Genomic DNA, 144,179 nt, shown 5'->3' on the forward strand with positions numbered 1-144,179 from the left:
TTGGAGGTTTATATTTGGAATTGAAAGGCATTAAACTGCATGAGATTATCAAGGGAGTGAGTACAGGCAGATGAGCAGGCCCAGGGTGATGGCCTGGGGAATCCAACATGAAGAAGGAGGTAGATGAGGAGGAACCAGCAAATATAGAAGGAAAATCAGGACCTTACGGTAAGCTGGCAGGATGTCCCAGTCAGCTGAAACAAGCCATATGTCAACAGATAGTCACTGCAAATTGATAGTGCAGCTGGCTAAGTGGACGTCTCAGTTGGCCTGTTCAGCAGAGTGGGTTTAAGACAGAGCAGGAGCCTGCCAAGAAGGTCCAAAGGGAGCTGCGGAGACCGTGGTTAGCAAGAGGAAATGTCCACTTTCTCAACTCAGCTGGTAAGATGGTGGATATTTAAACAGTTTCCTCCTGAGCTTAATGTAACAAGCTACTATGCTATGGCCACAAAAGCAGTATGTGTCCTTGCTATGTATTTTTCACTGTTTGCACAATCGTGCCATTTACCAAGAAATGCAAACATAGATAATATTCAGCCATGCACCCAAGTCTCACTTAAATGAGTGAAATTTCTATCGCCATCTCCCGTCACATTATATTTGCTGTTTCAGCAATAATGTTAGTCATTATGCATTGGCTACATGCCTACATTCTGGTTCATGTCTATAATTTAAATACATATCATGCTAAATAGTGTCATTGTGCAAAAGCCAAGGGATTGCAGTGGTTGGTGTTTTGCATCTTCCCGAAACACAAAGAAGCCCATTCTGTTCTCCAGTTGGCAGGTGTAGCGCTGGAAAGGACCTTCAAAATTCCACCCGTGCATTTGCCTGGGAAAAATAACCGACTTTTGAAGCTATAAAAATATACTTGCTTTTCCATCTGAGTGGGCGGATGTAAATGGGTAGACATGTATCTTTTTTCAGCTGATACGTTTATGTGGTAAAACCTCAAAAACATTTCAAAATAAACAGCTCTAAATAGTTACGCTAATTTAAAATTTTGCCTGAAATGTTTGTCATACTTATTGTTGTGTGCTGAAACTTTACTAGTACACATAAAAATCGGGTTAGGTTATGAATAAAAATGTCCATTTCAGTACATTTGGAACTTGCCTCTTTTACAGAGTTGTTTGCTAGGAATACAAAGTCGGCAGGGGAAGGGGCGGAGGGGAGGAAGGAATACCTGAAACTCTTAAACGAATTTGTGATATTTTAAGGAGCATGAATGGGAAGCAATAATAACTCCACCTACGCCTCCCTGGCTACACTGTGTATTCAACAAATGCAAAATACTAAATAGCATTTGCACAAGTCTTTGTAATTGAACTTAAACTTCGTTGTGTCTACTACTGCAAAATGGCCTCAGTAAATAGCTTAGACTATTTACAGAACGCCTGTTTCCGTTCTCTTGAGCCTAAATTAAACAGTCCTAGAGTGTGGTACTTACACAAGGCATACAAAAATGATAATTAAAAACAAGGACCCACTTATTGGATACTGTGGACCAAAAAGTGGCACTAATTACTCACCTTTCTTGTTTCCTTCCCCTTGTTTAAAGCAACAGCGTCCGATTTCTTAAGTTTCATTCAAGACATTTGTAGAGAGTGCAAAAAGGACCATGGATGCTTTCTCTCGCAGACAGCCTTTGGTACAGCCTTGGCCATTGCTAAGTGTTACTTTAAGTGGCTATAAGTTGTTTGTGACTCTTCTAATTTCCCCACTGCTTAAATGTGACTTATCTCATGTGGTGCCAAGGAAACAGAATGCAACAGAAGTGAGGTTGTGAGCATTTAAACCATGGCTGTTAGAGGGTCTGCATCTAGGAACCCTTCAGTCCTGTGAGACAAGCCCAGGCTGACCTGTGGAGGATGGTACATCACACCGGCAAGGCCCCTGGCAGCCTGGCTTCCCTAACCTTCTGAATCCTAGCCACACGGATAAGTCTCAAACAGAAATGCCAAGCCAGAGTGGGTGATGGCTCTGGGAGCTGCATCCTTGCCACCCTGACTGAGTTTCAGATTCCTAACTTAACCCTCACCTGGCTCTAGCTGTTGTAGGGATTAGAGGAACAATGCCAGTGTATGTTGCTTCTCTCTCTCTCTCTTTCAAATAAATAATAAAAATAACATTTTTTTAAAAAAGGAAAAATGAGAACTGTATCAAACATGGAGGAAAAAATTATTACAGGAAACTCAGAAAAAATAAATAAGTATTGATAAAGATGCTTGAATTGTATTCATCACTAGAAATGAAAAAGATGAAACTGTAACAGCTTTGCATATCAACTAAGTAAATAACTACAACAATAAAGTGATACTCCCCAGTGTTGACAATGGAGTGTGGAAGCACCCTCATGGGAAGCTTGTGGGAATTTAAATTGAGACACTAGTTCAGGAGGACAAGTTGACAATGATAACAGCAGTCATAGTGGCAACAGCCAAGGGTTTTGAGCTCATTGTGGAACAGGCTGCGATCTCAGCCACCTGCAGCTCACGACTCAGAGAAGGAGGCACTTGTACTATCCACATTCACCAGACAGGAAGTCAGCAACCTGACACGTCACTCCAGGCCATTCTGCCAGCAGACGGCCCGGTGGGGACCCATTCCTCGGTATCTGACTGCACAGTCTTCACAGGCACCCCGCTCGGTGGGTGTGCTGCAACCCCCGGATCCTGCTTCTGGCAACTCACTGTAAGTAAACAACTGGTCCAGCTTAAAAACAAATGTACAAGATGCTTACCACATGGGACAAAACAATAACGTACGTGATCAGCCAGAATGGATTAAATAAGCTGAGGCATATCGTTCAATGGAATGTGATTTTGCTACTAAAACAACTGTAGGAAAATAATGAAGAAGAATAATGATGCTGATAGTGCAGAATGATAATGATAACACTGATGATAGACAATTGTTGAATGTAACACAATGTCTCCCTTTCCTCTTTCCTCCTTCTAGAGCCTTCCCTAGCAAAGGTGATCGCACCAGAAACAGCTCTCACTATTGTAAGGAGGTGACCTTCATTGTGAAAATTAAAGCATTTCTCTAGAAATGCTGGACAAGAAAAATCTACACATTAAGCCAAAAAAAATTTTTTTTTCTCCTAAGCTGAAGGAGCTACAGGTGAAAAGAGCCCCAATGAAGAGACTCTTCAAAGAATCTAAAGGATTTCTCCATAAAATAGAAACTAAATTTAAAAGCAGTGCTGGAACCAGAGGGTACAACATTCCCACAAAGAACCAGTCAAACGTCTCTCCCCAACCCTCTTCCATCTCGTGTTTTCCACTTCACTTGACTTTGACCCTGAACGCTCTCAAACCACATTAACAACCTGGCAAGCAAAATGGGAATGAAAAAGCAACACTGCACTGTACTTCCTGGGCCTTCCACCTGCAGAAGACCCTAGGTGGGTGGGGGAGAAGTTTTCAGTGGAATAAAAAATAAAATTTAACATGTCTCTATCATTGAAATGGTAGAGTCACAGAGAGAGAGAGGGAGAGAGAGATGGGGGAGGGAGGAGGAGACAATGTGGAGACTTAGACTTAGTTAGTCAATGGACCTTGGAAAGTTTTCTCCACCTTTGGATCAACAAGATCAACAGCATTTCAGACTATCAAAACCACTGGAGCAGAACCCTCGGAGTATGCTCCACATTGGGAACCCCGGGATGACATCAGGTGGCCGTTCCCCATCCTTGAGTACTGAGGCAGTTGGGAGGCTGGGTATAGCTTCTTACCTTATGTTCCCCTTCTCCCAGATACAGGAAGAAGAAAAAGAGAATTTGGAAACAATGGTTTCACTTACATTCCCCTAACCCTCAACACTTCCCACCCCAATCAAATATGTAAACATCATCAAAATTAATTTTTACAACAACAGCAATCACAAAAAAGTCTCTAAAATGTCCCTAAGATCTGCGAAATTGCATGTACCATATCAGCTGTGTGTTAAAGAATTAGGCAGTAGGAGCAGAGAGGGAAAATTGGATGTCACCAAAATGTTCCATAAGCAGTAGTGGTCTTGGTTATACTGATGATATAATTTAAGAGACACAAAAGGTTCATTCATACCAGATTTACTCTTAGAGATAAAGACATAAATTAACCGTGGACTAAGCATAAAATTAGAAAGCTTATTTAAAAAAAAGGCAAAATCTCACACAAAAAAGGAGAGTGATTCATAAAGGAAAATTTTAGCACCTTAGATCTTAAGAAAACTTCTACTCTGCTAAAGAAACCAGTAAGAGGATGAAAAGACAAGCTACAAGCTGGAAGACAATATTTAAAAAACACATATCCAAATACAGAAAATACATCTTAAGAAGAAATATGTACCTAGGATATATTAAAATACCTCAAAGGCTGGTAAAAAAAAGTCTAATAGAAAATGGGCAAAAGACATGAACAGGTATTTCTCTGAAGAAGCACAGATGACAGATAAACAACACGTAAAGCTGTTCAACTTCATTAGCTATCAGTGAAATGCAGGTTAAAACTAGAAAATCCCAGCCATAGGAGCTGTGGATAAAGGCCTAGGTCATATTGTACCTTGGCAAGTGTTACACTGTTAGAAGAACAGCTAATAGTGGGCAGGCATCCTGGGACTGGGTAATGCCAAATCTGTGTTAACCATACCAGTGTACCAGCACAGTCACCTAACCTATTATATTTTTTCTTTCTAAAGATATGTGTGGGTGTACCAGGTCCAAGAGGCCTGCGGGTACGATATCCAGTGGGGCCTGAGTTGGGCAGCTCAAGGTGCCCTCATCTGTGGGGGAAAAAAAAAAAGGAGCAGCAGATGGCAGGCCCAGATGCACACAGAGGATATGGCAGTGCATTAGAGCCTGCAGAGGACATCAGGTGCTATAGCAGAGGAAGGACAGTGGAACAAATTGATCAATTACCCCCAACCAAAGGATGACAGCAAATATCTGGTTGAATGGAGACACTAAGACTGACAGCATTTCCGAACTATCAAAACCACTTGAGTAAAACCTTTGGAACATGCTCCACACTGGAGGATCCTGGGTTGATATCAGCAGCCCACTCCCCCATCCCTGGCTACTGAGGCAGTTCGGAGGCTGGGTGTGGTTTCTCGCTTTATTCCCCTCCTCCCCCAGATACAGGAAGAAGATAAAAAAATGGAAACAATGGTTTCACCTACTTTTCCCTAACCTTCAACCATTCCTAGCCTAATCAACTCTTCTGGGCCAGCATCATATTGTGTCCAAAACTCGTGATGCTGATGCCCCATTGAGAGTGCTGGTTCTGGTTCGAGTCCCGGTATGCTGTTTCCAAGACTGCTCCTTGCTAATGTGCCTGACAAGCAGACAACAATGCCTCAAGTATTTGAATCCCTGTAGCCACATGGAAGTTCCACATGAAGTTCCTGGTTCAGGAGTCAGCTATATCCAGACCTAGTCCTTGGGGTGGGGCACGGGAAAGGTAACACTCTCTCTCTCTCTCTCTGTCTCTCTCTCTCTCTCTCTCTCTCTTACTCTCTCTCTCTCTGCCTTTTAAAAAACATCCTCTGGTGCAAAAACATTTTTGAAATTTATGCATACTATTTTCACTTCCAATGAACTTTTGATGACCTTCTCATATAAGAAGATTTTACCAAACTAGAAACGATCATGCTAGAGACCAAGGAAATCTATGTAGCCCATTCATGGGCAGAAAGCAATTCTTGCTTGATTTGTTTCTCTCTCCAGGAGGAAGAGATCTGCTTGAACTTTAATTTTTCAAAATGTATTTGAACAGAATAGAAACCACAGAAGGGAGCCCACACATGTATAGCCAATTCATCCTTGACAAGAAAACTGAAATAATCCAGGGGGAAAGTCTGGTCTCTTCAACAAATGCCACTGGAACAATTAAATAGCAGACTTCAAAGGTAAGAAGCGAGACCCCCACCTGTCGCCATATGTAAAAATCAGCTCCGAATGGGTCAAGGACCTAAATCTGGACCCAGAAACCAACAAACTATTAGAGGAAAACAGAGGAAGCACTCTCCAAGATATAGGAATGGGGAAAGACTGCCTAGAAATTCACCCAAAAACACAGGTAGTCAAAGCCAAAATAAACAAATGGGACTACATCAAACTAAGAAGCTTCCATACTGCAAAAGAAATGATCAACAAAGCAAAGAAGCAAAAAATGGGATGGAAGAAAATCTTTGCACACTACATAACCAATAGGTGGACGATTTACAAAGAGCTTCAGACACTCAACAATAGCAAAACAAGCAACCCTGGGAAGAAATGGGTGAAGGACATGAACAGACATTTCTCAAAGGAACAAATTCAAATGGCTAATAGACATACGAAAACATGCTCAGCTCCCTAGCTGTCAGGGACATGCAAGTCAAAACCACATTGGGGTTCCATCCAACTCCAGTGAGACTGGCCTACATCCAGAACTCTACTAACAACACCTGCTCGTGTGGAGGTGGGAAAAAAGGTAATCTCTTCCACTACTGCTGGCAGTGTAGGCTAGTACAACCACTATGGAGTGTGCTGAGAGAACTAAAAATTGACCGGCTGTATGACCCAGTATCCCACTCCTGGGAATATACCCAAAGTAAATGAAATCTGCACATGAGAAAGGGATCTCTAAATTCTATATTTAGAGCAGCACAATCTATAATAGCAAAGACATGGAAATATCCCAGATGCTCATCCAAAGAGGAGTGGATAAAGCAACTGTGGTGCATCTACTCCGTGGAATGCTACTCAACCGTTAAAAAGAATGAAATCTACCATTTGCAATTCAGTGATCCAAGTAGAGACCATTATGCTCAGTGAAACAAGTCAAATTCCAAAAGGATAAATATGATATGTCCTCTCTGGCATAAAGCGCCCTTCATGAAAATTACAAGATCAATTGCCCTTTCCATATTCTTGGTATATCTCACGGGTTTTGATGTTTTTGTTTTTATTTTCATTCAATCAAAACAGGTTTTGGTGTTTTTTTTTTTTACTAATTTCCATACTGACTCATAGATTACACAATAGCATCATTTGCTTCAAGAAGATCTTTGATTTTCTATTGCATTTCTTCAGCAACACATTAGTCATTCAGTAACATATTACTTAACTTCATGTTGTTGTAAATTTTCTATTTTTGTTCCAGTTGTTGATTTGTTCCTGTTGTTTTATGGCTTTTCATTTAAGAGGATCTAGAGTGACTGTATAACAGACACTATCATATCTAGATGTGAAGATAAAATGCAGTATGGATCTCCGCTTCCAAATCAAAGAAGGACTCCCAAAGAAACTTGACAATATGATGCTGGGCTCTTTGCTGTTGTCCATACCTACAATGTCAAGATACACTTCAACAGCAGAGTGATGGACATAAGACTGATTGTAAAGAACTACGTTATTGTAATTGGGGCAATCACTGGGGCCAGGGATTATGGGGATGGAGGAGTGGAAATCCCAAAGCCTATGGAATTGTATCATGGAATAATAAAACTAACTCTTTTTAAAAAATGTATTTGAGAGGCAAGAAAAAAAAATAGTGAAACATACGGTCATCCACTAGTTCACGCCCCCAAATGCCTGCAATGAGCCAGGAACTCAATCCAGGTCTCTGTTGTAGGTAACAGGAAAATGATCATGTGAGCCGTGATCACTGCACCCCTGGCTCTGCATTAACAGGAAGCCGTAGTCGTGAGCCGGAAGTTGCAATCAAACACAGGTGTTATGACAACCAGCTGGTATCTTGACAGCCAAGCCAGACAGCCGCCCCTACACATACTTTCTTCTCGCTTTCCAGGAGATAAAGAATACTATATAAAAACCAAGAAATAAAGTCCGTGTCTGAAAACAGTTAACTGTAGGTATTAGAAGAAAATGGCAGGGGGTTTGTCCCACGGCCACCATGCGGCCAGGGTCCTCAGGCCCAGCCGCTTCTAACCTGGTAAGCAACTAAGCAGTCCCCACGCTCACTCGGGGGACTGCTAAGGGCAGCCAGTGCGCCAGTTGGTGCCAGGCTTTGCCTGCTGGCCGCCCGGCCAGGGAGCCCTGGGAACTTGGTTCTCTGTATGCTGCTCAGACAGGTGCATGCCGAAACTGCAGTGTTTTGGGGACATCAAGCAACCCTAAAGATTTCCAATGACTGTAAATCTTCCTCAGATGAACCTGCAGCTAATATGGTCTCACCCCACATGTTTTGAATGATTGTAATTCCCAATATACTGCCAATTCCTTGTGATACACAGTAACTGGGTGGGAACACAGAGAAATCTCTCATCTCCTTTGAAAAAGCTAGGAATCCGCGTAGTGTAACCTACAGGAACTGGATAGGTATCTTAAAGTTGATAGATCCAGATCAGCATTAGACAATAGCAAAAACTACAATGACATACAGGAGGAATCAGGAATGACCCAAACAATCTATTAACAGGTGGTCATATGCACAGAATAGGGGAGAACCCCAGAGCGGAACAGCGCGACAGGAGGAGGCTTATATCCCACCCACAAGGACTCCTGAACTCCCACCTTGGTCTCTCAGAACAGACACAAGAACGTCAACACAACTGCCAAAGAGAACACGGGGATCTGGAATGCATCCGGATGCCAAGAATCCAGAGGTCAGACATCCCCCCTCTTTGGACAAACTACACGAGATGGAAGAAGCCCGAGTCCTTCCACATAGGAACTAACGACATCAGAACAACAGCCAGGAACCACGATTGGTCATCAGAACCAGAAGATCAATAAACTTCCTGCGGGACAATGGGAGAGGAACCTTCTCCAGTCCTTACCTAGTTCCAGCTCTGGGCCTCCACCCTCTATAATGACCAACAAGGTTCCTCCTAAACCCCCTCCACCCCTACACACACACACACACACATTTACACACTCTCATATACACACACTAATAGAAATAGACAAGCAGAGAACAATAAAGATAGGCCATCAAGGACTCACACATGTCCTGTTAGATGGAACACAAAGAACAAGTACCCATCAGCAAGGTATGAGAGATTTCTCTGCAACACTCCCCAAACTTGTTGTGCACCTCAATTGATGAGGTGTCATTGAAATAGTTGCAGGAGGTTGTCAAGAACTTACATGTAATTTTAACATATTGTTTACTCAATACTATGTCAATTAACTCCATAACGAAATAATACTGTTGCTGCCGGGGCTCTTAATTGATCGGGATCTTGCTCTTTGGGCCATGGCTACAGACCAGGGAAAGTCCCCCCAAGAAGCAGATGAACTTATCTGGATAATAAGATGCTGGACTCTGAGTCTGGTATATGTTTGCGGTGAAGGGGTATCAACTGATTTTGAACTGAGGTCTCACAACAGGGTGGAGGAATCCACCATGGGGGGAGGGGTGGGAGGGAATCCCAGTATCTATGGAACTGTACCCCATACGACAATGTAACCACCAAGTTAAAAATAAATTAAAAAAAAAAGAAGAAAATGTGAGAGCAACAGGCATTCTTTCAGGATGAAGGAAAATCACAGTCTCAACAACAAAAGACAAAGAAAATCTAAATAAATTGTGAAATCAAGATGAAACCTGAGGTAAGAAAGTATTCAAGGAAACCATAAAACCAGTAGCATATGTGGAACTTTAAGGTTTGAAATGGTAGCATAAAATGAATTATCGTTTCTTCCATGAAAAATCATTGTACGGCGCCCTGTAAGAAGGCTTCGTGGCTAAATCCTCACTTTGCAAGCACCAGGATCCCATTTGGATGTGGGTTCGTGTCTCAGCTGCTCCACTTCCCACCCAGCTCACTGCTCCTTGCCTGGGAAAGTAAACAAGGATGGCCCAAAGCCTTGGGACCCTGCACATGTGAGGGAGATCTGGAAGAAGCTCCTGGCCCCTAGCTTCAAATTGGATTGGCTCCAGACGTTGTGGCCACTTGGGGAGTGAACCAGCAGACTGAAAATCTTTCTCTCTGCCTCTCCTCTCTGTAAACCTGACTTTCCGATAAAAATAAAAACATCTTTATAAAAAAATTATAAAATAATAAGAGAAAAGAAGCATAAGCAAAATTGATTTTCCCTGACACTGAAGCACCTAAGAAAGGGCTGATAGCAGCAGCACCACCAATGGGCGCAGTGGGGAAACCACCAATGAACAAGCCCACCATCCCACAGCCACAGCCCTGGTCTCTGCCTCTCCTAAGTGTCACACTGCAACCCAACTCCGCTCCTCTTAAGCTTTGAGCCAAGCAAACTCTTGCTCCTGCTAGGTTCTGCCTGTAGGGGGTGCTAGAGGAAGACCAGCAGGAAAGAAGGAACCATCAATAATGGCCATTCTTTATTCCATCTGTGGTGTCAGAAATACTATATTCCTAGAAAACGTCGTAGTGCCTCTCAGAGATACCAGCAAGCTAGTGGATTGCCCAACCCACAAAGCTACTACAATCTACTGATCCCAAAGTCCTGGTTTAATTGCCCCAGCATCGCATCACAAGATTCCATGTAAGATGAAGTCATTGCAAGAACATCAACTACCGCCCCCATTCCACCCAGCCTCAGAAATTACTGGCAAAATGTTATATCCTCTGAATACTTTCTATAAATATGTGTATATGTGCACATGTGATACTAACTTATGAAAGTAAAGTGGAATATCTGGATTGATGGGTTTGCATCACAGTCTCATTAAAATGAGTCTGGAATAGAAATGACCAAGAGGATGTAAGCCCCCTGGGAAGTTTCAGAAATCCTGAAAAGCGAAGAGGGTTGTGCTTTGGCAGGATTTTGATCCTAGCCCGTCCGCATAGCAAGGACCTGGGAGACTTCATTCCAGCCAACATCTGGGTTCCACATTATTTCCACTTTTCAGAACAAAATCATCCTCCCGCTGATCCCAGGATGACTCCAACACCTCGGGTTCTTCCCGTTAGGAATTCTCTGGCAAATGTTTCTCTGCTTCTGGATTCTCAGATCTCACTCCCTTCCCTGCCTACAATCTGTCTGTGATCTCCTCCATGTATCAAAACCCAAGATGTTCCCCCAATGCTCCCCAGGCGTACCTCTTTCAACCATTCAGACCACTGAGCAAGGGCCACATCCAGTTCTCCCACATTTTGATTTTAAGTAGATACCAGTTACCCTATACCACGGGAGCCTGAACACCTGCAAGATCCCTCCTGTGCTTGAGAGGAGAGTAGTACTTTGTTGGAAAACACTCTTCATCACTAATTTTTTTTAGGAAGGTGTAGTAACTATCTTAGATTTTGCAGACCTTAAAGACCCTGGAGTAACTCTTCAGTTCTGTCAGTACAGCAGGTGAACAACAGAGCACAGCTGTGCACCAGGGACATTTTCATTTTTTTTTTTTAAGGATTGATTTATTTGAAGGTCAGAGTTACAGAGACAGGAAGAGAGAGAGGGAGAGAGAGAGAATTTCCATCCACTGCTTCACTCCACAGATGGCTTCAACAGTAGGGAACTACTTCCAGGTCTGCCAAGTGCCTAAGTTTGGCCCAAGCCCTTGGACCATCTGCTGCTTTTTTTTTTTTTCCCAGGCCATTAGCAGGAAGCTGGATTAAAATGGAGAATCCAGGACAACAACTGGAGCCCATACACGATGACGGCCATTCAGGCAATGGCTTTACCCACCACAGCCCAGGGAAATGTTCTCTGTGCAAAACACTGAGTGTGGTTTTTGTCCCCAGACTGTCACTTACCCGCTCATGTTCAAACTAGTACCAGCCAAAATGAACACCCATCTCCCCTAGGAGAGTAAGTACAGTGAGGGCCTATGGCCAGTCAGTTCTAGATAACATTGGCCCAACTTTCCTGCGGATGGATGCTCAAATCTCTCCCCCAAGGTCCTTCCAGGTTTCAAGATTTCTCAAGGCACAGTTTAGCACTAGATCCGCTTTTGTAGGGACTGTTTCAGTTGGACGGGTTTGTCCTGATAGCTGCTTACCAATCACCCAGGGATTTGTGCACTTGACAGTGCATTAGTTTGTAGGTTCACGGCACAAAGTGCCATAGTCTGGTTAAGACAACAGGTGTTTATTCCCTCATAACTCTAGATGCAAGAGTGTAAGATCTCCTTGATGGCAGGCATGGGACCTCCGGAGGGACTGTCCTCACTTGTACATGGCCTCTTCTCCAGATGTCTTCTATGATCACCACCCCACCTGTGCATCTCTGTGCCCTAATCTTCCCTTCTTAAGATGCCAGGCAGTTGGGATGGAAGCTCACCCACACAATCCCAATCTAAACTGAATTACCTCCTTAAAGACACCATCTGCACAAACAGGTGCATTCTAAGATATTTGGGTTTAAGATTTTAATGTCACTTTAGTTTGAATTTGAGGGAATCGCTGTTCAACCCACAATAGTGGTATTGTAAATGTGTTTAGAGACGGTAGCTTTAGGAAGAGGTTTTCAGCATCCTACTTGGCTTCAGTCACCATTAAGACTAAGGTCAACCACATGGGCAATCAGCCTTGCCTGCATGACAAAGACTCAGGAAGAATTCTGCACACAGAAGCTTGGGTGAGGGTCCCAGGCCCCTGCACACACTGTCACACATCAAGCTAGAAGATTAACACGTCTTGAGCACAGAGAGAAGGTGCCGGCAGTCCCTTGTTCATCCCCTCCTGAACTCGGCCTGATGAACTTACTCTGTGGTTGGTTTTTTTCTACCCTTTTACCTATAATTAATTGTAACCAAATCTATGCAGGTTTTTTTGCTAGTTCTGTGAGTCATTGCAGATTATTGAAACTGAGGGTGATTTGGGGAACCCCCTGAATTTGCAATAGGTGTCAGAAATGAGGTTGGCTATGTGTGGACTGAATGTTCTTGTGTACAATGCCAGTCACAATTCCTTAAGATCCAGATCACAAAGAATATGCTCTACGTTCTTCCAAAGACGGCTCATAAATCAAAAACACTGTTAAGAATGAAGAGCGAGAGCTTGGTGCGATGGCTCAATGGCTAAATCCTCACTTTACATGCGCCCGGATCCCATGTGGGCACTAGTTCGTGTCCCAGCTGCTCCACTTCCCTTCCAGCTCCCTGCCTGTGGCCTGCGAAGGCAGTCAAAGATGGCCCAAAGTCTTGGGATCCTGAACCAGCATGGGAGACCCGAAAGAAACTCCTGGCTCCTGGTTCAGATCACTCAGCTCTGGCTGTTGTAGCCATTTGGGGAGTGAACTAGCAGATGAAAGATCTTTGTCTCTCTTTCTCTCCATAAATCCAATCTGCCTTTCCAATAAAAAAAAATAGTAAATCTTTAAGAAAAAGCTTTAGTTTAAAAAAAATGAAGATGCAAGAGCCTGCTGGCATATCGAAAGTGGATGAGAGCCCCCCAATTCCCCTAACCGCATAGATACATCATTAATTGCCATGCAACTAGATTTCACGCTGTTCTATAGGGAGTGCCATCATTACAGAGCCCAGAAACAAATGATAGTTCTTTCAGAAAAATCCTCGAAATTCACAAACCTTGGCGAACCACAGATGTGAAATCAGCATCAGGAAGGACAGAGCTAACAATCTTTACAGGCCCTGCAGGCAGAGAATAATCTGGAGAATTTCAAGCCAGCAAATGCAACAACTTAGACGAATAGACCAACTCCTTGAAAGACATAAGCTACAAAAACTCAAGAAGAAAATATAATTGTAGCTAAAAACTATAGGCTTACGTGACTTGAGTGATGAAAATTACCCAACATTTAACAACAAAACAGCACCAATTCTAAACAAATTCTTCCATAATTTCAAAGAGAAGGAGTTACTTCTTGATTCACTAAGTGAGACCAAAATTACCTTTATGCCAAAACAAGGGAGAAAAAAAAAAAAACCACAGAAAAGCCAATATTTCTAATGGTCATAGACTCAAAATCCTTAACACAGTTTTAGCAAGTTGAATGTCCTTCTTTACCACTCTCTCTCCCAGGTAGGGTAGATCCCAGGAAAGAAGTTTTGACTGAGTACCCAAAAATCAATCAAAACTGTTACCTGCTGGCCCAAAGCCAGGAGGATTCACCATACTAGCTAACTTTAAAAAAAAAATACAGTAACATCTCAACAGATTCAGGAAAAGCATGAGAAAAAACAACATCCTATCTAGCTTTCAAAGGAAAAAATAAAGCTCTTAAAAGTTTCATTTATTTTAAAAGCAGAATGAGCACGAGAGAGAGATGGGCTCATCAAGACTTCCTTCACCTGCTAGCTCCCTCTCCCAAATCCCCCACGACGGCAGGGGCTGAGCTGGCCTAAAGCCAGGAGGCAACAGTTCAATCTGAGTCTCCTGCACCATTGGCGGGAACCCAACCACTCGATCTGTTAGCATCACCTCCTAGGAACTACACCAGCAGGAAGCTGGAACCAGACGTTAGAGCTGGATCTTAGGCTGATATTCTGTTATAAGGCATGGGCCCCTTAACCATTAAGCTAAATACCCACTGATAAAACAATTTCTACTCTCATCTGGCATGATCACTTATGCGTGGTTAATCCTAAGAACTCTACAAAACAATTTTTTTTAAAAAGTAAGTTTAGCAAGATTGTAACATATAAACTCAAACAGCAAGAATCAACTGTATTTCTGTTAGAAACTAGACACATATTAACACATGTGTGTAAGAGGGGCCAAAGAAATTGGGGATTTGGGAACCATGGCAGTGGCTCAAACAGGCTAAGCCTCCACTCTGTGGTGCTGGCATCCCATGTGGACACTGGTTTATGTTCCAGCTGTTCCACTTTCCACCACTGTGCTGCTATGGTCATCTGGAGAATGAGCCAGTAAATGGAGAATCAATCTCTCTCTGTCTCCATATCAAAAAAATATCTCGGCCCGGCGCGGTGGCGCAAGTGGTTAAGGTCCTCGCCTTGCATGCCCGGGATCCCATATGGGCGCCAGTTCTATCCTGGCAGCCCCACTTCCCTTCCAGCTCCCTGCCTGTGGCCTGGGAAAGCAGTCGAGGACGGCCCAAAGCTTTGGGACCCTGCACCCACGTGGGATACCTGGAAGAGGCTCCTGGCTTCGGATTGGCATAGCTTCGGCTGTTGTGCTCACTTGGGGAGTGAATTATCGGACAGAAGATCTTCCTCTCTGTCTCTCCTCTCTGTATATCCGCCTTTCCAATAAAAAAAATAATAAAAATAAATCTTTAAAAAAAATGTCTCTAAAAGACATACTAAAAAAAAAAAACCTCAGTCTTTCAAGCTATTTAGGGAAATACAAATAAAAATCACATTGAGGATCCACCTAACTCCAGCGAGAATGGCCTATGTACAAAAGTCAAGTAGTTACAACTGCTAGGGAGAGTGTGGGGGAACAGACACCCTCCTCCACAGTTGGCGGGAGTGTAGAGAGCAGTACAGCCGCTATGCAGTCAGTATGGAGAGCACTCAGAGATGTGCAAATTGATCTGTCGGGTGGCCCAGCCAGCTCACTGCCAGGGATATACACATGAAATGAAATCTGCATACAGAAAAGTGGCCTGGGCCCGGCGCAGTGGCGCAAGTGGTTAAAGTCCTCACCTTGCACGCCCGGGATCCCATGTGGGCACCGGTTCTAATCCCGGCAGCCCCACTTCCCTTCCAGCTCCCTGCCTGTGGTCCAGGAAAGCAGTCGAGGACGGCCCAGGGCTTTGGGACCCTGCGCCCGCATGGGAGACCCGGAAGAGTCTCCTGGCTTCGGATCGGCGTAGTATCGGCCCGTTGCGCTCACTTGGGGAGTGAATCATCGGACGGAAGATCTTCCTCTCTGTCTCTCCTCTCTGTATATCCACCTTTCCAATGAAAAAATAATAAAAATAAATCTTAAAAAAAAAAAAAAAAGAAAAGTGGCCTGCAACCCTACACGTGTAACAGCACAATCCACAATAGTGAAGACAGGGAAACAACCCAGATGCCAGTCCCAAAAGGACAAGTATCTTAAGTCTCTCTGATACAAGACAACCTTCGTGTTAAATACAAAACAGATAGGTAAACACAGATACGCATATATTCTCATAGATGAAGGCATAATGGAGACTAGCGTACCGAGAAGTGAAGATACACTGCAGGATGCATCTCTACTCCCGAATAAAAGGAGGACTCCCAATGCATCAGTTAACTGTATACCTGACAGTATGCTATTGGATTTTCTACCTTGGCCTATACCTCCAATGCCATGACGCACTTAAATAGCAGAATGGTAACCTTGTAACTTCCACTAAACGACTGTGCCACTGTGATAACATGGGGCAAGATGGTGTAAGAGAACAGGGAGGTGTTGAGAAGAGATCAAGCCAGACACCAAGTGTAAGATGTAAGGAGGAGTCTTTATTAGCCAAGCTTGGCCACAGCAGCTCCTTCTACACGCCAGGAGCCACCACCCCACATGGCTGAAGTCGGGGGATTTTAAGCTCCCACTGACACACAGCAGCCAGGGATTTCCAATCAACTGAGGTGGTGCATAGTGCAAATCATTCATTGATCTAATAATCAGCTAACAAGCCCATTTATACAAGCAGTTAACTCTGGCTGGCTGTGCTCAAAACCTAGTAGGATGCCAGGGCTCCGGCCCCATCCTGTCCTATAGAACATCACATCTGCTCACTCCCATGGAGTGCCATCACCTGGCTGCATCCTGCTGCAGAGCCACAAAGGAAGACACCAGAGGGGAAGGGGGGAAATCCGTCACCTACCAAACTGTATCATGCAAAAGAATAATAGCAGTTAAGAAACAAAAAAATCTGAACGATTCAAATGCAGTGACAGGGAAAGGCACGGGCTGACTCAGTCATTTAGGCAAATGAAATGTTCACAATTGGATAAACATACGGCTTAGGGTTAAGTATGGAATCTCTTTGAAATTCGAATTTGTTGCCATGTTACTGGTAAGAATGTAGTTTCTTAGTGTAAGCCTATCTTTGAGAGTTATCGTTCTTCATAGCACACCAGTCTTCTTAAAGGTACTGAGATGTTGATGCAATAAACATTTTAGCATCTATTTCTGTATCATTGGAACCTGGTTCCTGGGAAAGTTCCTGTTAAATTTCAGGCCATTTCAAGGTGGTTTTTGGTTCAGTGGCCCCCTAGCTCTGAAGGGATGCCTACTTACCACTTTCTTGAGGGACTCAAAGAACTTTCATATATTTCTGTCTTGGCTTTTTTTAATGTGTAGAATTTTTTACATGTTCAGAGAAAATATTTATAACATACAGTTAGGAAGAAAAGGCATCGTATTCACATCTCATAAAGCAACCTCCATCAACATTCAAGTATTTGTTCTAGAATTTTTTTTTGTTCTAAAATTTTAATATCCCTCTTGAGATAACAGTAACTAAAATACATATGAATGTTTGTTCTTCATAATATTTTAATATCCATGATCATGATTAAGTGTATGACTTGGTTCATTTCTACCTTGCACGTGAAGTACTACATCTGTCCAAGCACAAAGCATTTGTACATGACACTGTGTCGGTGAGAGAGCCTCTCCCTGCGGTCTGGTCTACGTGATGCAAGCATTTATCTTGATGTCTGCCTGCCATCATTCTCACACGGATGCTTGTCTTGACAGATAAAGGACAAAAATGAAAGCAGCATTAGTTGCAGATAGCGATGAATATTAAGTTTCTTAATAGTACTCCTAAGAACTCGGCTCCTCTGAAATCAGCTCATGGAGCGTTAGTTAGCAAGTCCTGTTTCGAGACATGACAAGAAGCCTCGGCTTCCTGATTGTCAACTTTGGGGTTGAAGAGGTTTTTCAATGGAAGTGTGTGCATTTGATGAATGCTAATTACATGGTTCCAAATCCTCTTTAGCCAATCGGTTTGCAGCTGTGATCCGTTATTTTGTAAATGGCTGAAACAGCTGTCAACATTCTGAGGGGAAGCTCTTCAATCAATGAATTGACAGAAATGCAATACTTGGATTTTTCTGAGCAGAAGGCACAAGAACATAATATACATCTATTCAGTGATGTAGCCAGCAATGAAAGGGAATGATACTGCAGTTCTGTTGCAAAGTGCTGAACGAAAATTTCAAGCTCCCGAGCATGGAAAGCCCATGTAAAAGTGCTCTGCTTGTTCAGGAGACTCACAAAGTTCAATGGGGTGTGTGAATGTCCTGGGGATAGCAACAGTGTCATCTTATTTCCCATCAATAAGAAATGCTTCTAGTGGTGTAGAGCTACATTATAAATCGTATTTTAATTAAAAAGTTTAGTACTTGCTGATGTTATTTGCTTATTGTCTCAATAAAATACTTTTTAACAGATGGCATCTGGACATATTCCCTGTTCTCTTTTCTCTATAAAATTGGGTGTAAATCTAATTGTGAAGATAGGCATCAACTGACAGCTCTAAAAAATAAAAAATGAAGCTTGTAATTCAGTGCCAGAATCAGCCTGTGCAGGAAGAACAGCCCTTGTGTTGGTACCGGCCTTGGTACTTCACTAGAGAGAGTCCTTAGGCTTAGGTTGCTTTCAACCTTGATCTACTGGTTGTTTCTTGCTGAAGGCTCTAGCCTTAAGTGGAAAAATGAGCATCTGTTCGAGCGGTGCTCCCTGGATTCTCCCAGGTCAGAAATTAAATCGAACCCACTGTGCCTTTCTGCAAGGGCTTCCCATAAGATTCTTGAACTAACTTGACCTACTTAAAAGTAACCCAATATTTTTCTTGCAAGAGGAAGAAGAAGAAAAAAAAAAAAAAACCTCATCTGTTCCGACTGTTCATACATTCATGTTCCTGCCTAGATAGTTATAGCTTGTCAGACGCAAGTAACCCAAGGACATAATTAAGGTGTGTACATTTGGAAACGTCTGACTGGTTAACTCATGCTGAATATATATATATAATATATAATATGTTAGATTCACCAACCACCTGTGTAGGAACAAATCAGCCGAGTAGAGAAAAAAGTATAGATGACTTTTATTCAAAGAAACCCTAGTTCATGGGCCATTCTCCCTTGCAGCGCAAAGACAGACTTGGAGAAGGGGTTACAAAGGAATAGGAAGAAAGATCAGAGAAAGGAGGTGCAGGGCGTTTTAAACCCCTCTTGACACGACAGCTGAGCCGGGGGTGGCTTCAGTCCTCACTTGGTGAGGGGATGTCAGTTGGTGTCTGTTGCAACACTGACCCTGTTGCCTGAGGGGCGTGCCAAAATTCCACCATGCCTTCTGGGTGGCAGCCTGGGACCAGGCTGGAAGCAGGCTCCGCCCTCCCCTGGTCACCGTGGCAACTATCATCTACCTATCTCTATCCTCAGAGTGTGTTAATGTGTTTCTGATTCATGAAAATTGAAATTTAAAAATAAGTTTATTTTGTTGCAAAACATTTTGGCACTCGTGAACATAAGGGAGTCTTCCAAAAAAAAAAAAATGCGTGGGAAATGTGTATTATCAACAACTACATATGGATTTAAAAACTTTTTTTTTTTGCAACAAAATAAGCTTGTTTTGTGATTCAATATTTCCAAGAACCTTCTGAAGTACCCTTGTATGTGAAAACATTTTGTTATTGATACCATTCTCTAATAGATGGAAACTGTAGCAGTGATTGCATGATATCCCCAGGGCAATTTTTAAAAGCACACTAAATAATCTTTTGACTTTCAAATGGAGATTAAAAATAGAAAGTTCTCTTTGTTGACATTGAGACTTCTTTAATCATTGCTGGATCCGTTTGTTTGTTTCCAGTGAATGTTTCACTCATTATTTTCTCTGTCCTCCCTCTACCTAACCTACTTGTAGGGTTCGTTGTGCCACAGGACCACTGTGGGGCCAGTGTGTGTGTGTCCTCCAGAAGCCGGTCAGGAAACAAGGCCACGTGTGCCATGAGATATTCTGAAAGTGTTCCCAGGAGAAAGCAGGAAGGGTGAGAGAGAAAAGCAGCCTAGCATGTGGTCTCAAGAGCTCCCTGCTGAGCAGAGTCAGCCGGAGCTGACTGGAAAGTGGGCTGAAGATTGGAGCTTTCCTTGGCTGCACCGGCTGCGGGGATGGAAGCTCCCCAGGCACTTCCTGCTTTTTGTGCCTGCACAAGGTGGCCCACCTCCAAAAACTACACAAGTAGCCGCGGTGAAGCAAAGACACACAGCGCCCACAGGAGGAGCACACAGGGATAAAAGGGAACCGGTGGAACATGGCTGAGCCCCAGTACTATCCACGGAAGTGTGGGATATGACACCATGGCCGAGATGACTAAGTAAGTATAAAAGCTCGTGAACAAATTCTGATTTCCATTCTAAGAAAAGAACCTAAAATAGGACAAGGCATTTAACATAGCCATTAAGATGTCTACATCCTACTGATTCAATTCCTGGCTCCTGTTCCTGACTCCAGCTTTCCACTAATGTGGATCCTGGTAGGCCGTGGTGATGTCACAAATCATTCAGTTCTTGCCAACCACATGGGAGAACTGGGTTGTGTTCCTAGCCTCTGATTCTGACCACAGCTTCAGCAGCTGCAAGCATCTAAGGGGTGAGCCTGTGGTGGGCATCTCTCTCGTTCTCTCTCTCTCTCTCTCTCTCTCTCACTCGCTCTCTCTCTCTCTCTCTCTCTCTCTCTCTCTCTCTCTCGTAAGAACACAGCCAATACCAACAAATCTGTAAGTTACAAAGCAGTGTACTGTCTGAACAATTGTACTTTGAATACTGTGGATCACTATTATTGTTACCAAAATCTGCATCCCTGTCCTCAGTGGCAAATGAAAGTAAGGAGGACAAGGTCAGAGGGTGGAGGAAAGAGAAAGATGGACAGGTGAGGAAGCCACCAGCCTGCTAAATATGGATGCCTCGTGTTTTTAAGGAGACGACAGGAAGGGGGAGGAAAGAACAAGTGAAGTTAAAGGCTACCTGTTCCTCTGGTCAGGCAGTATAAGGCTGGTTAGAGTCATTTGTTCAGCAGGTGTATAAGTCCCTGATTGAGCAACAATGCCACATTTTTCGGAGAATATCTCTCTTGACAGAGTGGCCTTCAGGGCTTGGGGATGTCATGAGATGGTAGTTATTTTCTTTTCTAGACCTGCAGTTCTTCTGTCCAGCCCTGGGAGTCCCCTAAACAATGCCCCCTTGAGACAATACTGGCCACTGAAGTGCTGTCTATTGAAGAAAATGATCCCATGAGTCAGACATTAGAATCTTGTAGGGCCAGTACAGCCACTTCCTGAGTTTAGTGAGTTAAACTAAGGGAGGTTGTCTTGGAGACTGGGATTTCTCTGAGGGTATCAGGCATCTACATAAAAGGTATTGTTCAGGACTCTGTTTCCCTAGGAGAAAAAGCAAATATAAGGCAGAGATTCCTGGCTACAATAGGACCATCTAAGAATTTAGGAGTCCCAAAGCCCATGTCACACCCTAGGCCATTCAAGGAGGACCCTGGCTGGGGACCAGACATATATTTTCTTTCTTTTTTAAAGAGTTATTTTTATTGGAAAGGTAGATTTTACAGGGGTAAGGAGAGACAGAGAGAAAGAGCAGCCGGGAGAAAAACTCATGTCCATATGGGATCCCAGCACTTTCAAGGGAAGAGGATTAGCCAGTTGAGCCATCGTGCCAGGCCCAGACATATAGTTTTAACATGCATCAGTATTAAGAAATATTGATGCCATTTGCGAAAAAAATAGAATGTCTTTATTAAAATGGATTTTGTTTGTAAAACAAAACATTCTGTTCTTCAATACAATCACAACAATGGGGAAAATGTCTCGTTTCTGTCAAACATCAGCCTTTTTCTCAACACAGTTCATTTACATTTATTTAAATATTATTTAGCTTATGCAAGAATCAACTATCGAGAGTTTTGCATAAATTTACATGAATAATATTTTATTGATTTTTCAATAAGAGGCATACCTATTTAAAGAAATAAAAAGATATTACCTTTTACCTTATAAAACAAAGGGCAAGATTCAGGGAAGAAACCCATCTCGCAATCTAGATAACAACTATACTGGCACAATCTGTCTCCTGTAAGTGTTAGGGATTTCTGGAGTGTAGAGAAGGCTTGCAACCTCCAGGGGAAAGCATGGAAGATATATGGCAGTTAGCTTTTAGTCAGTTTCAGTGGTTTCTTTTTGTATGTCAGCAGCTACTGATACCAATCCTCTAAGAATATAGGTCGCAGATGCTGAGGTGGGACTTAAATCTTGGGATTCAGGAACTGGTCACTGATTGCAGTCCCTGACCTTGGAGGTGTCCACTCAGAGGCAAGCAGCCATGGTCGGCACCCTTCCTATGTTGTTTCAAGCCCTTCTTCCTCCAGCTGCAATAAATTCTAGCAGACTTCAAAGCCAGCGTAGCAGGCCAATCCTCTGCCTGTGGCATCAGCATTCCGTGTGATTTCCAGTTTGTTCCCAGCTGCTCTTCAGACTCAGCTGGCCTGCTTGTGGCCTGGGGAGGCAGTGGAGAACAGGTCAAAGTCCTGCACTTACATGGGAGTCCCAGGAGAAGCTCTTGGCTCCTGAATTCCGATGGGTGAGCTGAGCAGCCATGTGGAGAGTGAACTTGTGGAATGAAAAATCTCTCTTTTTCTCTCTCCTTTCTCTCTCTCTCAGTGTCTCTCTGTAAAATCAGCTTTCAAATAAATCAGCTTTCAAATAAAAATAAATTTACCTTTAAATAAATAAATAAATATATTCTAGAAGACTTCAAGGAATAGAGTTTCTTTCTTTCTTTCTTTCTTCCTTTCTTTCTTTCTTTCTTTTATTTATTTTATTATTATTTTTGTTTTTTGCTATTCCCCTCTTGAGAGCCAGACATTAAAGGCTAGGACATTCAGGAGTCACCACATTTATAGGAGAAATTAAAAAGTAGTCATGCATGTCTGGGGAAAACTACAAGCTCAGAAAAGTTCTGAGAAGACCTTAAATTTACCCCAAAGACTGATCCTTGGCAAAACGGTAGCTTATAATAGTCAAAGAATTAGAAGCAGTAAAGAATCAGCAAACCCTGGAGCAGTGGGAAAATTTCCTTTCCAGACTTACATATTATATTCAAATGTCCAGTGTCCAACAACAACCACCAGTCACGAGGCATGCAAAGAAATGGGAAAGTCTGGGGCACTCAAGGAAACAATAACAACAAAAACTGTCTCCCAGAAAAAAACAGATGGGAAACTATGAGACGAAGATTTTTAAATAGCTTTTCTAAAGATGTGTAGGAACAAGTGTTTAATCTCGCAATTAAGATAACTGTGCACGTGACAGGATAACTGAGTTCATTTCAGCTCCCTGCTCATGCTGACCCTTGGAAACAGCAATGACAGCTCAAGTAATTGGGCTCCTAACGCATTTAGGAGACATGAGTTGAGTTCCAGCTTTGCGTGGTCTCAGTGCTAACGATCGTGGCTATCTGGAAAAGAACCATCAGATGGGAGCATTCTCTGTACCTCCCAAATAAACAAAAATTGAATTTTTTTAAAAAAAGATGCTAAAAGAACTAACTATGAAGATATGGAAAAAGTCAAGTAAATAATGTATGAACAAAAAAAAAAAAGAAAATAATAATAAACTGATGGATCACCATTCCAACAAAAAGAAGTTATAGAGCTGGAAAGTACAGTAACTGCAGCTTGAACATTTACCAGAGGGGTCTGAGCAGGAAAATGAACAAGATAATGAACTTGAAGACAAAAAAATTGAAATGTTTGAGTCTGAGAAACAGAAAAATGTTAAGGGAAAGTGAACAGAGCATAAGGAACCTATGGGATACTATCAGGTAGATTAACATACACTTTGTGAGAGTTATGAAAAGGAAAAAAGGAAAAGAGACTATTTAAAGAAATAATGGCTGAAAAAAAATCTAAATTTGATTAAAGACAGAAGCATAAAACTTCAAGAAATTGAGCAAACTCAAGATCAGGTTACCCCCAAAAGTTTCATGACAGATTATAATGGTTCTGGGCAAAGCCAGAGACAAAGAGAATCTTGATGGAAGAGACAGCCTGTCACTCACAGAGATCTCCAGTGAGGCTATCAGCATTTCTCACCAGAAACATTAGAAACCAGAAGATAGCAGACAGATATATTCAAAATGCGGAAAGATGATCCACAAAATGAGAAAGTAAGGCATTCCCACAAGTCTGTAACAAAAACCTTAAGAAATTCCTAATCATCAGACCTGCTCTAGAAGAACATCTGTTCTGTAGGGTGAATTAAGGACACAGTAACCAAGATCTCAGTGGAAATATGTATGTGGGCAGGCTGGTTTCATTATAACATCAGTTTGTAACATGGCTTAAGAGACTAATACATTTTAATAGAATAATTGACCTGTAAGTTATCATTATTGTAACTATGGTTTGTAACTAGTGCATAGATATGCAATGATTAGTTCATGTTTGTGGACATATAACATGGAAAGATAGAATTTTGCGACATCAATAACTAAAGTGGGTAGGAATTGTGCTTTTCAAGCAGTTTTATGTAACTTGGCACATGTTCAATTACAGTAACATTGAGTATATTCGGTGAAGCCCAATGATAATCATAAGGAAAGACCAACTATATATTTACAAAAATAAGAAATAAATTTAAATATTTCACTTAAAAAATCAACAAAGTACAAAGATACAGCAGTGGGGGAAGGAGGAACAAAAGGCTCTAAAACATACAAAAAGAATTGCAAATGATGAAAGTGAATGCTGTGAATGTCTGTGCGCTAAAATCGAGTATAAAGACAAGGGTTGGCAGAATGAACCCAACAGAGGAATTCGCTGTGTGCTGGCAGTGAGGGACTCACTGGAAATGCAAGGATAAAGCGGGCAGAAAGTTAAAGACTGGAAATGGTAATCACACAGCATCGCTATTCCCAATAGTAGACATGTGGACAACATCCAAACGTCCATTCCCAGATGAATTCATAAACAAGATTTGCTATACACATATTTTTCACGTGAAAAGAAGGAAATTCTTACCTGTACTATAAAATGAGTGAACCCTAAGGACCTTATTTGGCTAAGCGAAATAAACCAGTCACAAGGACAATTGCTGTATGACGTCACATGAGATTTCTTGAGTAGTCAAATTCGTGAGAACAGAAAGCGTCGTGGCTGTCAGGGTCCGAAGGGAGCAGGGAAGGGAACGTTACCGTTCCCTGGATGCAGAGCTTCAGTTACGTAAGATCAGTTCTGGAGGTGGAAGATGACAGCGGTTGTACAAAATGAGAGCACCTAATATGACTCAACTACGTACTTAAGAATGACTAAGAAGGAAAATTATAGATTACTGTATGTTGCCACAATCGAAAAGAGAATAAAGATGAGCTGCTATCAAGCCATGAGAGGAAAGGCTTTTATAGACAGGATGTTCAGTCAGAAAGTAAAATAAGAAGAAAAGGACAGATGGAATGTCCCTGCTACTTGGCTTTCCAAGCACTGGTTCACTCTTGTTTTTTTTCAAGATTTATCTTTACTTATTGACATGCAGATTTACAGATAAAAGAATACAGAGAGAGAGAGAGAGAGAGAGAGAGAGAGAGAGAGAGAAGAGAGAGCTCTTCCATCTGCTGGTTCATTCCCCTCAACTGGTTTCAACAGCTGAGCTGAGCCCATCAGAAGTCAGGAGCCAGGAGCTTCTTCCAGATCTCCCATATTGGCGCAGAGGCCCAATGACTTTCTCAGGCTATCAGCACGGAGCTGGATCAGAAATGAAGCAGCGGGGACTAGAACCAGTGTCAATATGGGATGCTGGCAAGACAGATGGAAGATTAGCATGGTGAGCCAGCACATCAGCCCATATTTACTGACTTGTATTCTGAATTTGGAAACTAAAGTTGATCAAAGGAGAATTCCATAACATCTGGATATTAATACTTATGGCAAATTAGTGTTTGTGGTTCTGAATTGACTTAAACCACTATTAAAGTGTTCTTTCACATTACACAGAATATTTTAAATTTTATGTGTGGTGAATATACAACCAGGCAACTTCTTATTTTTCCTTGAGGATTCAAATTTATTTGATATTAACAGGTGTTTTCTTTCTTCTCTGATGTTAAGTAACTTTCACAGTGGAAAATGTGTTTTTAGTACTGCAAATATGCAAACCAGGATATCCTAACTTAGCACAGTTTCTGGTATTCTTAGAACATAATTAAGTTATTGTGAGAAACCAATAAGGTAAGACATTAAAACATTGTTTGAAAAGTATAAATTATTGAGGGTGGCATTGCGCCATACCAGGTAAAACTGCTGCCACCACTGGCATTCCGTGTGGGCAACCAGTTCATGTTGTGACTATTCTGCTTTGGCTTCAGCTAGTGGCATGGGAAACACAATGGAAGATGGTTTGCTTTTGGGGTTCCTACAAATGGGAAATCTAGGCGAAGCTCTCGGCTCACGGCTTTGGCCTGGCTCAACCGTGGCAGCCTTGGCTACGTTGGGAGAAAATCAGTGGATGGAAGGCTTCTATCGCTCACACTCTCTCTCTCTGTCAAGTAAGTAAATAATACCTTTTTAAAATAAGAAAAGTGCAAGTTATTGAATAAATAAAATGCATAAAGTTCGTTCTAGGTATGATTGTAAATTTAATTTTAAGATATTACTGAACTGTTTGCTAAAGAGATTTGTGTCATACGTATATATATATATATATATTTCTAGCATTTATTTTATTTTTATTGGAAAGGCAGGTCATATTTACAAAGAGAAGGAGAGACAGAAAAAAAGAGCTTCTTTTTGGTGGTTCATTCCCCAAATGGCCTCAAAGGCCAGAGCTGGGTTGATCTGAAGCAAGGAGCCAGGAGCCCCTTCCGAGTCTCCCACGCCGGTGCAGGGTCCCAAGGCTTTGGGCCATCCTCAACTGCTTTCCTAGACCACAAGCAGGGAGCTGGATGGGAAGTGGAGTGCCAGGGTAGGAGCCAGTACCCATATGGGAACTCAACGCATGCAAGGTAAGGATTTAGCCATGGAGCCATCGTTCCAGGCTCAAGAAGTGGTATACAATATACAACAGATTGACTTTAATTAATTCCTGAAAGTTCTGATCTTTGGGCCTGGGTTTACATACACAATAAAATGGAGGTTTGTGCAAGCAGCTGAGCAGAAAACGAGCACCAGTCAAATTTTTTTTTAAAGAAAAGTTGATTGTTGTTTGTAAACACTGAAAAATAAGTAGAAAACTCTTATAATGAAAATGATACTGAGGAAGGAGTGCATTTGCAAATAGCTAGCATCTACTTGTCCTTCATTCAGCATCAGGGAAAGAAGCCACCTCAAGGACATGCTGTTTGGACACCTGTCATCATGACCGTTATTATCTGATTAATCACGTTGCATTTGCCTTGCTTCAAGAGCTAAGATGCTGTTTTCTACGGTTAGAAGGCATCGTTAGGGGAGTTAAAATCTTCCATGGTGCTTTCCTGTGCCATACAAATAGGGATAGATCTGTTAGACAACGACACAGCTACTGTCACCAACAGTCCTGCACTGAGGCACTCTGCTGCCAGTGTAAGCAGAAGGTGCATGCCAAACACTCGCAAAAGTCTGCATCTATACTCATCCTCGGTGCAGGACTTATATGGCGGGACTATGGAAGACAATATTTACGCGGCATCTAAAATTCGGAGGATAATCAGCGTATGGCTCTTGACCTGAAGGAAAAGACAATCCATACTTCACATTGACCCTCATCAACCAAGTACTGCCTTATGTGCTGGGCATGGTCTCGAGATGGAGATGAGCAAAATAGACATAGGCCGCCTGCAAGGGGTTTGCAAAGGACTTCGGATTCAGTTCGGCTGGCCAGTGGATGCTTAAGCTTCCTCTGCAACATCCCCAATAATAAGTTGTTGCAAAACCTGTGTATTCGCTTCCTCAACATCCATTCCTACTTTCCTGCTCATCAAGCATTTGTGTTCCAGATTCCAGGTACAGGACACTGTTTGGAAAACTGTTAGGGATAGAAAAGAAGCACAACAATGTTTGAAAAACTGCTTTCCTCCTATACTGCTAAAGCTGAAAAGCTAGATCCTCCTGCAGCTCAAGTTCCAGAAATGACTTCATTGCCGTAAGTCAGAGACACACCCCGGAGCCACAGCTCTGTGAGTGAACAGCAGGAGAACACACAGGCAGAGCGTGTGAGGCACCCACCTGACTGGTGAGGATCAAGGAAGAAGGAGGGTTGATTTTAGGATGAAGGTGTTTCCACAGTTTGGCCCTGGCTTGCTCTATCTTCCCTTTGAACGATTTTGGGAATTCCTTAATAACTCCTACTAAATCCTTTCCTATTGAAACTGGAGCTGATGTATTGCCTGTGACTGGCTACAAACTTGGGTTATGGTATCAATCCAGTGTTTGTTCTTATTGTTTTGCAATAAGGAAGTGTTGCCTGCAGAGTGTACATTTGTAATATTGGTTGTTACTTCTGTAATTATAATATACACACACAAAAAGAAAGACAATGACAGCTAAAATTCTGTGATTTTTTTCTCATGTTCTCCATTTCCAAGAAGAGGCCAAATGTATATATAGTTCTAAAACTATAAAAGTCAAGGTAATTTGTATTGTCAGGTCTATCTGCCCCTGTAGAAACTGCATGAACTGATTGAATTTCTAAATCAAACTCTTGATTTTGAAACATAAAGGAACACATTTCCCTGATTGCATAAAAAGTTTTAAAAATGCTAAATATTAATAAGCACATGCCCCAAGATTGGTATTCTATACCTAAAGAGTGCTGGACAATAATTAAGATGAAAAAGTAGTTAAGATAACAGAAAAGCACGGATTTTACCACCTAAGCTTGAATATTTCTAACTTATAAATAAAGTCTTTAACAATAAAGCTCGAATAACTTAGTTTAAAAAAACTGAGCTGCTTATTTCAGGAAATCTGTATTTCCCAGGTTAAAATGTTCCTTTGAGTCTAAAGTCAAAATAGCATCATGCAGGTGTTTACAGTCTAATCACTGAAAACTCTGTTCGTAAAGAGACAAGATAGTTTAATCACACACTAGGTTGTGATGTGCTCACTGAAATTGGACACAATTTAAGATATCAGCTATGATGCTTGATTTTGGAAAAACACTCGGAAAATGGGCCAGGAATGTTTCTGCAGTAGAAATAGGAAAGGTGGTATGCAAATGCTTCAGAGTCATTTAAGGATATTGAAGAATAATTTTTAATCACATGATTTGATAGATTGAGAAAGAAAATTCTAGTTTGGTGATATTACCAGATGCAGTAGGCTAATTGCTTTCAGAGTTTAGAAGTGGTTCTGTGTAAGAGTGAAGAAATAAATTAGACAGGTTTTTAATTTTTGATTTGCAGTCTTATAGAACATTTAGAAAATAAAGCTATCAAGATCCATTTGGCAAAAAGTTGTGTTTCCTTTCAGAACTCTTATTTTACCATTCTTTCATGAATCTAAGATGGCTTTCCTAGAATGGTCATATTCTGGGACTGGTGCCATGGTGTAGGAGGCTAAGCCTCTTTCTATCGTACCAACATCCCATTTAGGTGCCAGTTCAAGACCTGGCTGCTCCACTTCCCATCCAGCTCCCTGTTAATGGTCTGGTAAAGCAGTGGAAGATGGCCCAAGTGGTGGGAAACCCACAAGAAGCTCCCGGCTTCAGGCCAGCCCATCTGGGGAAAGAACCAGTGGATAGAAGATCTCTGTCTGTCTTTCTCTGTAACTGCTTTTCAACAAAACTATGTGAAGAACATTGAGATGGTGGAATAGGGTAAGGACACGTTTAGACAGATGGAGAAACATTAGCCAGTATGAAGCAGAGAGGGCACATTCCACGGAACAGGAGAGGACAGAACAACAGCAGCGGGGCATCTGGAGACTGAGAGACACAGGAAAGCAGTGGACACACGGTGTGCTGTTGCAGTGACAGACACCACAGTGGCATTCAGTGAGTGGTGATCTGAAACTGCAGCGTCAGCCAGTATTCCACCAACAAGGTGGGAAGGGACTTTCACCGGGAGCTCAGGAGGTGAACCCAAAGAACTGCCCATCCTGCTGGTCTGTTTGATCTGACCAGGAGCAGAGACAGAGCAGCAGGTCCCAGATGAGCAGTGTGAGAACAGGGTGGATTTCACAACCCAGTCCACCCTCTACAGCTGAATCAGGTGCCATTTGTTTAAGTAGGCAAGGACAGGACTGCACATGCACTGAGCTGGGAGCGAACCCATTTCTGGCTCAGCAAACTGCAACAATGCAGCATCCTACAGGTTCCACCCAAGATAGGTCCGGGCAGCCAGCAGATAGCCAGCAGATCAAGAACTCTAGTAGTGGCACATCAGGTGCCATTTTGTACTGTATGACAAAGACTTTAAGACTGTAGGGACAACAGTGAGCTGTGCATGCGCTGAGCTGGGAGAGAACTCACTGAGCTCAGCGTGTTGTACTAGTCCCAGATTGAAAATAATATTGATTCTGGTATCATACAGATCAAAATACATCCGTGTGGCCCTCACACCTAATGGCCAACAGGTTCCGGCAAGATCAGCACCATCAGCAGGCTAGTTATATAGGACACCTGGTGTTTCCCTAATCCTGTGAACTGTTCTAACAGGAAGTGGTAGAAAGGTTGTACAGACAATATCACAGGAGGTGGAGACTGGTGATCCAGGGCCTGGGGCCACAGACACCATGGTGGGAGTTTAACATAAGAACCCAGACTTGGAACTCGCTGGAGGGAGTCACAAGTGACTGCAAACAAAAAGCCATGCCTCAACTACAATAAGTAAAATTGTAGACTTGTGGATGACACAGTTTAGAAACCTGCCCCAAGGAGAAGAATCTGATAACAAGAAATACAATAACCAAGAACAAAAGAAGACTCTCCTGCAAGAAGCAAAAAGTTTTGCCAACCTCAGAGTTAACTGAGGAATACATGGAGAAAATTGGGGATACAGAATTCAAAACACCTGCTATAAAGCTTCTTATCAACAATGAGAAGCACGTAAAGCAGGCATTCAAATAATTTAAGGAGTATGTCACACAGAAAATGAATCAAATGAAAGCTGATATATTAGAAATTAAGAATACATGGGGTGGGGCAGAGTGCGGTGGCTTGGAGGCTAAAGTCCTCACCTTGCACGTGCTAGGATCCCATATGCATGCTGGTTCTAATCCTGGCAGCCCCGTTTCCCATCCAGCTCCCTACTTGTGGCCTGGGAAAGCAGTCGAGGATGGTCCAAAGCCTTGGGACCCTGCACCCACAGGGGAGACCTGGAAGAGCTCTTGGTTGCTGGCTCCTTGTTTCAGCTTGGTGCAGCTCTAGCCTTTGTAGACACTTGAAGAGTGATTCATCAAACAGAAGATTTTCCTCTCCATCTCCCCTCCTCTGTATATATCTGACTTTGCAATAAAAATAAATAAATCTTTAAAAACAAAAGAATACAGTGGAGAGTCTCCAAAATAGAATGAATGAAGCAGAAGAAAGAATCTCAGAATTGGAAGCTATTTCCTGTCACCAGGAGGAAACAAAAAGCTGAGAGCAGAGCTGGATCAAGCTAAAAAAGATATTCAAGAACTGAAAGACATTATTAAAAAGCCAAATATAAGAGTTACGGGAGTCCCAGAAGGTGCAGAAAGAATAAAGGTGTATTCAATAAAATAATAAGGGAAATTTTCCCTAATCTAGAGAAAGAATTGGGAAACAACATCCAGCAGGGGCACAGAACTCCCAACAGGGTTGACCCAAAGCAATCTTCACCATGACATAATAATCAAGCTCTCTTCAATCGAACATAAGCAAAAGATGCTGAAATGTGCATGTGAAAAAAATCAAATGGTATATAAATGAATGCCAATTAAACTCACAAGAGACCTTTCACAGGAAACTCTACAGGCCAGAAGAGAATGGAGCAATGTATACCAGACTCTAAAAGCAAAACAATTGTTGGCCCAGGATAACGTACCTAGCAAAACTTTCCTTTGTCTTTGAAAATGAAATAAAATCCTTCCACAGTAAGAAAAGTTGAAAGAATATGCTTGTTCCAAACCTGCCCCTCAAATGATACTTCAAGATGTTCTCTTGACAGAGAAGAATAGCGCCCACCAAAACCAAAGGCAAATAGGAAGAACATCCCAGAAAAACAACCACAGAAGATTAACTCAATGAATAGCCCATTGCTAAATGACAGGACCAAATTACCACCCATTCATATTAATCCTGATTGTAAATGGCTTAAACTTATCAATCAGACATCATAAATTAGTAGACTGGATTTAAAAAAAAAAAACAGAAGCCATATATTTGTTGCCTACAGAAAACAGATCTCACAAACTCACTTGAGCTCAAGTGGCTATCACCTTCTCTATCTGCCTGCCATCAATGTTAAAGACCTGAACTGAGATCCGGGCCTCTGGCTTCAGCCTGTCCAAGCCATAGCTGCTGTAGGAATTTAGGAAGTGAACCAGTGCCCAGGAGTTCTGTGTCACTCTGCCTTTCAAATTTTAAAAACCAGTAATAAATAACTACTGCTCTCCTGCTGTGCCTCCCCATTCCATTGTGCAACCCACAGGAAAGACATCTGGTGGGCAGCTAGTTCTTGAGCTCTGAAAAACAACCTACACAAATACAATACAATCTTGTGTTTTTACCCAGGAGAAGGGAAGCGTGCTAGCAGGGAGTCCGCTGTGGATCTGAGTGTTGAAACAGAAGAAAGTGGAGTGCGTCCTTGAAACAGAATGGTAACAGCGATCAGATTGCTTGGATAAAGGCAAGAGTGAGGGCTGTTAACAAAGACCCGGTGTAACTGGCTCATCTTAGAGCGGTGATTAGGTCTGTGTGCTTCAGGATTTTGTCAACTAGCTCCATCCAAGGACCTTCTTAAGTTATTTGACATCTGTGTACCTTAGCTTTTAGTTTTTTTATATCTAATATGAGGATGCTGATAGTGTCTTACAGGGATGGTATCATGACTAAATGAGATAAAACTTTCATAGTGCCTAGAACAGTGCTCAATTAAAGCCATACAATGTCAAAGCTCTCCAAAGTCTAATCCTTTTTCTGTATAAGCATTATACATATTTGCATACATATATATGACTTCAATGATACATATAAAGTATTTCATATATGTATGCTTAAATGCATATGTAAATGTAGTATATTTCATTCTCTTTGACATTTCTTGAAATTGTATTCTGTGGTCCATTGGGTCCATATCTTTTCTCTGACAGAGACACAAAAGCAGTGTTGCTCTTATCTTTGCTTTCTCAAAAGCTTAAAAATGAAAACTACACATGAGACCAAGTCTCGGTTGTTGAATCCTAATCACAGTCCCCTTCCATAGATTTCCACTGTCAGGCTGCATCATCTGCTTGGTATTTTTTCCATGTGGTCCCCTGCACTTCCTCCATTTGTCCTAAGTCTCCTCCATGCTGTTGGTTGTGGTTTGCTGAAATTTGATTACGAAGTCTTTATTTACTTTCCCCACACCCTCAGTATTTATATTAATTTCCATTGTATTCTTTCCATTTTTTCCATTTTTCCCACTCAGAAAGCCCTGGTATCCCAAGTCTATCCAGTCTAGAACCTTCTTTGTTTGGTACTCCTTTGTTTAGTTTTCTTTACGTCAAGCTTATCACCCATCACAGGGGTTCTGGGTGTTAAATCCAAGTCCATGCTCAGAGCATGAGCGAAAGGAGCATCCTCAATGATGCAAGCATTTTATATCCACTATGATTTCAAATTAAGGAGTCATTCACAATCCCCCTGGTCTATGTGCACTTTTTAAAAAACGACAACGTTGATGCAAAGTCGCTGTAAACATGGCCAAGAAGACACTAGTCTTAGATACAGTGACCCTGAACTTCTGTGTGATTGAAGACATTTCAAGGCACAACAAACTGTGTGATAAATTCGCCTTTGTGCTTCATGCAAATTTGTTGTATTTTTGATAAGCAAGCTTGGAGAAATGACGCTTGAATCATCACGACAGGAATGACTGACAGCTCCATAGCTGTGTTGTTTCTTTTATAGCAAACATGATTGACAGCTTGCAGGTAAAGATCACATGTGGATGCATTTGGGACACACTGAACGCAGTGGAAAAAAACAACAAAGACAATATTTGCTCTATAGGTTGTTGATTAAAATTATATGAACACAGTAAATATATATATATTCTGGCAGGACAGGTTTACTTGTAGGTCAACCCAAGCCCCATTTTAAAACTAGTATAAAGTCTTTCTCTATATGCTAAAAAAAATACCTGTCATAAGCAAATTCTATTTTGAGCACAATTTACATCACTTCTTTTCTTACTCCACAACTGCACAATATGGTTTATTTATCTTAGAGCATTCCAGATAACTAGGGAATTTTCAATTTGTAATTCCCAGTATCAGTCAAGTTATCCTCTTGTGAGGATTAAGTAAAAAAATATCTGGTCACACTAAAAAGAAAAATTTTGCAATTTCATTTCTATATATACACTGTTAGGAATTGAAAATAGGGGCTTGGCGCATTAGCCTAGCAGCTAAAGTCCTTACCTTGAACACGTCGGGATTCCATAAAGGTGCCGGTTCTAATCCTGGCAGCTCCACTTCCCATTCAGCTCCCTGCTTGTGGCCTTGGAAAGCAGTCGAGGACGGCCCAAAGCCTTGGGACCCTGCACCCATGTGGGAGACCCGGAAGAGGCTCCTGGCTTCGGATCAGCACAGCTCCGGCTATTGCGGCTGCTTGGAGAGTGAATCAGTGGATGGAAGATCTTCCTCTCTGTATATCTGAGTTTGGATTAAAAATAAATACATCTTTTAAAAAAAGAATTGAAAAGAGGAACTAGAACAGACATGTGTACGCATATATTCTTACAGCAATGCGCACGACAGATAGCAGATGGAAGAGCCTAACCTTGTCAATGAATGAATGGGCAAACAAGATGTGGTGCAAGCAAGGGAATTCAGTCTTTAAAGGGAAGAAAATTCTGCTAATGCTACAGCATGGATAAAGAACAACAACAACAACAACAAAACCTGCTTGGTAAAACCATATAGGCATAAAGGAGCAACTACTATATGATTCCAGTTCTATGAGGTTATCTGGAATAGAGAAACAAAGAGAATGGAGCAAGCACAGTGCGCTGGTTACACTCTTGGCCTGACACTGGCATCCCAGGGGTTTCCTACAAGCCTGATTCCTGGCTTGGGCTTGCCTTAGCCCCAGCTGCTGCAAACATCTGTGCAGTAAACTAGCGAACTGTTTAATCTCCCTTTCTCGCTCCGGTTTCAACTAAATAAAACTTGAAGCAGCAATCACGACGGTGGTCATGAGAGGCTGGGGGAGAGGAATGAGGAGCTAGTGCTCGGTGGACACAAAGTTTCAGTCTGGAAGATGAGAAAGTTCGGGAGGCTGATGGTGATGATGGCTGCACAGCAGTGAGACTGTACTGAGCGCCCCTGAATGGTACGCTCTTAAAATGAAAAAGCTCATTCGTCTATTCACAAGAGTAGCAAGGTAGGGATCTGTCAAATGAATAAAATGGAAAAGGGCGTTGTCAGTGAGTTAAATGCAGTGGAATCTGATCTACTACTAAATCACAAACTGCAGACATATTAAAACCACAATCTTGAATCCTCTGAAGGACTTTATATACTGGGCTTCACACCCATATACAGCAGATTCTGATTGTCATCTAATAATTTGCATTTCTAATACATCCCCAGGTGCATGCGTTATATACTAAAGTGTGACAAATTACCCCGCTTTCTGGTGGCTTAAAACAGGAGTAATTATCTCACAGTTTGTGTGTTCCAAGAGCCAGAGATCTGTGTTCCAGATCAGGGTCTCTCACGGGGTGGCAGTCAAGAGATGGACAGCAGCGGCAGACACACAAAGTCTCCGTTGGAGGATACACGTCCAGGATGACACATTCACACAGACTTTAACAAGAGATTCCAGTTCCCCACCACATGCGTCTCTCTGTAAAGCTGAGGATGCAACACCCAAGCGATCCCAAGGGTTTGCAGGAGGGACAAGGATATTGTTTGAAGGAACAGATTTCAGAACAAGGTGGGCATTTTCAAGCGAATCCGTTACATGCACTCCTGAGAGTTCTAATGAAGTGCTGGGGTGGTTTAACTCACAGAAACTGCCTTTCATCATTTTCTACAGACTGCAAATCCAAGGGCAAGACTCAGCAAGAGTGATTTCTCCCGAGGACTGGGAGAATCTGTTCCAAGCCTCCGTCCTTACTTGTTGTAGCTCGGAAGACCCTTATAGTCCATGGCCACCTTCCCACTCTATATTGTTTTCTCTGTGTATCTGTTCCTAATTTCCTTTGTAAACAGAGACTAGTGTTACATTAGGATTAGAACTTATTCTAAGGACCTCAGAAGAACATGATCACTACTGTTTTTTTTAATTTATAATCATTTAAAAATTTTAAATTAATTGTTAATATTGATTCCACAGTTGAGAGGGATGCCCACCCATGTGGGTCTCTGATTAGGGTGGGGAGAGCCATGATGTGGGGGAAAGCGGGTGAGATAAATGTTTCAGTGTTTTTTAATCCTGTGAAGAGGGGAAAGTTGAGGTTGCCACTACTTATATCCAACTACAATCAGTGCTTGCTGTTGATGATACTTTAAAAACCCCTTGGTGAGGAAGAGGGTTCTGAAGAAATTACCTGATTAGTTTTGGTAGTTCTAAGATGTTGTCCACTTTGTTGTACCAGGGTTGAAAAAAGTCTTTCCAGGATCTCCTGGCTGACCAGGTCCATCTCAGTGTATCCACAGTGCCAGTCCCTTGCTGCAAAGCTTGGCCAGGAGAGTGGTCCAACCTGTTCTGCTTCCCACCCTCTGACAGGCACTTGAGTCTCCTGCTGGCCTAGATGAGCTAGCTGTCACGTCTGGCCTGCTATCCACATGCTGTCCACTGCACCCACAGCTCCGTGTTCCTGGTATCTGTTCAGCTCTGCTCCAGTCGTTACCACATTTGAGGTAGCCGTTTGAGGAGTGAACCAACCAGTGGAGGGAAATTTCTCCTTTGAGCTCTTAACTCTGCCTTTCAAATAAAAAGATCTTAATAATAAAAGAGAACAAAGTGAATTCCTCATTAAATGCAGCCTATTTAATCATTGTGAAATTATTCCATTTGTATCTTTCCAATGTGATCTTGATAGTTGAAGGCACGTAGTTGTTTGACAACTTTGTGAAATCTCAGAGTTTCTGTATGTTTAAAATTTTACGGATTCTTCAAATAAAGTGCTTGGGAAGCCATTTAAGAGTGATTTACTCTATCATGTAATCTGGGTTTCGAGGAAGTATCCTGGTAGTCACACCTGTACTCGCAGGTCACCGGGGACCCAGTGCGGTCTGGCAGGTGCTGGAGGAGGCTCTTGACCTGGGTCCTGGATGCAAAGTTAGAACTTCGGGACGGCAGGAAAGCGGGAACGGAGCGTGCAGGTCCGAGAACAGTGACAGAGGCGGCTGCGGCCAGCTGAGTACGCCCCACACGCGCCCCTTGGTTGCAGGAAATCCGTCTCCATCCTGGAAGCCGAGGGCGCCGGCCTGGGGCGGGTCGGACACGCCCCGCGGGTCCCACGCACCAATCAGCGACCCGGCGTCCTAACTCCTGGCAAGCTTCTCCTTCCGAGAGCCTCGGGGTACCGGTCGCGCATGCGCAGCCCGCAGGCCCCGCCCCTCATCCCCGCCTCGCGGGTCTCCTTCGGCCAACATGGCTGCTCCCTGTGTGTCCTGCTGCAAGGCGGTTTTGCACCGCGTCCTTCCTGGGGGACGGGTTAGCCTCGCCCCCGGACCAGGCATTTGGAACACTGCGGCCGCTGAGTTCCAGAGAGGCGCTGGATCCCAGGTAAGGCCTGGAAGGTCCTTGCGGGGAGGTGAAGCCGGCGTCTGGCGTGCCTAGGTCGGGACCCTGGCGTGTAGGTGGGTGCTGGCTTGCAGCTGTCACTGCAGCATTTGGCTTCTGGTTTGGGCGCAGGGTCCTGAGAAGAAGCTGGTTGCAGACGAAACCTGGCGGGCTGTGGCTCTGCTGGGCTGCCGAGCGAAGGTCACTCCTGGATGTGGTGTGGGGTCCGCGCCGCGTGCAAGCCACGCCTGGACACCGACTCTTTGGCAAGGCACCGTGCGTCTGGGCCACTTCTGTGCCCTGCGAGTTTGCCCACTTGCCTTCGTTCTAAGGGGAGTGGCGAGCCACGTCGCTGCCTTCACGGTTGGTTTGTTGAGGATGCCAGTTCCCTGACACGAGTTCTCAGGAGCAGCACAGGATCTGAGAAGCCAGGGATTGAGTTTCGTTGGGGGATACAATTGTGTCTAGGGCATCTGTAAGGTCTTCATCAACAGAAGATCTCGAGAGAATTGCCAGCACTCTTGGTTAGCTTGTATGAGGTGTTTGCATCCCTGGGACTGACTTGGATCATCTAGCAGAGTGTCATGGGTGAGGAATAGGGGAGGAATGGAGTCGAAGTTCCCAAGAGGCTGTGAATGAGTTACCCCAAATATGTGGCCAAGCTATAGCTGTGTTATGGGAAAAAGGAGGCTGTTTGAAGGAAGGGCCAGTGATGACCACTGCTTACTATTGCACGGCAGTAAGATACCAAATTTTGAAAAGCATATTGAAAAATTATTGTTATTTCTTAATTGAAGGTATGGAGACAAAACTCCCACCCCTTCTCTTATTGTGTTTGGCTGGGACCAAACCTGTGCCCAGAACAAAGTCTAGGCGACCCACCTTAGCAGGGAAATAACTGTTTGAGCCAGCATCTGCTGCTGGACGTGGAGCTTGTTATGGAGTGCAGCCAGCGATGGTAGACATCTTTGCGAAGTCTCGCTTTATTGCTCCTTCACTTCTCCTTGTATACTCTTACCCGCTCGTCCTAATTTAGCCAGGATATTGGATACAGATAAGTCCACTTAGTCTAGATGTTTTTAGCTGCAAGTGCAGTTCCTGTTCCTGCCCATTCCAGCGAGCACTAATCAACTCCTTAACCCACCTGTGACTCACCTATCACCTGAGAGGGGACGGTATTGCCTTGTGTAACCACGCCCCTCACAAGCCCCTTTAAAAGGCCAATGAGGCGGCGGGGGGTGGGGTGGGGACGGGACTCTCTTTCTGGTCAGGTGTTTCCGTTACTCTGGCACCCCAACTCTTGGCTGACCCAGGACAGGTAATCCCCTGAGCATGGTCCCTGTGTACTGCTTAGATGGGACAATGGATATAGTAGTGTTGTTTCTGGTCTGTGTGCTGTCAGGAGTTCCAGGAGAGGTGAGGCCTAGCAGTGATGCAATGTGGGCAGAGAAGCCAGGGAAAGGTGAATGTCTGCAGCTTTGTAAGTATATCCAGGTTATTCATTGCATGTCTCTTAGGGTAACTTATATTGTTGGGGAAGCTGGGGCATTGATCTTCAGCTTAAAGCATGGACTTGAGGGTAATGACTATTTGTTCCTCTTGGGGTTATGTTTGATTGGATTATGATTGGGATTATGATTGGTTGGATCGCCGTATGGACTTGTGATTTGCTATTTCTAGTGTGCCCTGTTATCACCAAGCTTGGTTAATAAAAGACTCCTTAATAAACCTTAAATAAATAAATAAACCTTAGACATGTCTGGAGTGATCTCGCTCGCACCCCGTACATAACAGGACTCAAGGTAGAGCAAGACTCGGTCACAGGCACTCCCTTTTGGCCAACAGCCTGCCCCTGCGTTACCGTGGTTTTTAGTGCACTTTGTTCAATATTTTAACCTGAATCAACTAATCCTTCCATTCTTTTCTATTAGACATTTTGCGGTTTGGGTTGGCAAATGCTCTGGAAGTTTTTTTTTTTTTTAGATTTATTTTTATTATTATTTTTTTTTATTGGAAAGGCGGATATTCAGAGAGGAGGAGAGGCAGAGAGGAAGATCTTCCGTCTGATGATTCACTCCCCAAGTGAGCGCAACGGCCGAAGCTATGCCAATCCGAAGCCAGGAGCCTCTTCCAGGTCTCCCACGCAGGTGCAGGGTCCCAAAGCTTTGGGCCATCCTCGACTGCTTTCCCAGGCCACAGGCAGGGAGCTGGAAGGGAAGCGGGGCTGCCGGGATAGAACCGGGGCCTATATGGGATCCCGGGTGTGCAAGGCGAGGACCTTAACCACTTGCGCCACCGCGCCGGGCCCAATGCTCTGGAAGTTTTTATTTCTTTACTTGAAAGGTGGATTGGCAGGGAGACACAGAGAGAAAGATCTTGTCTGTCCACTTGTACTCTAGACCCCGAATGACTGGGAGGCAGGAGTGTGCAGCTCCGGCCAGGTCTTCCATGTGGAGGCAGGTGTCCGAGCACTTGGGTCGTCTTGTGCTGCCTTCCTGGCCACATTGCCAGGGGCTGGATTGGGAGCAGAATAGCTGGGAATAGAACTAGTGCTCAGGTCTGGGATGCTGACATTGCAAGGTGATGCTTTAACCTGCTACATCCCAAGGCTGGACCACAAGGCTAGCCTCACGGGTTTTTTTGTGTGTGTATTCTTTTTTTCTTTTAATTTTGCATCTCTTTGAGTGTATTTTTTTATATACACATAGTTATATGTGAAAGGGAGTGCAGCACACAGAACATTCTTACCGTTGGCACTTCTTTCATGTGTAATTATAGGAGGTTAACTTTCTCTCCCTGGAACCTCCGAGTCTAGTATCGAACCTTCAGGGCCTTTCCACGTATCATCATGTGTAACTCCACATGAATATGCATACCTTCAAACGGACAAGCCAGGGGTGTGCAAGGTTTAGATGCCCCTGCATCCTACATCAGGATGTTCTAGTTTATTCCTGACTCCAGCTTCCTGCTGACCTAGAACGTGGGAGACCTCTGTCGTGAATGGCTCAACTGCTTGGGTTCCTGCCAGCATGTGCAAGTTTTGAGTTGAATTTCTGGGCCCCTGGTTCTCAGCGCAGCCCAGGTCTGAGCTCTCCAGGCATTTGGAGAATGAACCAGTGTATAGTGTACGCTCACTCTCATCCTCTCCCTGCTTTTCAAATCAGTTTTTTAAAATGGGACCACATTAGATCACATCTACTTTTTGCTCTTCTAACTTGCCTATATTGTAGAAATGCTTTCAAGTCATTGAATGTGTTACCTGAAGCATTGTTAGCTTGCTCAATATACTGTGGCATGTGTTTGTTCATTTATGTAACAGTTGATAAACATTTGCTTTGTTTAAATTTGTTCCCATAAAGAGTATTGCAATAAGCGGTCTGGTCCTGTTTTTAGCAACTGATGTTTTTATTTCTGTCACAGAGATTTCCACTTGTGCAATTATTGCTATAGAGATGCAGATATTCTGAATTTTAATAGAAATCTTCATATGGCTTTCAGGAAGATTATAGTAATTCACATCTCATCCTTGATGTGTGATTTCCTCCTTTCTGCTCATTTTATTTATTTATTATGATTGCAATAAGATGGATAGTGATTTTTTAAAAATATTTATTTTTATTGGAAACGCAGATTTACAGAGAGAAGGAGAGAGAGATAAAGAGAAAGGTCTTCCATCCACTGGTTCACCGCCTAAATAGCACATGGCTGGAGCTGAGCAGATCTGAAGCCAGGAGCCAGGAGCTTCTTTGGGGTCTCCCAAGGCTTTGGGTCATCCTCCACTGTTTCCTCAGGCCACAAGCAAGGAGCTGGATGGGAAGTAGAACTTCCTGGACACAAACTGGTGCTTATATTGGATGTTGATGTCTGACATGGTGACTTTATTCACTACAATGGCTATTTGGGCCCAAGTGCTTGGGGGCATTCTCCACTGCTTTCCCAGTTGGATTGGAAGGGGAATAACCAGGACCCGATCCTGTGCCCGTAAGGGATGGTAACCTGTGGTGACTTTACCAGCTGTGCCACAGCCCTGCTATTATCACTCCTTTCAAGTTGTTTGTAACCTCAGGATATTTCATAGTTAGTAGATTATGACTCAAAATTGAGGGGGGACAATAGAAGATAGACATAGGGTGTTGATGATTTTGTTTAATGAAACTTAGGCCCCTCCAAGCAAAATATAACTATTGTTGGTAGAGGTAGAAATAAAGAAACATTAATATTTAAGGCATACAAGTTCTTCTGTGCCAGGCAAAAGAAAAACTCTAGGTAACTGGGATCGCCAAGGGTCAGGTGAATGTTTCAGCGAGCATCCAAGTCCTGCTTCATGCGGTAAACTGAGTATTAACTGTGGCCACAGCAGGCATCCGGGGCTTCAGCTGGCCCTGGGCCGTCGTCCCTGGGGCGTGCGAAGGGCCTAGCTGCCTAGGTGGCAACCCAGGTTGAGCTGATGCTACTGCTTCCAGTGTAAACCCAGGAAGCAGGAAGCTCCTGGTTCCCGCTTCAGCCTCGCCCGGCCCTGTCTGGAGGCATTTGAGGAGTGGGCCTGTAGAAGGGAGCTCTTTCTCTTTCAGATAAGTTACAGAAATAAACAGGTTAGTTGTTGAGACCAAGTCGGTACCTAGCGTAACCTAGTACTGTCATGCATGCCTTATAGCAAGGCTATATTGCGTGACTCTCGTGGAATAATTGTACGAATCTGTGGCATAGCCTGTTAACACTCCCAGGCTCTATATGTGACTTACATTTACATTTGTTACTTCATTTAAAAAAAATTTACCCTGGGCCCGGCGCGGTGGCGCAAGTGGTTAAGGTCCTCGCCTTGCACGCCCCGGATCCCATATAGGAGCCGGTTCTAATCCCAGCAGCCCTGCTTCCCTTCCAGCTCTCTTCCTGTGGCCCGGGAAAGCAGTCGAGGATAGCCCAAAGCTTTGGGACTCTGCACCCGCATGGGAGACCTGGAAGAGGCTCCTGGCTTCGGATCGGCATAGTATCAGCTGTTGCGCTCACTTGGGGAGTGAATCATCGGACGGAAGATCTTCCTCTCTGTCTCTCCTCCTCTCTGAATATCCGCCTTTCCGATAAAAAAAAAATAAATCTTTCAAAAAAAATTTACCTTTTTTTTTTAAAGACTTATTTATTTATTGGAAAGTCGGATATGCAGAGAGGAGGAGTAAGTGCAACTGCCGATGCTATGCCAATCCGAAGCCAGGAGCTAGGAACTTCTTCCGGGTATCCCACATGGGTGCAGAGTCCCAAATCTTTGGGCCGTCCTCAGCTGCTTTCCCAGGCCACAACCAGGGAGCTGGATGGAAAGTGGAGCTGCCGGGATTAGAACCGGCGCCCATATGGGATCCCAGTGCGTTCAAAGCGAGGACTTAAGCCACTAGTCCACGCCGCCGGGCCCACCATTTAAACGCTTATGTTAAAAACTGAAACACACATAAACACACACACCTCCCCCAGCATAGGTCCGTAGGACGTCAGGATCATTAGTTTCCCTGTGTCCTGCCTCCACATCTTATCCCACTGGAAGGTCTTCAAGGGCAGTGTCACTCTTCTGCTGGACTATCTACTGCAGGACCTGCTTAAGGCCGTCTTACAGTTTATTTTTGTATCTTTTGGTAAAAGATCGTATACTTTAGGGCCCGACGCAGTAGCCTAATAATTAAAGTCCTTGTCTTGAATGCACTGGGATCCCACATGGGTGCCGGTTCTAATCCTGGCAGCTCCACTTCCCATCCAGCTCTACTTCCCATCCAGCTCCCTGCTTGTGGCCTGGGGAAGCAGTCGAGGACGGCCCAAAGCTTTGGGACCCTGCACTCACATGGGAGACCTAGAGGAAGTTCCTGGCTCCTGGCTTCGGACTAGCATAGGATCGGCCATTGGGGTCACTTGGGGAGTGAATCAGTGGACGGAAGAGCTTCGTCTCTGTCTCTCCTCCTCTCTGCACATCTGACTTTGCAATAAAAATAAATAAATCTTTAAAAATTAGTATACTTTAAATAATGAAAATGTAGTAAGCCAGTAACAGTTATTTGTCATCAGTATCAAGGTTTTTTTTTTTTTTAAGATTTATCTATTTTTATTGTTAAGGCAAATGTACAGAGAAAAGGAGAGACAGAAAAATCTTCCATCCTCTGATTTACTCTCCAAGTAATCACAACAGCTGGAGCCTGGCCAATCCAGAGCGAGGAACCAGGAGCTTCTTACGGGTCTCCCACACGGGTGCAGGGTCCCACGGCTTCGAGCCGTCCTCTGCTGCTTTTTCAGGCCACAGGCAGGAAGCTGGATGGGAACTGGAGCAGGCAATATATGCACTGGCACCCATGTGGGATCTTGGGATGCGCAAGGTGAGAATTTAGCCACTGAACCATTGTGCTGGGCCCATCAGTATCGAGTATTTTGTATTATACGTATTTTATGTGCTTCACATTTATTATGATTGGCAGCCTGTTTTTATGTCAACATCACACAAATATGTGAGTAATGCATTCAAATTTTAGTGTTAGGATGGCTTTGCCTCCAAGTGATAAGAATTTCCATCTTTATGATAATCTTAGGAGACCACTGTTATATATATTTAGCATTAATGAAGATGTCATGTGGTACACAACTATAGTTGCTCGGATTTCTTAAGTAGGTTTGTAAAATAGTTTATTTTTCAGAATTTTCTTTTAAGCAATTTCAAGCACACAGGAAAATAGAATGTAGTAAGTCCATGTGTCTGCCAACCAGCTTCAACGATTCGTAACATGTTGCCAATCTTGTCTCCTCTCTCCTGTTTCCACCACCCATTCAGTGTGGTACCAGGCATTCTGTTGTTTCACTTATAGATGCAAAATATGCATCTCTTTCAGGTTAGTAAGCAATAGTTTCTGTATCTTAATCTCTTTTTTTTTCTTAACTCCACTCAGTTTTTTAATGTTCATTACAAAAGTAAGGAAACCGTAGGCTCGTGTGAGTCACTGACGAGGAGAGAGGGTAAGGGGAGGAAAGTGGGTGAGAGAAAGATTTTGCCTTTGCCCCTGTATCCTCGTTGGCATTGGGGGTGGGGAGCAAGGGTGTCGGGTCACAGCAATTCTAGGGGTTGGAGGGGCTATCCTGCGGCCACCCAGGAATGTCAGTAGTGGAAAGAATGTCCTAGGAGTGTTACTTGAATGGTAGGTAAGTGATATTGTCATAAAGGGGGAAATTGCAGCTGAGTTCTAAGTTCTTTTGGCTCTCCATATCTCTCTATCTGCCTCGGTGTCCACAGACTTAGGTGCTTGCTGTGACACTTGACATGATGTTTTTCAGCTTGCTTTTCTTCCCGTTCTTTGAAGAGAGAACTTGAGATCTTCTGTTAGATTACTGGAACCAGCTGCTTATCTCTCATGGGCACCTGGATAGGTTTTTCAATCTTGCGTGGGAATCAACAATGGAGGTGGCCCAGTCTTGCAACATAATGCTCCTAGGTCAGACTGCACAACTATGGAATGTTCCCCGAGATGAGCCTGTTGGTCTAAAGCATGCATGAGACTCAAGGCGCTCATTCCTGGCTACTCAACCTTCCCCAGGCCCATCTCTTGCAGTGGCCTGGCCCAGCTTGCCTCCAGCCCAGCCTTGCCTCCCCTCAGACCTAGTTCTCATACTAGCCAGTGGGTTCTGTGACCTGATCCTTCCCACCCTTGCACCCAAGCTCTTAAAAGCAGATGCATCAACCTAGTTGGTATCCTTCCAGTCTCATCCCTAGTACTGGCTGTTGTGTGAGCCATTGGGTACAGCGGGCTGGCCCAGCCCCTGCACGCACTGGCAGGTGCAGCAACCTGGACTGGCCTGCCCTCAGTCCTGGCTACCAAGTGCACCAGTGGATACAGTGGCCTGGGAGTCCTATAAGAACCCCCTAACCAGACCAGTCCCCAGACTGGGCTCATATTTGCATCAGTGGATGTAGTGGCCAAGACTGGACTGGCCTGGCCTGTTCTCAGGCCTAGTTCACACTGGCATGTGCTGCAGCCGGCCCTGGCTTAAACTTTTATGCCACATCACAAGCCCCAAATATTTTAATTTCTTAAAATAATCTGTTACCTATTCCATGTTCAAATTTCCCTGATTGTCCTAACACTCACTTAATAAAATTTTCCTCTAATCAAGATCAATAAAATTCATAGATTTCTTTGGTAAATATGTTGAGTCTGTTAGTTTGTAACAGTTTGTGGAATGAATATAAATGGTGAGTTTTGCCTATCTGCTTAATGAGTTTCCTTGTTTATTTACCCTAGCACCTGTTTCCCCATCATAACTGCAGTCCAGTTTCTTCCGGGTAAATCATTTCCTATTGCATGTAGATCAGAAGAATTAAACCAGGCATCGGAGCAGGGGGGACATTGTTAGAGCCCCCTGAACCCCGTCTCCACCCACACACCTTAGGATCCTAAGCAGGGAAACAGGGCAGTTAGAATTCCTTTTTATCAACGACTACATTCAGCTTGCTGCAAAATCTTTGGAATTTTCTGTGTTTTAGCTTCTACAGATGCCTTGGACCTTACTTGCTTTCAAATGTAGTTTTTTGGATGCGTGATTACCTTGTAAGAAATGGCTTTTTTTTTTTTTTTACTTAAATAAATAAGAGACTCTAATTGATAACAAGCATCTAAAACCCATTGGCAAAGGTTAGTGTAATTGCTCTTCCGAGCTCCTTGAGTTGTTTCTGTCTGTATTTTCTCTCACTTCAGGTGTTACTGTTTTTTAAATTCTTTGTGCTGTGCAATTTTTGTCTTTTCTATTCACATTAGCATGCCATCTGTCTTAGTTCCATTTCTGTTTAGTTTTAATACCGCTGTCATGCCATTGAAGTGGTCTGTGACACTGGCATTTGGCCAAATTTGGGACATCACTGCCCTGTCAGACCTGCTGCTTTGGGGCCTGCTTGATCGATATTCTAGCTGTCTGACTCATTGACTCATTGATTACCTTTTTTTAAAAATCCCTGACCTCTCAAGTTGTATCTGCACTATTCTATAAACAAAATCTGAGAACTGGCTTATAGCCTTTCGGCTGGAAATAGAACTCTTGGAGTTTTTGGAGATTGTTTGTAACACTGACAAAGCAGATTTCTCTCCAGCAAGTCTTTGTTTTTATCTGAAAAACAGAGGTTTTAAAGCTTCTCTCACCTTAACAGATTGATTATACAACAAATAAAGGACATCCTTTGAATGTAAATGTTTTTGTGCGATCATTCACTGCTGGAATAATTCAGAATATTTAAATATACATTAAATATGTATTTAAACATTTAAATGCATATTAAGTATATATTACACTCAATTGCCTGGAATATATTATAACAATATATTATGTGTTACATATATATTACATATTATATAATTACATATTAGATGTGTTACACTTAATAGCCTGGACTACATTATAATTAATAGCCTGGAATTGATGCTGTGATAATTTTATAAATTTGGAACATATTATGAATTTTTAGAATGTAAAGATTTAATTATTTATTTTTTTATTGGAAAGAATATGCAGAGAGGAGGAGAGACAGAGAGGAAGATCTTCCATCCGCTGGTTCACTCCCCAAGTGGCCATAATGGCTGGTGCTGCGCCAATCCAAAGCCAGGAGCCAGGAGCTTCTTCCAGGTCTCCCATGCGGGTGCAGGGTCCCAAAGCTTTTGGCCATCCTCGACTGCTTTCCCATGCTACAGGCAGGGAGCTAGATGGAAGTGGAGCTGCTGGGATTAGAATCAGTGCTCATGGGATCCCAGCACGTTCAAGGGGAGGACCTTAACCATTGAGCTATCACGCCAGGCCCTATCATTACTCTTTGAATATGAAGTGTTCAGCTCATCAAATCTGTCAGCCTTTGTTTTGGGCTGACTGTCTCTCACAAGAAAATAGTGACTATAGGACAAGTAACCTCACCTGAGCTGCTTTATTTCTTTGCTTGGTAGAAGAGTGCTTCCTTACTCTAAGTAGCGGCTTCCATTTACACCACTGTGAGGATGCTCTCAGAGAGCGGCATCCCCTGTAGACCTGCCCCTCCACTACCAGCACCCCTGAAGACCTGCACCCATTACCTGCTCCCCTGTGGATCTGCACCCTGTACCTGTCCCCCTTTGTGCTTGCACCCCTGTAGACCTGCACCCCTGTGGATCTGCACTCCTGTGGGTGTACACCCCTGTAGACCTGCACCCCTGTAGATCTCTCCTGAAGACTTGCACCCCTGTATACCTGCTCAGAGCCAGCACAGGAGTCCAACAAACATCTCAAAGTTGACATTCCCAAAGTTGAACTTCCTGATTCCTTTAGAAATACTTTTTTCAGTGCATGGAGTCAGGTTTGCTAAGAGACTCCTTCCTCCTGAGCCCTGAGGCTGGGTATTATGGGAATGTAGTGGAATTTTGTTAAATTGTATATTCACTTGTATCCATGAGTGGATTGTTATTTACAAAATGAGCCTTAATAGTCAAGACCATGAAGCATTAGCTTTGTGTGTTGTGATTGCCACTTTGTGGTCCCGGATTCATGCCTTTGCTGCGATTTTTTTCACTTTAAATATGGGAAACAACATTATACATTGCTTGGAGACATGGAATCAGAAACGGTGAAGCTCTCAGGCAGGGACTTGGTGCTGGTGGTGTCTGGGTACGTGGACAGGGTGGGTGTGACACCTGAAGGTGCTCCCGCGGGAGGAGGGTGACTGGATGGAAGGAGGACAGCCATTGATAGCTATCATTGATAGCAAAACTATGACACACTGAGAGAACATAGCCTTGTTGGCTGCTTGGGTTAAGAAGGGAAAGTCCTTTAGGCTTCTGAGGAACTATTACAAAGTTTCAATGAAATGTAAGTTGCCCTTTGTTTGTTACCCATTAACAGATGAGGAAGAAGCTGCTTTCTCTTAGTCTGGAATAGTTTAAGAACATGTTTTTCTAAAGATTTGTTAATTTGAAAGAGTTACAGAGAAGGAGTGGCAGAGAGAGAGAGAGAGAGCATAGTTCATCGATTCCCTTCACTGGTTGACTCCTTCGCTGGCCGTAGCAGCCAGGGCTGGCCCGGGCCAACTGGGGGCAAACACTTGGACATTTTCCCACTGCTTTCCCAGGTGTGTTAGCAGGGAGCCAAGTGTGTCAACCAGGACTTGAAGCAGCACTCACTACGCAACACTACGCCGCAGTCCTATCTTCTCACCATTAATTGGGTATTGTATTTGTCCTGTGTGTCTTATATACTTTCTGTGTAGCCATAGCAACATACTGCTGTAGAACCATCCAAAACTAATGTATTCAGGGCTATGGCATGGGTAGGGAGGGAGGATGGCACCAGTGGATAATGTATATATGAGAGAGATGTTTATAGAAACAAGTGGATTGATAAGGGTGTTGCTTTAGGAATATTTAGCAGGGCTGACTTGGTGGCACAGCTGGCTAAAGTCTCTGCCTTGCAGTGCTGGCATCCCCTGTGGCCGTCGTTTTGTGTCCTGGCTGCTCCACTTCCTATGCAGCTCTACTTATGGCCCAGGAAAGCTGCAGAAGATGGCCCAAGTTTTTGGTACCCTAAACCTATGTGAAAGACATCGTAGAAGCTCCTGGCTCCCAGTTTTGGATCAGCTCAGCTCTGGTTGTGGCAATTTGGGGAGTGAACCAGCAACTAGAAGACCACTATCTCAGTCTCTTCTCTCTCTCTCTGTAAAATTTGCCTATCAAATAAAAAACAGTAATAATAATTTTTTAATTAACATGGTTGAGGGCAGAGATGAAGACTGCAAACCACAAGCTTAGTGTGTTAAGGAAAGCCTGGAATGGAGTATTTCTGCCCAGCTACTGAACTCAGTGTAAAGTTGTGAAGTCATTGGAAAGTATTTCTCCAGTTCTTCTGTACCACTATTTTAAGGTGCAATACTGATGTCTCCCAGAAAACCCTGGTGCTTCAGCAAGGAAGAACCAACCCCAGAAGGTGTGGTGTGCAGACTGATCTTTAAAAAGATATGAAAGCCCCTATTGCTACACTTAGCCTGTTGAACCAATTTAACAATTAGAATTCTTGCTAATGTCTGATAAAGCAGTTTCTTCATTGAATCAGTGTGGTATGCTGATGATGGCATAGTCTTAGGGTAATTAGTGCTGTTAAGATGTTGAAAGGGTCTGTGTTTTTCCCATGCTTCCTGGTGAGTACCCACAGTTAAGGATACTTTTCCCCTGGTGGATGCCATATGCTGCCCTGTCTCCTGCTTGCTGGTTTCCAGCTGCTTATGTCTCTGTCTTTTTGAAGTAGCGCCACTTTACTCTTCATTCTGAACAATACCATGACTCGTTGACATCAGCCAGTCAGTATTAGAGTGTTGAGCATAGGAGGTAAAGAGCGCACTACTTGTAGGTTTGTTTGTTTTTAAGGTTTATTTATTTTTATCGGAAAGGCAGATTTTACAAAGAGGAGAGAGAGAGAGGAAGAGGAAGATCTTCCATCTGCTGGTTCATTCCCTCAGATGGAGCTGAGCTGATCCAAAGTCAGGAGCCGTGAGCTTCTTCCAGGTCTCCCACGCAGTTGCAGAGTCCTGAGGCTTTGGAGCATCCTCCACAGCTTTCCCAGGCCACAAGCAGGGAGCTGGATGGGAAGTGGAGCAGGTGGCACATGAACATTGCCCAGATTGGATGTTGATGTTGCAAGTGGATGATTAGGCTGTTGAGCCACCACACTGTCCTTCTTTCCCCGCCATTTGTAGTTTTTTTTTTTTAACTTTATTATTTTTGTTAACATTTATCTTTGAAACAGAGATCCCGTCCACCTGATCACTACCCAAATGCCCACGATGGTTATTCTGCGAACCAGGAACCACAAATTCAGTGCAGGTCTCTCCAGGAGCTCCGTTACCTACACATCACTGCTGTCCCCCAGTGTCAGAAATAGACTGTATTCGGGAGCCAGAACTGAGAACCGAACCCTGGACTCCAGTATTGGACTGTGGGCATTTTAACTGGTGTCTTCGCTGCCTGCTGTATTTTTATTTTAATTTGTTGAAATGCCAGTAGTTTATCTTGTGCACAAGGTTTTGAAGTGGGATCACTTTTTAGTGGGCTCTTTGGTTTGTTTCTAGCCTCCTGTCAAGTGAGTACCATCATAAAGAAGAACTGCTTGAATTTCCTATGAGAGCATCGTTTAATTTCAGATGTTTTCTTTTCTCTGCATATTTCCTGCCAGACAGCAAAGCTAATACACACCTCTGTGGTGTTGACAAAGAAGAATGTTCCCGCCTTAAGACGTGAAGTTTACACAGAGGATTTTATTAAGAAGCAGATTGAAGACTTCAACATAGGAAAGAGACACTTAGCCAACATGATGGGAGAAGACCCAGAAACCTTCACCCAAGAAGATATTGATGTGAGTATTGTTACTCTGTTGGAAAAGTAATTGCTTTGGTCTCACATCTAGAAAGCACTTTTCTTTTTGGTAGCAGCCCTTTAGTTTTGCAGAAGTTTTTAATCAAGCTGTCAAAATCAGGAAACACGCCCTTCTACGCTCCAAGTTGAAACATGGTGTACGTGGCTTATGTCACTCCATTTGAAGCCTTTCAAAGTCTGATACTCTAAAGTCATGACCAGGCCTGAATACTTTTCTTGTCAAGTTCATGAATACAACTTTGAATGCCTAAATAATATTTGAAAATATTCATTGTTAGGTCTAGTATTCAGCTTTCTTACAGGCTGAGAGTAATGAAGTGAGAGTCTAGTTTATAGTAAACTTTGTAAGTAAACTGTGCTCCAATATTTAATGATCAACTTAAGCATCTATTTAACTTTTGAAAATGAAGGCCTCAGTGAGAGTTGGAGTCAGAATTCTGTTTCCGTTGTACTCGTGGATGGTTGGATTCTTGATGAAAGTAGCAGTGTTAACACTCAGAAGCAGCGGCAGAGGTGCTCCGTGTGAACGACTTTGACACGTATTCTGATGCGAACGCTTGACATCCCGTGACTGAAGACAAACGCATATGTTTATAGGACTTCAGATACAGCAGTGTATCCATTAACACATGGGAAGTTCTTGGGAAGGTGGGGGTAGTTGGTTTTGACATTTAGTTAGCATCAGATTGTACTTGGCAAGCTAAGATGACCGCCTTCTCACTAGGTGATTTCTTGTATATGATCCATTGCTGACTGAACAGCTTAAGTCATGTGTAACCATACAGTTATCTCTTGGTATCCAGAAAGAATGAATTCCATGGCCCCTTGAATACCGAAATCCAGATACTCAAATCTTCTATGTAAATGACATCATATATATATATATATCTCCTAGTCGTATAGTCATATCCGCCTGTATCCAAAGCCAGGATCCAGGAACTTCTTCCGAGTATCCCACGCAGGTGCAGGGTCCCTAGGCTTTGGGCCGTCCTTGACTGCTTTCCCAGGCCACAACCAGGGAGCTAGATGGGAAGTGGAGCTGCCGGGATTAGAACCGGCGCCCATATGGGATCCCGGCGTGTTCAAGGCAAGGACTTTAGCTGCTAGACCACGCCGCCGGGCCCCGCCTGTATTCTTTTACGTCATTCTGAGGTTACTTACAGTGCCTAACATAAGTGCTATACGAACACCTGTTACACTGTATTGTTTTCTGAACTAGTGACAAGAAGAACCGGATGCATTTTGACTGATGGTGTACTGAATTTATACATTCAGGATCTGGATGTGAAAGGCCAACTGTGGTTTTATTTTTTTGTCATCATGATTTTGTGCACTTTTTGTTGAATTCCCATCCTTTTGTATACCTTCCCTATTTGTTAGTGATACTGAAGTTCTTAGATAAGGGTCTGGATGAGCATGGCTTTATACAAGCAGAAAGGCTCCTTATTGCCCTTTGAGGTCTGGGTGATTTGGAGTTGAAGTCTTAGCAACTGTGTTCTTTTGAGTTTTAGGATAATCCGGACTGTGACTGGGGATATAAAGAAAGCTGCTTTGGGCCAGAACTGTGAAAGGAAGTTAATCAAAGAAGGGGGTCGGGGGAGGGGGAGAAATGTTTTCCTCTTAACACTCTGATTTCATCAAAAGTGGGCTAGGTACCTGACTTTGGTTTTTTTTTTTTTTTTTAAAGATTTATTTATTTTATTGGAAAGGCAGATATATAGAAAGGGAGAGAAGCAGAGATGAAGATCTTCATCCAGTGATTCACTGCCCAAGTGACTGCAACAGCCAGAGCTGAGCTGATCCCAAGCCAGGAATCAGGAGCGTCTTCCGGGTCTCCCATGCGGGTGCAGGGTCCCAAGGCTTTGGGCTGTCCACCACTGCTTTCCCAGGCCACAGGCAGGGAGCTGGATGGGGGGCAGGGCCGCTGGGATTGGAACTGGTGCCCTTATGGGATCCTGGCGCGTTTAAGGAGAGGACTTTAGCTGCTAAGCTATCACGCTGGGCCCTCTGACTTTTTTTTTTTTTTAAAGATTTATTTTTATTATTTTTTCTCATTGGAAAGGCGGATATACAGAGAGGAGAGACAGAGAGGAAGATCTTCCGTCCGATGATTCACTCCCCAAGTGAGCGCAACGGGCCGATACTATGCCAATCCGAAGCCAGGAGCCTCTTCCAGGTCTCCCACGCTGGTGCAGGTTCCCAAAGCTTTGGGCCGTCCTCGACTGCTTTCCCGGGCCACAGGCAGGGAGCTGGAAGGGAAGTGGGGCTGCCGGGATAGAACCGGCGCCCACATGGGATCCCGGGCGTGCAAGGTGAGGACCTTAACCACTTGCGCCACCACGCCGGGTCTCTGACTTATTTTTAAAAAACAAACTGTACATAAAGACTGAGCATCATTTTTAGATAAGTGAGGTGAGAGGGAGCTTTGGACTACAGTGTTCTTTCTTCAAATCTGCCTTACTTCTTAGCTCATTTTCATCTGATAATATCCAAAACATTTCGTGATTTCCAGCTAAGGTAGCAGCATCTCAGAAAATTAAGATTTGGAGGGTGGGCAGCGTTGTATTGTAATAAGTGTTAGAGTCTGGGCTAAAGCCACCGGACGTCAGGGCGTGAGCTAGTCAACCCCCAGAGAATGACAAAGAGTCTCACTGGTAATGCAAACAGCAAACAGTTATTGCGCCAGCATGCTGGGGTCAGACCGCACTTGAGGCACACAGGCCAGCCAAGCAGGGCGGTTGGACCCCGAACAGCCCAAGACAGAAGCTTATATAGGCCCTTTTGGGCTGGGAAAGACATCAAAAGTAACAACCTTAGACATGTTCATTTTTATGGCCTTCAGGCACAGGCAGCCTGTTCTGTTCCCATACCCATTATTTGTATGGCTCATCCCATTCTCACACCCTTATCTTCCTCCTGTTCCTGGGACCAGAGAAGAATTGTGCCCTTGCCCCCCTGCACCTGGGTTCTCAAAGTTGCAGGACAGCAAAGAACAGATTTATCACTAATGCGGAATCCTCCCAAAGTCCAGGCGCCTCCTGGCCTAGCAAAGTAGCAGTTTTCTCTACAGAAAGGAGCCTCCCACTGCCCAACAATAGCATTTTACCCACACTCTAACATTCACTGAATTGCTGCTTGCAATGCTGGCATCACATACGGTCACGGATTCAAATCCTTGCTGCTCCACTTCCAACTCAGCTCTCTTAGCGTACCTGCCAAAGCAGACAGATGACCCAACTGCTTAACCCTTGCAGATGGAAGATCTCTCTCTCTCTGTCTCTCTGTAATCCTGCCTTTAAAATAAATAGGTAAATAAGTATCTTTTAAATTCTATCTTAATTTCTTTTTAAATTATTATCCTCATTCTATGATACAGTTCCATAGGCCCTGGGATTTCCCCTGCCCCCTCTCCCCCACTGAATTCCCCGATATTATTACTATAGCATAGCTCTTCATAAACAGTCATAGGTCCATCATTGCGGGCATAGACCGTGGCAGGGAGTCCAGCATCCTATTGTCAAGATGCAATAGTTTCATTGGGAGTCCATCTTTGATCTGGAAGTAGAGATGCACACTGCACTGCATCCTCACATGTGGACATTAAGTCTCCATTACAGTCACCGCACATCCCTCTTAAATGAAAAGCCACAATACAAAATCAACAACAGGAAGAAAAATAGAAATTTACAACACCATGAATTTTTCAAAAGGTTTTGATAGTTCAACAGTCCTGAATTGCTGGCAATCCCGCCACTCTAATCATGATGAAATCTCTCCAGAATCCATAGTCCACATAGTCCACCTTAGTGTCTCTGTCTGCCCAGGTCTTCACTGCAAACAATTGGCTGGAGTAGCTGATCGATTCATTCTGTCCTCTGTCATGGTACCAGGCATCCTCTGGAGGCTCCAATGGACTGCCATATCCTTCATATGCACCTGGATATGCTGTCCACTGCTCCATCTGAGCCACTGAGGAGGCCCAGCTCTGACGCATCCACTCCCACAGTCAGCCCATGGAACCTGCAGTTCTCTCTGTGGTTGGGGTGCTGAGTCCAGCGGTTCAGTTGGTAGGGAATTGCCCAGGAAACCCCTTCTGAGTCCATCCCAGACCTGATTCTTTGTGAATGTTTGCCAATGCAGGGTCCAGCACAGTCTGTCACCCAAGTCAGCTTACACACGCATTGGTAGTTTACAGTTGCTGGATCAGTTCTGTCTCCAGCCCTGTGTTTTACACAACCCAATGGGTGTTGGAGCCCAGCACGATTCTGCCCACCTCATACTCGACTTTCACATAAACCATTGGGAGCTACAGTCTAAGAAGAAACTTCGGGCTCCTGGTTCCCAGCTGCTGGTCTGTCCAGCTCCAGCTGTTATGGCTACTTGGAGACTGAATCAACAGATGGAAACTCTCTCTTCTCTGTCTCTCTGATTCATTTTATTGGAAAGACAGTTTTACAGAGAAGGAGAGACAGATCTTCCATCCACTGTCGCACTTCCCAAACGCCAACAGTGGCCGGAGCTGAAGTGATCTGAAGCCAGGAAGAAGGAGCTTCTTCTGGGTCTTCCACATTGTTGCAGGGTTGCAGGGCTTTAGGTATCTTTCTGCTTTCCCAAGCATTGTAGCATGGAACAGGATAGGAAATGCAGTGGCCAGGACACAAACCTGCTGGGGTGTAGGCACTTCCAGGTAGAGGATTAACCTGTTCAGCCATCCCATCAGCCTCTAAAGTGAATCTTAAAAAATAAATAAATGAAAACCCAAAAGGTGCCTCCCCTTCTCTAGACCTCTTGTTTTCCTCTGTGTCACCCTGCCATGTATGTAAGAGGTGTGTGTGTGTGTGTGTGTGTGTGTGTGTGTGTGTACGCACATGTAAACTTGACCTGACTAGAATACTCCAAAATCCTTTAACAGAGATAGTAAGAGCAGACATCCTCATCTTGTTTGTGGTGTTGGGGGAAGGCGTTCAGTCTTTTCACCAGCATCTATGGTTTTGGCTATGGGTTTTTCATGGCAATTTCATTAGTGAGAACCAGGGGGTTCCTTTCCAGCCTGCCATCGTGCTCGCAACTCTGGCATGCCATATCAGAATGCTGGTTGGAGTCCCAGATGCTCTGCTTCTGAGCCAGTTCCCGGGTGACATGCCTGAAAAGCCAGTCCTTGGGCCCCTTGCCCCTGTGGGAGACCAGGATGGAGTTCCCAGGTTCAGCCTGGCCCAGCCTGCTGTGTGGCCTCATGGGGAGTGTACCATCACGTGAAGATCTCTATCCTCTCTCTGTCTTCCCTCTCTCCTTTCTCTGTCGCTTGCTCGCTTTCAGAGAAAGCAAGCTTAAAAATTCCTTTCCAGACCTGGTTGATCGAGCCGTGTTGTTTTTTGTGTTTTTATCATGTGTCGGGGATTAGATGTCTTAGCTGCTTTTTCTGCGATTCGATTTGTTCTGTTGGTGTTGGGTGTCGCATTGGTTGCTTTCCGGGTGAATCCCATTTTCTCAGTTTGTATGACCTTTTTATATATAGACATGTGTTTTGGGGATTTGTTTTTCTGTTCTTTTATTGAGAACTTTTGTGTGTAGTGATGTCAGTCTGGAGTTCCTTACCACTCCTGTCTCTATATAGATGTGGTTTCAGAGTAGCCTTGTAAAATGGGTAAGGGATGAATGTTCTGTCGTCTTGTGTTTGCGGCAGAGTTTGTCAAGAATTCTTTGGTATTGATTCTTGCTGAAATGTGTCATTGAGCAGCGGAGCCCTTTGCACCTGAGCTCTCCTGGCCAGTCGGGTTTGCTGCTGCTCTGAGCTGCCCTTCTGGACGCCCCTGAGCATATTTACTGGGAGAAACATAGCTTATTGAGACAAATAATCATTGAGCACTTTTACAATCCTTTGTGAAGTCTAAACATCTTTACACTGTACATTTAAAAAATGAATTATGTCATTTGGAGTGGCAGTTCTTTGCCTCCATATTTATTCAGAATATTCATTTGAGGAGTTAGAATTGTTTTTGTGAAGATTTAATTTCTAGAGAATAGACATGGTCCATAATTTAGCTTAATTATCTCAGTTACAAGTTTGGGCTTCCCATAATTTTCACATAGGTAAATTAAGTGCCATCGATTTCATATTGAACCATTAGTTATTTCAAAAACTGGTTTTTCCATACTGCTTGCTAGTTGCTAAAATCATAATGGACAAAGGCATTTATGAAATGTCTTTAAGCAAAAGAATATTTAAGGCTTTAAACAACTCTTTTTCATATATTAAAATACCTTCAGCACACACATGGTGACTCATTCTAGAATATCTTTCTAACATTTAGACACTGTGGGGCACATCCCATAGCTGAGGGATACATTACCTTTCGGTTAGGTAGTAACAGATTTTTGACAATATATGGAGTTCTGGCTCTCAAAAAGACACAGTTGTAAAATATGAGTGATGGTACTTTAGACTTCTCTTAGGTTAAGTGATGAAATAATGAATTAATATGAAAGAGTATCCAGTTGTTCTTCTAAGTGTGTAACTTCTCTTAAAATAAAGTTGGATTTCTTGTGAGGAGTGTAAGTACAGCATATGTAGAACCTTGCTGTTAGGTTGGTTTTTCCTTTTTTGTAAGTCCACTGTAAGCGAAGTGAAGTAGAACAGTGCAGGCTTTGAAACGGGATTTCTTGCAGTGTCACTTAACTGGCACAGCAACATCAGGCGAGTCGCAGCTCTCTATCCGTTCCTTAACTTTCTCATTCCTAAAACAATGATACCTGCTGGCCTAGCTCAGAGTATAACTGAGGAGCAGGGCATGAATGCAATATGCTGTTTTTTTGACTGCTATTAATAGTAATAAAAATAATCATTTACTGTAACTGGAATAATTTAGTAGTTCTCCAATGGCCTTCATTGCAGATATTCTCCATGCCGCCTGAGGTTGAATATTGGACAGAATTATCTAAAATAATGTTGAGTACGCTGATGCATCATTGATTGACTGATGCCATGGCTCCTGTAGGTTGTTGTTAGGTCACACCTAGTTCGTTATCTAAAAACACACGTGAAGCCGAGTGTTAGCCATTGCCTTGCAATCTCTGACAGTTCTGTAGTGTTAGAGTTTGCTGCCATGAAACTATTCTCATTTTTAAATATTAAGCCAACCCCAGTCCAGCTGGCGGCGGCAGGGGTGGCTCTGGGCTGGGCCTGCCTGGGGCCACCTGGATTCCATGTGCTCTGCAGGAGCCACACGTGGCCTCAGAGGCCATGTTAGCTAAGGGGTCCTTTTGCCTCTTGCGCCCGCCCAGCTGGCGGCAGAGGGGTGGCCCATGGACCCACCAGTGTGCATGAGATCTGGCATTGGGAGAGGTTCTGATGGGGGAGCTTGTCAACTGCCCTGTTGGGACACAGTCCCTGTAGGTGAGTGCAAGAACCAAGACAGGAAACAGCCCAGACCAGGTCAGGGAACGGTACCCACTGGCAAATATTTGGCTCAGGTCTGGGGCTAGCCAGGCTAGGCCAGTTCATATCACCTGCTGGCAAATCCAAGAGCCATAATGGTGTGTGGGTCAGGCTGCGTCAGGCCGCGATTCCAACTAGTTTATATTAGGGCTTGGACTGGGGGCTGCCTGGGTTGGGTTGGGCTAGGCTGTAGCCCTGACCAGTGTGAACTGGCAAATGCCAAGATGAAGTGGGCCATGCCAGAATGGGCCACAGCACCCAACCAGCACACATGAGATCCATGTCGGGGGAGGGAGGGAGTGAACGTAGTAGGGGGCTGCATGGGGGCTTCCCTGCTGGACCACTACTCCCATTGGTGATTGTCAGAGCTGGAATTAGAGGCAGACCATGCTGGGCAGGCTTATAATTACCTGTTGGCCTCATGTGGGCTGGATCAGGGGAAAGCCATGCTGCACCAACTGTTCCCACTGGTGCATGCATAACCAAAATGGGAGTGAGTTAGTTGGGCTTTGCTGCAGCATCAGCTGACAGATGCTGGCACGGCAGCCAAATTCTGTCAAACTAAACTGCAGAACCACCTAGAAAGTGCAAGTTCTGGGAGTGGGAGTGGACCTATTAGGGAAACAGTAGGCACCTCCCTTTTGGGTTGTCACTCTGACTGGTGAGCATGAGAACCAGGACTAGGGCAGGCATGGCTAGACAGAGAGTGGCACCCACCAGCACCAGTGTGGACTGGATAGTGGGGCTGGTTGAGTTGAACTAGGCTTCAGTGCCCATTGACATGCACGAGAGCTTAATGGGATGTGGGACAGACAGAGACCAGTCTGCTGTACATACTGGCAAGCATGGGAACCACAGCAGGAGGTGGACTCAATGGGGGTTATTGTGGGTCACCCCAGCTAGGCTACAGCTCCCACTGATTTATGTGGCCAAATGTGTGGTGGGCAAGATCGAGCTGGGCTCCCCCACCCGTTCGTTTGTGTAGAGGACAGGGCTGGAGACAGAACTGATCCAGCAATTGCAGCTAACGGTGTATGTATAAACTGATTGGGGGAACAGATTGTGCCAGACCCTGTATTGGCAAGCACACACAATAATCAGGTCTGGGATCACCTCAGATAAAATTTCTTTGGGGATCCCCCCAATGAACCACTGGACTCAGAACACCAGCCATGGAGAGAATTGTGGGTTCCATGATCTGATGAGCATGGAGTACATGTGTCAGAGCTGAACCTCCTCAGTGGCTCAGACGGAGCAGGGGACAGCATATCCAGGTGCACATGGAGGATGTGGCAGTCCATTGGAGCCTCCAGAGGATGCCTGGTACCACAACAGAGGACAGAAGACAAAACAAATCGATCAGCTACCCCAACCATGTGTTGGCAGTGAAGATCTGGGCAGACAGAGACACTTAATGTGGACTGTGTTGGAATGGTGAGATTGGCAGCAATTCAGAAGAGTTGAACTCTCAAAACCACTTGAGCAGTGCCCTCGGAGCATGCCCCACGCAGGGGACCCTGGGATGGGTGGGAGGCTGGATGTGGCTTCTCCCCTTATCTATTCCCTCTCCCCAGATACAGGAAAGAACAAAGAGAATATGGAAATAATGGTTTTAGCCACTTTCCTCTGGCCCTTGACCCTTTGTGCCGTAATGAACTATGTAAAGATCATCAAAAATTAAGAAAAAAAATTAAGCCAACCAACTTTGGCATCTGAGTAGATGTAAAGGCAGAAGAGTGCAGTGACAAAAATATCAAAATTCTGTGACCCTCACATTCCTGTTTTTATTTATATTCTGAAACTGTTATTTTTGTAACAAATTCGGTGGTACATATAAATTAAGAGGCAGTATAGCTGATGAGTCTTATTTATATATGTGTGGGAAAAATTTATCTCTGAAGATAAAATCCCATACCAAGCAAAAATAACATTTAAGCTTTTGTTGCAGTTATTGAAAAGTTATTTTTAATGTTTATCTTTTAATACGTAAGTTAAAACCAGTGTTGTTTTTTTCTCTTACTTAATATGATCAAGAATTAAGATATTTCACAACGTGTCTTGTTCAGTTAAAGGAACCCTGTGTTTCATTGTCATTTGTCATGAAAACTGTCACTGTCTAGTAACAATCTGTGTGAGAGAGGTGCTGTTTAGGAACCTGGTACATGTGACCCATCTAATCTTTATGCAGACCTAATGACTTAGGTATGCTGACAATACCAAGGCTGTACACAAACCTTTATGTATTCAAAGGCTGGGTGTGTCCTCCGCTTTCAAAGATTAATTTTTGGGGGTGACTTTTTGGAAAAACATTGTAGTCTCCTCCCCGTAGAGTTTGTTTTAGGAGCGGAACGCTCCGTGTGCAAAATGCATGGATTGACTTGGATGGGTGTTCAGCCCTGCTGGTGGCAGCCAGCGTAGTGTGTGCTGAATGGTACAGAGCGGCTCTCTTCATCATTCATGCTTGTCTCTTGCTCGCCCGTGGTGGCCCTCACCTGCCTGCCAGCCTCCTGGCAGAAGGAACCATGCTGGCATGTGCGCGAGAACAGCCCTTGGGTGCTGTGGAGCGGCCCCTGTGCCCTTCCTGCCGAGGAGAATCCATGAGTTGTGTCAGCATTTTCCGCTCTTTATCCATCTTCTCATTGATTTCTAGGTTTGCAGCTTGATTTCAGAGGTTGAATTTGAATAGCAATCTGGGCTAATAATTAGATGAATTTTGTGTGTGGAATTTAGACCCACCTAACCTTACATGTTAATGCTTCCTTAGTCTAATAAGGCTTCTTAAAAAGCAGAAATTTGAGTGGACACAATGAAAGGGAACATGATGAATACTGCTTTCGAGTACAAAGACTTGTCACTGTTGATAAAGATTATTTAGATTATGTCTTTTAAATAACAATAATAGACCTGTTGCAGTGTTTTTGGAAATTACTTGTCTGATTAATAAATACTTAGGTCTTTTTGTTAGACTTATGTCAGGTTACTTTTGGTTGGTAAAATATTAAATGAACCAGAAATAAATTAGACATTCTCATGTGCAGATGTTTTATGTTTGAAAATAATTTAATTTTTGCCTAGTTTCTTAAATGAAGCTGTAAGAAGCACCCTATTGCTGTTACCTGCTAAACTTGGCGGTGTTACTGTAACCATCGGATGATCTCACATGCAGTAACTCTGGGAATGCAATCATCCGGGGTGTAGGTAGTGCGCTGGAACCATCTCACACGCATGCCGAATATTTTGAGCATGGACCTTGATGCTGTAGTCCTCCCATGCCCTACTGCCAAGTGCCAACTGGTGTGTCAGTTGCATTTGGCCGTACCAGGGTATATTACGGTTAGGAAGAATCTGGCGTGTGGAACGTGGAGCAGGACAAAGCAGGTGCAGAAGATGCTCTGCGTCTGGAACCTGAAGAGCGGAGCTGTGGAGTGAGCACAGGAGCTGCTGCTTACGGAGCGCAGGCCCGAAGGGTGGCCAGGTAGATGGAGAGTGCATCGAAACACTGAAACACTGAACCATAGTGATGCTAGAGCGGACAGTAGGGTACCAGTGGTGATCGCTAATCCACTTCATTTCTGGAGTCTGTTGATCCTTTCATATATACCATCAGAAATGCCTGTACTCAGAATCGTGCTGTGTACAGAATTGAAGACCACTGGGTATTTCCGTTTTCCTTTTTGAATTCATTGTGTAGTCATTATAAATCTTACGTTTGAAACGTTGAAGTAGTGTTAAATATTATGAGCATAGACTTGCATTACGAGTGTCTTTATCTGTGAATTAAAAGTTAAGTTCCATGTTACTATAGAATTTCAGGAAAAAGGCCAGCAAATTGATGTATAGCAGTGCTGAAGTCTACCAATTACTCTTTAATTGGTATTGTGGACCTCATTCTGAAACCAGAGGGTTTTATTCTCCAAAGTGTGGATATGCTGTATGAAGTTTCTCTAATTGATTTGCTGTGCCCATTCCATTTGATGTATCATTTTTCACAATATTTCATAATTTGTGCTCACTTCTAATGAACAGAGTCGTTAGGACAGGCATATCTAAGTACAACTGACAGCTAACATTAGGTGCCAGATGCAGTTTATAAAGCTACGTAGAACGATAGAGAACAGTTTAAATAAATTAGCACCTGTACATTAGTCTCACTTGCTGGTAATTTATAAGCGAATCAGTCGAGATGACATTTAGGTAAGTCATTGATCAAGTTAACAGCTGCAAGCCCACTGCCCAGCTGGGATACTTAATTAATAGAGATTGCATTCCTGACCCAGGCCTCCGCTGGGTGCAGTCTGCAGTCCCCTTTAGGTTTTGACTTAAGCTTAAGAACAGTCAACTATTTTGCCTTCACTTTAGGGAACTGTTGAATTGCCAGTATTCTAGTTAGAAGCTAAAAATGTAAAAACAAACAAACAAAAGCGAAAAAACATGTTTACTAATGGGAATTTCTTTTCTCCATGATTTATTTGAAATGGATTTTTAAGAACTCCCATTCATTCTTTTCCTGTCTTCCTCGTCAGCGCTTTTTTTGCGTTGGATTTGGGCTTAACCCTAAGTGGCATGCTGTAGCCTAAAGAATTCTCTTGCTATGAAACATATGCTCTATTTTTACTTTGGAAAAAAACACAGACTTTCTGTTTTTGTGTTCTTTTGGCCAGCCAGCGCATGAGGCTACACCGTACGTGTAGCAGTCTTTGTTTAATGTGACAATAGTTTTAAGCACCTAAGAACTTTGTCAAGTTAAAATCCAGTGCAGATATAGAGGGCGTTCAGGTACAATCCATGCTCTTTGTTTGCTGTTACTGTGGTCACAGTTTCTTCTGAGTAAATTTAAAACTGAGTGAGTGAGTGTCGATGACTTTAAATCAGAGAGTAAGGCCGTGGTTTTGTATTCATTTCTAGTAACCATAAGTGGATCTCAATGGCTTTTGTTGACCCTGGACCTTCTCCGGGGTCAGGTTCTTGGGCTGAGAGAGTGTCACATGGAATGCAGATGCTAAGCCACACTAACAAGAATGTTGGGCAGTATGATTTTGACGTTTCTGGTGGAGCTGAGTCCCAACTGATATATACATTTTTATTTACATGTACGTTGTGTTGTGGAAAGGTTAGATGTTTCTTAAATAATTTTTCATATAGGTTGTTTACAAGAGAGAAAGAGCTTACTTCAGAAATTACGGTATTTCTTTTACTTCTCTTTTTTTTTTTTTTGATGGGTGAATTTGGTCCAAGTGGACCAAACCATGATTCAGATGTGAAAAATCAATTCCTTCTAACTGTAAGCTACTTGAGGCCTGAGGCTGGCGTTGTGGCATCCGGTGTGGGTGCTGGTTCACGTGCCAGCTGTTCCACTTCTGATCCAGCTCCCTGCTGAATGGCCTGGGAAAAGTAGCCGATACTGGCCCAATGCTTGAGCTCCTTCCCCATGTTGAAGACCCCAATGAAGCTCCTGGCTTTTGCATTGACATCGGTTAGAGAGTGAACCTGCAGGTGCAGGATCTGCCTTTCTCTGTAAACAAACAAATAATGAAATTAAGTTTTTAAAAAGATACTTGACCAAGGCCACTTATTTGTGGTACCAAGCAAGTGCCACACCCAACACAGACACACACCAGGAAACCAAGAACATTAAGAATTAGCAAATATGTTAATACTAAGAGTTAGTTCCCTCACTGCCTTTCTCCAGGGATGTTCTAATTAACTTAATTTTGCCTGTGATAATATTTAAGATTCTGTTATCTGTCACGCTAGTTTCTGAGCAACATGTAAGGAAACTACCAGAAAGGCCCATGTTCTAAACTTTCTTGGCTTTCCTGATTTTCATTTCCTTTTCTTTGGCTTCTGAACCTTTCCCAAGCCTTTACCAAAATCTTTACCATAATTTGAAATTTTACTTGAAATAGCTTTTGTAACCCCAAGTATTTTTGTTACTTACTCTTTTCGTAACTGTTTTTCTTAGAATACCCTCCTTAGTGTAGGTTTTTTAGGCTAAGCCCGATGCTTTTTGCTGAGTTAGAAGATTGTGTTTCTACTAACTGTGCTCCGAGAAACCCCAAGGGTCCCAGTGAATAAGTCCATGTGAGGCCTGATCCTCCAGGAGACGTTTGCCCCAGTGTGGGTCTTGGGTTATCTGCTACCAGTTGGACGGGGAAGGCACAGGAGTAGGTCATTTTTGAGGGAAACTGATTAGGGAAGCCAAGTGGCAGATTAGTGAAAATAAAAATTTTTTTAAAAATGAAGTTTTAATATTATTTACACAGTTGAGGGATGTGAGTTGAAGAATTACATAATATGTTTGAAAGGGCTTTAGCAAATGTCTTTTTACTAAACATGAAGTCTCAGTGCTCCAATAGATCATCTCACGGGCAAAACTAAACCATAGTAGAGTGTGTGTTACTGAGCTCATGTTGGTTATGCTGACTTTAGGGGTGTGGAGTTCAGGAAGGTAAAATCTGAATATTGGCGCTTACACTGTGGGAAGGCAGTCCGAGAGGACGGCTGGCTCACACAGTATTGAGAGGTATGGTTGCCGTTAGCTGTGTGTGATCATTCTCATCAAAACCATTACTAAGAGAAACGAACGAAGGTTTACTTCCTTGGTCACACTAGGCGCATAGCAAATACACAGTAGCCACTTGGGCTGCTGAGAGCGTCTCCAACAGCAAAGAAATTCTGTTGGAAGTTGTTGGCTAGAAGACTCTTCCTTAATTGCTTCTCAAATAAGAATTCAGACTTTAATTTTATATTATCTAAAGGAAAGATGGTACTTGCAAGTGTAATGTCCTGCCATTTTGTTTTTGTATTGTCTTCCATTGAAATCATCCAGAATGCCTAAGTAATTGGTTTCAAAACCAGTTTAAAAATACTACAAATGAATAAGTGGACATTTACAAATGGTTGCTTTTGTCTGGATGAAATGACAAACCTTTGTTAAAATAATTACAAATTACAGAACAACAAAAAATTCATATCACTTTCTGTGTGTGTCTGTATGAATATATATTTGCCCAGGTGTATCTTATTTGTATGACATTTATGCTGGAATATTCTAGCAATCACAGAGATATTTTCTAAGTTTTAATATGATGTGGGAAATATTGTACATTATATAAACTGAAATGCTTCCCATAGCTAAGTACCATTTATTAAACGTCTGTTTTGCACTGTGGTTTTACAAATATTTATTCCTTACAACAAAGCAGTGAAGCTGATGTTCTTGCAAATCAGAATTGTTGGGAATGATAGCAGCTGAAAATGCTATGTTTGTGATAAAACACTAAGGCGTATTCATGTTGTTGGCACTTTTATTCCATTCATATTCACCATTGTCTCTTCTGAATTCTGTAATGTTATTAAAGATTTTCCTGTTTTATAGCATATAATTCTCTGCCCAGAACACATCCAAAGAGTCTTTAGTTCTCTCCTAACACTGAAATTTTTTTCTTGTATATATTCACTGTTTATTTCAAGTAAATTAATGTTTAAGAAACACATGGAAGATTCACATTATGAAAAAGAAAATTTCCAGTATAATTTATTCTCTAAATACAGGAACCTTCATACAGTACTGTTATCACACCTAATATGGTTATTATACTCCTGTAATGTCATACATGACGTAGTATGAATTTGAATTTTCTCAGCTTTCCCTGGTGATCTCTCTTCATTGAGAGCCGTGTGTGCAGAGCTCAGGCCTCTGCTCTGGCCCTCGGCTGCCCGTGCTGGGATGGAGGCTGTATAGAGGATGCTGCTCAGGTGTTGTGTACCTTTCATGGTACCCCATAGAGAGCGCATCCTTTCTCTCACCACTTGATGTGACTGTGCCCCTGGTTAAGGTGGTGCCCATAACCCTACCGTCAAGCGAGCCTTTTTTCTTTATCATTGGCAAATTATCTATAGGATGATATTTTGAGTCTCTGTGAATTCTCTGTTCCTCAACAGTCAATAGTCGACTTCAGCAATCTGGTAATGCTTCCTGCTGGAAATTGATGATGAAATTGTAACATGATGGTTTTCTCCTTCAAGTCCCTCGACTTTAATAACTGGTTTACTTCCCTAGAGAAACATTACCGGGGGCCAGCATTTGGCCTGGTGATTAGGATGTTCGATTCCCATTGCTGGCTCCTGACTTGAGCTGCAGTACTGATGACTCAGGCGGTTGGGTCACGGCTGAGAAACTTAGATGGAGTTCTGTATGCTGAGCTCAGTGTGTGCGTGGACGTGTGATTGCGTGTACAGGGCTGTTTCACAGCGTTCAGGAAAAATATGAAAGGTGCTTGAACTCCATACATATGAGGTTTTAAAATTCATTAAAATCCATACTAAAAGGCATTATTGTGGGATCTCAAAAAGAAAAAAAAAATTTTGAAGATTTATTTATTTTTATTGGAAAGGCAGATATACAGAGAGGAGAGACAGAAAGATCTCCCATCCCTTGGTTCTTTCACCAAGTAGCTGCAGTGGCCAGAGCTGAGCCAATCCAAAGCCAGGAGCCAAGAGCTTCTTCCAGGTCTCCCATGTGGGTACAGGGTCCCAAGGCTTTGGGCTGTCCTTGACTGCTTTCCCAGGCCACAAGCAGGGAGCTGGATGAGAAGTGGGGTTGCCAGGATACAAACCAGCACGTACACAGGACCCCACCATGTACAAGGTGAGGACTTCAACCACTAGGCTGTTGTGCCAGGCAAAACAAAAGTTTTTAAGTGGGTGGTGGGCAATAGATGTTAAGCCCAGGAGACTGAGAGAGAGCAAGCGAGCTTTTGTCTCCTGATTGGCTTCCCAAATGGCTCCAACCACCAGATTGATCAGACCAAAGACAGGAGCCAGGACTTTTATGCTAGCCTCCCACAAGAGTGGTGGGGGCATCTGCTGCCTTCCCAGGTGTATTAGCATGAAGCTGGGACTCCAGCCAGCATTCAGATACAGAATACCAGGTCACAAGCCTCGAGTTAACATTTTGCATCTCAGTGTCAGCTAGATCTCAAAATTGTATAACACTGAACTACATGAATAGTTACATGTTTCCATAAAAGTTTTGGAAGGCACTGCTGTTGAAAGTGTAAAAAAGTGCACTGATCATTGTTCTTTTTGGTGTTCAAATATTTTGCCACTTAGGCCAGTGGGAGGCCTTCTGAGTGGGCTTCTGTTTCTTGTTGAGCATTTCCTTGTGGCTCAAGTTCATTTTGTACTTTCTTTGCTGGAATCAGCCACATCTTGGTTCCTTGGTGCTTCATCCCTTAAACTGGGAAGCTGAATTGGGAAACCAAGATTGGGTGCTAGGGCCCACTCACTGCTTCGGGGATTCCATACCCACTATGTTCTTTCAAGTGTCACAACTAGGAGATAGGGGCTAGTGCTGTGGCATACCTGATATAAGCCCACTGCCTGCACTCCAGATCCCATATGAGCACTGGTCCATGTCCCTGCTGCTCTGCTTCTGACCACACTCTTGCGAAGGGCCTAGGAGAGTAGCAGAGGATGATTCTAGTGCTTGGCCCCAGCTACCTATGTGGGAGTCCTGGAAGAAGCTGTTGGCGTCTGACTTTGGCCATTAACAGCCATTTAAGGAATGAACCAGAAGATGGAAGATCTCTACCTGCACCCATCTTTCTCTAACTCTGGTTTTCAAACAAATGAGGGTGGTGGGGGAATGAAGAGAGAGAGAGAGAATCTTCCACCTGCGTTTCACCCCTTTCTAAATGGCCAGCAAAGTCAGTGTTAGGCCAGACAGAAGCCAGAACCTGGACCTCCATCTGGGTCTCCAGTGCAGGTGCAGCCCCAGGGACTTTAATGATCCTCATCTGCTTTACCAGGAATATTAGGCGGGAGCTGGATCTGAAGTGGAGCAGTCAGGACTCGAACTGCCACCCGTATAGGAAGCTGGCATTGAGAACTGCAGCTTAACCCTCCACATGACACCAGCAGCACCCACCAGTGGTAACTGACATCCTGCACAAAGTGTCTGGCTCAGACAGGTTTGTTTTCTGAAAGCATAAACTTGAGAAGGATATAATTAATGTTCACGAATGTCACTTTTACAAGTTAGGCAGGTCTGGGTAAGAAGCATAAAATCTCTCATTTCTCCTGCAAAGAAACAAAGGGGGAAATGTCACAGTTTTTGTTTTCTTCTTTTTTTATCTCAAAAATTGTTTCACTAAAAATTAGCAATGTGATGTTTGATCTATTTTTCAATGTTGGTTGTGAAGAAGCGTGTTGAGAACTCAGGGGAGGGAGTCTGTGTGTTATACCTGAACTTTTGACAACAGCATCCTAAACTGCAGTGCCAGTTTGATTTCTAGCTGCTCTACTTCCCATTCGGCTTCCTGCTAATGCGCTTGGGAGAACAGTGGGGGGAGTGTCTAAGTGCTTGGAACCCCCAAACCCAGCCCCATCCCATGGTACCCATTTGGGCGGTGAATGAATAGATGGAATATTTGTGTTATTCTGGCTTTTAAATAAATAGAATAAAGAACCCCTAGGCCTCAGGGGTGCTTTTCTCAGTGCTTTGTTCGTGGTTTTGTATACCAACTGGAAACTGGAGTGAGGGCCCTTAAACACGTTACTGCAGGACAGGACAGGGACATCTCTTGTTTACCTTGTTAAAACCAAGTAGGTGTGGTGTCATATTCAAGGAGTGACATGTGTGAAGGTGACTCTGGAAAATTGTCAAAACCAGTTTGATAATTACATTGATTTTTTCCTTTTGAGGGTGCATGCGTTAGGAATGTTATTGATCTTATTACCCACTTAAAAACTATGCAGTAATGTGTATGCGGCTCTAGTGCAGCATGTGACACAGTGAGCATTGAGCAACCATTAGTTATGATATCAGTTGGCTGGTGGACCAGTTGTTCATTAACCTTGGTGTGTATTTTCAGAGAGCCATCGCTTACCTTTTTCCAAGTGGTCTGTTTGAGAAACGAGCCAGGCCGATAATGAAGGTAGTTATCTTAATTACTATTTTTAAGAATTGCACTTAGCTTTATTTGTTATAGTAATTATCTAATATACTTTTCATTTATTTTACAGCATCCTGAGCAGATTTTTCCAAAACAAAGAGGTAAGTTTGCTCACAAATAAAATAGTTTGTTTTGAATCTGTTTGTTTTTACCACAAGGCTCAGTTTCATGTCAACTGTTGTTCATTTCATAGGGTTGCCTTTCTCTGTCATCCTGATCATGAAATAGGTTAATATATATTATATAGTCTGTAATATATATAATATATATGTGTTGTGTGTGTGTGATATATATATATATATATATATATGGCAACTAAGAATAAGTGACCAAGGATGGGTAAGCATTGTGGCATAGCAGGTTGGCCCACTGTCTGAGGCACCCACATCCGATTTCTGCATGCCTCATTCCAGTCCAGCGTCCAACTGCTGTGCCTGGGAGGCCGCAAGTGATGTGTGCAGGACGCAGGCGCTGCCACTCTGTGGAAGATAGAATGGAGTTCAGGTCCAATGCCAGGTACTGTGGACCTCTGCAGGAGTGAACCAGCCAGTGATACTTCCTGTCTGCCACTTTCTTTCTCCTTTACCCTGCCTTTCAAATAAGGTACTTGCCTGGAGTTTCCAAACTTTTTTTTTTTTAAGTTAAGTGATATTACAATTAAATCAGATTGGGTCCATTACTCTACAGGTGCCACACTAATTATTGTCTTTTAGCTTTTTTGAACAAGTTTGCTGCAGATCTGGCATATCATGCTAGCTTTATTTTAGATTTTCCTCCATTTGGAAAGAATATGTTCCTTTGGCGTCCAGCTCCTTAAAGATAATAATTCCGTTGTGTTGTCTTGCAGCGTTTCCGATAAGCAGTTCATCATCCTACTCATCACGTTCCCTGTTTTCTGGGGATTTTTTTTTAAGACGTGCGCTGAAATATTTTAGATAGTATGAAAAAATCTTGGAACCATAACAAGCCTTAAAGTTGCCAGGAAATTGGCAATCGATAGGAATTTTATAGTAAGTATATATTTATTGTACATGAGAAATCTCCTATCCAGTGTGTTTAGGTGGTAGTGTCAGTCAGTTTAAGAAAGTATTAAAGCTAGAAATCACTTTGAAAAAGCTAGTTTAAAAAAATGGCATTTCTTCATCCCTCTTGCTGCAACTCTGGAGAGGTTTCCTTCCGGCTCCTTCAGTGTCAGCATTTGTCAGTGGAGATTTCCGTACAGAGGAACAAAGAAGTTAAGGAAGCTCCGTAAGAAGTCTTAGTACAGAATATGTTAGTATTTCTATGAATTTCTCCCCTCTACACTTACTTCGTACACAGCCTTTTCAGCAACTTGCCATTCAGCCCTAAAGCATTCAGGTGCCGAGCTTTCATAGACACAGTAACTACCTGTGTGTTTGGAGTCATCTCATATTTACTTGGTACTTGGTTCCTGTTCAGTGATTGTGGACACAAGGACAGCTGTACAGACTGGCTGGGGCAGTGAACAGGATGGCTCAGGCGGTGAGCTGTGGGACTCTGGAGCAGGAGCAGTGACTGGCCCAAGAGCTGCAGGTGCTCAGCGGGCCCAGGCTGCCCAAGTCAGACCAGGCCCCTCAGGGAAGCTGCTACACGCAAAGGAAATGCACTATGCTGCATGGGTGTTTCCGGGAAGTCTTTCCTATAGCTAGACATCCTGTCACTCTGCTGCTTCTTTTGACTCTCCTTCCATCTTGTCTTCAATGTTTTGAAAGTGTTTTGAAAATATTTTATAAGTGTGTTCCATTTTTCATGTTTCCTCAATTCCTAGACATGGCTGATTACAAAATAGCACATCCGTTTCATGATAGTTTTGGGGGGGGGAGCAATAAAATAATAATAAAAATAAAGCAACTAAAAGTATACAATAATGCTCCTTCAGAGGTAGCAAAAGGCATTTTTTTAATGAAGTTCAGACTGGATAAATTATGGCAATTTTAATATACTATTACTTCCTTTATTAAAAGATAGAAGCTTCTAGATGAACAAAACCCCCTTTGGTACTGTCAGCCTAGCAGGTAAGCTGCATCCCGTACTACAGGGTATGAGTTTGATACATGGTCCAGTCCTCATTCCAGCTTCGTAATCATGCAGGAAGTAGTGTGATGGATCAAGCCATCAGATTCCCACCACCCACAAGGGAAACCCGAGTGGTGTCCCTGCTCCCTGCTTCAGCCCTTAGCCCCCCAGCTATTGCCAACATTTTGGGGAATGGGACCTGTGACCAGGAGCTTGCTCTTGCATGTCTGTCTGTTTTCCTATGACAAGAGAAAAAGAAAGCTATATACCAGGTTGATTTGAGAAGAAAAGGATAACATCTAATAACAGACAAATAGAACTCTAGGAGGTAGAGACAATGGGACAAGGATGTTAGATAGATGAAGTGTGAGGTCTGTTAAATGGATTGGATGAGCACCAAACCTTTTTTGCAGCTAACATTTAGTATTGGAATGTTTAAAGCAAAAGCTGTTAACTATAGCTATCAGGAATTTGAATAACATAGCAGGATTTTTTTTTTATAGTTTCCAGTACAAGTGCAGAGAATCTATTTTCTGTATAGGTACCTGTGCAATATTAATAACAGGGCATTAAGAAAACTTGACCAATTTCATAGAAACCATGTTGATTAGATTTTTCTCGCTTGGGTCAAAGAGCAAGTCAAAATTGAGATTGTAGATTACATTTGTGTAGGAGCCAAGTATTTGGCCACCAATTAAGGCATCCCATGAGATGCTTGCATCTGGTAGCTGAGGGCTGGGTTAAATGCCAGCTCCACTCCTAACTGTAGCTTCCTTTGCCCGTGCACCCTGGGAAGCAGCAGGGGAGAGCTCAGATGGGTGGATTTCTGCTGCCAGCGTGGGAGGCCTTGATTAAATTCCCAGCCCCTGGCTTTGACCTGGCCTAGACCTCAGGCTGTTCTGTTCATCTGGAGAGTGAGCCAGTCACTGAGAGCTCTGTAAATCCTCCAGCCTGCCTCTCAAATAAATACATCAGCAAGCAAGTTTAAACGTATTTCCACTGTGATGGAAAATGGTTCCTTGCAAGTCCTACACATAATAGGTATTATGTTACGCAGAGAAAAAGTCCCATTTATTAGCAATTTTGAAAGACTCAAATAATAAACTAAATATTCAGTGCTAGAGTTGATAAAAGAGACAGAAATTAAGTTGTTGAATTATTGAAGAAAGTGAATAATTTTTTTAAGGCAAATTTACAAGAAAAGAAACTCTCCATTAGAAGACTCTTGGGGAAAATAAAATACATCCAACTATAAATTGTCACATCAAGATTCTCATAAGTTCAGAAGTAAGACCAGTATGCCTACCACTCACCTCTGTGAGTGAAGCTTGCTTTTATTCCAATCTGTCTGATTTGAAGGGGAAAAGGATGGCGAATAAAAGCAAAGCTTCTGGATAACAAAAAATATAAAGAAATGGGGAACAAATATTATTAGCAATGTTATGATTGTCTGCTTAGAAAATGGAAGACATAAAATATTAGGATCTCATTAAAATATTATTTGGATATCTGAATCCAAACATTCAAACTATGAAAACTGCTGACTTTTTTTTTAATGATAGCCTTTTATAAAGGCATGTCACAGTATATAGATCAGGACAAAATACTTACCATGGAGGATGACAAGATGGTCTAACATCTGACATTGTGACGTAGTGGTCCCGTGAACACGGCAATCTTGCTGGTAACAAATGGATTGCACTCTTTCCCTGCCTTTAACTACTTAGGTTAACAAGAAGTGTTTCTGAAACATTGGATTTGACCTGTAAAAATAAATACTTACATATGACATCTACTTGAAGGTGTACGTGCATCTGGGCCTCTTTTTTCTTAATACATCTAATGGAACTTAAGAAGTAGTTGTATCCAGACAATGACAGAGTTGAGTCAAAACTTTAAAAATCATTGTGTATTTGGAATTTAGAGTTAAATAAGGCAATTGGCACAAAAACAAATAAACAACTGTCAATATTTTTTTAAATAACTAATTTTGAAATAAGTAATACATATCTAGGCAAGGAACAAAAATGATAGGTTATCATTTTGGAATTTAAAATTTCTCTTTTCACAGAAAGAAAGATACTAGAATATTAAACATGGAGAGTCCTGGTATTCAAAATAAATTATAAATTATTGTTTAAAACAAAAATTGGCAAAGATAAATAAGCAATTCATAAATGATGAAAATAAAAGTAGGCATGAATGTTAGAATGTATTAGAGATCAGAAATAATAGAAAACAGTAATAAGAGACTTTGGTCACACACCATTATGGAAATGGTACACGTCATCTTTCAGTAAAACAGTCGTCACAGGGTGGTTAAATAAGTTGTCAGAGTTGTACCATGTCCCAGTTGTACTATGGATAATGTCCAGGTGATGAGACAGTGAGACGTTGTTGGGTGGGAAAAACCAGTAAAAATGGTTTAGTATATAGTTTAATACTATCTGTGTTCTTTAAAAAATAATAATAAAGGAAGATAACACTGTGTCCTGAAGGAATGAATATGTAACTGCACAGAAAGAACCAGAACATTGAACTCACCTTGTCTCTCGCAAAGGAATCTCAACATTTACTCTTTCTTTTTTTTTTTTTTAACCCCCTTCCTCTCCCCTGAAGAGAAGAAAAAATAATGAAAAAAAAAAAACCCAAAAAATAACATTTACTCTTTCTTAGAGCTTATTACTGTATAATGTATGTAGACATCTGTTACCTACTATAAATAATTATATGGCGGGCAGTATCAAAAGCAACAAAAACTGTAATATGTATAAAATATGCCAGAGTTTTCATGATAAAATATAAAGATCATGCGTTCATTTATACCCGTGATAGGAGAGACAGCTCAGATATCTTCCATTAACAGTAATACAGAGAATGATCTGCAGGCATGTGTCTGCCTCTTCTCTCCCTTCCCAACAGGCAGCTTTAAAAATAAAATGAAAGTCAGTTTCACAGTGAACTACAAAATCGCCATCTCTGTACAGTTTTGTGAAGTTCAGAAAAATGGTGTTGGGAAAAATATTTCAATCATCCATAAAAAAAAAATCTGGTATTAACATTCAAGCAAAATGCCCAATTAAGACTTTTTTTTTTTCATCATGTGTTATGAACTGTTTCCTTACTGTAAATATGTTCTCTTAAAGTGGCCAGTGTCCAGGGCTAGCTCTTCTCGGAAGAGAAAGGCATCCTACCTCTGATAATGGTTAGTGCTTCCGTGGAAGGGCATGAGTCCAACAATTGCAGGAGGAAGAAAATGATTGTCTTTGCTGGACAAAATGATACTTGAATTTCTGCATCATGCACATAAATTCCAAACGGATTATATATCTAAACAGGAAACACACAAAAATTCCAGAAGAAAACTTAGGAAAATAGCCCAGAGCCTTAAAGCATACTTTCTTAGTACAATGCATTGGATCTCTGCGGGTGTGGAGGCCCAGCTTGGACCACAGTCTGTGGCTCTGAGATGCCATGGTCTGCATACACAGATGTGCAGGCTGTCTGCGGTATTCGGATGTCCTGGGGAAGTGTCTGAATGCCTCCTTAGTGGGACCAAGGCTGAGAAACGGTGGAGAAGAGTGCGGAGTGACAGGTTGGACCATGTACGTATTTTAACTTTGATCATGAAAGGTCCAGTAACAGAGGTACAAGGCATACTGAAGGAACCCGCTTACATCAAGGAACAAGAAGATACAGGAATCAGAGATTGTCGTCAGAGAGCTCCACAAAACGGTGGGCTCTGGTACCTGGCCCTTCTGCTACAGTGCACCCCATTTGTCAGTCCGTTCAATGGTCAGTGGCTTGAATATTCCTCTGTGTCGCAAAAGGAATTGATTGTAACACCTTGTGTCATAGAAATTTTATTATTAAACTCCTAGCTGTGGCTGATAGGACATAGAGACATGCACTGTTTGGTTTTTTACTTTGTCATATTAGACCTGGTTCAGATTTCCTGGATGCACCAAGAGTCCTTTTTTAAGTCTATGGTAGTGCATTGGCCTGAGAGCCAAGCCTGAACTTTGATTTTGTTAGCCATTTTTTGTTGAGAACGAATTAAAGAAAGCATCATGGTGGAATATTTAAGAAATACTTAAAAATAAGCATTGTTTATTCCTAAAGTACAAAACAATAATTATCAGGTAAGATGTTAAGCTTGTAAGCATTGGGATTCTTATTTTGAAGTTAGTCAGATGTGTGGACCATCTCATAACTGCAATGAAGTCGAGCTGTTAAATCTGTGCATATTTTTATTTGTTTTCATCTGGCTTCTTAATAGCAATTCAGTGGGGAGAAGATGGCCGTCCATTTCATTTTCTCTTCTATACTGGCAAGCAATCGTATTATTCACTAATGCATGTAAGTATACCACATTTCCGATCAAGAGCGTGAACTGCAAGCTACAAAACCGAACCCGAGACTCTGCTCAGCTTTTGAATGTACCTCATTTTTTTTTTTTTTAACTTTAGAATACTTTCCTTTCTAGAGATAAGACTGTGTCGATGGGAGGCTTTGTGTTGTGTTATTTCACGGTTTTGCTGCAGGTAAACTTGATAGAACTCACATCAGAATGGCTTGTCCTTCAAATGCTTTTGCTTTCGTATTGAACCCCTGCTAGAAGACACACGTTCCACTGAGGCACAGCACAGGTGTGTCCTTCCAGGCAAGAACAGGGCGGGATGCCGAGAGCTGTTCACCCTGGGACACAAATTGTTGTGTGCGTTCTGCCTTTGCCGTGTACGGTTTTTGCCTTTCATAGTTTCGTGCAGTTGTTGCGTCGAGAAGCTGGGCTGAGAAAAGCGGCTAAGAAAATATTTCCTTATACTTGGACTTCCAGCTGCCTCTGAGCATGCAACGAGCAGTTTCTGCTTTGTTTTTAGGAGTCCTGAGTGTTTGATAACGTGCACATTTGTGAGAGTTACCCAGTTCTACGGAAAGGCAGCCAGACGCCAGTACTGACTTTGAAATGGCAGAACTCATATTATTTATAGAGCACGTTATCAAGCTTTATTTTTGCGATTTTTTTTTTCTCATTTCTGTGATTTTTCTGATGTTAGACATTTTTGCCGGGCTTCCCCCCCGTCCCCGGTCATATTTCTGTGGCGTGAATCAGTGCACACAGTTTGTCTTTTTTTTAGAATTACCTGGTGTTTATTTGTGCTCCACAAACCCAAAGGACAAAATCCCCACTTGTCAGGTACATTTATTTCTTGGAGGGGAGGATGGGGAGGGAAGAGCAGGGAAGAAAACTTCTCTTCCCTTTCTGTTGACCTTGGGCAAATGAGCTCCTTGCCCTGCCAGCAATGAAGTGAATGATAAATGGAGAGTGTGTCTTTGCTGAGTAATGGGGCTCTGCCCAGGCTTCGGCGAGGTTCTCTTCCCGCACAGCCCGAGGCTGCCCGAGGACCCCTGCTGTTCATTTAAATAGGTATGTCAAATCCGCCTCCAAACGCCGCCGGTTTGATCTGTGGTAATATTTGTGAAGGTTCCATATGGACTTGAGCCCCCTGCAGTGCTAAGAAATAATGTACAACGCTTCATGGTGCAGACGCAAATTTTCTCTGAAAAGGGATGCAGCGCTGCGTTTTTAGCTGTCGGAGGGGATGATGGAGCTGACGCGCTAGGCCTGTCAACTTGTTACACGGATGGGTTGCACGCAGCGAAGCTGTGGAAAATCTGTGCCTTTTAACTTTTCTACTTAATCACGGTTGTAGCATTGCCTTTAGACTGTATGCTACATTAATTCTCTTCCTGCCTTCTGCCTTTCATCCCAAGTTTCACGGCAGAAAAGTAAAGCACGCAGGTCCTGGAGAGGAGCCTTATCAAGCAGCTGTCATCCGACAAGCCATTTGCATTTGTTTGGGCTGAAAGTGAGCAACCCAAGGGCAAGATATTTTGTTGCATTCCATCATAATGAAGAAATTACACCTCGCGTAAGGGGCCCAACTTTTAGTTTGTTGATGCGGCTTCAAAGGTATAGCTCAAGGATGGGTTTCTCAGCCAACACAATTGGATCCTATCCTCTGACTAAAATTGCTAATTGTGTGTGATTAAGAAGCCTTCTTGCCGAGGAGTTCAGGTCTTGTTTCCGATGGCAGGGTTCCTCCGGCATCTCGGTGGTTCCGGAACGTTTGCCCTCACACATGTGCGTCGTGCATGGCAAATGCCATTCATTGCCTCCGTGGTCACACTAGCCCCGTTTCATACTCAGTGCAGGTCACTGGCATCTGAGCTGCCTGGGCTTTTGCAGTGGTTTGTGCTGAAGTGGCTTACTGCCTGCAGAGTCCAGCTGTAAAAAAACTTCAGCCGCTCAAGTGCTGGCTCTCCTTTGTTCTGCCTTCGCGTGGCCAGGGGATGGATGCCCCACGGCTTGGAAGGAGCTCTTGCCCTGTAAGCCGTCTCTGAGCCATCTTCACCACAGCTGGGGAGGTACCCCCTCACCCCCCCAAATCCACGGCAGGATTCGTTTATGCTGGTGTCATTTTCTTCCTCTGTGATGATTAAAAACGAAGCAAACGGTTTTTCCTGTATTACTGACCAACTGGAGTTGTGGAAGGCAGGGAGGTCATTGTTCAGGCTTGGTGCCTGGACAGACCCAGAGGCTGTGTGCAGCTAGCTGTCTGAGGAGACCTTCCTGGTGCCAGTTCATCTCCCTGTCGTCTGTGCTAAGGGACACTTCTTAATGCCCGGTGGCTGTTTGTGTCTTAAGCTCACGCATTACTTTAAAGGTCTGCTAAAGCGTGCAATTAAAGGCAATGCATGAAGCTTTAGTGAGTACTGTTCCCAGCTGACCTATGCTTAGTCCACCCAATTTTTGTGGTAACGTGGGAAGGTTTTTGAGGAAAGATGATGGTAAGAAGAAACGTACAATTTGTTTTTCCTGCCCAGAAATGAAACATGGTAGGAAAATACACAATAGAGAAGAATGCTGACGTGGGGGTTTCTGAGCCTCTATAAATGTGTCATGCTCTGAAGACTCGGCTTGCATTTCAGTTGGGATTCATATTTTCCTGATGATGTCATGGTCTACGTGTCTTTTGGGAAGCAAAAAAAAAAAAATGTGTTTTACACTACTGCTAATTAGGTGTGTATATATAATGAAAAAAGTGAAAGGCAGTATTGACAGGTAAGTCCTTGAGAAGGAGGAGTTGTTAAGGAGCCAGAGTCATCCCAGGGCACTCCAAGTTTAATGGCACTGACAAGGGTTTGTTTGTTTTTTTTTTTCCACCTGCACTGGTGGCTTCGTGCTCCCTGAGTACTAGCCACTGGGTGGTGGCCACTGCTTGCTTTTTAGACATGATGGGGCTTCAGATTAGTTTCAGGAGGATGAGGAACAAAAGAGAAGCAGAACAAAAGATTTCCTGAAACAGTTGTACAAAGGAAAGAGAAGAAATTTAAGATAAAATACAAGATTATGCAAAAAAAAATAGGATATGCAGCATCACCGAGTTCTGAGAAACTGAAAGCTTGCCCTGATCAGGACTCTGCTCACTCTTGAAGAGGGCAGAACGTGGGTGACCTCAGAAGGGTGGGCCGTCACTGTGCCAGGGCTGGCCCTGAAGCACACTGCTGGGTGCCCCGGAGGGTCCAGGATGACCACAGTGGCGGCGAGGGCAGCGGAGGACTGGGCATTGGTCGTCACGGTTCAGGCTTTGCAAGTCCTTTAAGGAAAACACGAATTCCAGTGTTTCACCAACACATGTGTTTCGAAGCAAATTAAAATCTGTTTAGTAAAACCGAGTTGAGAGGTGGTTATCTGGCTCTGCAGAAGGCTGTGTTCCTCAGCCCCGTCCCTCTAAAGTGGCTTCCCCCCTAGTGTTGGAGGGAATTCAGCTTGAAAAGTTGGCAGACTGGCTTGCATGTGGGGCGGCTGTAGGAAGGATGTACCTGACAGGACAGGAGCTCTGGGAAGGTGTTGGCTAAGGAAGCCAGTGCCAGGGCAGCGCTGTCCAGAACACGCAAACGCTTTGCTTAACTTGGCTCGGTCCCAATACGGGAAGCGTGAATGACATTTTGCAAAAATCTCCACTTACCCCAGTCTTTGAGGGAAATAAAAAGAACTGTAGTTTAGGAATAATTTTACAGTAGGCAATGAAATACTATACAAGTATTTCTTTAAATGGGAAAAATTTTGTGACCACTAATAAAATTTATACTTGAAAAAAATTGTAAAATGAATAAATTACATTCTGGAACCACTTTACTGAATCAGAAAAAAAAAGTACAAACTTAAGAAAGAAAACCAAGTAATTTGATTCCCATAACCTATGCATAAAAGGACCTGCGCAAGAAGCTCTTTAGTTGTTCAGAAATTCTGCAGGCTTTTCCTCACCCGGGGAAGTGACCTGCGACATGTGTGAGCAGCCGTGCTGGGGGTGAGGCAGGGGTATCTCAGACTCACCAGGCGGTCCATCCTGGACCCTGGCCGCTGCGCTCACTTCAGATGCTTCTAGATCCTCTCTGTGACCTTGGGGTGGACATCCAAAACCTTTGCATGCAGTGCTGTTATCTTTAAGGATGGAATTCAAATGCTGAGCCCCTCCTCGCTGTGAGGTATTGTGGAATAACTACAACTGCATAAAGTGCTTATTTTTTTAAAAAAAAACTGTGGACTGGTGCTAAAGTATATCTGCATGCTGTTTTAAGATTTCTTGACAGCGGGAGTTAATTCAGTAATTAAATCAGCAGTAAAAAGTGCTGTTCTGGAAGTATCTTTAAAGTACATTTTCCGCACATATGAATAATTCTCATTGTAGATCTTGTGTGCTCCAGTCACAACAGTTGGACAAAATTATGTTTTTCAAAAAAAAAAAAAAACTTGACTTATAGTCAGATTACTTTTATAGTGATAAGGTTGTTCTGATGGAGCTTTTAGTTGAGTGAGTAGTTAATGTGTGTGTGCATTCCAAGCCCTTGGGGTCTTCTTTCATGGCTGTTGCTTCCCTAGAGTCCTTTTTCAAATGACCCACACCACCTTCTTTCTGTCGACTCGTAAGATGTGGTACACAAACTGCCTGGCAGATGATAGTCCACAATGCACAGGTGTCATTTGGACCTGGCTTGAGACCTCTGAGCCCTACTTATTTCATTTGGTTTTGTAAATGCCAGTAGCCCCAAAAATGAGAAGGTTGTTCTTTTAAGAAGCTATTTTCAGCGAGTTCTTCAACAGACACACGTTTGCAGTAACTGAGCCTAGTCTCCAAGGTGAGAATCCCTGCTGGTCTGCTACTGTGGATTCTGTGTGCCAGGGTACACAGTTGGCTTCTCCTCCGTTGCCACTGCCCCCATGAAAACATTGCTTGTTTACCCTGCCTAAAATTGGAATTTCCACATGATTAATATAGCCAAAACAGATTTTAGAAGGATACTAAAAATCGTACTGTTCACGCTCTTGAAAGGGTTCAGCTTCAGCATTTCTTTTTTGCAACCTGAGCATCTGGTATTTTCAAATTAGGCACCTTCTAAATTTGACTCATACATTATGGAAATCTGATGACACGAGGGGTGGATAGGCTTGCTTTGATTTTATGAAATATTAATCATAGATGTGATTAATGATTCAGCATTTCACATCTGGGTTATTCCTGTCATATTTGAAAATTACACTATTAAATACAGTATATAAACTCAGTGTAGGTGGGGTCAGGCTAATTCCCCGGTGTCCCTTAAAAATGAAGTGGAAACTTAACAATACACCAGGAGCTTCCAGTGCTAATCCACGAAGCTGACAGTTCCTGGCATATTTTATGTCCTCGAAGATTTTTTGATGTAAATTTAACACATCTCTTCAGGGAGTTTTAGCAGTGGAATCTACTTTTCAGAGAGCTGTTGTCTCCAGCTAACCGAGGTGCAGTCCCAGGGGTGTGTTATTACTCACCAGGGAAAGCCTAGACGTGAGGCACCGAACAAATGACTTAGATGACTTGACTTGGAGAAAAAAAAAAACACCCCTCCCCCCTGCTAGCATCGTCCATTACACAGGTCAGTTACTGGGCTAGCTACTTTACATGTATTTTCCTATTTAGAGAAATACGAGAAGTGGCTTGATAAACATTGCGCAGTTTGATGGAATTGTAAGCATTGGCCTTAACGGAGTAGAATTTGCCATGTCTGAATATTGCCATGTACTCTCCACAGGTTGTTTTCTCCTCTGGCATATTTTTTTCTGATTATCTTATTTGCACCATTTAGAAGTGATCACAAATCTAAAGATGGTACTGGAAGAAAATGGCATAATTTAAGGGAATTTTTGGGCCTGGCATGATAGCGTAGCAGCTAAAGTCCTCACTTTGAACGCACCAGCATCCCATATGGGCACCAGTTTTAAAACCAGCAGCCCCACTTCCCATCCAGCACCCTGCTTCTGGCCTGGGAAGGCAGTCAAGGATGGCCCAAAGCCTTGGGACCCTGTACCTGAGTGGGAAACCCCAGGAAGCTCCTGGCTCCTGGCTTCAGATGGCCTCAGCTCCAGCCATTGTGGCCACCTGGGGAGAGAATCGTCGCACAGAAGATCTTTCTCTCTATCTCTCCTCCTCTCTGCATATCTGGTTTTGCAATACAAATAAATAATCTTTTTTAAAAAAGGGAATTTTCAGAAAAATATGGAATCACAGTGAAAATTACCTACAAATGTTTGGGAAACTTACCTACCAAGCACATTGATTATTATTGTAATTGCCTTGGTTACTGCAGAAAATTACAGAAAACATTATTAGCAGAGGGCGGTATCTCATTATTGTTGGTGTGTTTTCTTAGTTCACAGTTCACAACAGGACACAAAAGGTGGTATAACGTCTCTGATTTCTGCCCTCCTGGGGTCTTGGGACAGCTGAGGGACTTTGTACCAGTCCGATGGAGCAGTCTGGCTGCGGTTCCAGCTGCTGGCAGGCCATACCAAGTGCACAGTAATAAGCCGTTCGCCTGCGGGTCCCCCGTTGATATGAGTAGCAAGATTTCACTCTGTAGAGAGTTTGAGAACTATTTTGTAGAAACAGCAATGCATTGAAAATTTTGATGGGCTATCTAGCGGGAAGCCCAGCCCATCATCAAAACCTTCAAGAATGAGTTAGCAGTGTCCCTTACCCATGGTCAACAGGGCTCAGCAGTTACTGGGAAACTTTCCTACGTTTTATTTTAGATTGAAGAGCATGTCCATACTCTATGTGGATGGGTTGTGGTAATTCTTGCTTTCTTTAAGGTGGCCTGCGGTGTTCTTGTTTTAAATTGTCAGATACGGTCCTCTCTTACTACAAGATGGATTTGAGGTCGAGCTGTCACTGTAGGAACAGCCATACTTGTGTGCACCCTAACATTGAATGAACTCATTTGTCCCTTTACTGTTGTGTTGAACTAGACTCTGTTATTCTCAAACTTGACTGTGCATCACTCAAAAGCACCATGACAACGGACGGCTCCACCCGCCCCAGCCATTCCCCTTCAACAAGTCGGGAGTGAGCCTTGAACCTGCAAGTTTCTAACCAGTTGTCTGCGTTGGCATTGCCATCCGGAGACTGCAACTTGAGAATGACTGAGCTTGAGTGGTGCATTCATTTCCAATTTTGTTGGAAGTCTTAGAGGACTGCATTTCTTTTTTTCTTTCTCTGCTTCTTTTCTTTTTCTAACCCCTCACTTGTACCCTTGATGAAAAACAAACAAAAAAAAATACTGCAAAAAAAAAAAAAAAAACCACTGCAGCGAGTTTCCCTAAAATGAGCTATTAGAACCTTGATCACTGAGCAGCCCTACCTGTTGAGTATGTCAGCTTCCTTACTCAGTATTGCGCAATCTCAAAGATTGAGTGCTCGCAGCCTTGCTGCCATTCCTTTGCTCTTTTCTTTTTAACACTTTCTCGATTCCTGAAGAGAAGCATGTGTAAATATGGCAATAATGGTAAAGGGGATCCGAGCAACTTTGTGGTATCATGTGACACTTTAATCAGGAATGAAGTTAGCTCCCAGAACTTGAAGACTGTTTAAAAGACATAGATGGATTTGTGACGTTGAAGTTCACAATACCTCGTGCCCTCTGACTTTATGATATTGGAAGCTATAATGATTAACTACGAAAGAGGCCATCGCTGGGATCTTTAACCTGTTCCTCTGAAATGTCTGTTCATTGGTCATCCTTACGGGAGGTTATGGGTAAATTGTACATGAGTAAATACGAATGTGTTGAATGTGAATGAATCCTCAAAAAATTGTGCCCATTCAAAAATGTTGGAGGCCATTTACATCATTTTGGCTTGTTATAAATTCATTGTCTAGAAAATATATTCCATTGATAACCCGTGTTGCTGGAGCTGTGCTTGTTACAAATTCTAACAAAATGACAAACTTTCTCCAACTTAACATTGCAATTTAACAAGTGACTTACATACAGAAAAAGTAGAGTAATAGCAGGAAATCAAGGAAAACCGTAAAACTGTTAACAATACAAACTACATAATGGGAATTTAAACACCATGTGGGTATCAAAAATCTTAGATATCTAGTTTATTCACATCATTTTATATCTAGTTAAATACCACAGACTGGAGCATTTTTAAAGAAAAAATTTTTTTAAAGATTATTTTATTGGAAAGGCAGATGTACAGAGAGGAGGAGAGACAGAGAGGAAGACCTTCCGTCCGATGATTCACTCCCCAAGTGGCCACAACGGCCAGTGCTGTGCCGATCTGAAGCCAAGAGCCAGGAACTTCTTTCTAGGTCTCCCACATGGGAGCAGGGTCCCAAAGCTTTGAGCCATCCTTGCTTTCCCAGGCCACGTGCAGGGAGCTGGATGGGAAGTGGAGCTGCTGGGATTAGAACCGGCACCCATACAGGATCCCGGTGCGTTCAAGGCAAGGACCTTAACCATTGAGCTATCGTGCCGGGCCCTAAAGAAAATTCTTTATCCAGCTTGTGAAACTAAAGGAAATAGCTTATAGTTCTGAGTTTTTTTTTTTTTAACCACCCTCAGTGTAAAATTTTTATAGAGTCATCTTAAAGTCAGCTTAAGTATGCTGTGAAGTGGGATGCTGAGTTTTCGCTGAGATAGTCTACTACCCTTTAGTTTGGATGTGAAATAGCATTATTAAAGGGCGTTTTCGGTTTCCTGTATTCTGTAGTTGTGTTCTTCGAGGAGACCACATTCACAGAAGGGAGCACTCTGGGGAAAGTGTAAAGTACAACTGAACTAATGGTTGCCACGCTCACTTTCTCACTCCGCATGTATGTTTTATTTGCCCCAGGAAGTGTACGGAAAGCTCCTGCAGGTAGAAAAACAGCAAAATCAACTGCAAGCCCAAGGTGTGCTTCCAGGGAAGCCGGAAATCAGGTGACGTCTTTTCCTGCATTAACATCTTTGTAAAATCTAAATGAAAACATGCAACTGACCTAAAGCCTAAAACTAGCTTGGTGTAGCCACAAAAGTTTACTTGGACCAAAGTTTAAAGTTAGGTTTCCAAATAATTGGCTTGAGTCACTCACAGGCCTGGTGAGGTCCAGGCTACCCTGCCTCAGATTCAGCTTTCGGCTAAGTCCCCTGGGAGGCAGTGGGCGATGGCCCAAGTATTTAGGTTCCTGCTGCTCGTGTGGGAAACCTGCATGGAGTTCCACGCTCTGTCCTTTCCTAGGTCTGGGCACCTGGGGGGGGAAGCAACAAACTGAAAGCTGGTTAGACTCTATCTCTGCCTCTCTCTCTCTCTTTCTCTCTTTTTCTCTCTGCTTAGTATGTGTGTGTGTGTGTATATATATATATATATATATTCTAATATATTATACATACTCAGTCATGTATAACAATGACATGTAAGATCTATTGTAATATATAAAATATTGTATGATATTCGTATATTTAATGTCATATAGAATGTGTGCCACAATGCATGCCCCATGAGTGTATACATGCTGATTGCATGGTTAATAAAAGGGAATATATGTGCTATTTTAACAGAGACGTCATTGGCAGCAGATGGCTGATTAAGGAAGAACTGGAAGAAATGTTAGTAGAGAAAGTATCAGATCAAGATGTGAGTAATCTTCTAGTCGAAGGGGACTTGTGCTATAGGAATGCAGTCGTTGGCAATGTTTGGGATGCTGACAGTGGACAGCAGCATTCCTTAGAGAATTTTAACTTTACAGAAGACACCTACACTGCTCAGACTGTGGTCATCTTTTTCCAATGCATCCGTCATTGGTTTTCTCCATGGAGAACCTGGGCTGTGGTCTGGAGGGTGATGCCTTGGGTCTCCACATCCTCCTCTTCTGAGCACTCCCGTCCTCTGCTAGTTGCTCAGGACGTGCGGCAGATGCCGTTATCCCCGTCCGTTGGTGACTTCAGCTAAATCACAGCTCGTTTCACAAGCACGTGCGAAGTGTGAGAAGCCAGTGCAGGTGAAGGAGGAAAGGGACGCAGCACACGGTCGCTCTGCTGCAGTGTGCCGCTGCCTGCCTTTCCTCACGTGGCTGTGGTGTGTCTGAAAGGTCAGACCCTTTCCCCGGGCGATGTGCAGACCACCTGCGCCGGAATCATTTGAATGCTTGTTCCAAGCTGCAGCATCCTAAGCCTCCCCCTCCTCCCCCATGGCACAGCACTCAGAATCACCCAGGAACCCACTTTTTTTTAAAAAGCAAATTCTCAACGTAAATCATGTAGACATTTTTTTTTTGCCTTCCTGCACTACATTTTAATTGCATTTTTATTGTGTTAAATGTTCTAATACAGCTTATGTCACAGGAAGTGTGATGTTTTAAAATGTTTTGATATTCTAAATTTGGATCACTTTCTAGGAGAACTAAGTGTGGAGAATGCCACAAATTGGTCCAAGAAGGATGTTTTTGTTCCACAGCAATGGGTAATATTGTTAATGCCTTACCACCACATAGATTTTAAGGTAGTTGCTTTTTCTCACTTAACGTGTTGGAGAAATGAATGATTCTGAAAACCTTAGTTTCCTTAGACAGAGGGTTGGGCTTCTGGTTCGGGGTAGCCCTGGAGTTGATTTCTGATGCTGTGACTGCCGAGTGTGGCTGCACTTACTTAACTGAAGCATCTCTGCTCCTTCGTGAACACATAATTTCACTGTTCACCATTTTCTGGTTGGTTTGATTTTTTTTTTCTCCATTTCGGATACATCTCAAGGACTTTAATATGGAAGACAAAACAGATCATTCCTATGCAACTAGGAAAACAAAGCAAATGAATGGCGTGTGATATTCAAATCAGGGTACTAGACATCAGAAAAAAAAATCCTGAAGTTCTCGTCTGGTGTCAAGATGAAGGAGATGGGGATAGTTAGTGGCTTCTTAAACCTTCAAGGTGGCCCTGGAGTGCAGCTGGGTCATCCCAGCCGTGACCTGCTGTGGACCAGCAGCGGCCACCGAGCACCAGTGAGTATGCTGTAGGGTTTAGATGCTGCAAGGACAGAGGCTTTTAGGCCTGGAGGGAGGAGAGGGGAGCTCCATCAGATCTGGAGCGGTTGCCTTCTCTTGTGTTTAACAGCACACAAAATAGCATTTGAAGCAGTTAGGTTAAATACTTACTTGACTGATGAAATTTTTAAATATTTTCAAATATTAATGGCAGATTTGTGTTGTAAAAGCAGTGGTGACAAAGTTGAGTATGATTTTAAGGTCGTTAAAAATTAGGAAGTTATCAAAACCTGGTTTTCGCACTTGGTATTAACGAAAGGTCTCAAGTATGCGTTGTTCCCTTCTCCATCAACACTTTAGAGTGATTATTCTGGCTTCTCATTTTAAGGGGTTAATACCAAGTTGTTTACTTTCTAATCACATGTTGAAGAACTATTAAAAAAAATGCACAGAGTAGCAAGGGTAATTTATTTCAAGAGGTTGCCCTTTAAGTCAAGTATCTCTTGAATTTTTAAATAGCTTGATTGTTCGGTTTTAAAGGAAATCATAAACATTAAAGTAACGCAGCTTGAACAGCCAAAGATATATTTGCCAAATGTATTATGAAATTTAAGAGGTACATTTGCTCAAAAATCAAACTCCTTCCATTTTACTACACATAACTGGAAATTATTTATCAGGCTCCTCTTGATACCACACAATTAAAAGAGTAGAGATTACACTTGAAGATCACCCAAATATTTTTTTGGAAAATGAATTTACCTCTCCATTTCATAATCCTACAGAGAAATTTATTTTTCCTTAAATGAAAAATCTCTTTGTTTCTTGAAAGGAAGGAAAAGGTTTTTCACTAAAGACACTCGAGGAAAGTGACGCATCTGCATGCTGTTTTCAAAGCAGCATGAAGACGCAGAAGTGTCAGCCTGTCAAAATTCATCAAAAGCAGCATTGCAAAGATCAAGTCTATAAAAATAGAAAAAAAAATTGAGCAAATGCAATTACACTCGCATCTTCTAATGAATTTTTATTGTCCGCAGTATGCACAGCTCATTCGGCTGCTGGAAAAGTTACTGGCGATGCAGTGCAGTCCCGCAGAAGAGGAATTTGTGCAGAGGTTTCGCAGACACGTCCCCATGCAGTCCCAAAAGCAGCTGAGTGTCCCTCTGCAGCATGACGAGCAAGGGGTGGCCTTCAGCTCCAGCGAAGGTAACAGCGTCCGTGCAGGGCAGATCAACTCCGAGAGAGAACTTGCCACGATTTGTGCTTCCTCTCGCTCCCTCGTGTCCATTTTCTGATTGTTCAGTTAATTCTGTACTGCTGCATTGGACTCCCTGATCCTGAAGATTCTACCAAAGTCACAGAAAGATAAACAACAAACTGTATGATGTTCCAAAAAAAAAAAAAAAGTGCATACAATGCCCACACAATGGTGCCAACATTTTCTTTTCATGTATTCATGCTAAATCCTTTTAATTTTGCATCTTGCACTGATAGAATCATTACAGTAGTTACTGTAAAGGTTCGTTCTCCAGATGTAAAAGATTCAGGGAATGTGTGTGTCAGACGCCGAAAGTATATAAAGTGAAAACTTGAGGCCCTTCACTCCCGTTTTGCTTCAACATCTCAGTGACATTTGACACGTCACGTTGTTTAAAAATCGGCCTTTCATTAAATGATGCATTTGCAGCCCTTGAAGTCTTGAACACTATTCCTTTGTCACGTTCAGCCACTGTTTTTCAAAAAAAATGTGACCTTTTCCTGAGGATTTTTAAAAATACTTTTATATTATCGAAACATATTTTTATATTTCTACCAGTTACATTTTGTTTTATACTTACCTATCTTAAAATGATGAGACATATTTGTAAACATACTGTGTAAATTAGGGGGAGGATTTTAAAGAAAGCCATATGAGTTTATCAGTTTTGGAGACTGATTTAAGACCACTGTGATACTGATAAAATGAATTTGATGAAGAAAACTACCTGTTTGTGAACAGTTTGGTGGTTTTATTTTTGTTTGACTTTCGTAGCAGTTTTAGAAATTTCCTCTGTAAAGTGTTTTCTTTCTACTGTTCTGCGAAGATACATTTTCATATAGTTTTACCTGTCTCAAAGCTCTGGTCCTTGAAGTTTGCCACTAATTAGAATCTTATATTTTTCAAGGTAAAAGGAAGACTGCAAAAGCAGAAGTGACTGTTTATGAGCGAGGAAGTGGAAAAATCAGTGTGAATGGAACCGATTATCTGCTTTACTTTCCGGTCACACAGGACAGGTTGGATTCTGGTTTTCCTTCTGGTTTTGGATTTTAGGGAAAGATGTCTTGTATTACCTCCTGGTCAGTTCAGAAGGCTGGTGACTTCTTGCTTCAGTCTGAATGGTTCATCTTCTTTCCACTGTACCGACAAGCTGAGTAGCAGCTCGTGCCTTTTTGTTTGTTTGTTTACTGGAGTTTTCTGGGATTTTAAAGAAACATCTCTAGGATTCCGCATGAGTTGACTCTTATTCCTCTTTGTCATCAAATCCCCCTGGAAGTTGAGTATTCTTAGTTACATGTTCTGGATTTTTGCTCTGTAGTTTGGGGTAGGGGCAGGGAGGAGGTGTGCTCAAAACCACACAGCAGCCACGGACACCAACCACCGGCTGAGGAAAGAGTGAATGAGCCTCTTGCACCTTATATTTATTTTACTGGTCAGGGATATTAGAAAAAGTCTTCCACACCATTTAAAAATTACGCCCCCCCCCCATCAGAGGATGTTGATTACACAGAATATATTGAGCCAGCAAAGAAATCTGACATTTATAAGTTAAAATAAGAACTCAGTCAGGCTTTGCTCAGTTCCTAGTATCTTTTTAACTTTGCATCCCAGGGAGAAAGAGACATTAGTCATAAATAGATATTCCAGCTCTTCTGACCCCCTCGATGCACTCATCTTGCAGCTCTCTGTAGTCACTAGGGAAAGGCCTTTTCTCGAGACTCTGGTTGTTTTTCTAGCAGTCACTGCCATTACCCTCAGTACCAGGAGTTCCGTCTGGTTAGTTCCTCTCTCCCGTTTCCTGAGTGTGTGGCGGTATTTAGGGTCAAAGGGGCTGCAGCTGCTCTGATGCTAACGCTGATGTGAGGGAAGGAGGGAGGACTCTAATGCGACGTAAGCTTCTGAACAGAATAATTGCTTGAGGAAATGTATGTTTATTTTATTTGTGTGTGCCTGTGTCAAGAAGTAGCTCACTCTTAACTCTATTTAACGTGAATTAAACTAATTCTGCCATCATTCTCGCAATGAAAGGGATGGAGGAAGCTTGCATCTCCCTTAGGAAAAGCCCGAGCAAGACCCACTCCGCATTGGAAGCTCCAAGGAGGAATGGCATTTGACTGATAACCTGTCTGTTCATTTGTATTCAGATGTAACTCCTGATGATTTAAAAGCAAGGCTCGAATATGGCTTGATCTCACAATTAAATTATAGCCTGAGCTCTTACTCTTCATTTGGAATTCCATGGGCATCTGTAAAGACTGTCAGTGTGGCTAGTCTTGTTCTGGGCGTGGTGGTGATACCAGAGCTATTTAAGATACAATTCCTATCATCAAAGAGGATCTTGTTTGGCTGGGAATGGTACCCCGGCTCTCTCATCGTCTTTAAGGATGAGTAGGGGCTTGCCACCTGCAGCCTGCTGTGCCCTGGCCCTGCCCTTGCGAGAGCAGCTCAGCAGTTCACAAGGCTGCACACAGAACCAAGAATTGAGGATCTTGTTTCCAGTCCTGTTTCTTAGCTCTATGATTTTAGCCTCAGTGCTTAAAGACGGCTTCCTTAATTGGCAGCAGGGAGTGGGCCTTGATGGTCTCTAAGATGCTTGGCCACATAGTAAAGCTGCTGACTTACCTAGCCAGGGTTCTCTGTTTAGGAGCTGTTTGTTTGTTTCTTTGTTTTAATAGAAACTTCAGCTGGTTGTTGAGAGTATGGACTATGTTGGCCTCACGCTATTATCAGGATATTTTATATTCATTCATCCCCTTAGCAACAGACATATTTCATGTTGCAGTGGGATGCAGAGATTGCTAACTTTTCTGATTTAGAAAAGCTTAGTTTTGTTGGACAACTCTTAGCTGAGCGTGTCTGCCCGACGAGACGCATTTCTCAGAAAAGACTAATCATGTATTAGGAAGATAGGCTCAGCATTTTAAGCAATTCTTAAAAAGATGGAATATGTAATTATGTATTTAATTACTTGCCACAGAATGGATGTCTTAGGAGTGGCAATCCCAGAAGCTATAAATGAAGAACTTATTTTTAAAGCAATACTGATTCAGGGATAGCTGTTTCGCCTGGTGACTCAGACACCTACCTCCCACGGCACAGTGCCTGAGCTCACCGTCTGCCTCTGGTCCCGACTCCAGGCACTAGGAAACAGTGAGAGTGGAGCAAGTGGGTGGCTTTCTGCACCCACCTGGGAAAGCTCCTTGAATTCTGGGATGTGGCTTCAGCCTGCTTCGGCCCTGGCCATTGCTCGTGCACTCTCCCCCTCCTCTCTCTCTCGTTCTCTCTCACCCTCCTCCCCTTCTCACTTCCTTGGTCTCTCTCACTCACCTTCTTGCTCCATCTCAAGTAGATGCGTAAAACCCCAAAACACACTGATGCGGATTCATATACCAAAAAAGCAAAATTGATATGTAACTCAGGATCCCATGTGGAACTCTTTGAAGCAGAAAAGATGCATTGTGAAATATTTTCATGCTGTGTAACTGTGTTTGCATGTGTCCAGTGTAATTAAAATTGCTGGCAGTGTAAATGTCGTTACCAGTTGTTCATCTTTTCGCTGTTTGCTTCTGTTTACAGTTTCGTGTGTGGGTGTTGTATTCCACCAGCTTCCCAGTGTCCAGGTTCTCCTCTTGGACATTTTAGCTCCCTTTTGATCTTTAGCAACATGAAGTTTTGGTTTTGTTTTTTTTTTTCCCCCCCTAAGTTTAACCCAAATTTCTTTCATTGTAAAGCAGTTCTTAGAGATTAAAATTATACGAATCTCTTGGAAAATCAAAATGAAAGTCTGGGGAATTCAGACAGAGGAGGGTCTAAACTGCTGAGCAAATGAGCATCAAGGAGCCCCTGTTTGCTGTGTCACTCCCCTCGCTCAGTTCCTGAAGGCATTTTAGAAACCTGTGTGCACAAGGCAGGTTCGGAGATTCCAAGTGGCATCAGGAAATTATTTGGAAAGGCTTAGTAGTTTATATGTGATCATTGAATCTTGCCGGGTTAGATTCAGTTGACTGATGGAGTGCCCTGACATGAAGACCTGTTTACAAGGTTATTTCAAGCCTTGAAGTTAGAAGGGGTCAGCATGGGGAGAGAGGCACCTTGCTACACTCCATGTGTAAAACATGCTCAAAAGAAATAGAAAGGAGCCTCGGGGTGCCCTTAGCAAATTTTCCCAAATGTCAAAAAGCTCATTGTTCTTGTATCTTAGTGTATTGTCTTGACTGAGGAAAGAAAGTGGGATAAGTATAACATTGCATGCCTAAAAAGTATTGTTTTTATTTTAAAAGATGTCCATAATTCTAAGGACCTCATATCCTTTAGTAAAGTTAACCACAGTTTCCTTGTGATGTCCTTCAGAGAACAGCTGATGTTTCCTTTTCACTTCCTTGACCGGCTTGGCAAACACGATGTGACCTGCACAGTGTCAGGGGGCGGGAGGTCTGCGCAGGCTGGGGCCATCCGTCTGGCCTTGGCAAGAGCCCTGTGCAGCTTCGTCACCGAGGACGAGGTCGAGTGGATGAGACAAGGTACGGGTCGAGAGGGAGGGATGTGATGTTTACTCAGTTCTTGTTCAGCCGTCTGAAAGCAGTGAGAAAATCCTCAAGTATGTTCCAACTTGCTGGCCTTTGTTATCATGCTACAGCCATGATGTATGCTTCAGGTTTCATTGCTACCAAGTGAGCATGGATTAGACAAAGAGTTGGAGGGCATCTCCAGGAGGGGCTGTGGAAAACTTACTCGAGTGTTAATGCATAAGCTGTTTCAGTCCAGTTTAGCAAACCTTAGTTGCATTGTTTTTAAGAAACAAATTAGTTGTTTGTTTTATCACACAAACTCATATCATGATTAATAATACCCTTAAGATATTTGTTTTTCCAAAACTCCTGGAGATTATCCCTGTGATGTTAGTCTGAATTTTCTTTCCTGCCCTCTGTGGCTCGTGTTACCTGGTCCCAAACCCTGCAGTCCCTGTGCAGCAGTGAAAACAATCAGGCTACTGCTTGAAATCAGGCTTCTGTTGTAACGCCTTTTTTTGACATTACTTGTTAGAGTGACGGTGACAGGCAGACAGAACTCACGTCTGCTGGTCCGCTTCACAAATCACATGGACAAGACAGGGCTGGACGCCAATCCAGGCCTCCCTGGATGTAGCCAGTTCCCTGAGCCAGCCCTGCTGCTCCCCGGGGCTTCTGTTGGCCAGAAAGTGATATGAGTAGCCAGAGCCAGGAACGAAACCCACACGCGCTGATGTGGAAAATGGGCATCTTGGCCACTAGTCGAAATGCCCTCATCTGTTTAAAGACGTGTACTGCTCCAGGGAGATTCAAACCGGGTAGTCTTGATGCTATTTATGAAAGGAAAAAAGTGCTGTGTGTTGCAGCCAGCTGGGCGGCCCTGGGCACGCACACTTCCATCCTCAGGTCCTCAGGCTATGCACTGTGGCTTCCAGAGTCCCGGCCTTCCCACACCGGCTGCTGGGGCTCTAGAGAGAGTATTGTCTTAAAAATCCATCTGAGCAGGCTGGCAGCTGTTGCAGGAGAAGTAAAGCTGCCTCCCACCACGCCAGCATCCCAGGGCTGCTTGGAAAATTCAAATAAAGATCTGGGGAATCAAGACAGAGAAGGCTCAAGTCCCGGCTGCTCAACTTCTGATCCAGCTCCCTGCTAATGTGCCTGGGAAAGCAGTGCTTGTGCCCTCGTACTCACATGGGAAATCCTAAAGAAGCTCCTGGTTCCTGGCTTCAGACCCAGCCCTTGTGGCCATTTGGGAAGAGAATCAGTAGATGGAATATTTTATCTGGCTTTTGCTGTAACTCTGCCTTTCAGATAAATAAATCTTGTTTTTTAAAAAAAAATCACATATGGGATGAGCATTATGGTGTAGTGGATAAAGCTGCCACCTGCAACCCTGGCATCCGATACGGGCACTCGTTCGTGTACCTCTAGATCCACTTCCCATTGCGCTCCCTTCTGTTGGCCTGGGAGAAGCAGCAGCAGATGACCTAAGTGCTGCTTACGTGGGAGAAGGAAGAAGGCCCCGGCTTGGGCATGACAAATGCTGGCCACTGCAGTTGTCTTTTTAAAAAATCAATTTGCAATTTCCATGAACTGGGATTCGTATCTGATCATCAAAATATTTTCGTAGGACCTAAATGACCAGCTCTGCTAATTTGAGTGTATACCTGCAAGTAATCACCCACAGTTACAGTTTAAACTAGAACTTAGTAAGACTTGTACTTTGCCCAAAATATTGTCTAATTTTATGTGTGCCCTTGAAATGTAAGTAATTCGAATAAGTTTGAGAATAGAATAGGAAGTTATAGTTTTTCTTTGCTATCAAGCCATTAAAAGACCTCCAATAAAATACCTAATCTGTGTAAGGGAAATGCTAGATAATTTATTTATAGAAACATTTCAAGAGCCTTTTCCTCAGCAGAAATTCTTAGAATCTGTAGCCTTTACCAGCATCCACGGCCTCGGCTACCAGTAGCGAGTTTCCATTGAGACCACCTGCCTAGTCACCCACTGGGATTCTGTGATCCCTAAAAACAAAAATGACTCCTGAGGAAGAGGAGTCGAAGCATCCAATTGAACTGACTATTAGTCTATGATAAACTATGCTGAGAATACGATGTTTGAATCAACTCTTTAGATTCTGAAACAAAATGCCAAGGAATATTATCACACCAGTCAGGCTTGCCTTTCTCAGATGGAATTAGACAGGTCCTGTAGTGTCATGTGCTCACATAGACACGGTTGTCTACAGGCGTGTATATTCATGGGGTGTGTGTGCGTATACGAGTTAGCACCTGCTGTCTCCTACCCCCGGGCCTCACCCCGTGACAGGTTCACACCTCTGCCTCTTGCCCACATTAAAGCTCTCGCCTCTGTAAGAATAAACGTGCAACCTAAGTTCCTTGGCACTGAATGGTGACCGCTCACAGAAGAACAGCTTAATCCTAAATTGAGCAAGCTTGAAATCCAAAAGAAAAGTCATAATTCTGTACGAGATTAGGAAACAGACCCAAATAACATGGCTGGCATCTGCGAAACGGGAAAATATCCCGAAAGAGTTAAAAGAAAAATAGACGGGCGCCATGGGACTTAACAAGAGGCCGGTTGGTCATCACAGGTCAGCTCGCTTGCCGGTGGCCTCTGGTCCTGACAACAGAGCCTCTGAGTTCACGCTCTTCACCTACTTTTCTGCTCAGCAGTCCCCGTTTCTCTCTCTCTCTGCTGCAGCCGGACTCCTTACCGCAGACCCACGTGTCAGAGAGCGCAAGAAGCCGGGCCAGGAGGGAGCCCGCAGGAAGTTTACCTGGAAGAAGCGTTGAGGGAGTTTGCGCAGGACCGAAGACGAAAAGGCAGGACTGCGTGCCTGGAGTGCGGCACCCACACGTGCCAGCTGTGCTGGGCGACTGCAGGGCATTGGCTGTTGGGAGGTGATTTTGTTTTAAATACTATATGTTGAAAAGATTAATTTTAAAGAATTTAAAAAAAAAAGATTGTCAGCTTCGTTCTGTTGCTTTATTTCTTAAAGTATTTCAAATGATAGGGTTTTTCATTTTGTTGGTTTTTCGTCTTCTGGGTTTTTACAGTGTTTTATTTTAGGTGGTGCTTACAGAGTTGATCAGGGTGGGAAGGATCCAGGATCAGGGAAAAGTGGTCCTGAGCACTGTTTCCAGGTTTTCCATTTCTTTTTCCTGTATCTGGGGGGGCGGGGAGGAGGAGGAAAAAAAGGGGGGAACAGCCGCACCCAGCCTCCCAACTGCCAGACTGGGAAAGACCTCCCAGCATCAACCCAGGGTCCCGAGGTGGCGCATGCGCCAAGGGTTCTGCCCAGGTGCCTTCGATAGTTCTGAAATGTTGTCCATCTGACCAATGCAAGGATGAGGAAACACGTACAATGTCCACTGGCTGACGTGATCCACCTTAGGGTCTCCATTCACCAGGCATTTGCTGTCTTTGTTGGGCTGGGCTGGTTGTCCCATTTGTTTTGTTCTCCTTCCTCTGCTGTGGTAGCAGATGGCCTCTGCAGGCCCCAGTGGGCTACCATATCCTCTGTGTGGGTCTGGGCCAGCCATCCAGTACTCCATCTTACTCACAGGTGGGCCCAAGGGCCCGGGCCAAGCGAACCAGGCCCCCACTGGACCCTTCGCCCCTGTGCTCATGGACCCAGTACCCATTGCGCATACAGGCTCAAGGACCTGGGCCTGAAAACCTGGACCTTGCCAGAACCCCCACCACCACAACTTACCACCCCAATGGCTCACAGACCCAGCAGCCACTGCACACGCGTGCCCGAGTACCCAGATCAGGTGACCCAGATGCCACTCCCCCGGGGCTCACAGACCTACTGTGCAGGTAGGTCCAAAGACCCCTGGCCAGGTGACCCAGCCCCCACCCCCAGACTGGCATGGCTTGCCTCACCTCGTCATGAGACCAGCAGACACTTCGGCCTGGCTCGATCCAGCCTGTCCTCAGTACCAGCTCCTGCTGAATGGTGCTGCACCCTATCCTGGCCCAACCAGTCCACTGTCCCAGCCCTGGTGTGAATTGCCTGGTTGCATTCTGACCTGGCCCCTCCTGTACCCTGTCCTGATCCTCAGATCTCCCAGGAAACGAGACCTAGCTCAGTTCATTCTGTACCTGCTCTGACTGTCACAAGTACCAGTGGGTGCTGGAGTCTAGCCCAGTCTAGCACTCCCCAGACCCAGCCCCCACCCATGTCATGTCCACCCTAGCTTGCTACCTTCATTCTGGCTGATGGGTTCACAGATGGGAATCCCATCCCGGCCGTGGTGTCCCCTTTGCTCCCCAACCAGGGTAGTTCCCAACCACAGATCTTGTGTATACCAAGGAAGGTTGCTTTTCCACATGGGTGGGCGTACATAGCATCAGACAGATTCTGCCCTCAGACCCCATCCACTCACGTGCTGTGTCACGCACCAGCCTGTTCCAACTCTCACTGGTGGGTTGTTTGATCTAGCCCTGCAAGCACAGGCCTTGTCCGTGGAAGATCCTCGGAAGTCATTCCTCACGTGGACGTGACTCCTCAGTCCCCACTTGCCCCTACCTGTGCCATCCCCTAGATCAAATGTCAGCCCACACCCCGAGTCCACGGAGTGTGATGCTGGGCTGCCCAAAGGCTTCACCCGGCACCGTTGGCACCTGGGCTGCCCCGGGCCTCCCTTCCCCTGGGGAGACACACCACCTGACTGTTTGCTCACGTGCTGGTCCAATAAACCAAATGATAGTTCTAAAAACATAATTGACATAGTCTTGCGTGTTAGACCTGGAAGCAGCATTCAGCCATGTCCAGTCATCACCTCCTGTGATAGACAGGAGGTGTTGTCCACCAAGTCAGGCAGTCTGCCGGAGCCAGGCAGGTGCTAATTCACTGCTGGGCCTTTACTAAACTCGTTGGTCCTGATTGTGTAGTCCTCCCCATGTGATAGGTCAGAGTGCTTGTCCAGAATGAAGGACGTAGGGCATCTGACATCTGGCGGGAGCTGAGCTGCCAGGCGTGGGCCTGGAACCCGTACTCAGCATTGTCAGAGTCCCTTGGCCAGCAAGTCAAACCCGGACACTTGTTGTCTTTGCGGAGCCTTTATTGTGGAGAAGACACAGCAAAACCGGCGCGCGTGCGGCAGCCGCTGGGCAGCCGCCGTGCAGCCGCGCAGCAGCCACACCATGGCGAGGTGCGCGCTCTCTCTCTCTGAGGCGCGCTCTCTCTCCCCGAGGTGCGCTCTCTCTCTCCGCGGGGTGCGCTCTCTCCGAGGTGCGCTCTCTCTCTCTTTCCCCCCCGCCCCAGTTCTCTGGCTCCCTTATATACTGGGTAACCCGGCCAATCGAAGTAAAGGTCACCTGTGCACGCAGTGGGCAGGCCAATCATCACACAGATCACGCGCTGTCCACGCGCCATCCACGCACCCCTGGGCCAATCACAGCAGACTTCCTGTAGCTTGTTTTTTCTAGCACAGGAGGAAGCGGCAGTCTGGCGCCCTCCGTCTAGGGTGTAGGATGCAGGCTCCCTACAGCTCCCCACACAGCATCATGGTGTCACCAGGAGGCTCACCCTCCGGGCAGACTACTCCCTGCCACCTGCTGCCACCTTTCGGTTTGGGGATTTTAGACAAACAAGTTGCTGAATATAAAGTATACAACCGTATGTTTCTTCTATTATACGTAAGTGTAATAATCACTACTGTCCAGCAAACTAATGTGTCCATCATCTCAGTTATGGGTGCGTGAGAAAGAGGGAGCTGCTGACATCTCCCTCAGCAGATTTCTGGTCTGTAACACACTATGAGTGGTCAACAGTAGTCACGTGGTGTGTTCGAGCTCTGACTGCTCGCCTCTGTGCCCTTTGGGTACCATCTCCCCGTTTCCGCTGTTGCTGGAAACCCGGTGTTCTCTTTCTACTTCTGCGCGTTCAGCGTGTGTTGGACTTCATGGCTGAGTGACATCATGCAGTATTTGCACAACATCCCCCAAGCTTGTTCATGTTGTGGCAAGTGGCAGGATCTCCTTCCTGGAGGCTGAATAATGCTCTGTTTTGAGTGTGGGTAAGTGTGTGCTCATGTACACACTCATGCATGTAACATGGTTTCTTCATTGGCTCAATTTTAAATCCCATTGAAAGTTTCTTCAAGCCCACCCCAGCTGCCAGGAAGTCTCGGGACATGAGGGGCACTTAGCTAAAGGCCTGAGCGCATGCTCCGGAGCCAGAAGTGTGCTGTGCAAAAGAAGGGGAAGAGGAGGCATGGGATGGGGGAGCCCTGGCTGCACTGCCCTACAGACTGTCACATGCTGGCCATGTGCTGGGCCAGACGGAGGGAAGCAGCTGTCCCCAGAGGCCCTCTGGCTTGCTCTTACATTGACTGTAGTCTGACCGCAACAATCACAAACCGGTGTTTAGCCAGGTGATGGGAACCCTGGTTGAGCTGAGGGATTTGTCATAGGATTCCTAGGAAATGAAGCAACTTTGGTGTTTTAATGCAGTTCTGCAGAGGAAAAAAAAGGACAGTTGATGATCCAGTGCTTTAGAATTTATTTCATTGCAGTTATTTTTTATTTGTTTATTTTATGGCACAGTTCCACAGGCTCGTTTAATTTTTAAAGATTTATTTGAAGTAGTAGGTAAGCTTGTGTGGGGGGTGCTGAACAGCGAAGGGGTACAATGAGGGTTGTAAGGTGGGGCATGCCCAGATCCCTGAGGGCAGCCTCCGGATGAGCCTGCAGTATTTTCCTTATATGATTAGGCCTTGTGATCTGAGAGGAATATGAAAATACACACACACACACACACAAGAAAAGAAATGTAGAGATTTTCCATCCTCAGGTTCACTCCCCAAGGGGGTGCCACAACCAGAGCCGTGTGGATTTCAATTTTTTGTTTGTTTTTGTTTTGTCACCAAAATAAACATCTTTTCGTTCTGGTTCCCCATGAACTTTTTGAAGTCTCCCTGTGTAAGGCAACACAGAATCTGAGCCTTGCTCAGACATATTCTACAGGAGAAAGGGTTTGCGCCTCTGCGGCTCAGGAAGCTAGCTGGAGGGGAGTGATCCAGAGGACACTGAAGGCTGAAGACGGGCCGGGACAGGCAGCAGGTGTGGTAAGATGCTTCCTTGCTGGCCAGGGATGGACCGCCAGAGAGCTGGACAAGCAGTGGTCAGTCTGTGGTTTTCGGCATGCGGGCTTCTTGGCTGAGGCACTTGGCCCAGAGTTGTCAGTGATGCTGAATCCTGCTGGATCCTACCGGATCCTACTGGATCCCGGGCAAGTGCTATGTGACCGCCCCTCTTCCTCCCCAGGTGTCTGAGTGAGAACTCTCAGATCTGCAGAACGGTGCAGTGTTTTTCTTCGACACAGACCACTCACCTCTTCAGCTAAGTAAAGTTGATGCTGTCTGCAGCAAGTTTTTCTGCCTGCTGGCTAAGGTGGCTAAGGTGCCTGCATCTCATAGGCAAGTATCTGGGTTCGATTCCAGGCTGCTGACTTCTGGCTCTAGCTGCCTGCCTATGTAGATCCTAGGAAACAGTCATGGTGGCTCAAGTCGCCGTCCACCTGGGAGTTTTGGCGTTGGCTATGACTCCGGGCTAGCAGATGAGACCTCTCTTTGCCCCCTGTGCCATCTTTGCCTCTCAAATGAATATATTTAATGTTACCTTCCCCCAACCCCCACAAAATAAAAGATGAACTGCAGAATTAAATGTCATTAAAATAAGAGAGATCATGATCTGTGTGAAGGCTGGTACCAGCCTTGCTTATGATGCTTTCATACCTTGGTGCTTAGCTGACCCTGCAGGGACTAACCCTCCAGGGCTTAGCCTGTTTCTAGACAGTGAAGGACTCACCTGCAAGCATGAGCTTCCTATAGATGGAATCCAGTGAGAACTCGTGTTCCCTCCCTCCCTCAGGTTCTCCCACCGTGGACCAACAGAGCCAGGCCCCAGACTACCTGGGGATACCTCTGTGGGCCCCAGAGCCTCACCCACCCAAATCCCTTGCTCACCCTCAGCCCTTCTCATTCTGAGCCAACACTGGACCCTATGTGCCAGGACATGCTGCTCCAGGGGGTCCGTGAGTTAACAAACCACCCTTTCATCCCCTGCCATCTCCTGATCGCATCCCACATCTTTTAACCAGGCCTTACCCCTCAGGCAGGATGACCGCACAAACAGGACAGCCAAGGTCAGAGCGTAACTTTTGCTCTGTCCCGTTTGTGATCTGATGTCTGACATGGGCCGTGCACCTGCGTGCTTGTTGACAGCGGCTGGCCCCATGCCTTCTGGGACATTTTCTGACAAGGCAGCAGGAAGTGTCCTCCTGGGAGTATTTTCTCCTCCTCGGCTGCTCTCAGTTGCTGCCGCTCAAGCTTTCACAGATGCCAGGATCCTGCTCGTGTCGTCTGTGAAAAGCGTTCGGGAGAATTTCAGATGTGTTCCTTTTGTTCATTCTCTCAGGACTTGATTGTACTACTCCCCCAAAAAGATTGAAACCTCTCCAGGGGAGCCAGCCGCACAGTGTGAGGTCTCTCTCTGTGTGTCGAGAATGAAAGATTCTTCCAGAACTCGCCATAATTGTCTCTAACCTCGCAGGAAACCTCTACCAAGGGTGCCGCAATACTTTTGTGGACTGAACCGTTCCCCTTTGGCATCCCCCATCATTAAACTGAATGTCTCTTTTGTAATTTCAGAATATTGCTCCTGGAAGTGAGGGAAGGAAACAGTGGGGGAGGGGGGCAAATGGTATTTTTTTTTCTCAAGGTACAGTTAATAGATGAAGGAAGCTGAGCCTTGCGTGTCAGTCAAGGCGTTGTTAGGCCGTCTTTGGTCTCTTGGTGGCAGATGTGAAAGCCCAGGCTGGACTGTCCACACGGAGAGCAATTGTGGACAGACTCATTCTTGAGAGAAGAAGGACTGAACAGCCATCATAGGGGAAGGACAGCAGCTCTGGGTCCCAAGAATAAAATCCCGCTGACTCTCTCTTCCCTGCCTCTTTGCTTCCCTTCCACGAGGAGCCACTGCTTCCTGGGTGGGTTTGGGGGTATAAAATAGCTTGGGACTCCCACAGGAAACTCCCAGATTTCACTCCTGATTCCAGTTGTCTAGCAATATGCAGCCTACAAGGCAGCAGGTAATGGCTCAAGTCCTTGGCCCCCAGCCGCCTGCAAGGGGGACCCCAATGGAGTCCCAAGCTCCTGGTGTCAGCCTGTCTCATCCCTGGCTAACATTGTTGTCATTTGCAGCTCTGTGTTCCTACTTCTACAGGACTATAGGAACACCCCGTGGGCTCTGGAATCAAAGCTGTCTCGAATTTCAAAACTGATTCCTTGGGGTTCTTCCAGAAGATGCCAAAGTCCTGGCAGAGCTGGCTCTGGGAGTTGGTGTCCTCTTGGGATGAGGAGTGTTTGGTCGCAGGAGAAGGGACAGACCTACAAGACACCAAGTCCTCCCTCTTCGCAGGAAGTGAAAGCCCAGATGAACCAGGCTCAAGCTTGTCCCGAATGGTCCTTGCCTCATCAGGGCCGTAAGACGTGGCCTGAGTCTTCTCTCCACTGCCTTTCCATGATGAAATACTGGCTCTGCCCATCTCTCCAAGGCTTTCATCCTGCCTGCAAATGCCCTCCCAGTCCCAGCTGACTGAGCCCACACATGCACCAGCACAGGTCTCAGACCTTCACTCCAGCAGGACTGCCCCATTACCCACCTGCACCCTGCATCCCAGGCACAGGAGCAGGGCATGCGTATGTCCATCTAATACAGCTTGTTCCACGGGACGCTAACAGGTGCTTCTTCCTCCCACCAGACTGTAAGGAAGCTCACCAAGGGTGCAGATACTGTCTTGTTCATCCCTAATCCCCATGGCCCCACACTGCAAAAGCTCAGAAGTGAGCTGGAGGGCCACCACCAGTCAGGGCATCCTTACGGAGAAGGCCTTTGGGTCCAGTAGGAAGGCAGCTGCAGAAAAGTCAGAGTTCTTGTCCTCAGAGCTTTGAGACTAATTAGAGAACAACAAACAGAGAAAACAATTAGGAGGCAATTAAGTCCTGGCTGTGAGCTGTTGACTGAGTGGGAACAATAAAGACTCCAAGGTGGGAAGCTGGATGGGAAGCTCCACTCCCCCTGCCACGTGGGGCTGGCAGCAGGAGGCTGAGCTCAAGCTTCTGTCCCACAAGACTGAGCTGGGGGAGACTCGTGTCATACCTGGCACCCGATCACCACTCTGGAAGTTTGATTTTTCGTGATCTGTCTGGAAAATGGAGGCAGCAGCCCTACGCTCTAGGGTTCTGAGGACACCCAGGGCAACCGGGTGCAACTCCCAGCAGATTCCGCCTGGAAACAGACATTTGGGACACAGATACTACAGAGAAAGCACAGCCTGGCCCACAGTGTCCCACAGCCACACAGGTGACACTGATGCTCAGTGGCATTTGCCCTTCACGAGGTCGCCCTTCTGCCTAGCCTAAAGGGCTATTCCTTTGGGAAAAAGAGCCAATCAGAAAGCAGCGCTCACAGGATGCTTGACCTCTCCTGCTTGCCCCTGTCTCGGCCCACCACCCTTCCTTCCCCTACACCTGCCCTAGGCATGCTCAGGGGTGTGATTCAGCCGTGGTCTGACACAAAGCACCTTTGCAAACAACAGTACATCCTGAGTATGGCCAGCATGGCCATCTCCTTTCAGAATTACGTGAAGGGAAACCACACAAAAGCTCCATGTTGGTGCATGGAGCAGAGTGCAAACAAAGATCTTGTACCCTGGAAGATACCAAACACGGGCAATGCCCACAGTTACTGGGAAGGCTCCCCGGGGCACTGACCTGCACCCTGCCAGGGTAAGAAGTCTAGTTCAGCTCACTAATATGCAACACATTCAAAACTTCCTAGCTCAATTCTAGCACAACGTATTGAATTTCAGTTTTCCTGTTCCTGCCTTTAAGATACATAATAATAATAATGTGGTGATTTCTTCTTGATCTTCCTCTATAACTGCTAAATGGGCCTTGGCTGTCAGTGGGAGATGCGTGGTAGGTGTTTCGAGCTTGCCGGTACCAACCCTCCCTGTGTATAGCAATCCAAACCCAACCCTGTGGGGCCTTGAGGGGAGACCATCTTGCCTCCACCTGCTCCACTGCATCTTGTGGGCTACCTGACTATTGGTGGGAGCGTTGTCTTGAGTCAGAGAATGCGATAGAAGAATTGGGAGATCTATACTTGGGTACTTCCAAGACTTAATGAGGAAAATGGAGTTTGAGGGTGAGCATTTAGCCACTCTAAGGCTCTGGGAGGGAATAAGCTATGAAAGCTCTCTTGAAATAATAAAAATTATTTTTAGAAGCATGAGCCCCCTTTGGATGCAAAAATCGTTTTCCTTGTACATGGAAAATTCACATTATATTTTTAAAAAAGCTTTGCTCAGTTTTACTTTTTTTTTCCATCAAAACAAACTCATATATTTAATTCCACTTGCAGGATCTGTTTTTGAAGCTCATTCCTGTGTATATATTGCCCCAAACTCCAAAGCAGCCCTCATTTGAAAATGACCCTTGAACCCAAAGCAGAGGCAGGACTAGTTTAAGCAGAATCTGTGCTGTGGGACATGCTAGGGTACAGCCGACTTCGTTACAGGTGGAACTCATTCCTGGGCCACAGGTGGACGGGAGTCACTGTGTCCTATGTGCGGGAGCATGACCACTGTTGGTGCTGTTAGTGGGTGATTGGATCAGAGTGAGAGCAGCGCATCAGGCAGCAGCTTAGGTTCCTGCCTGTGACGATACTCTGCCATATTATTAGAGCTCCACTACTGATTCAGCTCCCTGCTAAAGCCTGGGAAAGCAGTGGGAAATGGTCCCCGTCCCTGGACCACATGGATACCCGGATGGAATCCCTGACTCCTGATGTTGGCCCAAGCCAGTCTTCTGGCAGCTGTAGCCTCTTGAGGAAGTGAATAGGGGATTGGAAGATTTCTCTCTCTCTCTTTCCCTTCCTCCCTCTTTTACTCTGACTTTTGAATAAACGAATATTTAAAGGAAAAACGTAAGAGTGGCTCTGAAGTAAATGTTGGGTATTTTTCATTTCTAGCTCACATACTATTTGGGTATTACTTCTTTCATCGCACTACTAAAGTCTGAGATAATCAAGTCATTTGATTAACTTCTGAGTTCAGTAAACAGTTACAATAACTTGCTCGGGAACAGGAAGCCTATTTATTGCTTTTAAACTAGAAAAGTGAAACAAAAAATTCAGACATGAGTCATTCCATATTCTGCACTTCCCATTCAACCAGCAAAGTAGACACCAGCCTTATCTGGGAAGCTGTTAGGAACCCCCAGAAAGAAGCACAACCTACTTCTTCTTATTATTTTCAATATTGTTTATACAGGTCATAGGAATGCATGCCCATGTGGGTCTCCAATTAGGGTGGGGCAGTCAGATATGGAGGTTAAGTGGGACCTATGTTTCAGTCTATTTATTCATGTATTTATTTTTCTCTTGTGTCCGCTCCTGGCTGTCAGATTACATCAGCACGCAGGGTTGGGGGACAGTCATTTGATGTCATCTTAGAGACCCTAACGTGGGGAAGTGTTCTGAGGGTGTTACTTGAGGAGTTTCCATAGCCCTGAGACTTTGTTAGTTTCATTGCTCCAGGGTTGAGGAAAATCTTTCCAAGATCTTCCGGTTGACCAAGTCCACCTTACTGCATCCACAGACTCAAGAACATGTTGTAAAACTTGGCTAGGAGAGTTGTCCAACCTGTTCTGTTTTTCATCCTCTGAAAGGTTATGTCCCCTATTGGTCTAGATGAGCTGGCCATCTGCACATATTGTCCATTGCACAAGCATCAGCAACTGAGGAGCCCAGTCCTGATACACACACTACAAGGTTGAACCACACATTGTGTAATTTTCCCTGTGGCCAGGATCTGAGGCCAGTGGTCCAGTTGGTGAGTCCCCCAAGAATCATCACCTTGGGTGATCTCAGACTTGACTCATGTGAAGCAGCCAGCATCACCCGCACCAGCTGATGCACAATGGTGGATGCAGCTTGGTGAGTTCCCCCTCAGTTCAATATCTTGCACAAACTGACAGGTGCTGCAGCCCAACCCAGCCAGCCCACCACAGATCTGGGCCTCACACATACCAGCAGGTACGGTGGCCTCATCAGGGCAAACCTCAGTTGCCCCACCAGCCCCACTGTCAGCCCCTGTTTCTGTACGTGTCAGCCTCTGCTATGACCTAACCCAGCCCAGCTTACATCCCATCCAGCTCTCATACTTGCCCAAGGCTTTGCTCAGCCTGTCCCACCCCCAAACCCGGCCCTCAAGTGTGTTGACAGATGCTGCCACTTTGTCCAGCCTGGCCCATCCCTAGCCCTAGATCTTCTGTTCACCAACAAAATAGGCACAGCCTGGCAGGGGAGAGCCCACAGTTCTCAGCCCTGAATCTTGCGCTTGCCAGGTGATGCTGTGGTCCAGGCTTACATGACTTGTACCCAGTCCCACACTTACCAGCTTGTGCTGCAGCCTAGCTTGACTGGCCTGCACCCAGACTGGAAAACTCCCAGTCCCAGCTCTCATACCAATGGAAGTAGCATCCCACAGAGGAATCCCTAAAGTTCCACTACGAGACCCACTCGCAGCCCTGGATCTTACGTATGCCAGCAAGTGCCACAGCCCAGTCTGAGATGGCCTTCCCTCAGTCTTGGCATTCACCAGCAGGTACTGCAGCCTGGCTTAGCCCAGTCCCAGCTCTTGCTGGCAGGTGCAGCAGCCTATCCCAGCTCTCATGTGAACTGGCAGGTGTTGCAGTTTAACCCAGCCTGGCATGCAACCTGTCCTAGCTCTAACTCACCAATATGTGCTGTGGACTGACCCTCCCTGGCCCACGCCTAGACACAGCTCACACATGTGCTAATGGGTGCTCCAGCTCAACCTTGTGTAGCCTGCTCCAAGCCCTAGCTCTCTTACTCACCAGCAGGAGCTGTGCCTAGCAGGGGAGTAGCTTACTTCTAGCCTATAGAAGTGCAATCACATGTCAGTGCCAGTTCAGACAGTAAATTGGTGGTTCTATTTCGTAAGCAGAGGTCATAGTAGTATTGTGCTTGCACCACGAGATATTCCAAGTAAAAGTCAAGCAATAATAAGAATTTGGATGTTTCCCTACAAGTTCTTCTGCCTTACTTGTGGGTGGCTTCACTGGGTCTAGCTGCCTGAGCACTGGAGCAGGAGAATCCAAGTTCAACCGCGCAGGAAAGAGTCAGGCGGGATCTAAGCTGATGGCCAGGATGGGACAGGGACTGTGAGACATTTCCTGTCCTTGGTTCTACAGGTTCTTAACCACCCAGCCCACAGAAGGATTTGTCTCAGCCAGTGCTCCCCAGCAGGTGAAGACGCATGCCCCTAAGAAACGTATTTCATTGATTCATCCAGCCAGTGTGTGTGGATCCCTGCTGTGCACAAGGCTACAGCACATGCGGCAGCTGAGACAGTGAACATTCAACTAAGCCAGATGCCTGGAGTTCTGTGTGCTGGGACATGCCATGGGACCTGGGAGGGAGCAAGGCTTCTATCTTTAAATCAGGAGCTCAACCATGTGTGCTGCTGAAGTAGCATTTGGACAGAGGAGCACAGGCAGTAAGAGAGCCGGCAGCGCCTTCACCTGCCAACAGAAGCGTCTAGACAAAAGGCTCAGTTCAGACAAAGGCCCTGAGATAGGACAAGGAAAAGAAAGAAGAAATGTGTCTGGAGCAGAGAGACAGGTAGGAGAACAGCAGGAGATGAGTTCAGGGTGATTTAGAAGGCGATGGAGGGGCATCACTGGCAGGTTCTGAGCAGAGTTTGGCACTGTTGCGCTCAGGTGAAGGATCCGGTTGGAGGCGGGATGCCAGGTAGGAAGCAGCTGCACTATGTCAGGTGGGAGATGATGGGGACTCAGACCAGAGTGCTAGCAGAAGAGCCGGAGAGAAGGACATGGATTCTGGATTTCCAATGCTGGATTTCTTTGGAAGCCAACTTTAAAATCAGGTGTGCATGATTCTAGATTTATCTGAAGGGTATGTCACCCCCAAACTGTAACTTGATCAGGATAACCCAGGCATGCTGGCTCAGGTAGAGGGGGAGTTTAGGTGATCCTCGAAGAAGACAGATTGCCCAAACACATAGCACAGTGTCACCTGGAGCGTCTGGATGTAGCAATCCCACAGGAGCACAGCCCGACACCTGTTACTGCACCCGCTCACCCCCTCTGGCAGAGCAGGAGAGCCAGGCCAAGGTTGTGGTTATCACTGCTTTGAAAACATTATTCCTTCCCATGTGATGGAATCTTTGGAGATCCATGCATCATTTTTAGGTGGTTTGGGTTTCTTAAAACTGAGTTGTAGTGTTGAAAAACAAAGAAGCTGAACTTATCTGGACAATAAGACGCTGAACTTTATGCTAGGCATGTGTTTGCAAGCAATGAATCTCAACCGAACTTGAACTATGGTTATGCAGCAAGGTGGAGGAATCCACCATGGGGGGAGGGATATGGGGAGGGGTGGGGGTATCCCCAGCGCCTATAAAACTGTACTACATAATACAGTGTAAGCAACAATTAAAAAAAAAAAAAAGACATTGTCTTCTGAAATTGCTCTTAAAGAGTTATTTCCATAGAATTTGCATGATGAGAGGGTGTTTGGCTCAGTAGTCAAGGTGAAGTAAGGCATGTCTGGACCCCAATTCAGAGCTGCTGGGTTTAAGCACCAGCTACATTTGTGTCCCTGAGACTCATGTGGTAGATCTGGGTCACAGTCCCAGCTCATTGCTTTGGTTTGGTCTGCCCTCAGCTGTCTGTGAGCATTTGGGGAATGAATCAGGGGTTAATTTCTGTCTCTGCCTTTCAAATAAATAATAAACTGAAATAAAAAAAAAAAAGAAAGAAAAACAAAGAAGAAATAGCATCCCTGTTTTGGCTGTGAAAGTGTTCTGTTTTGTAATTATTAGTACCCTTGTTTGACCACAAGATGGAGCAGTTTACAACTGAATAAGCAGCTAAGTGCTCACCGAGGAGGCAGGGGCTGGGTCTCCTGCCCCCTTCCTGGATTTTGCCTAAGTGGTATATCTGCATTGCAACGCCTCTTGACAACATTGGGCGCATTAATTACTATTTTAAATCTGATGTGAAGCTGTTCATCCTGATTTTTCTTCAGCCTCTATGTGAGCCTACAATTATCTCACCTATTAAATTGATGCCTTTCAAAGAAGCAACAAATTGCTAGAAAGACTAGAAGTCAGGGGCCCGGCGCGGTGGCGCAAGTGGTTAAAGGTCCTCGCCTTGCATGCCCGGGATCCCATATGGGCGCCGGTTCTAATCCCGGCAGCCCCGCTTCCCTTCCAGCTCCCTGCCTGTGGCCTGGGAAAGCAGTCGAGGACAGCCCAAAGCTTTGGGACCCTGCACCCGCGTGGGAGACCCGGAAGAGGCTCCTGGCTTCGGATCGGCATAGTATCGGCCCGTTGCACTCACTTGGGGAGTGAATCATCGAACGGAAGATCTTCCTCTCTGTCTCTCCTCTCTGTATATCCGCCTTTCCAATGAAAAAATAATAAAAAAAAAGACTAGAAGTCAGAGATGGGGTACTTAGCTGTGGCTTCTCCAAAAATGGGAACTTCTTGCCAATAAAGTCCGGTACCCATTGCTTCTGTCTCAACCCACCTTGTTGTCCCAAACAGACCGGAGCTTCCATTTCAGTGTCGCAGAGTACTCCTAAAAGCTCAGGGAAAATGGAATGAAAAGATAAAGCTTGGGACTTGGTGTAGTAGCCTGGTGACTGAAGTCCTCGCCTTGCATGCATCAATATTCCATTATGGGTTCTGGATTGTGTCCCACCTGCTCCACTTCTCATCCAGTTCCCTGTTTGTGCCCTGGGAAAGCAGTAAAGGATGGCCCAAAGCCTTGGGACCCTGCACCTGCATGGGAGATCCAGAAAAGGCTCCTGGCTCCTGGCTTCGGATCAGCTCAGCTCTGGCCATTGCAGCCATTCAGGGAGTGAACCAGCAGATGGAAGATCTTTTTCTCTGTTTCTGTTTCTCTCTCTAAATCTGGTCTCTCCCCTTCTCTATAAATCTGCCTTTCTGATAAAAATAAAGAATTTTTTTTTTTTTAGAAAATAAAAGATTAGCTTGGTAGAAAAATTTTGGAATCCGTGTGTAGTGTTTTTTTCCCACAGTATGTTAAAGATCCCTCGCATCTGCGTGTTGAAGCAATAATGAACTCTATGAATGTGTTAGTATGCCAAAGAGAAGAGAAAACCAGAGAAGACAGCTGGTAAGAGACAGGCTGGGGATCAAGGGGCAGAGGACAGCAGTCCGTGTTAAGGAGGGGAAGGCCTCGCCTGTGCTGGCCAGAATGGCCGTGTCAAGCCCGTCTCCCTCCCTCCTACTCAAACTTAACCACATCCTCATTGTTCCCTTTGCAAATCCGTGAAATCATTTCTTGATCTTGATTCTGCATTTTACCAACAAGCAGCTGCCCCGACTTTGGTTGGCTTCCTTGCTTCTTTATGGTGAGAAGATTTGATCTCCTCACTTTGAAAGATTGTCTTGTTCATGGCAGTCACCCTGCTGCACCCCGGAACCCAACCAGACACTCTGCGGACTCGCAGCCACCTTGCTGTTACGTTGGGCCCCCTAGCTAAACTTTTCTTCTGTTGCATCTGCTCCACTCCCCCAGCCTCTAATGATCCCTGCTCCACCCCTCACTTCTAACCAATCAGCTTTGTTTCGATTACACAACTGAGTGAGATCACGCAAGGGGAATCTCTCCAGGCCTGGCTTATGTCACTCCAGAGCTCTCGGATTTCCTTCCTGCTGGGAGCATCCAGGTATGCCGAGCCCTCCAGGCTACAGAGAGAACCACCACCCGGTCTTACTGAACCTCAGGACTGCGTCCGCTGCGGAAAGACAGTCCAGCCATGCTGTTTTACATAGGAGGAAACCTAGTAAGACATAGGGCTACTTTATCTTTTTTACACTCAGAGGGTTATCTGAAGAAATCAGCACGTTACACTTTGAAAGATGAAATGTTATGGCTTGTACACCGAGATTTAAAAATTTAATTAAAAAAATGAAATGGTTACCAAGGTAATGCAGGTTGCGGGGGATGGAAGGCGAAGGGTACCACATGATTAAAGAGAAATCCACAAGGACGGCTGAGCTGTCAGTGTTCTAACAGTGCCTCTCTTTTGGTAAAACTGAACATGTCGGCAGACATTTAAGCAGCGTTTTTTTTTGGTAAAAAGATTTTTGCGTGATTACTATTGCTGTTCCCATGACCATCTGCTGTAGGCGGCATGGTGTTGGGAGCACAGCAGGTGCTACTTCTCAAGGCTATGTTCTCCTGGCTTGTTTCTAGCAGCCATTTCCCCTCTGCACACAGTACCCTCTTCCTCATGACCAGGACCCCGAGTGAGTGCCTCCTCTTCCTCCTCCTGCTGCTGGGCTAGCCACCTAGTTTTTATTGTTCTAGCCCAAATTGTAGCATGAAGATTCAAAATCCTTATTAAGTGGAGAAAGAAAACAAGAACCCACCCACAGCCCCAGGATGACCCCCCAGTCAGGGATTCTGTGTTACATATATTCCTGTGAAAACATATATCGCGTAGTTGCAACTGGAATCTTTGAAAACCAACTTTCTCTCTCCCATCAACTGTATGATTCGTGACCTCATAGTTTGCCATAGTTGCCATCCATTGGGTGTATGTCCCATAGTTTAGTTAACCGGTTTTCCTACTATAACCACATGGACTTTAAAAAAAAAAAGTATCGTAAACAATGTTCCATGAAGGGATTTGTGTAGCTGCCTTTCTTTTCGTCCATCGTTAGTGGTAATTCCGGAGCTAACTTCATTGCCTCCAAAGGCGCCAACTGTGACTTTATCCCCACTGCCAAATGACTGTGCAAAACTACCTCCCCATTGCCATCGTGTGAAACGCTGGCCGCAGCACATCCCAGTAAGCTCGGAGTGCTGTCAGCTCCCACGGTCCTCAGCCAGCACGTGCCCGCCAGCATTGCCTCTGGTCCTCTTGTCCCTTTCTCTGGCCCCCTTCTCAGTGAGTGAGCCCGCCACAGTCTCACCTGACTCTTCATGGTCTCAGGGACACGTGCCTGGATGTCCACGCCCACAGATACCCCACCCTCTCCATGATGCCTTAATCCGGGGACAAGCTGGCTCTTGCTGCCTCACCTTCCCCAGAATGGCTGCAAGCATCAGAGACACTTTTCAGTCCCATTTCTTCTGAAAGCCATGAGGCTTTCCTGGCATCCTGGCAGATATACACCAGCGCCGCAGCATGCCTGTCTTCCTACCTTCCTGATGCTTTCCACGTATATTTCTTTTCAGCAGGTTGATGTACGTACCCACTATGGGAGTCTTACAGGCTAGCTACGAAATCCCAGGTCCCGAGTTTCAGCCCCTGTCTTCCTCTTGTTTCACGGATGATCCACGGATAAGCACATCTATTTACAAGACTCTAACTCTCCCTACGTGAATGGCTTTCTAGTCCGTGTCCCCAGCCAGAGTGTCCCCTGGCACCTGACTCACATCCCAGTGTTTTCTGCTTACGATCACTGGTATGTCCTGCAGGTGCCTCGGACTCAGCAGATACTGAAGGGAATTACGATGCGTCCCCCAACCAGAACAGCCAATATGTTCTCCTAGGGAATTACCCCACCCTCTACTTCTAAATTCAGGCTCAAATCTATCCATTGTTATAGACCCCTTCCTCACTGGGAGCTTATTCAACCCACCCTGTAAAATCTCTCCCTGCCAACTCACACTTTACGGCTTCTGAGTTAGCTCCGAGCTCACATCAGCTCCTGCCTAGACGGTCCCCGCAATACAGCACACAGCCTCCATTCACCAGGCCTTGCTCTGTGCCCCAGCAGAGGGGACAGGCTCTCTGGGTTCTGCTCCAGGCTGTGTCCACTGCTATCCAGACGTGTGGCAGGTTCTTTAGCTATGTAATGCCTCTGCTTGCTCCTGTGTCAGCTGGAGACAGCAGCAGCTACAGCAAAGCAGTCGGTGTGAGCACAGGTGCACTAGGAGGCTTACCCATGAGTCCATGTGTGCTAACGCACACACAGAACCTGACGCAGATGGAACAGGCACTAGGGATTAACCGCTGTTACACCCAATCTCCGTCATCTTCTGCACCACCATGGAGAGCCTGCTAAAGGATTTTTGTCAACCACTGTATTATTCAGAACTTTTCCCTTTCAATAGCTATGCTGCTACCTAGATTCGTAGCAGCCTTATTCACACTATCCAGAGTGAGAACATACCCATTAAAGGATGAGCGGATAAATGACAAATGCTACATCGGCACAGTGTATTACAGCCTTTCAAAGGAATGAAGGAGGAGGTTTGGGGGCACAAAGAGCTAAGCCAGCACTTACGATGCTTGCACCACCTGTCAGATGCTGGTTGGAATCTCTCTGCTGGTTCTGATCCAGCTTCCAGTGAATGGCCCCAGGAAGGCAGCACATGATGGTCCCATTACTTCACGCATGTACAGGGCCTGGGTGAAGGTCCCAGCTCTTGCTGCTTGCCTGTGCCAGCCCTAACTGTTGCGGGGTTTGTGGAGTGAGCCTGCTGATGGGGGATCTCATGCTCTCCCTGTGTCTCCCATGCTGTGTGCCACGGTGCCTCTCAAAGAAACACAGAAAAGGAAAAAGGAAATGCTGACGCATGCAGCAGCATGGAGGACATAAGCAGAGTGAAATAGGCAGTCATCACAAACAGTGGGTGTTCCCACTCAGAATCACAGAGAATGGAAGGAGAGGGGCAGGGGATGGGGCAGTCTGGCTGTGGATGGTGGTGACGGGCACACGGCAGTGCGAATCTGCTTACTGCCTAAGGTCCCTGAACTGCACACTGAAAAATGGTTAAAAAGGATCAGTTTTTTTTAAAGATTTATTTTATTTATTTATTTATTTATTTATTTATTTATTTATTTTATTTTTTCATTGGAAAGGCAGATATACAGAGAGGAGAGACAGACAGGAAGGTCTTCCGTCCGATGATTCACTCCCCAAGTGAGCGCAATGGGCCGATACTATGCCGATCCAAAGCCAGGAGCCTCTTGCGGGTCTCCCACGCGGGTGCAGGTTCCCAAAGCTTTGGGCCGTCCTCGACTGCTTTCCCAGGCCACAAGCAGGGAGCTGGAAGGGAAGCGGGGCTGCCAGGATTAGAACCAGCGCCCATATGGGATCCCGGGCGTGCAAGGCAAGGACCTTTAATCCCTTGCGCCACTACGCCGGGCCCAAGGATCAGTTTTATTGCAAAATATAGAGAGGAATATCTTCTGTCCAATGAATCACTCCCCAAGAGACCACAACGGCCAGTGCTGTGCCGATCCGGAGCCAGGAGCCAGGAATTTCCTCCAGGTCTCCCATGTGGGTACAGGGTGCCAAGGCTTTGGGCTGTCCTCAACTGCTTTCCCAGGCCACAAGCAGGGAGCTGGATGGGAAGTGGGGCCGCCAGGACTAGAACAAGTGCCCACATGTGATCCCGGCGTGTTCAAGGTGAGGACTTTAGTCACTAGGCCACGCCGCCGAGCCCAAGTTTTACAGAATTTTTAGAACTACAATCAAATTAAAAAAAAAAAAAACAAAAACAAAAACAAAAAAAACATCAGTCTATGCACTGTGCATAGCCAAATCTGAAAGGCCAGGGGAGGTCCCAAACTCTGGCAGCTCAAAAATCACCTTTCCAGCCCTCACTGCTACCCTCTCCCTGCACTGCTGTGGGCTCTGTGGGCTCTGTGGCCACAGACTTGGGTAACATTGAGCCTCTGCACAACTCTCCCCTGGCCCTGGCCTGCAGACCTAGACTCGCGTTACCTTCCCCGGGAAGCCTGCCTTGCAGCCCCCACACATACAGCTATCGTGCAAACTCACACATGCGTCAGTGATGATTCTCTGAAAGCTCAGCTTCACCCCAGCCCAGTCTGTGACAAACAGTAGAAATATCGATGTACATTTGGCCAATGCAAAAAGCAAGAAAATGATTTTTTTCCAAGACACCAGCTATAGCAGCGCGCAGTCGGGCGGTTGGGTCAAACATTGCAGGGTTGGATACCATTTCTCAGGATACCATTCACAATAATTATCCTCTCGTGCACTCACCAACACTGGGTGCTGTGCCCAGCCACTGAACGCAGTCTTTCCCTGAAAGCATCCTTGACAAGGAAGGCGTGCGTGCAGGGTGGACGAAGAGCGACTTCCTCTTGGAGAAGACTGGCTTCAACACAGCTGTCTGGAGAGAATTCAAACACAGCCTCATCTGATTCTCTCCCATCTTTCTCCATCCTCCCCCATACTGCCTCTGAAACAATGTGTGCAAATGCAACAATTGCAACCATTATCCTAAACTACTCAGCCGAGAACACAAAGTGCCGTTTCTTATTTGAGCAGTATGCCCTGTTGTTCATCCAAGCTTTTATGTAAGCCCAGTGTAACCTGGCAGGTGGCATGAGGAAGAGCCATGGGTGAGCGACAGATGCTCAGAAGCACACACTCCACCACTGAGACATGAACGAGTGTACCTCTTTCCCAGTTCCAGTCTCCGTAGGAAGAAACAGAAGCAAACCTTGCATCCCAGAAATCACGAACTTGGATGTGACTTTGGGGGAAATGCGCTGGAGAGCTCCTTAGCTGGTTGTGCAGGACCACCAGGACCAAGGTCTGAAATCAACACAGCTGATGACCTATTCCCCAAGGACAAGTGCAGCTCACCTGTCAATTTCATTTTTCATAAAAGACACTGTGTTCTTTATTGGACTTTTGCTAAGCGTGTGGAGATATCTTGTCACACCCCCTGACATTTCTACTTTGTAGTTAGTCTTCCTTGAACGCGGAAGAGAGGGTTGGCAAACACTGGCTTTTGCTCCGCACTAAGTAAACTCCACTATGAACAAACTGTGTGGCCATAGTTCACAGGCTGTAAATCACCAAGGGAAACCCATCACTGGGGCTGCTTCCCATCACTGGGGCTGCTTGGAGGTCCATGGCATCTTGTATCTGATAGAGGAAGAATTGGAACCCAGTCTCAAAACCAAATCTGTTCCCTCCCAATCATGGATGGAAAAATAGGCCACTGGTGCACCTGTCACAGCTAACACAGGTTGCCCACCTCCCAGTTCAGGGCTACTGAGGTCACAGGTTTACAGCTGTCAAGTTCTTGTGTCCTGACCGGTCCTGAAGCAGGAATAAGGTCTGGTGCTGATGGGCAGAGGAGACAGGCCCCAGGCACATGGAGCTTCCAAGCTGCTGTGAGCCTCCTTGGTCTTGCCCATCCTTCATCCCCACACTCCTGACTTCACAGTTGGAATCAGACTCTGCCACCTACTTGTGTGATCTCGGGCAGCTTATTTGCCTTATCTGTAAAACGAAGAGAACATTGCCATTGACGTCTTGGGATGATGACGAGCAGCTAATTAATCTACCTAGAAACACCGCGAGCAGGGCCTGCCTGGCACACAGGAGGTCTCACACGAAAGTTTTGATTCAGCACCAAGCTGCAGGAGACATGCATGTGCAGCTCTGGAAGAAGGCCCGCACCAGCTGACATCTGGAGGGTCAACACCTGCCACGCTCGATGAAGCAGGGCAACAGTGATGATGGAAAGCACGGATGGGTCAGACAGCAGATAGGCCCAGGTCTTAGGGAACAACAGAACTTGAGCTCACGAGCGCTTCGGGCTCATGTCACTATTCACGTTCACACGTGCCACGTCTGAAATTAACCAAGATCGATGAATGCAAAAGTTTCCAACAACGGCTGGATGGCACGCACATGCGAAGGCAGGGTTTGTTTAAAAACATGAGCAGAAGCAGAATGCCAAGCGTTAAGAGCTTTTCTAATGAGAGAGGTGAGAAGGGAAGCCAAGTGGTAATTCTGATGATTCATGCACACGGTAAGAGGCGGTTGTCAGGGAGGCGGTGTGTGGCTTGAGGCTGACGTGACAGTCCCTGCATTTCCAGCACAGGGTTTGCTGCTGTCTCTTAAAAGGCACCCCGGGTGTTGAGAAACCTTCTTGAAATATTCATAGAAAGAGAGAACTTCCTTTCTTATCGTGCAAGAACTTTTCCTGATTATCCACTGACTTGTATAATCTGCAAAGCAGGAGGAATTTCCTAACAGGCATATTTCAGCTACTGGTCTGACTTGAGTAAGTTTAAGGGGCCCAGTTTTACTGATGAACAGAGTTCATTTTTCAGTTTGTTTTTAACTTAAATGTCTTTTGTTGAGAACAAGTCAGTGTGGTAGTCTGGGGCAGCGTTAAGATAGCATGTCCCATCTCAGAGCAGGTGGATTCGAAGCCTAGCTCCACATCCAATTCTGGCTTCCTGCTGATTTACATCCTGGGAGACACCAGACAAGGGAACAGTACTTGGGTGCCTGTCATCATTGTGAGAGACCCAGATTGAGTTCCTGGCTTCTGACCTCTCTCTCCCTTACTGCCTCTCTCTTTCTCTCTCTCAAATAAATAAAAAGTTGTGAAAACATTTCAAACAGGTGCTACAGGACTTCCATGTTCATGCTTTTGTGTGTACATAAATATTTCTTCAGGATAAAGAATGCAATCTGGTAGTTGCATGTTTACAGTTTTTTTTTTTTTAAGAAGCTGTCGGAGAGCAGGTGCTTCGTCTAAAGATTAAGACACCAGGATCATACAGCCGAGTGCCCGGGTTCAGTACCCAGCACTGGCTCCTGACTGCAGCTTCTTGCACGCACTGAGAGGCAGTGGTGATGGCTCAAATACTTGACTCCCTGCCACACACATGGGAGACTTGGGTTGAATTCCCAGCTCCTGGCTTTGACCTTTGCCAGAGTCCAGCTCTATCCGAGTTCGGAGCTCGAGAAGGGTGCGTGGAGTCGGCGATAAAGAAAGACACAGACACTGTCACTTGGTGCGCTCTCACACAGCTCAAGAAAAAGCTGTCCTTTTTATTTACTCAGACACCTCACAAGCTTCTACACAAACAACTAATTATTTTATTTTTTACTTCAAAACTAAGGGGGCACGCACAGACATTTGGTCATTCCATCTGTACTTCAGGGCTAAGCAGGTGTCCCTAAAGATAATTCTGCAAAATACTGTATTCATATTCTTCAAAGCAAGCCATTATTCATTCTTCAACAGTAGCCATGGAGCAACAGCCAGGACTCCAAGGCCAAGGCACATGCAATTACCTGCTAATCAGTAGTACATTCCTACCACATTTCTATTTCTACAGTTTACCCATTATTTAATGGGAAAATAGGTTACAAGGGAAAAAACATAGAATCCAAGACAGTAGTTTCAAATGTTAAATCCCTCTACAACTATAGGCTCTACAACCCCATAAACAATGAAACAATAATTAAAAGCATTTTTCGTTAGTAAAAGCATCCTTAATTCCTGTAGCTAAAAATTATAAAAGCAGCTAAAACAATTACATTTTCTATGGTCCAAAAAATTGCAAAGACAGGCTAGCCTTTGAGATAACAATAACTATATTTATTGCCATAGCAGTTTCACCTCTCACTCCCATCACTTCCATTAATATTTAGGATACTTATAAGTCCCTTCCCAGAAGGAGTGCTACATATCTGGGCCAGATTCTGAGGCAATGATTAAACACCAAATAAGGTGTCCAAAAATGGCATGGGCTTAATTGTGCTCCTGTGTGTAAATTGTCAAAGGCCCACACACCAAGACGTTATCAGTGACATTAAGTCCCAAGCTCACATTGGTTGCAAAAACCATCTCACGGGCACAAACAACAATGCCTCAATAAATTACAGAATTCTTAGTGGGGTGCTTGAGTGTCCATGCAAACGGGGTGAAACCACATCAAGGTGGTCAGAGAGATATCCGCCAGGTCCTGCCAAAGAGCTGGAAGCTTCCCCGGGGCCCTGCCACACAGGGGAGCTGTTCTCTTCCCACCTTCGTGTCATCCACACCTACTGCACGGACCCCAGCAGACCTTGGCCCAGCTGCAGTGAATGGGATGGGAATATGTGTGCTCTTTATGTGTGTCTTTCAAACAAATAAACAAGTTGAACTTCATTGTTGTTGTTAAAAAAAAAAAAGGGCACTGCCAAACTCTTTCCTAGCATGATTGCATCATCTCACATTCCCCAAAGTAATATTCAGTAAATCTGGCTTCTCTGCATCCCTGCTAGCATTGGGCCTTGGCCCTGTGCTTGATTTTAACCGTTCTGGTAGGTGGAAGTGATGTCTCCTTGTCTTATATTTCCTATGTATGTTCTTCAATGAAGCCAGATCCATCCCCTATTCATGTTTATTTTCCAATTTTTAAATTGCTCAGTGTTGAGAGATCTTTATACACTTTAAATGCAATTTCTCTCTCCCACTCTGTAGCTCCTTCTTTTGTCCCCTTGCAACGAGGTCAGTGTTTCCTTTTATGGCTTGTACTGTTGCTATTGAACCTGGGACCTGACTCCAACCCTTCATCGTAATCATAGATGATGGTTGTATTAATAAACGTTGGTAACTTTAGTTAGTTCATGATCGAGTTTCTTGGGAATGGAAAAAAATCGTTTTGGCTCATCACCTGGAGCTTCACAGTCTGGTGACTAAGAGAGGGTGGCTGAAGAGAGCGGGACAAAGGATGGGTCACACAAGTCAAGTCAGGAAGCAGAAAGAGAAGCCGGGTCAGTCTTACTTTCGTTATCAACCCTCTCATAAGAACTCCTTTCCTATGGCAAACCCCAGAACCTAGCCACCTCTCCCCAGCCCCACCTCCCAGACAGCATAATCAGATCAAGCAATTTCCCTTATTCCATCGAAGTAAGACTTTTGAGTGAGTTTGGGGAGCCAAGTCCTCTTCAATATGCACCAAGAGTTTCCCATTTCTTCCCTAAAAGATTCAAAGTGAAAACTTTGTAGTTTGAACTTCATATTCTTAAAATCTGTGCTATTGAGAAATAGTAAGTAAGGGTTCTATCACAAATATTCCCAGAATTGTGGATAAATCTCGACAACATTGCACCTGGTGAAACAATAACGGCAAAATAATGCTTGCCGTTTAATTCCATTAATATGAAGTATGAGGAAGACCAGATTAATCAGTGCAGATGAAAGCATATCACAGGATCAGGATGAGGAACTCCAATCTTAGCAGAATGCGCACAGGAAAACTCAGCACCAGTGGAAGTCTAGACATTGATAGTGGTGTGGATGTTTATGATTTTTGAAAACTTGGCAGAAGTACCTCAGTCTGTCTTGTTTGCTGTAATAGCTGAGTCTGGGTGGTTCACAAAGCAAAGGGGAATTAGTTCTGGAAGTTCAGGGGCAGTGAGGCAGCTCCTGCTGGCTCTAGTGAGGTCTTCTGGGCAGATGGCATCACAGGGTTAGGAGTGTGTGTGTGTGTGTGTGTGTGTGTGTGTGTGTGTAGGAGGGATTCAGGAGAGGTGCCAGGCTCGTCTACATCAACCCATGCTCACGGGTCACCAGACTTGACCAACTTTGTGGCAAAGCTATTCACAGAGTTTCCACAATATGATCATCCTCTCAGGCCCCAACGCTTAGGTCCTGCCACTGCTCGACACCAAGACACTGGGACAGAGCCTCCAACATGTGAGGCTGTGGAGAGCTCATTCAAACCACAGCAAGGGACAGGGCAGCCACAGTGGAGGGCATCCTGGGGTCTTCCTGGGACAATCGGAGCACCAAAGAAATCACTCTAAAATAAAGAATAACTAAGTCAGATGGACCACAACAAGCAGGAGAGGACAGGCAGAGACAGGATATTTATTTAGGGGATCATCACGTTGGAGAAGCAAGAGGCTGGTCGCCAGGGAAGTCAGGTGTGGGACTGCGGGGCATTCCCACCACGGTGGTGATGGATCTATACAGCGATCTAATGTTCACTCTATTTTTTTAAGATTTGTTTAGTTTTATTGGAAAGGTAGATTTTTACAGAGAAAAGGAGACATGGAAAGAAACAGCTCCCATCTGCTGGCTCACTTCCCAAGTGGCTACAATGGCCAAAGTGAGCCAGGAAACTCTTCTAGTCTCCCACACAAGTGTATGGTACCAATGCCTTGGGCCATCCTTCACTGCTTCCCCAGTCTAGGGACACTGAAAGGGAAGTGGAGCAGCCAGGATATGAACCAGCACCACCATGGGATGCTAGTATTTGCGGGTAGAGGATTAGCCAGTTGAACAATTATACCAGCCTCTAGAGTTCACCTTAAAACTGCTAAATCGGCCGTATCTACAGGCGTGTTACGCTTCACAAGAAAATGAACTCCCCGTGTTTAGAAAATGAGGAAAAATCCAAGCAGCCCATATTATAAGGCTATTTCAATTCATTGGTCCTGTTTCTTTGGCCCAGCCACCTGTCAGATTGCATAACAGGAGATGTATGTGTAATTAAAAATAGAACTAATTATGACATTACTGTTATCAAGAAAGCATTTTTTTATAAACACAGATAAGGCTACTTTGAGGATCCAGGATAAGCAATGTCAGGCTTATCACAAATTATCTGTCATCCTTCTTAGAAGACTTTAAAAATTTCCCAAGCTAGAAAATACCCACTCTTCCTTAAAAAAAAAAAATGAAAAAGAAACAAAAATGGAGAATTCTTTGAATTAATAATTAATTTGAACTAGCATCCAACCAACGTAGGATGTTAAGGGGCTGCCTTCTTGAGCTTCCTTTCCAAATATTAATTATCAAAGGAAATTTGATTTTTGCAGAAAGAATTTGATTAGGATCCGGAGAACTGATTGGAGACTAATGCATGCAGAGGTTGGAGTCGGGGGGCTCCAGCCGTGCGTGCGAGGGGCCGACTGATGAGCGTTATTTGCTCATTTTGGCTCCTTTCTTCCCCTCCACAATGTCCTGGGCTCTCATTACCTTGACAATAAACGGCTGGATGAGAAAAATTGAAAAGTTGCAGACAGATTCCATGTCTCCCAGCTCAATCTTGGCTGAAAATCTTTGCATCTTTGAAGTGTTTTTTTCTCCTTCTTCTTCCTCTTCTTCATTTTTAACACATTTATTCCACAGTGCCCAGAAAATTGTTTGGTCTCAGACAGCTCTTCTTTGTTCATTCTCACAGATGAAGGTAGAAGCCTGGATCATGCAAAATGATGCAAATCCACAAACCTTTATATTGACTTTCAAATGGGGGCTTGTACTTACATGTGACTTGCGTGTGCTTCATAATCCAGGGACTCAGATCAGGAAAAATGACCGAGTGCTAGGCTAAACGTCCACCTGCAAGAACCCCGACACACTCTCCTGAGCCCAGAATCCTTTTCGTTAGCAACAGCCAGCCCCAAGGAACAGAAGGCAGACTGAAAAATCCCCTTCACCTTGGAGCAAGGGAAACCGGGCCTCCCTGGGCACCCTGTGGCTGTCAGTGTGGACACGGGCGTAGGACAAGCCGCTGGTATCTGTCAGAAGCAGCTTTCTGGCTTCTCCTTCCTGCCAGTCTGCTGGTTGTGGCACAGGCCCCACCAACCCTCGGCCGAGGCAGTAACTCACCAAGAAGCACGATGCTGAGGGATGCTCTACCACGCTGATGTCTCATTCTGTCCAACTCATCTAGGAACAAGAAAGCAATACAATGGGTCTATGCTGCAGGTTAGCAGGTTAAACCCTTGCTGCATAGAAGAGCCAGTTCAAGACCTGGCTGCTCCACTTCCAATCAAGCTCCTTGCTACTTGAGCTTGGGAAAGCAGCAGAAGATGACCCAAATCATTGGGTTCCTACATCCACATGGAAGATCCAGAAGCTCCTGGCTTCTGCCTAGCTCACTTCTCCCAGCCTCATCCTATTCTGTAGCGAGTTTCTGTTTGTTTCCCCACGGGGAGAGAATTGAAGGGCACTGCCACGAATGAGTAGCATGGGCAAATTTGCAATGTAGAGAAATCTGATGTAGGGGTCAGGGGAGATCACTTTCTTTTTGTAAAGATTCATCTATTTGTTCTGAAAGGCAGTTACAGAAAGAAGGTGAGACAGACAAAGCTTTCATCTTCCGGCTCACCCCCTAAGGGCCCAAGCACTTGGGCCATCTTCTGTAAAGGGGGATCCAATTTTATACACTGCCAGTACAGTGTTTGGGGATAGCAGGGAGGCCTGAAGAAGGGGAGAGAGGAGGGGAGGGTGGGAGGCAGAGAGGCAGGGAGGACCCTGTACATGAAGGATGGAGACAAAATCATCCCAGTCTTGCGGCATCTCCAACCTGCTGTGTAAGCTTCAGGTTAGGGTTGCTGTGGGTCCAGAGGGGCTCATCCCAAGCACCTTCAACATCCATCACAATTCTCCCCTGCAGTTTCTTCTCCCACCTCCAGAGGGCCCCGCAGGCTCTGTGCTCCACACTAGACTGCATATGCAAAGGGGGGTGTCTCCAGATGTGGAAAGGGTAAGGTTTGTATGAATGCATTCCTAGGGCGGGCATGTGATGTGGTGTTTAAGAAACCGCTCTGGAGGCCCACAAGCTACATGGGAACGAACCAACACACGGAAGATCTCCTCTCTCCCTCTTTCTCTCCCCCGCCCCCATTTTCCATTTCAAATAAAATGAAAATAAGCATAACTTTAAAAACATGCTTCTCTACTATGAACTTAAGCAACCTCATTTGCCATGAAAATCTGAGTGTATTCCCCTTGTTTTCTATACACTTGGAAGCAAGCCCTACCAGCCATGGCTTCAGTGCCTAAACAGCCCACATCCTCCACAAGAAAAGAAAAAACACAGCCACCACCTATCACAAAAACGAGAGTTCTTCAGGAATATTACTCCGGTCACAGACAGAAGTTGAATTAAACAGACCAGGCAAGAGTACTATGGCCTTTTAGCAAGGTTTTGCAAAACAAAATCCAGGCAAAGATGATGATGGCTTTAATTCAGGTGGTGGCAGCAGAATGGAAAAGAGGTGAAGCAGAGGCACGTTTTGATGTTCAGATTATGACGTTAAAGCTTTATGCGCTGTTTGAGTCAGGGAGGAATAACTTCTGTGTTAGCTGAAGAAGCAGGTGCTGCCATGGATGGGGCGGACTAGAAGGGAAACAGGCCAGAAGGGAACAAACACAAGACTTGATCAAGCTGAATCTATCAGCAGTAGGAATCAGGCTTCGTGCATTGGCTCCATGTCCCAGGCTGTGTTCTAGAAGCAGAAGAGGGAGCTTGTGGTACAAGGTGTTCATTAAGAGATTTTCATGGGCGGAAGTGTGTCTTTCGATAAGTGCATGTAGAAGCTTTAACCCGTAGGACTTCAAATGTGACTCTGAAGATCAGTTCTTTAAGAGGTACTGAAACTGAAGTGAGCTTCAGTGCAACACAATTCATGCCCCTATGCAAAGAGGAAACTAGGACACAAATATATACAGGGGGAAGACCGTGTGAAGACACAGGGAGAAGACAGCCATTGTTAAGTCGAGGAAAGGGCCTCAGAAGCAGCCAGTCCCGCTGGCAACCTTAACATTGGCCTTCCATCCTGCAGAGCTGTCAGGAAGTCCATGGCTCTAGCTTCAGCCATCCAGGCTATCAGACTTTGTAATGTAGCCTGAGCTAACAAATTCAGAGGCCAACACCTGGAAAGGGAAAGCGGAGATAGGAGCAACATAGAGGAGTAGACCTTCCAATGGGAGCCACCTGGAGCCACAGAAAAACTGTTTGGGAACTTTGGGCCAAGCCTGACTTGCCAGAGTCACAGAACAGCAGGGTCAGGACTGGTGCGATAGCCCAGTGGCTAAATCCTTTCCTTGTATGTGCCAGGATCCCATTATGGGTGCCGGTTCATGTCTCAGCTGCTCCACATCCCATCCAGCTCCTTGCTTGTGGCCAGAGAAAGCAGTCAAGAATGGCCCAAAGCCTTGGAACCCTGTACCCACGTGAGAGACCTGGAAGAAGCTCCTGACTTTAGATCAGCTCAGCTCTGGCCGTTGCAGCTACTTAGAGAATGAACCAATAGATGGAAGATCTCTCTCTCTCTGTTTCTCCTTCTCTCTGTATAGCTGCCTTTCCAATAAAATAAATAAATAAAACCTTATACATAAAAAGGAAAGGTAAAGGCTAAAAAACAAAGACAATCCCAGCAGAGTCTCAGAGCATCTCACCAAGACAGCAGCAGGTGGCTATGATTGAGAGCAGGTGGCTAAGATCGCCAGCAGGCCCTTAGTCCAGGCAGATCTTCAGTTGGTACCTGGTGCCATGTTAGGTCTGTTTTGAAATGTAGATGTGATTACTATTCAGGTAAAGAGGGCCACAGATCAGGAGACAGCCCACATAGAGACACCATTGACCGCAGTTCCTCAGGAGGAAAAGACATGCCATGGTCACTGAGAAGGTGCAGGCTGAGCCCCCGGGATCACACCGGAAGTGGAGGGAGGGGCAAGCACTGTGGCTCTCATTGTGGTTTCCATGGGGAAGCAACGGGTAAGGCAGGAGAAGCAGGCTCGGGATGGGTTGTTTTGGATAAAACAAGCAGTCTGGGGCACAGGGGTTGTTCCTAGTATCTTATACCTGGATGATTAGGACCAGGAAATAGCAGTCCACAGAGGAGGTGACTGGGCTGGTATGCAGATTAAAGACACAACCACAGGCAGTTCATCTGTAATGTGCAGAAACTGGCTATAACACCAGAGCTAGGCCAGCCAAGGCCATAAGCCTGAAACTCCACCTGGGTCTCCCCCGTAGGGGGCAGGGATCTAGATTCGTAGATTCGTAGGGAACCTTCCACGGCTTTCCAAGTGCATTGACAGAATTGGATCAGAAATGGAGCAGCTGGGATTTGGACTATGCTTCTATAGGACGATGATACTGCAAGAAGTGATTTAACCAACTGCACCACAGTGCTGGTTCCAAGACAGCTCATCTTTGTGGCTCATGTACACACAAACATTTTCATAGGATGGATATTCATAGTTATGCTGTCTAGCATAATTGGGAACTTGGACCTATAGTTCCTGGGGTTCAATGTATTACCCAGAGGAATACAGCTCGTAGGGCTCATGGTGTGGGTACCAGAGAAGGGATCTTGCCAGGTGATACACATATCTATCCATTCAGCACAATCCTTGCCAGGTTTTGGGATCCCCTCAAGACACTAAGAAATGGAGCACCTGCACCGCTGAGGGACTTAATGGTAGTGACCGCTGCAGATTTGGTCGAGGTAAGATCCTGCAATGGAATAGGTCCCTGACTTCAGTGAACTGGAACCAGGCTGGAAGAGGAGAGTGGCACTGTAGTCACACTTAGGGACGGGACTGAAAGTCATTAATGAAGGCAAACCCTCAAGGGTTGGCATTCTGGTCAGGCATCAGGATAAAGGATATGGACCTATACTGACTCAAGAGTAGTCACTTGTCGCATGGCGTGTCTTATTTCATTTGTGTTGCTACAGCAAAATACCACAGGCTGGGTGATTTATAAACTATAGGTTTTTATGTGGCTCATGGTTCTGGGGGTTAGGAAGTCCAAGATGGAGAGGCTGCATTCGTGGACGTCTTCTTTCTGTACATGAATAATTATATGGGAAGACATTACATGGCTCAAAGGCGGAGAGAGACAGCAGGAGGGAGGCAACCTTGACTTTGCACCAAGCGCACTACAACGATAAATCCATTCCTACATCAGCATCGGCCTCTTCACGAGACCGGACCAATCTAATGGTACCTCCTCTTCAAAGCCCTGCCTCTCAACACTGCTGCTTTAGGAATTATGTTTCCAACACATGAAATCTGAAGGACACACTGAAAACGTTGCACCTACTGATAGGGGATTTGGAAGGAAAACAGTGGAGAACTGGCAGCAAGGAGTCCTTGGAGGAATGTAGCTTCTTGGAACATTCACCGAGTATGAAGTGATTCAAACTCCATGGAAATCCTCACAAGAGACATCCACTGGGGGAAAAAAAAGCTCTTCTGTAATGATCAGGTGTACAAGATGACAGTCAGTCCCTTTCCTGACAGTTCTACACACTGAAACAAGTGGTGCAGGGGGTAAGGGAGAGAGGAAAAGAATTATGCAGGACCAAGGCACAGGCCCTTCCCCTCAACAACATGAAGCTGGGTGCTCCCCATGGCATCCAGCGGAGCTCCTGACCCAGCTCCATGCTCTGGGATGCTGGTAGGCAATGTGCACATTTTCCTACCTTGTGAAACATTACTGGATTCTTTCACTGTGGAGGAGGCAACAGTCTGTGTCCAAAGTGAAAAACTCAGCCATGAGTATGGTTTTCTTTGTCCACAGGGCTCTGCCAGATGCACAGACTGTGGGTCGCAGGAATTTCATATTCATCTAGAAACTCAACAAAGCAAAGCAAACAGTCCCATTCAGAAATGGGCGAAAGACATGAACAGACATTTTTCAAAAGGTGAAATCCAAAAGGCTTATAGATACCATGGAAATACATACAAAAATCACAATGAGATCCCACCTGACTCCAGTGAGAATGGCCTACAAACAGAAATCAACAGACAATAATTACTGCTGAGCATGTGGGGGTAAGAGCTACCCTAAACCACTCTTGGTGGGAATATATAAGCTTGTACAACCATGCTGGAAGTCAGTATGGAGAGTCATCAGGCAACTGAAATTGATCTGCCATATGATCCAGCTGACCACTGTATCCAAATGAATTGCAATCTGCATCTAAAGGATTGATCTGCAACCCTATGCCTATAGCACCACCATGCGCAAGAGCTAAGACATGGCAATTGTGGGCCCGGCACGATGGCAGTGGTTAAGGTCCTTGCACACCCGGGATCCCATATGGGCGCCGGTTCTAATCCCAGCAGCCCCACTTCCCATCCAACTCCCTGCCTGTGACCTGGGAGAGCAGTCGAGGACAGCCCAAGGCTTTGGGACCCTGCACCCATGTGGGAGACCTGGAAGAGTCTCCTGGCTTCGGATCGGCATAGCATCGGCCGTTGTGCTCACTTGGGGAGTGAATCATCGGACAGAAGATCTTCCTCTCTGTCTCTCCTCCTCTCTGTATATCTGCCTTTCCAAAAAAAAAAAAAAAGACATGGACATTGGTACAGCCTCTCTATGGGATTCATCCACTAAAAGGAATGAAAGGACAAATATAATTCTCTCCGGTATAGACAGCTAATATGCAAAGTGCAAAATAAATATAGATGCATATACATACATAATATATGCATGTTCATAGAAAGTGTACAAGGGAGATTAGCATGCTGAGAAGTAATGATTGTACACAGTATGAAAAGTCCTAATAAAAGTAGCACTGCCAATGAAACTATATATCTTTACTTTATGATTCCAAGTTTTCCACCTTTTTCTATACTTGCCATGTCACGATACACTTAAGTATCAGAAAATCAAGCTTGTTACTTGTCCTGAGGGACTATAGTATTGTGATAATATGCTATGAGTTAGGGGAGGGGAGAGAAGGGAGGGAGGTGGGGAGTGAGGATGGCCCCCTATGCCTGTAAAACCATACTGTGGAAAATAATAAACGAAGAAAAAAGATTTAAAAACAAGCCAATGAAAAGAATTCCAATATACAGGTGTGTGTTTATCGAAATGGATGAGAGGTGATGTTTGGGATGTTGACATGCCACACCAGTGTGTTCTACTCTGATTCCAGGTTCCTACCCATGTGCAGGGAAGCAGCAGATGGAGTATCGAGTAGTTGAGTCCCTGATTCCCATGTGAGAGACCCCGATTTAGTTCCTTGCTCCTGGCTTTGTAAGAACAGATGGGAGTCTTATTAGAATATAAGCTCATTCAAAGAAAAAGAATTCCTTATTCATAATAACCCTATCACACTGGTTCCAACCAGGAGACAGTTGGCGATGACAGAAGTCCACGGCCTGTGCTTATGTACACTAAGCCCCCAGCACCCAGAGGAAGCAGTCATGGAGCTGTAACATGCTCTGCTAACGGCTTCGTTGCAGGCACAGATGGAGGCAGCACCATGAACCCTGTGGGAGGCTGTTACACAGGATGCAGCCTCAGATGGATGGCCAACAATTGGTGTCATCTCATGCATGGATCTAGAAATCAAACGGTGGAGGTGGCAGTGTCTGGGAGTCTGTGTCATGTACGGAGCCAGGGGAGGAATTTTTTTGCTTTTCATCTTGCAATCTTTTAGTGAGTCTGAAAGTCCGAAAGCCAGGAGAGGACTCAGGAGGGAACAAAGTCTTAGTACTATTAAATCACAAGTTGAATGAGACTGGTCCCTGGTCACTTGGGATCCCTTAAGGTGCTGAACTAAAATGTCTGGACTGAACAGAGTGATTAATCATAATTGTAATCATAATTCTGGGTACCATGAATTGACACCATGTCAGACAACAGTCTACCTGGTGAGTTACTGCACTTTCTTCCCATGAAGACAAAGGACAGGAGGCCATATCCTGGGCAGGGTATTCTCCATCATCCCCTGCTGTGTGACTGGCAGCTGACTCTTGAGATGGTACTCACCAGGTCCTTCGTACGTTGGTTTCTGGATGGGATCAACTGAAGGTCACATCATTGATGGGTTCTTCCATGACCTATGGCCTCCCTCAGGGTTGTTTCAGTAGCATCTTCTCCCTTTGTCTCTTAATGGTCTTCTACAGTTTGCACGTATCCTTCAAATGAGTTAAGCCTTAACCTGCAATGCCAGCATCCCAGATGAGCACCAGTTTGAGCTCCAGCTGCTCCACTTTCAATCCAACTCCTGGATTGTGCCTGGGAAAGCAGCAGGAGATGGCTCAAGTGCTGAGGCTTCTGCACCCATATGGGAGACCCAGATGAAGCTCCTTGTTCCTGGTTTTGGACTGGCCCAGACCTAGCTGTTACAGCCATTTGGAGAGTGAACATATTTCTTCCTATCTCAGTAACTCTGCCTTTCAAATAAAGTAAATCTTTAAATTATAAAAAAAAAGGGGGGGGTAGTAACCCTCATATGTTAGTGGTATTTGGAGCTAGAACCTTCAGGAGGTGATCCATAAATGGATTGGTGGGCTTTTGTGGAAGTGGCTTTGTTAGAAAAGTGAGCCGTGTTCCACTCTTGTTCTGGGTCCCCATGGAATGGCCTCACCATGGTATGATACAGCAAGAAGGCCCCCCATTGGCTGCTGAGCGGATGCTGGTGATAAATGTTGGGCTTCTCAGTTTCCAAACAAACCTCGATTCCTTCTCAACTTGCTGGTCTCATCTATTCTGTTACTGAAATAGAAAATGAACAAGGTCAAGGTCGGGGAGTGGCCCTCACTCTCCAGTAACGCTCCGCTCAGGATCCTGAACTGATTTTTGTTCCTCTCATTAGTCTCTGGCCAAAGTCTTTTAAGTATCATCTTTAAACTTGTTTCCTTTCCAGTTTCAGAATTCCATCTCTTTTCCAAGAGAGTCTGAATTTGCCCAAACTAAAAAAAGTCTTTCAAATGATTTTCTTTTTTAAATTGTGAATTAGAACCCATTTAAAGGTGAGGGTGGGAAGAAGGATGTAACACTATCAAAAAAAGAGGATGTTACAGATATGAGCTGAGCCACCGTGTCTGTTCCACAAGGACTAGCAAAGGCCGCCATTCCAGAAGCCCTGACAGCCTTGACAATTCCTGCCCTTGGAGGCCTCTTCCCCCTTTCAGAGACTGACTTTCTTCTGTGCTGAAATAAATTGCTACAAGCTTAGTGGCTTAAAACAACACAAACTCATTCTGTTGCAGTTCAGGTCATTAAAAGTCTGCCAAGGAGTTCTGCTGGCTCGTGGTTCTGAAGGTTTGCATTTCAAGCTTGAGTGGGCCCCACTGCTTTTGCCTGCAGTAGTGGGGTTCTTGCTGGCAGAGTTGTCAGTGGCACAGGGCATCATAGAATAAGAGCCAAGAAGCATCTGTTGGACTGTGTCTATATGGACACCGCTCCCACCTTTTAAAGCCAGGATTCAGTCATGGGGGTTCCACATCAATAACCAAATCCAATCCCATCACTTTTCAATGCCTCACTGTATTTTACAAAAAGATTCATTTATTTATTTGAAAAAATAGAGTGGCAGAGACACAAAGAGAGAGAGATCTTCATTTGCTGTTTCAATCTACCAATGGCCACAACAGTGGGCCAGCGAAAGCCAGCAGCATGAAATTCCTTCTGGATCTTCACATGCATGACAAGGGCCCAGGTACTTGGACCATCCTATGCTGCCCTCCAAGGAGCATCAGCAGGAGTTGTGTCAGAAGTGGAGCAGCAGGGCCCAGTGCAGTAGCCAGGTGGTTAAAGTCTTCACCTTGCATGTGCTCGGGATCCCATATGGATGCCGGTTCTAATCCCGGCGGCCCCGTTCCCCATCCAGCTCCCTGCTTGTGTGTGGGAAAGCAGTCGAGGACAGCCCAAAGCTTTAGGACCCTGCACCTGCGTGGGAGACCTGGAAGAAGCTCCAGGCTCCTGGCTTCAGACTGGCTCAGCACCAGCCATTGCGGTCACTTGAGGAGTAAATCATCGGACAGAAGATCTTCCTCTCTGTCTCTCCTCATCTCTGTGTTTCTGACTTTGCGTTAAAAATAAATAAATCTTTCTTGCAAAAGTGGAGCAGCTAGGACTCTAACTGGTACTCATAAGGATGCCAGCATTGTAGGCCAAGTGCTACCATATCCGTCCCTCAAAGCATTACTTCCAATCTCTATGATCAGACTAGGTTCTCCCTTTTTAGCACCACCAACGTAAGACTGTTTGAACTACATTCCACATGAGTTTATAGGGACAAATACTCAAGCCACAGCAGGGTGCAGGGTCTCCCCCACAGATTCCTCGCCACCCAGCCTCCTGGCACACGAGAGACAAAGAGACACAACAGGGGTTCCGTCTAAACAGTTCCAGTTTATTTGGGAAGTACAAATTCTTTTTTTTTTTTTTAAGATTTATTTATTTATTGGAAAGTCAGATATACAGAGAGGAGGAGAGACAGAGAGGAAGATCTTTCGTTGATGATTCACTCCCCAAGTGAGCACAACGGCCGATGCTATGCCGATCTGAAGCCAGGATCCAGGAACTTCTTCCAGGTCTCCCACGCGGGTGCAGGGTCCCAAGGCTTTGGGCTGTCCTTGGCTGCTTTCCCAGGCCACAAGCAGGGAACTGGATGGGAAGTGGGGCTGCTGGGATTAGAACCGGTGCCCATGTGGGATCCCGGGCACATTCAAGGTGAGGACTTTAGCCGCTAGGCCACGCCACCAGGCCACGCCAACAGGCCCAGGAAATACAAATTCTTATACAGAGTAGCAAACAGCCTCAGGCGAGGAATTCCAGGAATTCCACAGGAGGAGAAACTAGGAGCCAATTACTAGAAACATGACTGCGGAAGCCACCTCCCATAGGCCAGGGGCAGATGAGCGAAATGGCCCTGGCCAATCAGTCTTTTCTTTGAAATAACTTGACCTCCATCCTGGTTCATGCCCAGGGTTCTGCCCTTGGCCGCCATCTTGTTCACCACAGTGACCTGACTGTTAGTGGCCATCTAGTTGAATCAGTGACTTATTCGCCCTTTTGAGCCCCACAGCAGGAGACTGTCATACTCCTAGAACGCCATCCCCATCCTATAGGTGAGGAAGCTGAGGTTCAAAGAACTGAAGTAGCATGTTAAACGACGGAACTATGACCAACAACCTATGTGATGTTAAAACCTGTTCCCTACTCCAGCCCAATGCTATCCTTGGGCCATTGCCTCCGTGGGAGACTAAGCTGGGAGAGTCTGCAAATACGCTCTCCTCCTTAGCCCTAAGAGTGGCAACATGGTTTGAACCACCAGTTAAACAAAAATGCCAGTGAAGAAGCGGAAGCTCTAATTCACGCTTTCTTAACATTCTCCTTCAACGGCAAAAACCAAAGCAAAATGACAGAGAGAGAATTGTCCACCGAGTCACCTTAGCAGCTATGTGGCTTGCTTCGCGGGAGCAGACTGGCATGTTGGTTAACGGCTGCCGTAACAGAATGTCCTAGGGTTGTTATTTATAATGGGCAGTGACAAAAAGCAATAACGAAGTTGGCACGCAGCAATAGGCGATGTAAAATTTTAATTGGGAGGCATTTGCTGCATTCTGATTTTCAATGTCCTGTTATAAAGTGCAAACAGCTTTGAAGACAGAAATCATAACGGATGACGATTCAGAAGTTATGAAGGTTTGCTTGAGACATCAGACAAAAGAGTTCTAGCCAGATTTCCTCTGCCAGACACTAGAGTTCCATTATCACCAAAAATAACATCAAGTCATCTGAGAACAATGCACAGTTTAACTCACATAGAGCATGAGCAGCATAATGCAGCTTAAGATGCCTTATCAATTACCTTAAATGAGGCTTCATCTGCTATGTGCCAGGCACGGTGCTAGGGTCTGCCTCTGAAATGCCTCACAGAGTGAAGAGCCCCAGCAGGCTGGTGCAAGGTTCTTAGACTCCCTCTAGATCCAGCCTGGCTTGGCTGGCTGCCAGGGCCCAGGTGGGCATCCTTAAGGAAAACCTGTGATTACTCAGCAGGTGTGGCTGTTCCTCCTCTGTGGATAATGGACACTTCCTAGGCTCTTCCCAGCCCCTAATCCAGGCTACGTCCCAGCAGGCTCAGAGGTAGGAACTGGGACAGTGTAGGGTATGGCTCTGCCAGAATTCAGGTGATTGTAGGGAGTGATGGGAGTCAGATGAACAAAGACAAAAGCAATGAAAAGCTTACAACAATGGGCCCAGCGGCGTGGCCTAGCGGCTAAAGTCCTCGCCTTGAACGTGCCAGGATCCCATATAGGAACCAGTTCTAATCCCGGCAGCTCCACTTCCCATGCAGCTCCCTGCTTGTGGCCTGGGAAAGCAGTCAAGGATGGCCCAAAGCTTTGGGACCCTGCACCCACGTGGGATACCTGAAAGAAGTTCCTAGATCCTGGCTTCGGATCGGCATAGCATTGGCTGTTGCGCTCACTTGGGGAGTGAATCATCGGATGGAAGATCTTCCTCTCTGTCTCTCTTCCTCTCTGTATATCTGACTTTCCAATAAATAAATAAATCAATCTTTAAAAAAAAAAGCTTACAACAGTCTATGTTAGGGATTTATAGGGAAATAGGGTCAAAGGAAGAAATGAAGGTTTACAGAGCAAGTTGATGATAAGGCAAGTTGATGGGTCACATGGGTATAAAATCTGAACACCCCATCTGCCATCTGCAACCTCAAGAAAGCTGATGGTTTTGTTCTAAGGCAAGGCCAAGGGCTTGTGAACGATAGGAACTAACAGTGGGGGTCCCAGGCCCAATCTAAAACCCCCCAAAAGAAACAGTAGCAATGCCCAAAGGCTGTCCCAGCTCAAGGTGGGAGATTGTCTTCCTTTAACTCCTTGTTCTATTCGGGCCCCAGTGGGCTTTTCATGTTATAGGTGCTGAACCATTTGCAGGTTGAAAATTAACTTAATGGAGTTTGAAAGATTCAGAAGAACAGAAAAGAATGCAACACAGTGCTTTGTACACGGTGATGGAGAACATTATTGCATGAAGAACTTAATATGATTTTATATAGGCAGATGTTTACAATGTAAGATGTATGTCTTACTGCAAGCAATAGTCTGAAAAAGATTCTAAAACTTGCACTTAAGGATGGCCATGATGGACTCAATAAAAGCCATGGGGCTTGCTAATCAAATCTATTGCAGGAACCCACTTTTCTTGAAACAGAGTGACATGGCTAGGGTCATGAGACCTTGCACTTATGTGCCACAGAATGAGCGTGCCTGGTACATGATACCATTGACGATGGCCAGTGATTCAGAGTGCTGCCTGGCTCTAAGAGTCAGCACACGTTCTCTCATGAACTCTCTCTGAAAGAGGAACTGCTCCGATGCTAACACTATGGAAAGGGACGCTGGGCACACAGACCATTGCATTCTCAAGATCACACAGCTAGCAAGGGCAGAGTACATAGCTGAGAATATATAGCTGAGGAAAAGCGCTTGATGTAGCTTGGGTTTATTTGAAAGCCACAGTTGGTTGGGGTTGGGGTGCAGTGTGCTCTCCTGCCACCATTAACGCTAGCATTCCATATCTGGGTTTAGGCTCAGGAACGGTGGCCCCACTTCCAGTCCAACTCCCTGCTAATGCCCCTGAGAAGACAAAACCCATATGTGAGACCTGGATGGTGTTTCAGGCTCCTAGCCTCAGCCCGGCATGGCCTGGCTGTCACAGACATTTGGAAAGCAAATCAATGGACAGTAGATCCTTCTCTGTCTCCTCTCTTTTCTCCCTCTCTCTGTCACTGTGACTTTCAAATAACTCCTTTAAAAAAAAAAAATGAAAAAGTAAAGGTAGAGTTCATTATAGAACAAGACAGACCTTCCATCCTGCCTGTCCTCTGGGTTCCCTCTCCACACGCTCGCAATGGCTGAAACCAGGAGCCCAGAAATGCACCCAGGTCTGCCCGTGGGTGTTTCGCTGCTTCCCAGGACACACGGCAGCAGGAAACTGGATCAGAAATGTAGGTTGGAACCTCAGTGTTTGGATATGATGTGAGCATACCGACCAGAATTTTAACTGCCATGTCCAGTGTCCCCTCCAGCTCCTCTGTTGTTCAGTGTATTGCTCCCGGAGCCCCACGAAGACAACAGACAATGTCTGTGTCATTCTGTCTGGCATAGATCTTATTGGTTGGAATTCTGGTTATCTATTGTGACATAGCAGGCACTCACACGTCAGGAACCTCTCCAGGATCCCTCTCCCAGGCTCGTTCTGAGCAGGTGCCTCCCATGAAGGACCAGCCAAGCATTCCAGGTGAGCTATTCTTTAACAGGAGAACCACACGTCTTAAACAATCCAGTCTTTCAAGATCACACACCAGATGCTCTCTTCTCCACGGACAAGGCCACAAGATCTGGAGGGGACAGAGACCTCCTCTCTTGATTTTTTTTTTTTTTAAACTACCCTCTGTAATTTTTTTGATTTCTTCATTTTCAACATCTGTGTGAAGGCTGGCTGTTGTCAGGACAACTGGATTTCCTTTGATGTGGCAGAGTGAATGGCTAAGTTCGAGTGATACATGGGGCACTCTGTGGTTAATAATCTGCTGTTCATTATAATGATCTGTAGTCTCTCTCACAGCAAATGGGCTGGAACCACAGATATATTTACCGCCTTAATTTAGTTGCTAGCATCAGGCTTATTTTAAAGTATTCTCTCCCCATTTGGACTGGATGTCTTTTATCTAAGCTTATCTTCAATGTCAATAAGTTTAGCATTCCCCAACAGCTGGAAGCCTGGGTATTATACATCTCCTTCTCTATTAATCTCCTCTAAGTTGATCTTTATAGCCAGGGAATCCATTCATCACCGCAAGCTGTCCTTTTCCATTTGTATGGTCTTCCATTTAGCCAAACCAACTCTCTCTTTAGGGAGACTAAAGTTCTTCATCATTTTAATAGTTTATAGAGTTCTCTCTCCGAGCTGGCTGAGTGTCACACTACCCGAAAGAATGAATGGATGCTAATTATGTTCTTGGGCATTTTCATCTTAGCCCATCAGTAGGACCTTCCAGTAAAATTTTCCTAAAGAATCATAAGGCTTGAGTATCTGTAAAATGTTCCACATTCCGCAAGATCTACAATTTGGCAGGAGAAGCCAAGCCTATATTTCATTTTCATCTCATTCCATAAAAGCCTCAGATGTGAGCTTATTCACCTTCCTAATTGAAACAGGCAAAGTACATCAACTGGCTTTTTTGAAAACCAGTCTCATCCATCTTACGAAACAGGAAAGAGCTGAAAGCAAGGGAACGGGCAAGCAGCAGAGAGGCGTAAGAGAAGGAGGCAGATATGGAGCGAAGCGAAAGGCTGCTTGTCACCAAAACCCAGAACCAGGCCAGGGCGGGCAACTCTGCTTCCGCTGGCAGAGACGAGAATGTAGAGCAACGCAGGAATGTGGACTCAGAAGCAGAGACAGTGGCACAGGACACCTGACGAGGAGCTAATTGTTGGAGACGAAGGAGGCAGGGCATCCTGAGACCTGTCCAACACGCGAAGGAGGTAGAAGGTGGCCCCCTGATGGCCAGGCCCACCCTGATAGGTCTGACATGCCAGGCACTGCTGGAAGAAGGTGGGGCTCTCACCCCATTCCTGGACTCCCTGGAGAATTAAGGGTGGTGTCTTGTGATGAAAAGTTGAAGTTGGGGGTCCAGTGCAGTAGCCTGGGGCCAAAGTCCTTGCCTTGTATCCACTGGGATCCCATATGAGCGCCAGTTCATGTGCCACCTGCTCTACTTCCCATCCAGCTCCCTGTTTGTATCCTGGGAAAGCAGTAGAGGCTGGCCTTGGGACCCTGCACCCGCGTGGGCGACCCGGTAGAAGCTCCTGGCTCTTGGCTTCAGATCAGCACAGCTGCGGCCACTGTGGTCACTTGGGGAGCAAGCTAGCAGATGGATGATCTTCCTGTCTATCCCTTCTTATCTCTGTCAATGTGCCGTTCCAATAAAAATAAATATATATATTTTTAAAGTTGAGCAGGCTGTGATCAACCTGCCTGGTCCGTGGTCAGATAGGAAGCCAGCATGTTCTTAGGATGTTGTGATGGCAACGTGTGCGTCTGTTGTCTGTGAGTAGAGTACTTTGTAGGAGCAGAGCCTGGAGTTCCTGGAAAATTTCTCAAAATAGAGGCCAACCATGAGGATGCTAACCATGGATATGGTACACGAATTCTGATGCGGTAGGGCTCGCCCAGATTTTTGCGGGAAGAGCGAGCCATTTGGCCTGAGAGCGCACGGATAGCGCACCCTGCAGGAGAAAGCAGCTATGGGCTCTGTCTCCTTCAAACCATGAATCCCAGGCAGCTTTGATTTCTCCCAGGGGGCTGGCACTGCTGTGGCTCTCCCATGTAAAAGATTTGAGGTCTGAGCACCTTTCCAACGTCTCTCTGTGCAGAAAGACCCAGGCTTATTTCCTCAATGAGGAAACTAAAGCACACAGACACTCCATAACTTGCCCAAGGTCACATGGCTGGCAAAACACGGGCTGCGTGGAAAGCCAGGTATCGAGAGTCCAGTGCCTCAAGCATCTTGGTTGCTTTTTTGTGGCTCCCTCTCACATAGTGCTCCCAGAGCCACTGCGCAGTGGCCACAGCTTGGTTATGCCCTTGGGGTGACCAGGTGCCCCAGCACAGTTCAAGTCTCTCCCAGGGTGCAACTGCGAAGCCACTTCTCCCTTCCTGCACAGGACTTCAAGGCAGCAGCCCAGCTCTCTCTACTCTAGATCTCTGCATTTCTCCTTTTCCTTTTAAAAATATTTATTTAACAGAAAGAAGGGGAGAGAGAGAGAGAATCTTCCACCCCCTGCTTCACAAACGACCACAATGACCGAAGCTGAGCCAATCCAAAGCCAGGAGCCAGCAGCTTCCTCCAGGTCTCCCACACGGGTGCAGGTTCCCAAGGCTTTGAGCGAGCTGGACCATCGCGCTGGGCCCACTGACTCCCAACTCTCCAGGCAAACCTGTGGGGAGCCCAGCGCACTTGAATGGACCCAGCAGGACCCTTTGCGACCTGCTCTCAGGACCAGAGGGCCATCAGGGATGCGGCAATCCCCACCTGTACACTTTGTAACCTGTGTTTGGGTTCAGAGAGCTGAAAAGAATGGAATTGAAACCCTTGGAGTTCCCATCAAAGTCTGCACTTTTGTGGCTGAGCGTAATCTGGTTTCTGTCGATCCAAGCATCCACGTTGCCAGATGAGCGCCCTCCACCAGCCCTGGCCAGATCCAATGCCCCCAGCAAGGCAGCACAGGTCCGCCACCAGATGCAGAGCTGTCCGATAACCACTGCTGAAGGAATTACCATCAGCCACTAAGGAATTACAATCACAGGGGAGCCTATAAATCTTGTAACATGGGAAGATGATGTTGTGATCATGTTTTATGGGCAAGGGGAGGCGCTTATGGAAGAAGAAAGAGTGTGGACTTTCTCCCAAGGTGACCATCCTTGTGGGTTCACGGTATGATTCAACTTCTGATTTCTTAAATTCCAAACTAAACATTTCAGGAAATAAAAATAAAGCTACTCCCCATAGCAAGATGTACATGACGGAGGCCGCGCAACAGCGTTCACTTTAGTCGCAAAGAAGCAGGCTCCTGGACCAGGTGCTGGCGTCTGGGACGGGAACCTGGTTGGCGGGTCGGCAAGGTGGCCAGCTCTCAGCTGGCTCAAGACCCCGGCGTCAGCCCCTCGCTCACCCTCTCTTTCTTCGGACGCCGAACCTTTCCAAGCTCAGATGTGCTCTCGCTGGCAAGGCTGGGCCGGCAGGTGCAGGGCGGGTGAGGCCGCCCGGGGCGCACGGCCGCAGGGGTGGACGGAGAGGATAGCGATGGAGCGGGAGGAGGAGAAACATCAGCGCGCAGCCTTTCCTCTCCTCCTGCCCTTCCTCTTCCTCTCACTCCACCCCCCAGGGGGAGGGACCCTGGCCCTTCGGGAATGTTTTCGGGCGGAGGTCTGGGAAGGCGTGCAGCTCCGGCGGCCCCTCCCCCGCTCTCCCTGCGCCCGCCCCTTCTCTGCCTCCTCCTCATCCTTTCCAGGTCCCCGGCAGCGGCTGGGGGGAGCAGCCGGCGGCGCCTCCGCGGCCGCGCAGCCTTTGTATCGGGCCGCCGGGCGCGCGGGGCCCAGCGCAGGCGTAAGTGACCGGTGGCCGGGCCGCGGGTCGGGGGGTCGCGGGCGCTCCCTGCGGGGCTGCTGGGGCCGGCCAGCTCCTCCCACCGCGTGCAGCTGTGCTGCTGGGGCGGTGCTGGCGCGGGAGGGTGGGGGTGCGGAGAGGGGCCGCGGCCCAAAGGGGCGCTGCGAGGGGCGAGGGCCTCTGGGCGCCGCAGCCCTGCGCCCGGGGGACGTGCGGCTTGGATGCAAATCCTTCTTCTCCGGGCAGAAGCCACCCGGGAACGGAGGAGGCAGAGAGGACGGGCAGTCATGGTCGTGGAGAAACGAGAGAGGAGCCGGCGCGCGCCACCGTCACCACCATCACCATCATCATCACCACCACCACCATCATCACTGGCCGTCGCCCATTCCACTCCCAGCCTCACCTCCCATCTCATGGCCCTGTGCAACCCAACTTTATCAGATGATTTGCTTGTCGTTGGGTAGTACTTTTCAAAGGCGGCAGAGTGCGCTAGATTAGGGAGAGGTACCTTTACCATATAGGACTTTTGTTTGCTGATTAGCTGCCTTTGCTTTCCCATCAGGAAAAAGGGCACGGGGGGGGGGGGGCGGTGCTGTGGCCTTGGTAGTCGGCCTGAGAAGGCTGGATCGCCTCCAGCTTTTTCTAATCCTAGCGCTGGAAGGGGTATAGATTAATGGTTGACAGCAGAGATGGGAAATAAGCTATGCGCACGGCATAGATGCGCGTATAAGTAGGTTTTTAAGCGGAAACCGGTGTAAAACGACGTGCTTCTGTAAGTAAGAATTTTTGAAATCAGGCCTAGGTTCTTCATGGTTTGCATAATTTTTTTCCAAGAACTTTTTGAAGACCCGTGGTATGCATGGATTTCAAAGTGGTTTGTGTCAAAATAAACTTCTTCCCATTTTCATGATCTTTCTATGTGTATACAAACACGCGGGCATAGGACATCCAACTGGGTGAGACATGTCTTTACGACATGTGATAACTTCGAGTCTTTAAACTTCTCTTTGATTTTCGGATATCAAAATACCAGTGCAAAATAGAAACCTACGCAAAGTGAACTTGACTGGAATACACCAGGAGTAGAAGCAAGAGAGGAGGTTTTATAGGGAAGTCGCCGAGAGAGCTGAAGGTTGTACCTGAGCTTGGAAGTGAGCAGGTGACTTGCTAGTGCCACTGGGCCCTGGAGAGGTCCTTGGTTTGGGTGCACACAGGATGCTGCGGGGATTTCTCATGGAGTGGTTTCCAAGCAGGCCTTTCCTTTTCAACAGCGTGAGTGAGCACCGGGACCTTCTCATTTGGAAATAAAGCTTGCAGACACCAAAACCCACTCCTCCTCTGCCTCCCCCTTGCTGGTTAGAGAATCTTGCGCTTGCGTGTTTTCTCTTCTGGTCTAACAGCTAGAGGGACCTGAGTTCCTGACAAGCTTGGAATATTCTCGCCCACCAGGTGTGGGAACTGGGCACCATTCTGTTGGGGCTGTGCAACACCCCGGGTGTGTTCTCCGCTCCCCCTTTTACAATGCAAGAAGGAGACTCCCATGGTCCCTGTACAGCACTCAGCCTTATTTAGTTTCAGATATTTGTCATGTTTCTGTGTCCACATGCATAGTTAACGCAGACTTTCTCTGGTTGGGGTGTGGGGGTGGGGTTTGGAAGAGAATGTGAAATTTTGTGGAGGGACGACTTAAAAATATTTTCTAACCCTAAAAATAGTCCAAGGCCTCACGTTTAAGACAGGCATAGTCAATCAAACAATCACAAATTCAGAACCAGGGCTTGAATGGCCTCACTCTGCAAGTCAGAAACTGAGCCGAGATTTTATGTCTTGGATTGCATCTGAGTCGATTCAGGCTGCTATGGTGATGTTGTTAGATGGAGTGACTTTGAGGGCTGGGAGATCTGAGTGTCTGGCCAGAGGCTCCTGTTTGGTTCAGAGCTGGTGCTATGAGTGCGTGTGCGTGCGTACGGGCATGGCAGAAGGGCTGAGCAGGCTCCCTTAGGATTCCATACAAGCACTGATGCTACCCACAAAGGCCTCGCCCTCATGACCTCATCATTCCCTAAACATCTGCCTCTTGGTACTGAATCCTTGTACCAGAGCGGTCCTTCATGTCCTTCCCCTGTGAATGGACTCTCGGGTTTAGCCGCTACTTGATTTTATCAACATGAGAAAAGGGTTGATTTTCAATGTTCCGTGGCCTATTCCCTCAGTACTGGTGACTGAGTCGGAGCTCTGATTCCAAGTGCTGTGGCGGGGACATGAGCCTTGTTCGTGGAGAGGCCCACGGAGGGGAACAATTAAACATGCAGGAGAAATGTGCTGTGTGCAGACTCAGCAAGCTACAGGGAGTTGCTATCTAACCCAGTTTGGTGGGGAGACTGACAGGCTTCCTGGAGGATGTGAATTTGCAGTTGGGAACTGAAGAGTGAGTAGAAGTTCAGCAGCTCAAGCCTGTTCTAAGAGGGCAATGAGTGTATTTCGAGTGGATGGGACATATTGGATCACGGGTCAGAAATAAGAGCGAGGAGGGTTGAAGAACAAAGGGGAGGATGATTGGTGTATGGAAGTAGGCGAGAAGAGCATGAAATCCAACTGAAGAGGCAAAGGGCTCCCTCCAACCTTGTCCCAAGGACAAGGACAGGCCTTGATGGTGAGCACGGCAGAGCGAACTCCAAGGACTCGATCACAGGAGGGAGGGTTGTAGAGGTGTCATGTAGAAATGGCCATGGGCATGAGGAGACCTGAGGTTATGCAGGTAAAATGGACAACATGTGATATGCCATAGGCAAGAATTCAAGATTTCCTAGAGCTTACAAAATGGTTGTACCATTGGAGAGTCAGGGAGCAAATCTAGTTTATATAAAGTGTTTCTGGACACATTTAATTTCGGTTGCATTTGCTCTGTTATTTGGATGGAAACCTTAGCAAGAAGTCACCCTGTGCTTAGGTAGCTCACAGGTGAGGGCTGCAGCCTGAGGAGCCAGCGCATGTAAATGCTGATGAAAATTTCAGCATGGAGATGGCTCCGGAAGCTCAGTGGAAGAGCAGCCTGGTATAGAATCCCAAGGTCCCCATGGGAGAGGTGGCGGGGTACATGCAGAGGGGTTGGGGGCTGGGGATTTAGGGAAAGGCTCTTTGCATCACACACAACTGAGAAGATGCGGACTAGAGATGCTCTTTCCAAAGTGGAGTTCTCACACCAGGGTAAGCACCCTGGAACCTGCAGATTCATGAACTCCACCTGAGATGCAGGTCGGAGCTGCAGTCGCGTAGTTCAGCAGGTGTTCAGGTGATTCTGATGCATGCAGTGACGTTCAAAGCCAGAACTATATTGTGCAAATGGAACAAGAAGCTACTGGTGACTGGAAAGCTTGGAGAAAGTAATCCTGTAAGAACTATAGCCTGTCAAAAGTTTCTTTCTTTCTTTTTTTTTTTTTATTTGGAAATTTCAGCTTTTCTTTTGTGTATTTGGGTCTCCTCCCCAACACTATTAGTTGACCATTGATTCGTCTTTTGCTTTATGCTGTCCTGTCTGATTTTTGTTTGCTTTGAAACACAGCACTTTGTAGGATCCCAGAACATTAGGATGTCTGCCTCATTTATTCTGTTTCATTGCCCTCCGCTAGCAAAGTGAAGAATTGGCATACACAAAGTGCAAGCAGAGAAAGTTCAGGGAATCTCAGTTTTGAATTACAACCTGGGGAAACACCTGGATGCTTAGATTAGCTCTTCCTAGAATATGGGAGACTCTGTGAGGGATGCATTTCTAATTATTTGAATTTGTTACTTACATAAAATAACTGGAAGTGTGTCCTTTTTGTTTCAAGTGATTCAACAATATAACTGCGGTGGCTGTACCTCTAATGGGTTTATGATGGAAAGAGCTATTAACTGTGTTTTCTTCTGGCCTTTTTCTTGTTATTCTCCTAAGCATTTTGTTTTCCTTGGCAGGAAGAATTGCAGCACACTAGTTTGCTGTCATCAGGGAAAATATGTGGTCAGTGTAAATTGAGATATTACTCTCTGCTCAAAATGAAAACATTGCTGTTTCTAAGAATTAAAAAAAAAACATTTGGTAGGTGGTTCCTGTAGTCTGCATAATAACAAGCATAAGGAAAGTGTTCAAGTGTTGAGTGGATGGATAAGACAGAGAGATCAATGGATGGATGCACGGATGGGCAAGTGGATGAGTAGAGGTGAATCAGCTGATAGGTAGATGGAAGAAGGAGGCCATGGGTGGATAAATGAATACATATGGATACATACATAGAAGGGCCCATAAAGCATTAGATAGGTAAAGATATCCATGGATGGATGAGTGAGAATATGGATGCGTCAGAGGGTAGATGTGTAGGTGGATGGTTGGGGGTAGATAAACACTTAAAAGAATGAATGGCTAAAGAGATGATACGAAAGGGCGACCGTATTAGCTCAGCTGGCTAATCCTCCACTTCCAAGACCTGCATCCATACGGGTGCCAGTTTGTGTCCTGGATGTTCTAATTCCCATCCATCTCCCCGCTTATGTCCTGGGAAAGCAGAGGAGGATGGCCCAATGCCTTAGGACCTTGCACCTGTGTGGGAAGACCAGAAGATGTTCCTGGCTGCTAACTTCAGATCAGCTCATCTCCAGCCATTGTGGGGATGCACCAGCAGATGGAAGATTTTTTCTTTGTCTCCCTTCTCTCTGTAAATCTGCCTTTCAAATAAAAATGAACTAAATAAATCATAGAGGTAGAGAGGTATTTCTAGTGGACCACACACAAGTTGTGTGATCACTAGGTATCTGTGCTTGTTTTTTGGTTTTTTTTGTTTTTTTTTTTTTTTTGTAATAGGTGACATGAGAGAGTTCTGCCTTTCAAAGGAGAAGCATTCTTTCAGAACCTCTGTTCCCCTGCAGAGAGGGCAAGACTTATTTATTTTCATTGGAAAGGCAGA

At 45.0% G+C, this 144,179-nt stretch overlaps 1 protein-coding gene across 1 annotated transcript; it reads left to right on the plus strand.

Annotated features, from left to right (window-relative positions):
- The first annotated feature begins 37,563 nt into the window (after window positions 1–37,563).
- Window positions 37,564–95,620, plus strand: MRPS9 (mitochondrial ribosomal protein S9). The gene is made up of 11 exons (XM_040993879.1): window positions 37,564–37,708; window positions 50,897–51,076; window positions 69,409–69,471; window positions 69,560–69,590; window positions 75,806–75,885; window positions 84,755–84,840; window positions 85,459–85,534; window positions 87,914–88,082; window positions 89,042–89,150; window positions 92,485–92,654; window positions 95,370–95,620. The coding sequence occupies exons 1-11, from the start codon at window positions 37,574–37,576 to the stop codon at window positions 95,459–95,461; spliced, it is 1,191 nt and encodes a 396-aa protein (XP_040849813.1). The 5' UTR covers window positions 37,564–37,573; the 3' UTR covers window positions 95,462–95,620.
- The last annotated feature ends 48,559 nt before the right edge of the window (window positions 95,621–144,179 follow it).

Source organism: Ochotona curzoniae, unplaced genomic scaffold, assembly GCF_017591425.1.
Source record: "Ochotona curzoniae isolate NIBS_2020 unplaced genomic scaffold, NIBS_Ocur_1.0 contig_883, whole genome shotgun sequence".
NCBI lineage: Eukaryota > Metazoa > Chordata > Mammalia > Lagomorpha > Ochotonidae > Ochotona > Ochotona curzoniae.

What these genes read in the sequence shown, in the direction of transcription:
- MRPS9 (XM_040993879.1), top strand. Translation starts at nt 37,574, where the DNA reads ATGGCTGCTCCCTGTGTGTCCTGCTGCAAGGCGGTTTTGCACCGCGTC. An exon ending in GATTTTTCCAAAACAAAGAG is followed by an intron (nt 69,591 to 75,805) that starts GTAAGTTTGCTC and finishes GCTTCTTAATAG; the next exon opens with CAATTCAGTGGGGAGAAGAT. An exon ending in CCAGGGAAGCCGGAAATCAG is followed by an intron (nt 84,841 to 85,458) that starts GTGACGTCTTTT and finishes CTATTTTAACAG; the next exon opens with AGACGTCATTGGCAGCAGAT.